The sequence below is a fragment of the Meriones unguiculatus genome, chromosome 3, assembly GCF_030254825.1.
Source record: "Meriones unguiculatus strain TT.TT164.6M chromosome 3, Bangor_MerUng_6.1, whole genome shotgun sequence".
NCBI lineage: Eukaryota > Metazoa > Chordata > Mammalia > Rodentia > Muridae > Meriones > Meriones unguiculatus.
Window position 1 is genome coordinate 18,401,114 of NC_083351.1, and position 136,131 is coordinate 18,537,244.

At 49.2% G+C, this 136,131-nt stretch overlaps 4 protein-coding genes across 13 annotated transcripts; 3 read left to right on the top strand and 1 right to left on the bottom strand.

Annotated features, from left to right (window-relative positions):
- Window positions 1–17,292: 17,292 nt before the first annotated feature.
- On the top strand, window positions 17,293–86,011 carry Wdtc1 (WD and tetratricopeptide repeats 1). Of its 4 annotated transcripts, none has more exons than XM_021643811.2 (16): window positions 17,293–17,309; window positions 48,547–48,693; window positions 53,090–53,173; window positions 62,045–62,091; window positions 62,733–62,844; window positions 69,196–69,383; window positions 71,748–71,930; window positions 73,246–73,340; window positions 73,822–73,937; window positions 75,738–75,810; window positions 76,377–76,485; window positions 77,486–77,659; window positions 80,608–80,843; window positions 81,623–81,797; window positions 83,098–83,290; window positions 84,088–86,011. In XM_021643811.2, the coding sequence occupies exons 2-16, from the start codon at window positions 48,646–48,648 to the stop codon at window positions 84,283–84,285; spliced, it is 2,031 nt and encodes a 676-aa protein (XP_021499486.1). In that variant the 5' UTR covers window positions 17,293–17,309; window positions 48,547–48,645; the 3' UTR covers window positions 84,286–86,011. The 4 variants fall into 4 exon arrangements, with proteins under 4 accessions (XP_021499486.1, XP_021499496.1, XP_021499476.1 ...); XM_021643821.2 differs by lacking the exon at window positions 17,293–17,309 and adding an exon at window positions 32,359–32,438; XM_021643801.2 differs by lacking the exon at window positions 17,293–17,309 and adding an exon at window positions 32,474–32,931.
- A 14,762-nt stretch (window positions 86,012–100,773) lies between these two features.
- Window positions 100,774–111,522, top strand: Tmem222 (transmembrane protein 222). Its single transcript, XM_060379371.1, has 6 exons — window positions 100,774–101,017; window positions 106,169–106,253; window positions 107,463–107,494; window positions 109,501–109,597; window positions 109,669–109,799; window positions 110,440–111,522. Exons 1-6 carry the CDS (start codon window positions 100,824–100,826, stop codon window positions 110,525–110,527), a joined length of 627 nt encoding a protein of 208 aa, XP_060235354.1. The 5' UTR covers window positions 100,774–100,823; the 3' UTR covers window positions 110,528–111,522.
- A 137-nt stretch (window positions 111,523–111,659) lies between these two features.
- Sytl1 (synaptotagmin like 1) lies at window positions 111,660–123,756 on the top strand. Of its 4 annotated transcripts, none has more exons than XM_021643870.2 (15): window positions 111,660–114,455; window positions 116,515–116,743; window positions 117,887–118,035; window positions 118,260–118,341; window positions 118,421–118,466; window positions 119,311–119,383; window positions 119,635–119,729; window positions 119,911–120,024; window positions 120,116–120,282; window positions 120,493–120,589; window positions 120,874–121,032; window positions 121,295–121,373; window positions 121,446–121,545; window positions 123,149–123,354; window positions 123,545–123,756. In XM_021643870.2, the coding sequence occupies exons 2-15, from the start codon at window positions 116,553–116,555 to the stop codon at window positions 123,682–123,684; spliced, it is 1,698 nt and encodes a 565-aa protein (XP_021499545.1). In that variant the 5' UTR covers window positions 111,660–114,455; window positions 116,515–116,552; the 3' UTR covers window positions 123,685–123,756. The 4 variants fall into 4 exon arrangements, with proteins under 4 accessions (XP_021499545.1, XP_060235353.1, XP_021499552.2 ...); XM_060379370.1 differs by lacking the exon at window positions 111,660–114,455 and adding an exon at window positions 114,535–115,197; XM_021643877.2 differs by lacking the exon at window positions 111,660–114,455 and adding an exon at window positions 115,226–115,558.
- A 141-nt stretch (window positions 123,757–123,897) lies between these two features.
- Window positions 123,898–135,863, bottom strand: Map3k6 (mitogen-activated protein kinase kinase kinase 6). 4 transcript variants are annotated; one of them, XM_060379368.1, is made up of 29 exons: window positions 135,194–135,863; window positions 133,864–133,880; window positions 133,741–133,770; window positions 133,209–133,399; window positions 132,922–133,090; window positions 132,463–132,569; window positions 131,914–132,084; window positions 130,979–131,091; window positions 130,458–130,617; window positions 130,143–130,305; window positions 129,954–130,061; window positions 129,796–129,845; window positions 129,624–129,719; window positions 129,403–129,490; window positions 129,178–129,311; window positions 128,763–128,890; window positions 128,389–128,525; window positions 128,023–128,128; window positions 127,105–127,262; window positions 126,801–126,993; window positions 126,587–126,725; window positions 126,117–126,273; window positions 125,824–126,000; window positions 125,493–125,598; window positions 125,188–125,350; window positions 124,997–125,109; window positions 124,837–124,910; window positions 124,338–124,414; window positions 123,898–124,181 (listed from the first exon to the last, which is right to left on the bottom strand). In XM_060379368.1, exons 1-29 carry the CDS (start codon window positions 135,534–135,536, stop codon window positions 124,091–124,093), a joined length of 3,759 nt encoding a protein of 1,252 aa, XP_060235351.1. In that variant the 5' UTR covers window positions 135,537–135,863; the 3' UTR covers window positions 123,898–124,090. The 4 variants fall into 4 exon arrangements, with proteins under 4 accessions (XP_060235351.1, XP_021499518.1, XP_021499534.1 ...); XM_021643843.2 differs by adding an exon at window positions 133,635–133,658 and having other exon boundaries at window positions 133,741–133,880; XM_021643859.2 differs by lacking the exon at window positions 135,194–135,863 and adding exons at window positions 133,635–133,658; window positions 134,945–135,134 and having other exon boundaries at window positions 133,741–133,880.
- Between the last annotated feature and the right edge of the window lie 268 nt (window positions 135,864–136,131).

Consider the following 136,131-nt stretch of genomic DNA (forward strand, 5'->3'; position numbering starts at 1 on the left):
TGGCTCCCACCCGTAATGCCAGCACTTTAGAAACTAAGGAAAGAGGAATTTGAACTCGAGATCAAGCTTGTATAACGAAGTGAATTCCAGACCAGGCTGGGGTACAGAGAGAGAGACCCCCATCTCATAGAGACAAATAAAGCACATTCTCAGGGGCTGAGGGGGTGAACAGCGGTAAGACTTCAGCTTCTTCTAAAAGGGCGTATTTCAACCCACAACAATAGCGAAACAACCAAAAAGCAAGAGGCTGGGCATTGTTTGTGTCTTTCTGTCTGGTTGGTTGGTTTAAAGAGAAAAGAAGAATTTTTATTACCTGCAGGCAGAACACAGTTTCCAAAACTCGCATGGTCTCTGTTTTGTGAGATGGGGTCTCATTATGTAGCCCAGCCTGGCTTCTTTTTGGCAATCCTCCTGCCTCTCCCTCTCAAGTGGGATTACTGGTGTGTATCACCACACACAGCTGGAACTGAAATTTAAATGAATGGTGATGACTGGTATTTGGAAAGTTCAAAAAAGGATGTAGATGTGGTGCAATCATTGGGAATTTTTTTGTTTTGTTTTGTTTTTCTGAGACAGGGTTTCTCTGTGTAGCCTTGGCTGTCCTGGACTCACTTTGTAGACCAGGCTGGCCTCTAACTCACAGAGATCCTCCTGCTTCTGCCTCCCTGAGTGCTGAGATTACAGGGGTTACAGGAGTGTGCCACCCTGAAATTTTTTTTTATTTTAAATTTGATGTTTACATGAGGGAGTTAAATCCACTAGAATTTATTTGAGTTACAGACCAGACAGTTGTGAGCTGCCATGTGGGCGCTGGAAATTGAACTAGGAAGAGCAGCCAATGCCTTTAACCACTGAGCCGTCTCTCCAGCCCCCCTGAGAATTTTTTTTTGAATCACTGAAGTGCTGTCCTGTTTCACAGAAGGGTGAATTAAAGCCAAGAAAGTCAAGGTGATTCACTCAAGGTGATCTCAGAGGGGCTGGTTTTAGTTTGACAAGTCTTTCCCGGGCCTCTTGACAAGGCTTTGTGCTGGACTAGCATCGCAGACCTGGCACGTGGGGCGGTAGTGGGATTAGTGGCAGGGGGAGTGGAGATAGTGACTATGGGCCAGCTCACGAGCGCAAAGTGAGCGTCTAGCAGTGTCCTGTTCCTTCGCTGGGAGGTCGGTACCAAGGTCACCCAGAGACAAGAAGGCTGTGTGGTACTCCAAGCACTCAGGATTTGTGCACCATCCTTCCAGAAAAAAAAAAAAAAAAAAGGATACTTTCAAGCAACAAGAGTGTGACATGACAGCTAAGCGTGAAGACGCTACTGACTTCTGAACTTGACGTTTTCCAGGAATAGGTTCAGACCCTGGGAAGTGACCACAAAAATCCAGAGAGATGGTAGCTAAGAGATAAGAGTTACGGAGCAGCATTCAAATCCCCGGCTCTCACATTTAAAATACAAGAAAATAAAAAGGAAGAAAGCCAAGTGAACCCACATACCTGTCATCCCAGCACCGTGGAGGATAGAGACAGAAAGAATTGCTGGGGCCTTGCTGGCTATCAGCCTGGCTTCAGGTTCTGTGAAAGACTCCATTTCAAGGGACTAGAACAAAATGATGGCACCGGAAACCTGATTCCTAGTCTGGCCTCTGCAAGTGTAAGGCCTTTGCACCCGTGCACACCACACATGTATGTATATATTATACACATACCCACATGAGGGGAGTATTATGGGATTCAGAGAGTATTATGGGATCAAATGTCCTAGCATGAGCAAGACCTTGGGTTCAAGCCCCAACACTTTAAGAAAACACTGAGGGTAGCTGGAGAGATGGCTCAGGGAGAGCTAGCTGCTCTTCCAGAGGTCCTGAGTTCAATTCCCAGCAACCACATGGTGGCTTACAACCATCTATAGTGAGATCTGGTGCCGCCTTCTGGCCTGCAGACATGCAGGCAGAAAACTGTATAAATAGTAAATAAATAATACAGAAAAGAAACCCATGGGGTTGGAGAGATGGCTAAGCAGTTAAGAGCACTGGCTGCTCTTCCAAAGGTCCTGAGTTCAATTCCCAGCAACCACATGGTAGCTAATAACCATCTATAATGAGATCTGGTGTCCTCTTCTGGTGTGTAGGCATACATGCAGGCAGAGTTCTCTATGCATAATAAATAAATCTTTTAAAAAAATAAAAAGAAAGAAAACACTGAAACCAGATAAAAGGCAACCATTAACCCGAATGGAGATGAGCAAAGAGGAACAGCCTTTAGGTCAAGGCTCAAAATGAGCCAGGCTTGGGATCTGGTATTGACTCAGGCCTGTAAACCTGGGTCCTCAGGAGATTGAGCGGAGAGGATCGAACATTGAAACCCTAACAGGCCTACAGAGTGAGCTTAAGGCTAGCCTGGGCCTACAGAGTGAGCTCAAAGCTGCCCTGAGCAATTTAGTGAGAGCCTGTCTCAAAATAAAATGATATAAAAGATGGCAGGGACACAGCCCAGTGGTGGAGTGCTCGCCCAGCGTATGAAATGCTCTGCGTTCCGTTCTTAGTACTGAAATCCCAGGAGATCCAATCAACATGCCTCACCATTGCTCAGTCATTGAGAATTCGAAAATCAATTGCCCATGTTCCTCAATGACTAAAGTCCTGCTGTACAGCAAAGTATCAGTATGCAGTCAGGATTGCTCTCATTCTAACTCTACAGATGAAAAGACAAGGTTTAGATTCTTGAAGCTGTTTGCCTCAGATTGTATAGCTATGCAGAAGCAGTGCCAAGATTTAAAGCCAGGCTTTAATCTACATCACAGAGTCATCGTAGATTAATAAAAAAGAGGAGAGAAAGGGTGGAGCTGGTGAAAGCACTTTCCTCCCATCCCCTGAGGCCAGGACCTGAAACTTTCCAGTACTCCCCAGTCCAGGCAGCCACAGTCGCTGGTGTATTCTGATCCTTTCTCTTCAGCAAGTCTTTAGCTGTCGACTCAAGAGAGAGCAGACCAGAGGAGGACCAGGAAATATCACCCCTGAGGTCTCCCACAACACAGAGAAGGTTATAAAAACTTGACAGTATCAGGAAATAATCTTGGGCTAGCTTGTGGCTAGGGCACAGTCCCAGGAGGCTTTGAGCTCCCTAACATAGATGGCCACGGTCTAGATCCCACGGCAGCACCACCACAGGCTGTTTGTAAGACCTGGAGTGATCAGTCTCTGCTCCAAGTTTCTTCCACCATAACCCAATGGTGCAAACCTCATAGTACTGTAATCAGAATCTTTGGCAATGTACATAAAGCTTTAGAGCAGCATGCAGTAGGTACCACCAAAATTTGTCATTGTCATCCTTTCTTGCAGGTACCTTTCAGTCTTGAATGTAGGCTTTCATGTCTGTTGGGGTTTGTTTTGATACAGCATTGCTGTAGACCAGGCAAGAATGCTGGGAGTTTGCACACACACCACCACAGAGACGATGGACAGGCTAGAAAGAAGAGCCTTGCACTGATGAGATTGCTCCCATCACAATCTAACACTTCTGAATAAACTTTATCCTGTTGAAGATCTGTAAAAGGAACTTTTATTCTCGGCTTCTGTTGTCTCGGAGACTTACTGCCTCCGTCTGCTAACCTAGGCCTAGGCTGGAAGCTTCTAGCCTCCATACAATCTAACCTAGGCCTAGAATGTTTTCTGCCTCTGAGACTTAACGATTACTAAACTCACCCTCTCTTGTTCTTTCAGAGCTCATAGCTGACTGATTAAACTCAGCTGTTCTAGCTCAATCTCCTTTCCCAGCTGACTTATTCAATCTGGCTTTTTTTTCTTGGCCCCTGAATTGCTCTGCTTGGCCTCAAACTAACTCCAGCAATGTCTCCTTATCTTCTGGCTCCTTCTCCTTCTCTGGCTCTTTCTGCCTTCACCTGTGGCTAGCTTGTTCTCTCATTCAACCTCTCTCTGTAAAACTCTCCTGTAAAACTGCCTCCCCCCCTTCTCTGCGTTACCCCTTAAGCATATCCTATTTTGTCATATCTTCTCTGATTTATCAGTATTTCTGCTGCTCAATTGGACATCACTTTCAAACTAGCGTGCTTCCTTTTACAAACTAACTTTACCTTTATTGTTTGGGATTAAAGGCAAGTACCACCACTCTTGGACCTAAGCTTTCCTTGACCTGATACTTGGCTCTCTACCAGGCTGGCCTTGGACTCGCATCTGCTTGCCTCTGTCTCCTGGATTAAAGGTGCGTTGTGTCTGTATTCCAGCTGGATCACACAGACCTAGAAGGTCTTTGGATGTGATCTCCTGCCAGAACAGCCATGTTCTGAATTAAAATTCCTCTACAATCATCTGTTAAGCCAGGTGGTGGTGGCCCACGCCATTAATCAGAGCGCTGGGGAGGCAGAGGCGGGTGGATCTCTGAGTTTTGAGTTCGAGGCCAGCCTGGTCTACAGAGTGAGTTCCAGGACAGCGAAGGCTATGCAGAAAATGTGTGTGTGCATGTATAGAGGATAACTATCACCATATGGGTTCTGGGAATGAAGAGCAGGTCACCAGGGTTGTTGGATAAGCCTTTTCACTAGCTTATATAAAATACATGTGTATTATGTTATATATTGTATAATATAGATAGTATTAAAATATATATACGTACATACTTATATATATTTACAGTGCTGGCAATCTGACTCAGGACCTTGCAAATGGCTGGCAAGTGTTCTACCACTGAGCTACTCCTAGCTCCATGCGTCTTTTTATTTTTTATTTATTTATTTTGTTTTTAATAATTTATTTAATTTTATTTTCTGCGCATTGGTACGAAGGTATCTGAATCCCTGGAACTGGAGTTATAGACAGCTGTGAGCTGCCATGTAGATGTTGAGAATTGAACCTGGGTCCTTTGGAAGAGCAGATAGTACTTTTAGCCACTGAGCCATTTCTCCGGCCCCCTATTTTTATTTATTTATTAATTTATTTGTTTATTTATTTTTGGTTTTTTTCAAGACCGGGTTTCTCTGTGTAGTCCTGGCTATACTGGACTACCTTTGTAGACCAGCCGGGCCTCAATGAACTCACATAGATCGGCCTGCCTTTGCCTCCCTGAGTGCTGGGATTATAGGTGTACACCATGGCCCCCAGCTCCATTTTCTTTATTCTTTTCTCTATTGTATTTATTTCCTTTGTACGGTTGTTTTGTTTGTTTGTTTGCTTGGTTGGTTGGTTTGGTTTGGTTTTTTGAGACGGGGTTTCTCTGTGTGTACTCCTGGCCGTCCTGGAATCACTCTGTAGACCAGGCTGGCTTCAAACTCACAAGAGATCCACCTGTCTCTGCCTCCTGAGGGCTGGGATTAAAGACGTGAGCCACCACTGCTTCTTTGTGGGTTTTGTTGTTGTTGCTGCTGCTGGTGGTGGAGGTTTTTTTTGTTTTCTTTTCTTTTCATTTTTTGAGACAGGGTTTCTCTGTGTAGCCTTAGCTGTCCAGGAACTCACTCTGTAGACCTGGCTGGGCTCAGGCTCCTAGATCCGCCCACCTCTGATTCAAGGTGTGTGAAAGTTCCCTTTGAACACCCAGCTATAACTTAGTGTTCCCAAATGACCATCAGTTCTCACGACGTTCATCTGCATTTCCTGTTTGCCTCCAATGCTCAATGTTCCTCTTTATTTTGTTTCCAAACAAGTGCCTGTTTATCTCTAATGCCATAAACCAGATGAAATGTCTTCCAGATGTCTCTGGGAAGCTGTCCCTGTGCTTTCAGGTAGACTTGGTTGGTTGCTCTTTCCATAGTGTTTGCACAGAGAGTACAAGTCTCTATTGAAGCACATTTTGTTCTCTGTTGCTCCCCTTGGTTTCTCTGTTTACTGATCTGCCTGTCTTACTAGATTGCCATGACTTAAGAGGGGCCCCATCTAAAAGGAGGCATAGTGGCCCATGGCTGCAATCTCAGTTGCTTCAGAGGCTGATGCAAGAGGATTGCTGTGAGTTGGGGGCCAGCCTGGCCTATTTAGTAATTTCCAGGCCAGCCTGGCCTATTTAGTAATTTCCAGGCCAGCCTGGCTACAGAGGGAGACCCAGCCTTAAACAAAAAGTGAAAGCAAGCATGGGTAGGATGGAGTTGATGTTTATTGGGTGAATAGATAGATGAAGGAAGGAAGCCATAGCTTGAATAAGCAGTCTTCACATTTTCTTTTCTTTTTTTTTTCTTTCTTTTAGTTTTTTTTTCCTTGTCTTTCTTTCTTTTTAATTATTTTTTTTATTTTTTGAGACAAGATTTTTCTGTGTAGCCTTGGCTGTCCTGGACTCACTTTATAGACCAGGCTGGTCTGGAACTCACAGAGATCTGCCTGCCTCTGTCTTTCTGAGTGCTGGGATTAAAGGCGTGTGCTACAGTGCCCGACTCTTCACATTTTCCTTAGCTTTCATCATCCTGAAGAATTTTTTTTTTAAACTTTGCATCTACCTCCCATGCCTGTGAGATTTCAAGAGAAAACAAATGACTCCGTCTAATTAAGGCAGTTTCTACAGGTTGAACACACAGAAGAACTGATTTGGTTGTGTGGTCAGGGTGGAGGGGAATAACAAGAGACTTTGCAAGAAGCTGGCAGCAGCCAGGCTGTTGCCACCCTCCACTTGCAGGTACAACCATCTGCCTTACAGAGGGTACTAACCTGTCAGCTGACAGGGCCAGCCTGCTTAGACTTCACAGGCACAAAACAGAGGCACAGATCCTGACTCCAGCATCTTCCTTTCTCCATTCTCCTGCCAGGACTTCCCACTGGCCAAGAGTAAGTCAAATCCAGATGGCAAAGGAATCGTTGATATCTTGGGTATCAATGATATCTAAGTCAGCTAGCGAGCTGGCCAACCAGCCAGGGGAGAGGGAAGCACAGAACAGAAGCTGGGATTGCAGAGGTAGGAGCCCTACCAGGCTCAGCTTCTGGCACGTTGTTTGTGTGTGCATGTGTGATCATGTGTGTGCTGGTGCATTTGTGTGTGTGCAGACTGGAAGGGTCAAAGTTGAGATTCTTCTGCTATTTCTCTCCAAATTATTTTTTTTGAGGGGGGGAAACAGGGTCTTTCCACTGACTCTAGATCTTACCAATTCAAGCCACTTAATAAGTTCCAGGGATCTGCTACACATACACACACACACACGACTAGGGCTCCACACACACACACACACACAACACCAAACTCGGCTTGTCTGTGGATGTTGAGACCTGAACTCAAGCCCTCACATTGTCACAGCAAACATTTTATCCACTGAGTCGCCTTCCCAGCTTCTCTGCCACATTTTTAACGTGACAACTAAAATGTTCATATTCTTTCTTTCTTTTATTACTATAAATGTTCATCTTAAAAAAAAAAAAAAAGCTGTGTGTGTAGTGGCACACACCTTTAATCCTAGCATCTGACAGGCAGAGGCAGGTGAATCTCTGACTTAAAGGCCATCCTGGTCAACAAAACGAGTTCTAGGATAGTCAGGGCTACACAGAGAAACACTGTTTGGGGCAGTGGGGGTTTCATTGTAAATGAAAGTCGTTGCTGGGTCAAGTACCTCCACACCCCAAAAATAAAATGTTTCCAAAGCATACTGTAAATATTCATTAAAAACACTTATTTCATTTCATTTTTGGAAACAGACTCTTACTCTTAGGCCAAACTGGCCCAGAGCTTACTATGTAGTCCAGATCAGGTTGTGGATATATAGATATTGGTTTTTCAAGACAAGCTTTCTCTGTGTAGCCTTGGCTGTCCTGGACTCTCTTTGTAGACCAGGCTCTGGCCTTGAACTCACAGAGATCTGCCTGCTTCTGCTCCCCCCTCCCCCCCACCCCCGCCTCGAGTGCCAGGATCACAGGCATGCACCACTACGCCCAGCTCAGATTGGTAAAAATGTATGGCAATCTTCCAGCCTCAGCCTCCTGAGTGCTAACAGTAACAGTTTTTATTTTCTCAAAAATGGCTTCCCCCTGCCAGGCGGTGGTGGCACATGCTTTTAGTCCCAGCACTTGGGAGACAGGGGCAGACAGATCTCTGTGAGTCTGAGGCCAGCCTGGTCTACAAAGTGAGTCCAGGACAGACAAGGCTATACTGAGAAACCCCGTCTCCATAAAACCAACAAGGCAAAGACTCAAATTTTTTTTTCTCATTTTTATTTAATGAGTGAGGAATGTACATGTCTAGTGTCTGCATATGGGTTTAACAGTGTGTACGAGGAAGTCAGAAGACAACTTTGGAGTTGAGAGGACCAGGCCGGACCCCCACAAAGTCATCAGTCCCTGGAATTAGGCCATCAGTCACCAATTCCAGGATTCCAGGATCAAGATGATAAAATCCCTGCACCCAAGAAACAGCCTGAGCATAACCACAAGAATGGTTATGGGATGGCATCTTAACTCAGAGTGGGGCATCTGTGCTGGGCAGCCCACTGATCATGTAGCAGAACATTCATGCCACAGAACATGCCTAACATTCTTGAGGTCTCTAGGATAGCTCGCTCAATGTTAGTTACGTTAGTTAGCCAATCGCTTTGTAACAGGCTTGCCCTTGCTGAATGTCACTCAGTCATGTAACTGCTAAGCTGGAAATTCCTGGTCCTTGCTCAAACCCCAGTAAAAACCTTCCTCGCCCAGAGCTCTACACTTAAGGACTGCTGTGTTGGTGAGGGTGTGGGCCTGAGCTTCAGCTTGTAATAAAAACCCTACTGTGTTTGCATTGGAATTGGCTCCTTGGTGGTCTTTGGGGTCCATGAGACTTGGGCATAACAGAGTTGATTCTTTCCTTCCCTGTTTATGGATTCCTAGATTGAACTCAGGTTGTCAGGCATCAGCCTTTATCCATGGAGCCATCTTACTGGCCCTATTAATTATTTTTGGTTTTTGCAGTAGGGTCTCACTATATATCCTTGGCTGGCCTGAACCCTATATACACCAGCCTGGCCTCCAACTGGTGGCAATCCTGCCTTTGCCTCTTGAGTGCTAAATTACAAGTGTACACCTTACTGAATGAAGAAAATGAGGACATGGGTGCTCCTAGGTATAGTTGAGAAGGTTTATGGTAGATGTGAGGGAGAGCACAGCCAGACACATCGGGAAGGGTCCAGACTAAACCAAGCCATAAAAGGGGTGGGGATGCAGCAAGCAGACCAAGAGAGATCCAGGGGTGGACCCAGCCAGAAGCCAAGGGACCAAGAGACCCTGTGTCCAAAATGGATGAGGTTATATAGGGCAGAGAAAGAGAATCTGGGGGAAGGGAAGCAGGAGCCCACCCCTGGAATGAGAGGTTTAGGGTAGGGGGTGGGGTTAAGTGCTGGGAGGAGCCACAGAGAAAGACAAATGCTGGGAGAGCCAGCGGGTCTTGATACGTTAAGGACACCTCAGCCATTTGTCTCTTTGAGATTTAGCATTTACCAAGCTTGATAATAATGTTTTAAATAAACTATGCCATCAATCAGGAAATGGAATCTAAACACTGCCATCCATGATTTGACACCCACTGTCCCTATCATCATTTGTTTGTTTGTTTGTTTGTGGGAAAAGCAGCCCCATGAGTGGTGGTGCACACCTGTGATCCCAGCGCTCAGGGAGGCAGAGGCAGGCAGATCTCCGTGGGCTCAGAGCCAGCCTGGTCTACAAAGTGAGTTTAGGACAGCCAAGACTACACAGAAAAAAACCCTGTCTCAAAAAAAGAAAAAAATCAAAAAACCAAAAAACAACCCCCCTTCCAAAAATAAATAAATAAATAAATAAATAAATAAATAAATAAATAAATAAAACAGAGGGCTTGTTGCTCTTGTATAGGATCCTAACTCAATTCCCAGCACCCACCTGCACTCGGACGCTCACACCATCCCCATCCATAACTCTAGTTCCAGGGAATCCAACAGCCTCTTCCTGCTTCCTCAGGCACCAGGCTCACAAGTGGCGCACAGACATACATCCAGACAAAACACTCAAACACAAAATAAAAACAAAATTAAAAAGGATCTCTTTTGGGTGGGTTCTAGGTGCTGGTTTTTCAAACACTACTTTGTTTGAGGGTTCCCTAAAGCTTATACCTCCCTTCCAACTCCCAACCCCAAGTAGGGGAAAATGAAGGTTGTATGGGAAAGAGGATGTAGCCCTCTTCTCCCTGCTGGGTAGGATTGTAGGATTCTTTTGGGGGCAATACCCATATTAGTTGTCAGGAAATCCAGAAGTCCAGGGAACCAGCAAATCGGCAAGCAAGCAAGAGCAGCAAGCAGTCCTCCTCTGTCTCCTCCAAGCCGCTGCCCCTTCTTCCTCTGGGCTGTCATATTTATACCCCTCCAAGTCCTCAGAATTCAGCTAATAACCAGCTGGCAAAGACCACGCTCCACAAGAGACAATTAACAGGTGTGGACGAACTAAAATCTCCTACTTGGGCTTATAAGAAAAACACTTTTACATATCATAAACCAAAATGTCCACAACAAGGGTTTGTGTCTTCAAGACAGGGTTTCTCTGTGTAGCCCTGGTTGTCCTGGAAATCACTCAGTAGACCAGGCTGGCCTTGAACTCAGAGATCTGCCCGTCTCTTCCACCTGAGTGCTGGGACTAAAGGTGTGCGCCGCCATGCCTGGCTAATAAATCTTTCATTTATTGTCTATTTTTTATTTATCTATTTATTTTATTTTATTTTATTTTGAGACAGGGTTTCTTTGTGTAGCCTTGGCTGTCCTGGAATCACTCTGGAGAGCAGGCTGACCTTGAACTCACAGAGATCCCCCTGCCTCTGCCTCCCTGAGTGCTGGTGAGGTGTGCCCCACCATGCTCAGCTAAATCTTTTTGTTTTGTTTTTTTAAAAGAATACTTAGATCCATTTTTTTTTAAAATATGTATTTTAGATTACGTATATGTCTGTGCACTTGTGTGCAGGTGCCTGTGGAAGCCAGTGGGCCTCATATCCTTTAGAACTGGAGCTATAGGCAGTTGTGAGCTGCCTGACATATGTGAGCAAAAATTCCCAGGAAGAAGCTGTGTCTGGCTGTGAACAAAAAGCTCCTGTGAGGCGCTTCTGCAGTCTGCAGAGACTGATGGCATGCCTGGGCTTTCAGTACTGTGGAGGGATTGGGATTTAGGTTCGCAGACTAATTACCTTATCTTGAGCTAGTCTAAGCTTTCTGGTGAAGAGTTTAAGTTAGCCTGGGTATAACTCCATTGTGCCAGGAAATATCACAAAATGTGCACCTGGCAGAAAACAAAGTTAACTCTCCTAGCAACAGCCTCCAGGAAATATCACAGAATAAATACTTCGTAGAAAATAGAGACAATCTCCCTGGCAATAATCAATGGGAACTGGTTGGGAATCGGGTGGGAAAATTCTCCTCACTGTTTCAGATACAGTTTAGAAGAATAGCCATTGTGCCTCAGAGAAACATATGCTTTGGGCAGTTGTGCCTCAGAGAAGGTCATCTCGCCCCTCTTTTACCTAATCCTGTAACGTCAAGATATGGGCTCCTGCTGCTTGCTGTCATGGAAACATGTGCCCTCCTGCTTGCTGTCACGGAAAACCCCTGCTCATAGACTTTTCCTTTAAAAACGCTGCTCACTCAGAGCTTGGGTCCCACTTCCCTACTGCTGCGTCAGTGAGACTTGGGTCCCGAGTTCGATTGCTCTTGTAATAAAGTTCTCTTGCTATTGCATCTAATCATCTCCTGGTGGTCTCTGAGAGTCCCGTGAACCTGGATTACACTGGAACAGCCATTCCTCGTCCCACTCTGGACCTTAACTAACAACTCTTGATAATAAATAAAAAGCTATTAACTTATCCCAGTAAAGGTGATGGCACATGTCTTACATGCCAGCACTTGGGAGGCAGAGGCAAGTGGATCTCTGTGAGTTCAAGGCCAGCCTGGCTCACAAAGGGAGTCCAGGACAGCCAGGGAGGATGTACACAGAGAAACCTTGTCTTGAAAAACAGAAACAAGAAATGAAGGAACAAGTGAATAAAATGACGGCATCAGAAGGACAGGGAACTCTTGACCCTAGGAAATGGAGGGAAGAATGAGGACTATCCCAGGGGAGAATCACTGAGGATTTAACACCAGGCATGGTGATGCACGTCTGTATTACCAGCGCTTAAAAGATCACCAGTTCGAGGCCAGCCTGGATATCACAATGAGAACCCATTTCAAAAAACAAAACAACAACAAAATCTTTTTTTTTTCTAGTCAGTATCAAAGGGAAGCAGGAAGCAGGAGGATAATTATGTTTTCCTGAGTTCAGACTCAGATGGGCACCCAGATTCAACACAGCTCTATGGTAGCTTTGGATGCAGCTGCCAAAAGAGAATTTAAAATTAAAAGCTGAAGGACAAAATGAACCTCCAGGCAACGACAACTCTGTTGTTCACAGGTGGCTCAGCTTTTCCCAGCAGGGTGGAGTCCTGAGTCACTGTTTCCCTGTCAAAGAGAGGATGTTGAGGTGGCTGGAAATGTAGGGATGATGAGGGGCTCCCTGCTCTGTGGTACACGTGTTTGACTGATCACATCAGTCGAATACATCAGTCACACGGCAAGATCTCACAAGTTGTGGGCCTGTTCGCTTCTTTAAAAAAACAAGAGCCAGGCATGGTGGCTCAGGCCTTTAATCCCACACTCGGGAAACAGAGGCAGACAGATCTCTTTGAGGTGACGCCAGTCTGGTCTACAAAGAAAGTCCAGGACAGCCAGGGCTACACAGAGAAACCCTGTCTCAAAAAACAAACAACAACAACAAAAACCAAAAGCAAACAAGCAGAAAAACAAAACAGGGCTGGTGGGGAGAAGGCTTGGTGGTTAAGAATATGTATTACTATTCCAGATGACCTGAGTTCAAGTCCCAGAACCCACATCAGGTGGCTCACAAGGGCTTGGATGCCTCTTACTCACACAGAGATTCAAAAATAAAATAACTGGCACTTGGGGACACAGAGGCAGGAGGATTGGTGTAAGTTTGAGGCCAACCTGGTCTACAAAGCGAATCTAAGACAGCCAAGGCTACACAGAGAGAACCTGTCTCAAAAAAAAAAAAAAATTAAATAAATAAGTAAAACAAATCAGCTGGGCGGTAGTGGTGCAGACCATTAGTCCCAGCACTTGGGAAGCAGAGGCAGGAGGATCTCTGCAAGTTCAAGGTCAGCCTAGTCTATGGAGTTAGTTCTGTGTAGCCTTGGCTACACAGAAAAACCCTGTCTCAAAACACAAAAAAAAACAAGCAAAGAGACTGCAGAATAAGCGGCGGTGACGCTTCTGGTTTATCAGTGGACAGAGGTTAGCAAATTGTCAGAGGACTAAACAGTAGTAGTGGCACACTTTTAGTCCCAGAACTTAGGCAGAAGCAGAGGCAGGTGGATAGACTTCTGTAAAGTCCGATGAGCTAGTCACACATGTCATTCCTCCCTGTGGGTGTAAGAGGCAAAAGTTGTTCAGGAAAGTTGTTCTGGGTGATGCAGGCATGTGCCCAACTGGATTTGTTTCACGTTGGGCAGGAACTTGTTTTATATTTTATAGTGTTCAATCTTTGTATAGGGGTGTTGGTTTTTTTTTTTTGGGGGGGGGTTGTGTGTGTATGCCTTTCTCTCGATCTCCCTGTGTGTGTGTGTGTGTGTGTGTGTGTGTGTGTGTAGAGGCCAGAGATCAATGGTGAAAGTGGTTCCTCAGATGCACTCTGCCTTATTTTATCTATTACATGTATGTTTGCATATGAATATTCACACATGTGTGTACATGTGTGGTGAGGGTCTGGTTCCACCCAGACAGCGCTGGAGACTCCATGGTGTCTCTTCCTTTACAGTGCTAGGGTTCCAGGTGCACAGCAATCAATACCTAGATAGTAGATGTGGGTGCTGGGGATTGAACTCAGGACCTCATGCTTACAAAGCAAGCACGTAACCATCAGAGCTGTCTCCCCCAACCCTTGTTTGTTTGAAACAGGTTCTCACATAGTCCAGGCTGGTCGTGAACTTGCTGTGTAGTTGAGGATGGCCTTGAACTCCTAATCCATCCACCTCCACTTCCAAGTGCTGGGATGAGAGGCCTGCCTTACCAAGCCTAAGTTTGTTTTTATTTTTTAAAACAGTGTCTCACTATAGCCCAAGTTGGCTTCCAATTCACTATACTTGACCTATGCTGGCGAGGAACTGAAGGGGAATCCTTGTGTCTCAGGATTACACATGAGAATCACCACCAAGCCCAAGACGTTGTTGATGAGATAGTTTCATTTCTCTCCCTTTCTTTCTTTCCTCTCCCCCCCTTTTTTTTTCTTTCCAAGGTCTCCTATACCTCAGGTTGGCCTGAGCTGTCCAGCTGGGGATGACCTTGAACTTGGTGAGCCTTCTGCTTCTGCTTCCTGAGTGCTGTGATTACGGGCCTGGCCAGCATTCCTGGTTCTATGTGGTGCTGGGGACCAAACCCAGGGCATGTGCATGGTAGACAAGCAGTGTTGCGACTGAGTGACCTCCCCACCTATACGCCTTTTTTATACTAAATCTAGGAGCATACAAACTTACGTCATGCTCAGCTGCCCTGTGACTGACCACTGGGACACGGGCACGCTGTATCCTCAGAGCCTCCGGTCCTTGGGCGGCTTTACCCCGAGGGCAGAATAATGCTGACCTGGCTTCTTTTAAGCGTTTCTGCATCTTCTGACTTGTTGACCACAGGCATGTGTTAATATATAATCAGGATAAGAATAAGTATTAGGTGCTATGGGTATATGGCCCTCTCGGAAGGGGCCCCTTGTCCTGCTCTGCAGGTCAGGGGAAGGTTTCAGTAGGGAGATACAAAGGATTGAGCATAATTAATGCTAAAAACAGATCTGGTTGTGTTTAGTTTATAATTATTCTTTAAACTGTACTTACATGCTTGGTGGCTATATATGCTATATTACACAATTTAAAAGTACAGGTCTAAAGCTGGGCATGGTGGCACACGCCTGTGACCCCCCCACCCCCATGTCAGTCAGGAGGCTGAGGCACAAGGATCATGAATTCAAGGTCTCAGCCTTGCTAACGTAGTGAGCTCTGCCTCAACAAAATCTTTTTAAAATAATAAAAACAGGGGCTGGAGAGATGGCTCAGTGGGTAAGGTTAAAAGCACTGGCTGCTCTTCCAGAGGACCCAGGTTCAATTCCCAGCACCCGCAGGGCAGCTCACAACTGTCTGTAACTCCAGTTCCAAGGGATCTGACACCCTCACACAGACATACATGCAGTCAAAATACCAGTGTACAGAAAATATAAAATTATTTAAAATAATAAAAATAGAAATAAAGCTAAAAAAACAAATGCAAGCATAGTCCCCAGTGGTGACCAGTAATGAGCCAGCACTCAGGCAGTGGATTCTAAATACTATTCTTCTCCAATAAAAGGAACCAGGAATTTTTGGAGAAATGACTGATTCTTGCACTTGAGCAGGGGAAACTGAGAGATAAACCCAGGTATCCTGTAGTGCCAGAGAGCAGGGAAGGTCTTAAAAAGCAAAAGGATGAATAAACAGAACCAAAAACAAACCACACCCCTTCAAAGACCCCCACCAAAACAAAAACAACCCACCAAAATCTCCAAAGACTGGAACAATTTGAACTACAGAATCAGTAAGAGTATGAATTTGTTGATCTAAACTGTAGAATAGCTACGTGTGAGTTCATACGGATAGAAATAATTCAGTAACTAAATAAAGAAGAATTCTAAATGTCCATATCCCTTCCAGGAGGCGAAATCTGAGGCCACCCTTTAATTCAAGAGGGTGGGGTGGAGTTTGCAATTTGTGATTTACTTAGCGGAATACAGTACGGGGATGCCAGACACAGAGGTAAATGCTGGAGGTCCCAGCCCTTCGGGAGGTTGAGGCATGAGGAGCAAAGTTCAAGGTCATCCCTGCCACATATCACCTGTGGTCAAGGGTAACACGGCCCCTGAGAATGTTGGGCAGCGTATGCCCCTAACAAGATGTGAGGAGGAGTGTACTTCCTGCCACTATCCCAGCGAGGCAGAGGCAGGAGGATTGCTTGGACCAGACATGCCTGACTGGGATTGGCCATTACAAAACTGCTTGCTTTGAAGCTGGGAAGGAACCTAAGGATTTGTAAGATTAAAGGCGGAGGAAACCCATCATTTTGGCTGAAAGTAACCCGCTTGGGGAAACTGCCGGCTAGTTCGCGTTTCTCTCGGTCTCTTAGACACCATTTTCACGTTTTTTTCTTTCTTTCTTTTGTTGTTGTTGTCCTGAGACTTGAACCCACGTTTTCCAGCACGCAAGCAATTCATTTTGCCAAGAGCTACACTCTCCACCTGAGGAGCTCCGGGAGCCCTGGCTGTGTCATTTTAATGTAATTGTTTCAGTGCGGTTGCACGCTAGAAGTGTGGGGCCCTAGAGGGGCCTGCCTAACTCAAACTGAAGGTTGGGTCTCCGGACTTGATCTCGTGGGAAGTCACAGAAGTCTACGCAGTAGCAAGGGTGTGGACGGATTACCCAGTGACTCAGCCAGTCCTGACACAGTCACACTTCCTGAAGTCTCCAGCCTGCTCCTCCCCCACCCAATGCCCTTTCAACTCTGACATAAATTATGTCACAAGCACCTGGTTGGGCGTGGTCAAACCCTCCAGTAAAATCCTTGGATTCAGGAGGATCTTGGGTTGGAGGTCAGCCTTGGCTACATGGGAAGTTGGAGGCCAGCTTGAGCTCTACCGAGACGACAGTCTCCAAAAAGCAAATCAACCCAGCGTGGTGGCGCCCACCTGACTCATGATCCCAGCAATCAGGAGGCGGAGGCAGGAAGAATCGCCGCAAGTTCAAGGCCAGCCTGGGCTACATAGTGAGTTTGAGGCCAGTCTAGGCTGCAAACAAACAAACAAACAAACAAACAAACAACAAACGAGCTCCCCTCCTCCTCCCCCCAGAAAAACTCTCGCCAAACCAAACAAGCAAGAGACTAGATCAGAGACATCGCTTCCCACCTCTTCCTCTGCCAGATTCACCTTTCTTTAGGAGGCACTTAGCAGCCACGCCCTCTAAGGAGGGGTGGAGCCACTTTTTAACCCTTCGTGGACAGGACGAGATCCCTGGGTTGAGATCCCTGGGTTGGGAGTAGCAGGGTGGAGCCTTTCGTAAAATCTTTCCAAACCTCGCCTCACCCTTTGCTTACCAGCCCCTCCCACCCCAGCGAGAAGAGTACAGTCTGTTGGTGGGGAAGAGAGATTCTGGGGCAGAGGAGGAAGAGGGGTCTTCGAGACGGAGGCGAGTTTTCGTGCGGTCCAAAGAACTCTCAGCCTGTCTTTCACAGGGCCTTCGCGGAGCCACAGATGCGTCCAGGTCAGAAGCCCGAGGGAGAAAATGGAACCGAGGTTTGTTTTGGGAGATGGGAGAAGAGGTGTTGGCGTGTACTTTCCCTGCTGGTAATAGTGGCAGAGTTCAAAGCTAGGATTAGTTAGATCCTCGTCCCCCATTGGAAGCAAAAAACAGACAGCTAACGCTGCTGAAAAACGCTGGGCGCCGGTAGAGCTTTATTCTGTCCCCACAGCATCTCTGTATTAGTGTTCTTGTTTTATTCATTCATTTATTTCGGTTGGCTCGGTTTTAGTTTTTTTTTCGAGACTGGGTTTCTCTTTATAATCCTGGCTGTCCTAGAACTCACTCTGTAGACCAGGCTGGCCCTGAACTCAGAGATCTGCTTGCTTCTGCCTCCCGAGTGCTGGGATGACAGGGGAGCACATCATGGCTGGCTGTTGTTTTGAGATCCTGTGTCATGCGCCCGGAACCTCTTCACATAGAACTCCTTCCTGATCCTCCTGGCTCTTCCCAAATCCTGAATTACTGGCATCCGATTCGGTCCCTATTTTGGGGGCCTTAGGAATGCCATGCACCAAATGAGGGACAACTCTTGCTCTTGGATTTCGTTTTGTTGTTGGTCTTTTTGGTGTGTGTGTTTTGGTGTTTTTGAGACAGGTTTATCACTGTGTGTAGCTTTGGTAGAGATCCTCCTGCCTCTGCTGGGATTAAAAACGTGCACCACATTTGGCCTGCTTCGTTTGAAATTTATTGCACTGTGTAGCCTTGGCTGGCCTTAAACACGCCTAAAACCTGCCTCTGCTTCCTGAGTGCTGGTAGTAAGGGCATGTGCCACCACTACTGGCTTGTTGGTCTTAAATACTTGGATTTTTTTTAACTGGATATGCAGCTGCATTCCTGTAGTCCCAGCATTCCAGAGCCTGAACCAGGAAGAATTCTAGGCCAATGTCTAGCTCTTGTGTCTCTCTTCTTAAAAAAAAAAAAAATATATATATATATATATTTTTTATTTTAGCCAGGCATGGTGGTACACACCTTTAATTTCAGCACTAGGGGAGGCAAAGGCAGACAGATCGCTGTGAGTTTGAGGCCTGCATGGTCTACAAAGCGATTCCAGGACAGCCAAGGCTACACAGAGAAACCCTGTCTTGAAAAACCAAATAATAATAATAATTTTATTTTACATGTGTGAGAGTTTTACCTGAATGTATATCTTTGCACCACTTGTGTGCCTGGTAACAGTGGAGTCCAGAAGAGGGCATTGGATGCCCCGGAACTAGAGTGCTGTGAACTACCATGTGAGTGCTGGGATTCAAACCCGTGCTCCCTGGAAGAGCAGCCAGTGCTCTTAACCACACAGCAATCTTTAGAGCCCCCTAGACATTGTTTTAAATGCCAGAACACCAGATTTTAAAAATTATTTATTTATTTGGTTAGTTGGTTGGGTGTTTGTTTTGCTTTACTTTTGAGATAGGGTTTCTCTCTGTAGCCTTGGCTATCCTAAAACTTCCTATGTAGGCCAGGCTGCCCTGGGATTTATAGGTTCCTCCGCCTCCTGAGTGCTGAGATTAAAGGCCTTGCGCCACCACTTCCCGGCTTTTTAAGACCAAACGAGGACTGTGTAGCCTTGGCTGGCCTAGAGCTAACTGTGTAGACCGGGCCTTGCCTGTGCTAACATCCTCCTGCCTCTACTCCCGACATCGGTGCTGCCTTTGCAAACGAGTGCCACCATACCTGGCTTGGACAAATGTTTAAGTCAGTACACAAAAACAATGATTTCAAAGGCCGATGGTAGAGTACTTGTCTAGCATGCTGTGTGGGAGTTCCTGGTTCAATCTGGGGGAAAGAGGAGGTGGCGGGGAGACGAATGAGGCCTTAGGTTTGCTAGGCCTCGTAAGCACCTGCCTTTAATCCCAGCTACTTGAGAGAGAGAGGCTGAGGCCGGAACATCAAAAGTTCAAGGTGTACTTAACAAGGCATGGAGGCTCACACCTTTAGCCCTAGCACTAGGGAGACGGCAGCAGGTGGATCTCTGTGAATTCAAGGCCAGCCTGGTCAACATAAATTCTAGGCCAGCTGGAACCCTCTCCCTCCCCCACTCTGAAAGAAGGACAAGGGGGGGGGGAAGACAGTAAAGGCAGGAAAAGAAATTAGATACTGCAATATCCACTGCCTTGTTCCTGCTGAGGACCGCTTTGGTTGTGCATGATTTCTTGTGTGTCCGAATACATTTTAGGCTTTTTCTTCCCTACCGGTGAAGGAATTTTGGTCACTTTAGGTGAGACAGCCATTTCACAATGTCAAGCTGCTGGTCCATGGGTTGTGAGGTCTTTCAGACTCCTAGTGCCTTCTTTGCTCTCAACAGTGTTAGCCATTAGTGAAACGTTGGCAACAGTTTTTGTTGTTTTGTTTTCCAAGGGACAGGGTTTCTCTGTGTAGGGCTGGCTGTCCTGGAACTCCTCCTCTCTGTAGACCAGGCTGGTTTTGAACTCAGAGATCCTTCTACCTCTCCTGCTGGGATTAAATGGTGAGGCATGTGATGCCACTGCCCGCCTTATATTCCTAGTTTTTTTCCAGGATTTTGTCATGGTTGGGATGTCCAACTTCATTGAAAGCCTTTTCTGCATCGATGAAAGGGTTCCATGTAGCCCAGCCTGGACTCTTGCCTCCCAAGCGCTGGGATTAACAGTGTACATCATAATGCCTTCTTTTCTTCCTCTCTCATTCTGTTTATTTTTTATTTATTTATTTTTAGATTCACATTGTGCAGCCCAGGCAGGCAGCAAACAAGGGTGACCTTGAACTGACTATCCTCCTACTTGTACCTCCCAACTGCATTACATCCTTTTTATGTGGTGCTGGGGATTGAATCCATGGCTTTATGCTTGCCGGGCAAATAGTCTAAGCTAAGCTACATTTTCAGAATCCCCATCCCGACCCCTTTAAAAATATATATTACATGTAAAAGTAAGTTTTATTCACAGTTCAATTGTTGCCCACTTCTGTTAACCTAGGCGTAATCCTGGAAGCTTCTAACCTCCATATAATCTAGGCCTAGAGTGTTTTCAGATTCTGGGACTTACTGCTTAATAAGCTCATACTTTCTTGTTGTTACTGAGCTCTGGGCTGGCTCAAACTCCCCTCCCAGCTGACTGATTCAATCTGGCTTTTCTCTGGGCCTCTGAATTGTTCTGCTTGGCCTCAAACTAACTCAAGCAATATGTTCTAATCCCTCATTCTCCAGTTCCTTTGGTCTTTACCTGAGTTCTCCCTCTACAACCTGTCTATTACTGTTCTGGTAAAACACCTCTTCTCGGGCTGGAATGATGGCTCAGAGGTTAAGAACACTCACTGTTCTTCCAAAGGTCCTGAGTTCAATTCCCAGCAACCACATGGTGTCTCATAACCATCTATAGTAAGATCTGGTGTGCAGGCAGAATGTTGTATAAATAATAAATTAATCTTTAAAAAAAAAAAACACCTCTTCTCTCTCTGTATTGCCCCTTGAGCAGCTTCCCTTTCCTCTCTCTTCTCTTGAGAGCTGGGCATATCTTATTCTGTCAAATCTTTCTCTGATTTCCTCACTGTTTCTGCTGCTTAATTAGACATCGATTTCAAACATGTGAGTGCATCCTTTTACAAACTATCTTTACCTTCATTGTCTGGGATTAAAGGTGTGTGCTACCATGTCTGGACCCAAGATTTTCTTGACCTGAAACTTGCTCTATACCAGGCTGGCCTTGAACTTAGATTGCTTGCCTCTGTCTCTTGGTTTAAAAGCATGTTTATATTCCGGCTGGATGACACAGACCTAGATCATATTTGCATGTGCTCTCTTGCCAGGAGAGTCATGTTCTGAATTTAAATCCCTCTGTGTGTGTGTGTGTGTGTGTGTGTGTGTGTGTGCTATATAATATATGTATATAAATTTTTTTGCGATCTGATTTCGCTGTGCAGCTGTGTCTGGCCAAGGTTGTCCTAGGTCCCAGCAGTCCTCTGCCAAGCCCTTACAGTGTAGGGTTACAGGCATGTACTATCACGTCTGGTAGTTTAGGGGATTTTTGGGCAACTCCCTTTGCATTCATTTCCCTTGGTGAGTTTGACCAATGTGTCGATTCTGCTTGTTTGGGGCAGGCACAGTGATGTCACTGCTTAATCCAGGTGATGTCAGTCTCCCCACATACAAGAGTAGCACTCTGAGACTGCCCAGAGTGGCAGCTGCAGTGTAACTGGGCCAGCTTTGTCCTTTCTTCTTTTAGTTCTCCTGGACTGTAATAGGAATGCCCTTCACTAGGGAAGCAAGCTGACACAGGGTGGTCATGAGCCCTCTGCCTCAGTCAGGACGGGCAACTTGGTGAGACCGTGTTTCACACTAAAACCGAAAAGATGGAACGGAGAGATGGCTCAGCAGTTAAGACCACATCCCCCTTTTCCAGAGAACCTGAGTTCAGTTCCCAGCACTCACATTGGGCAGCTCACAATAGCCTCTATCCCCAGCTCCGGGGGAGATCTGGAGCCCTCTTCCGACCTCCATGGGCATTCAGACACATGTGGCATAAATTCACACAGACACAAATATGCATGTGAATGAAATAAAATAAATCTAAAAATAAAAAGTAATAATGGGGCCAGGGAGATGGCTCAGTGGGTAGAGCACTGGCCGCCCTTCCAGAGAATCCAAATCTCTTCTCAGCACTCACATGCTGGCTCGGAAGTGTCTGTGACAATAGTTCCAGGGGATCTGACGTCCTCTTCTGGCCTGTGTGGGCACCAGCCATGTATTTGGAACACAGATACACATATAGGTAAAACACCCATATACATCAAATGAAAACAAACAAACTAGAAAAGAAAAGGCTGAGGGTGTAGCTCAGTGATAGAGCACTTGTCTGTACAAAGCTGTGAATTCAGTCTCCACTGTTTCCCCCCAACAAAAAAACCTCCTGCTTCCTAAGGAAACTTTGTGGTTACCACCACTAATTTGGACACACAGGCATTTCTATTATTATTATTATTATTTTATTTGTTTTTTGTTTTTTAGAGACAGGGTTTCCCTGTGTAACGTTGGCTGTCCTAGACTCATAGACCAGCCTGGCCTTGAACTCACAGAGATCCACCTGCCTCTGCCTCCCTGAGTGCTAGGATCAAAAGCCTTCACCACTGTGCCCGGCAGTCCTTTCAGTTCTTAAGCCATGCAGTTTACAAAAAAAGCATGGGAATGAATTTCCGGCAGCCAGTGGCCAGGAAGAGATACCGTTTCATCTTGCCACATTGGATCGCCTCTGAGGCACCAAGAGAAAGAACCTTCCAGTTTCTGTTCCCTCAGCCCCATCGGCTCTATTCAGTCAACTCAGCTCTCTGGTCTATCCTGCCTCCTAATTGTCTCCTAGACCTGCTCAGGTCTGCCGATCTTCTGTCCTGTTACCAAGCGACCTTCGACCTTTGCCTGGGTTGCTGCGTTAGTCTCCCTGTCGGCTTTCCTGCCTCCAGTGTGGCCCATGCTGTTCAATTTCTTCATAGTGTAATCCAAGTGATTGGTCTGTGGCTCAAATGGCCCGAGGCAAAAGGCCAGGATCTTAGTGTGGTTTTATAAGGTCCTCTTCATCTGGCCACAGCCTCATTTTCAACCACACCCTGCCCTGCCTGGTTGAACGAGTTCCTTAAATGAGCCCATGATATGTATATTTTTTTTGCCCGGAAACCTTGGCTTCTGCTGATCATTCTGCTTTCAGCCTGGATCCCTGTTTCTTCAGGAAGCCCTCCCTTAGCTCTTGCACTTCACTAGGCTGATTTATGAATCCTCAGTAGCCGGTAGGTGGTGGTGCATACTTTTATTACCAGCGTCCAGGAAGCAGAGGCAGGGAGATCTCTGAATTAGAGGCCAGCCTGGTCTACAGAGTGAGTTCCAGGATGGCCAGGGCTACACAAGGAAAGAAACCCTATTTTGAAAAACAAAAATGAAATAAAACAAAACAAATATTCTTTTTTTTTTTTTTTCTGGTCCTGGACTCACTTTGTAGACCAGGCTAGCCTCAAACTCACAGTGATCTGCCTGGCTTTAAAAAAAAAAAAAAATCTTAGTAGGGGCTGGAGAGATGGTTAAACTGGGCTCACACTTGGAATCCCCATTCTTGAGATAGGCTAAAGGAATCATCAGGGCCAGGCTAGGATACAGTTACTTCCAGGCCAGCCTGGGAAACAGAGGGGCCCTATCTAAAAAGTAAACAAAAAGCAGAATGTTTTGCGTGGGGCAGAGAGCAGGTCATGGCCTGTGTGGTGCTTAGGAGCACAAGGCAGGGAGGAGACCCCTGACCTTCAAGCCTGCATCACGCGTCATCACTGCTGTTTTACATCTGTATGACAGCTGTACGGTGGCTACTGATGACGTGATCATCCCCATTTTGTTGATGAAACTGAGACTAAGGGAAAAGCCGAGCTGCAGGTAGTGTCACTATAAGTGACTGAGGTAAAGCTTGAACTCCAGCCCCCTTCAGTCAGAGACTGACTTCTTTTCATTCCCCAGACTTTCTGGGTGGCTTTGTGTTAGTGGAACTTTTTATTTGCCTGCTTACTGCCTCCTTCTGCTAGCCTAGGCCTAGCCTGAAAGCGCCTGGCCTCTGTACAATCTAACCTAGGCCTGGAATGTTTTCCGCCTCTGAGACTTACTGCTTAATAGGCTCACCCTCTCTTGTTCTTACTTAGCTCTGGGCAGGCTGGTTCAACTCAGCTGTTCTGGCTCAAACTCCTCTCCCAGCTGACTTTTCAATCTACCTTTTCTTTTGGTCCCTGAATTGCTCTGCTTGACCTAAACTAACTCCAGGAATCTGCTCATCTTCCGGCTCCTTCTCATTCTCTGGCTCATTCTAGCTATTAGGGATCTTTTAGAATGCTTAACGTTTAGTTTGGTCTTTGTGTTTGGGTGTTTTGCCTGCATGTCTGTCTGAAGGCCAGAAGAGGGCATTGGATCCCCTGGATTTGGAGTTACAGATCGTTGTGGGCTGCCATGTGTGTGCCAGGTCTGGGGAAGAGCTGGTCTCTAAATGGCTGAGCCATCTCTCCGGCCCCAACCATCTCGTTGTTCCCCGTGTTGAAGCTGCCTGGGATCACATCCTTGCCAGCTATGCTGGCTAGTTTTCTGTCAACTTGACACGAGCTCCAGTCACTTTGGAAGAGAGAATCTCAAACGAGAAAACGCCCCTGCTAGACTGACCTGGGGCTAGCCTGTGGTGTGCTTTCTACAGGAGGGCCCAGCTGACTGTGGATGGGTGCTGCCATCCCTACCTGTGGTCCCTGTGCTATAAAAAAGCAAGGGGAGCAAGCCGGTAAGGCAAGCAGCCCTGCTCCCTCCCGATTCTCTTGTTTAAATAATTGATTACAATTTATTCACTTTGTATCCCTAGCCTCCAGATTCTTGCCTTGTGTTCCTGCCCTGATTTCTTCCTTCAGTGGTGAAGTGTGACCAGAGAGTTGTGAGGCGAAGTTAAACAGTGCCCCTCCCCCCACCTGCAGCTGCTTTTGGTCATGGTCATAGCGATAGAATCCCTAACTGAGACACTAGTCCTTCTGAGTTCCTTTAGAGTCCAGAGTCCAGATTGGTAACTGTGGGATGAGTGTGCCCAGAGCCAGCAGTCCCTTATTGAGCTTTATTATGCACCGAGCATTTTACACATATCATTTCTAATTAACCTGACTCTCTAAGATGGGGATTTTTTTTTTCCTTTTTTCCCCCGAGACAGGGTTTCTCTGTATAGCCATGGCTATCCTGGAATTCACTCTGTAGACCAGGCTGGCTTCAAACTCAGGGAGAGCTGCCGGCCTCCACCTCCTAAGTGCTGGGATTAAAGGCGTGTGCCACCACTGCCCAGCCTAGACATGACTATTTTTTATCTTCCTTTTGTGCAGCTGGAGATTCATGAATTAAATAGCTTTCTCCTAACTGTTTAGGACCTGGGCACAGGGACTTTGGAGAACTTTTGAACTGATCCCAGATTATAAAGGGGAGGGGGCTCAGGACTTTCCACATGCTGACACTTCCAGAAGAAGAAACAAAAATCAAACTAGGAGCCCAATAAAGGAGGAGTCCATCAAGCCACAGGCCAGACTTACGGAAACTTCTGGAGACTTTTGAAATGGAAGTTGTGACTCCATTCAGTGCCATCACTAAAGCCCTGGTTTTATGGTTCCAGAAGATGAGGGGTGACTGGTCAGGAAACACCCTAGAACATTTCTGAGAAGAGTCAGCACTAAAGTATTGCCACTTGTTTATTATTTAAGTATTTCCCACTTGTCTGGGTAAAGTTGTGGGGCTGAGGGGAGAATCTGATGGCTTCCATCGTCTTCATAGGAGATGCAGTGTTTGCAGTCAGCCGCTAGGTGGCACTGTGAAAGGTGGGCACACTGACTGCCCTATTAGAACCTCTCAACTAGGGATTACAGATCAAGAAGCAGAATTCGTGTGTGTGTGTGTGTGTGTGTGTGTGTGTGTGTTGCTTCCTTTTAGGAGAGGGTGTTTTTTCTTTTTTCTTTTGAGATACAGTTTTTTGAGATATGACCTTGTTCTGAAGACTTATATCAGTTTTCCTGCCTCAGCCTCCTAAGTGGATAGAATTGCCAACACGAGCCTCCATACCAGGCTCAAAACTTTCAAAACTTGTTTTAGAGAAGAGATGTGAAGTCTAGAGAAATTATCCACACTACCCACTTTGTGAATGGACAAGTCCCAGAGATGCGCATTGTTCTCAGGTTGGTGTATCCACCATCGGTGCCCATTAAATCACGTTCGCAAAGTCCTTCCCACCCTCTCAGTGGTCCCCGGCATCTCTGAAAGCCTCAGTCTTTTGTTCACAGAATAAAGGACCGAGCTGTGTGTTTGAGGTGTCACAAGTGGCTATCCTAACTAAAATAAATTAAAGCTGAGCCTTAAATGCATAAGGCTTTCCAGCTCTCAACTGAGCTCCGTTTTGAGACATGGTCTCATGTACCTTAGGCTAACCCCGAATGCGCTCTGTAGGCAAGCCTGGCTCCAAGCTTCTGGTCCTTGCTCCTTTGCTGAGATTGCAGACGGGTAGCACCCTGTCCGCCGCTTTCTCCTCGAATTCCCACCAGCTCCCTCCGACATCCATCTTCCTAACCCTGTGTTATTTCACAACATACAAAGGACCTTCCCTTGTGACTGTCTGCCTTAATCCTTTGGAGAAGTCCTGTGTGTGTCCTCACCCCCAACTCCCAGCTGGAGCCCGGGACCCTCAGGCTTGCTCAGTACCGCCTCACTGAGCCTCACCTTCCCGACACATCCTCTCTGGTTCCTGCAGATGTTACAGAGCTATAGTTCTCGCTTCCTCAACTCACTGAAGTGTGCCCCCCCCCCCGTGCTGAGAGTGGCTCGCGTCGCTGTCGCTTCCTTCAGCAGCGTTAGTCATCAGAACTTAGAGCAGCGTCTTGTTAAGTGGCAGGTCGTCCTCCAGCAGTGGGTCCTGAAATCAGTTCAGTGAGCTGGTACACCAATGCTTTAGTTTTTGAGAACCGAAGAAGCCACGGTCCATCGTGAATAGTGGGGGCAGCGTCCTGCCCTGGGAAATGGATTCAGATACACAGTTGCCTGTATATCTCAATGCCGGTCAGGATGCCGGTTTCCTCCTCTGTAAGACACTGTTCACGAGGTAACCTGATCCCCAGAGCCATGCAAAGGTAGAAGGACAGAACTGACTTCACAAAGATGCACCCTGCCAGGAATCCCCATCCAACGCACACACAGACAGTAACTACTACACTGATCTTCTAAAAGCCCACCAAGGTGAGGCCTGGGAGCTGGCTTACTTGTAAAAACACTGGCTCTGTACACCTGATGACCCAAGTTTGATCCCTAGGACCCCACAAAAAGCCAGGTGTGGTGGTGCACATCTGTCACCCCCACAGTCCTACTGTGGGATGGAAGCCAGAGACAGGAGAGTGAGCAGGAAGCTCGTAGGCCAGCTAGGCCTGGCCCTACCTCAAAGCAAGGAGGAAGGAGAGAACTGGCTCGCAAAGGTGGTTCTTTGACCGCCATGTGCCCCTCCCCCCATGAACTAAATGAGTCAGACAGCACTGAAGAATAGCACCTGGGTTGACCTGTCTGACCTCTGTGTGTGCTTAACATGCAAACATATGTACACACATAGAAAGGGGAAAAAATAGTGTCTGCCGAGGGGATGATCTACAGCAATACCATCACTTGGGAGAGCCAGAAATCTAGACCAGGCTAGGTTACCGGAGGGAGACCTTGTCCAGAAAGACAAAACAGCCAGGCACGGTGGCTGAGGGAGGAGGGCTGAGGAAGCAAGCCTGTGCTATGGATGTAGTGAGTCGTGGGCCAGCCTGGCTTAGCTGCTGAGACCGGCCCTGTCTGTCTCTCATGCCCACCCTCTTAAAAAGGAGAAAAAAAATTCAGACTCAAGTCTGGGGAACAAGATTGGTGAATTCTTTTCACATAACTAAGGAGGGTTTTCAGGAAGGAATGCAGACTAGTAAGATAATGGAGACCGACCAGATGCAGTGGCTAGGAGTGCCCTTCCCCCACACCAGCAGCTCCCCCCCCCTAGAGTTTGGAGCTCTGGACAACAAAGGTCCTTAATCAGCCACAGTTTTTCTTGGTCAAGTGAGGAGAGTAGCAGGTAGGGTCTCAAACCCCCCACATTTTTACTACTGGTGAACTAGATTTATTCTTAAAAAGCCTTGTAACCAGCAGTCTTTTTTTTTTTTTTTCCAAGACAGGGTTTTCCTGTGTAGCCCTGGCTATCCTGGAATTCACTCTGTAGACCAAGCTGGCCTCAGACTTGGAGATCCACCTGCTTTTGCCTTCTGAGTGCTGGGATTAAAGGCAAGTGCCTCCATGTCCAGCCATAACCAGAAGTCTTAAAGGAGACAGACCTAATTTATTATTATCGCAACACTAAAATTCTAAAATTCTTCTTTTTTTTCTCCCTGAGACAAGGCTTTTCTGTCCTAGCTGTCAGAGAACTTGCTTTGTAGACTAGGCTGGCCTCAAAGTCACAGAGACTTGACTGCCTCTGCCTCCTGTAATTCTTATATGATAGTAATTAGTAATTATCATGATACAGGATATTTATGCGTATATTTGTGTATGTATATATGTAAATATACATATATGTGCATATATGTTTGTATCCATGTACATATATGTATGTATATGTATATGTATATATGTTTTGTTTTTTGAGAATGGGTCTCTTCACATATCCCTAGCTGTCCTGGAACTCACTATATAGACCAGGCCGGCCTCCAACTCACAGATTCAGTGGCCTCTGCCTCCTAAATGCTAATATTAAAGGCATGTGCCACCAAGCCTGGCTATACACACATTTTTTTAAATTAATATTCCTTTCTTTTTCCAAAAGATTTACTGAATTTCACTTTATGTATGTGGGTGTTTTGCCTGCATGTATGCCAGTGTGCCTTATGTGGGCAGTGCCTGCAAAGCCCATTAGAGGATTTTGGATCCTCCTAGAACTTGGGTGACAGAGACACTGTGCGAGTGCTAGGGATCTTGTTTCCAAGGACCAGCACTGCCAACTGCCAAGCCTTCTCTCCAGCCCAGGAATATATGTATTTGTGTTTATTTTTATAGAGTCTCAAAAATTATAAATATCATCTTTAATGTATTGTCCTTCAGCTTCCATTTTTACTCATTATTGCAATTTTGAGACACTTTGCATGTCAATCATTTACTTGGTTGTTGTAGTATCCTGTGAAAAGCTGTGTGCATTTCCCTACTTTCCTCTAGGGTAGTTGACTTCTTGCGGCTTTTTTTGCTGTTAGAGTGGAGCTGGAAGGAGCATCCTTGCCTATGTCTCCTTGTGCCCACATATAATAGTTCTGTGGTGTTAGAATTGCCAGGTTGTTGTTGGATGTGGTGGCACACACCTTTAATCTTAGTGGTCAGGAGGTAGAGGCAGGCAGATCTCTGAGAGTTCAAGGCCAACATGGTTTACATACAACAAAAGGAAGGAAGGAAGGAGAAAAGAAGGAGGGAAAGAAAAGCAAGAAAAAGAATTGTCAGCCAGGAAACAGTGAAGCACACCTGCAATGCCAGCACTCTGGGAAGCAGAGGCAGGGGGATCTCTGTGAATTCAAGGCCAGCCTGGTCTGCAAAGGGAGTCCAGGACAGCCAGGGCTACCCAGAGAAACCCTGTCTTGAAAACAAAACAAAGAATTGTAGGTTGTAAATCTGAAAATCTTCAATTTCAGGTTGACATCTGTTACTTTTGTCCAGGAGTCTAATAAGATGAAAATGATGGCACAGTGACTACCTCTTCGGAGGCAACCATCAGTTGTGGCATCCTTTGATGTTCCTAGGGAAGGAAAAAAGCAGCTATATTCATTACCCTAAGCTGTATTTGAATACTGTTTGTTCCAGAAAACCATATCAGAGATTATTGCAGTTGATCCTCCCTTAATTGGGTCTAGAATTGTCTTGGAGACGTAATTGTACTTACTGGACTTGAATACTGCCAGTAATCTCAAGGGCTCCCAAGGCACCCTGCTCCGCCGTCTGGAAGGTTCTTTCTCAAGCTAATTTGAATACACTCCTGGCTGGAAGGTATGTCTGATTCTGAGCTGAATCTTTTTCCTCTGTGGTCTTCAGGATCAAAGCCTGGGTCTTACATGTTGGGCAATTAAGTGCCTTACCACTCAGCTGTATCTTACTTGGCTGTTTGTCTTTTCTTTTCTTTTTTTTTTTCTATGTAAATGAGTGGCTTAGTTAGGGTTTCTATTGCTGTGCTAAAAACACCTGTTGCCAAAAGCAACTTGGGGAGGAAAGCTTAAATGTCCAGATCATGAAGGGAAGTCAGAGCAGGAACTCAAGGCAGAAACTGAGGAAAATAAAGGGGTGATAATCACTGCCTTGCCCCTCCTGGTTTGCTCAGCCTGCTTTCTCATACATCTCAGGACCACCTGCCCATGGGCAGCACTACCCACAATGGGCTCGGCCCTGGTGGGCCCTCTCAAATCAATTATTAATCAACAAAGTGTCCCACAGGCTTGCCCACAGGCCAGTGCAGTGGGCTTAGTTTCTCAGCTGTTCCTCCTCCCCAGTGACTCTGGCTTGCGTGAAGCTGACAAAATGCCAGCCAGCACAGAGAAGAGCGATCTGCATCCTTCCTAATGTAAGTGTGAGAAGGCAGTGTGTGTCGATGTGTGTGTGTATGCACATAAACACAGATGTGTGAAGTCTATATGCAGACGGCATGTAACCCAGCATGAGGGCTCCAGTGAATACCAGCCAGGAAGTAAACATGTTACTGTGGGTATTATTACTTCCAGCCACCCATTCCTTGCCATCAAATATTCATTCTATCAGCAGATATGTACTGTCACGGACACACAGTCTCTCTTACCATTTCCACAACCTTGTCACTTAGAACAGTCTCCTATTAAAATAATGGGGAGGGCTGGAGAGATGGCTCAGAGGCTAAGAGCACTGGCTGCTCTTCCAGAGGACCTGAGTTCAATTCCCAGCACTCACAGGGAGACTCAGAACCATCTATAATGAGATCTGATGTCCTCTTCTGTCACCTACAGGAAGATAGCGCATTCATATACAGACATAAATAAATCTTTAAAAAGAATAAGGGGGGTTATTAATGGATTATAATTATCTAGGTTTTGATGCCAAATTCTGCCACTTCTTAGCGGGGTAACTGTTTGAGCGCTGTTTAATCCACTGGAAACAATTTACTCTCCCAGGAAAGATGTAGGATAGATACAAGCTACTTTGTAGCTTTATTGACCCAGTTACCCTAAGGACGGCTGTAGCCTGAAGCTGGAGAGCTGTGGATACATGTCAAGGCCTCCTTCTAGTCTCAAGGCCAGTGGTTTGTTTTGTTTTGTTTGTTCTTTGTTTTTGTTGATACAGAGTCTCACTTTGTAACCCCAGCTGTGCTGAAACCCTCTAGCCTCAATTAATAGAGATCCGCTCACCTCTACCTCACACACACACCTGGATTTAAGGCTTGTGCCAGCACACCCAGCTGAGTACTATCTATCCATCCATCCACCCATCCTTCCATTCATCCATTGATCTATCATACTCATCTATCCATCCGGTTACATGAAGGCTGAGCTGAATTCACAGGGTGGGTTCTTTTCCAAATGAAAATAAATCAGTTTGGATTAATTCACACAAGTGATTCAAACAGAAAAAGGCAAAAAAAAAAAAAAAAAAAAAAAAAAGACAGGTTGATAAACATGGGAACAACTCTCTCTCTAATCACCGAATATTTGTATCTGGTGTACTGCCTGGTTTCAGCCCTTGTTTTCCTATCAGCTGAGTGACCCTGGGCTAGCAGATTTTAACTTCTTTCCTCTTTTGTAAAACATAGAAACAATCGTACCTCTCCAAGGGAGCATACCCAGTACAGTGAAAATAAAAGTGTTATTTATTGGACTTCGGCATACTATGTACCTACCCTCCTAAGTGACATTTCTCTTCTCAGAAGGTGATGACAATGTTTTGGAGTTGAAGCTCCTGGTCTCTCTACCTGAAATTATCCTGAGTGCCTCCCTTGTCACCTTGGGAACTTCCTTAGAGAGGAGGGTGCCTCTGCTCTGACCTGGGACTCCACAAGGCTAGAAAGTCAGAACAGCAGTTACTTGACTAGTATCAGGTGGACTTTGCCACCAGTCTGGGTTCCTAGAGCTCCCAGGCCACCCAACGTGGGAATGATTCTCTTATCCATTTCCTTCCAGCCCGGGAAGATTCGAGCGTGGAATGTGTTACTTTAGCAGCCCCCCAGGGCGGAAAGGAGTAGGCTGAGGCTTGGCTCTGGGAGAACTCTGGGTCTTAGCCCAAAGTGTTTTCCTAATTTACAGGAGCAGAGGCAAATTTGATGAGCCCTTAGCCCTTGGAGGGGCTTTGCTGGACTCTCGGGGAACATGTGGAGAAAAGGTGTGAGGAGAGCATTTTATCCAGTAGTGGGACGGTAGTGGGAAGGGAGGTGCGTCCAGGTAACTAATGGTAACCGGGCACGGCAAACCCGCACCGCAGGACCTCCGTGATGGCGAAAAACTACGATTCCCATGATACTCCAGGGCTGAGTCCCGCTTTCCCGTCCGCCCACTGGCTGCCGTTCCCGCGAGCTGTGAAGCCGATTGGCCCCGGCAGAGCGGGGGGCTACCCCGCTAGCAAGGTTAGTGGGCGCCACCGGCTGCAGACGTTGACCTGGCGCGCGATTGGGGCCCGGGGAGGACTAGGGCCCGCGTTCAGTATTCTGGAAACTGCTGGGCGCCATCGCCGTAGCGTAGCCGCGGACCGTGAGGCACGGGGCGGGCGCGGAGACTGCGTGGCGCAGGCGCAGTGCGGGGTTTCTTCTGGGTCCCCAGACAGCTGGAGGAGATAAACAGTGGAGGAGGGAGGGGAGTGCGTGTGTGAGAGCGCGCGAGGGAGTGTGAGTGTGTGTGAGCGCGGGTGTGAGGCGGTGCGCAGGGGCGGGCGGAGGCGCTGTCCGGCCCGGGCCAGGCGCCGGGCGGGGAGCATGGGAAGAGGCTAGAGCCGCCCGGGTCCCCAGCCCCCTTCCCGGGATCCGCGCCCCTGCTCCCGGGAGAGGGGCCGCCCCCCCCGCCCCCGACCGACATGGGCTCCTGAAGTTGCACCGCCGCTGGTCCCGGGAAGAGACCTGACAGGTACGGGTCGCCGCCGCGCCATCCCCGCCGCAGACGCCAGGTCGGGGACAAGCTCCGGCACCCAGGCCGCCCGCTCTGGGCCGGCTCCCGGGCTGGGCCCCTGAGCCCGGCCGCCGCGGGACTCCGGGGTTTCCCGAGAAGTGGGCAGGCCTCGGCGGCGAGGAAGGGCAGGGTGGGCCGGGGGCGGGGGGCTAACAGACGGCGGGCTAGGGAGGTGGTGGGAAGGCTGTGGGAGTCCCGGAGGCTCCACCGGGGCAGAGGTGAAAGCCGTCCTATCACGAGACTTATTTATTTATTTATTTATTATTTTTGCGGAGTTTTGGGCATCTGATCTGGCGCTGATCGCACTCGGGAAGAAAGGGGCAGGTGGAAGTGTAAAGAGGTCAATGACCCGACCTCCTCTTTCCGTGTCTCTGTCTCTGACTCCCCCTTTCTTGCCCCTTTCCTTTCCCCTCCTCCCTCTCCCTCGAGTGTGTGTGTGTGTGTGTGTGTGTGTGTGTGTGTGTGTTCTTTCGTTCGTGTTCAGGCTTCTGGCAGCCGCAGATGCCTTCAGTGGCTCATCCTGGCACCAAACTGAACTTTGCCAAGGTGTTTGCATCATCGTCTGTAGCGCCAAGTACAAAGGGTCTCTGTTTGGGAGTGGGCTACTTGTACCCACTTCAAAGGGTATTAACTAAGCGTGGAGATGAACTGCAAATCAGCAGATCTCTTTCAGAAAAGCTTTAGTGTGGTGTCCCGTCCTGTCCCCCTCCCACCCCCTCGCCCGGTGGTTGGAGTTTCTTGGTGACTTTCTTGGTGGATTTGCCCTCCACCGCAGCGGCTGCATTGCCACGACTAATAGAAAACGGGTATGAGGGCTTACGTACGACTTGTCTTAGCGGCCGAACGTGACTGATTTCTCCTGAAGGTCTCTAATTTTCTTAAATCTCTTGAGGTAACGTACTGGTGGAGCAACTTGAAAGTTTTGTTCTTATCTTTGAGTTTAGAAAGCTGAGTACACTGGCTGTAGCTTTTCCATTCCTTCCGAGGATGGGGGCGGATGATCAGGACAGTGTCAGATAAGTGTGCTTTTTTGTGTGTGTGCGTTTTAAAACAAGGTGATCTGTAGCCTAAGCAGGCCTTCAAATCATCACGTAGTTCATGCGAGCTTTAAACTCTTTATCTTCCTGCCCCTGCGTCCCAAGTACTGGGATCATAGTGATAAGGCGTCACTACACTCGCCCCAGGCACGTTGTCCTGAACTCATTTCTGTAGACCAGGCTGGTCTCAAACTCGAGAGACCCACCTGCCTCCACCTCCCGGCAGCTGGGATTAAAGGCGTGCGCCTGCCACAGCCAGCTGCATGTGTTCCATTTTACACAAAGCTTGCCAGATCTCTGTGAGCGTGAGGCCAGACCGGTCTACAGAATTTCAGGATAGCCAGAGATACGGTCTCAAAATAAAACCCGAGTATAAATAAATAAGTAAAGCCTGAAACAGTTTTGAGAAGAACGTTATTCTGGGCTATCTTCTGAAGCAACAATGTTAAATTATCTACCCAGGGCACAGGTGTGCCCACTGCCCTCCACTTAGGTTGTAAGTGGTCAGGCTCTGCTCATACGGTGAATGAACCCCTTTGGACTATTTCCGGTTTGAATTCTGGATTTTTTTTTTTCTTTTTAAAATTTTTTTTTTCCTAAACAGGATTTTTCTGTGTTTGGCCGTTCTAGACTCAGTTTGTAGACCAGGATGGCCTCGAACTCACAGAGGTTCGCCTGTCTTTGCCTCCCAGAGATTACAGGCATGTGTCACCACTTTTTCTCCCAGTAAGTCTGGTATCTTTAAGAATTGAATTTCTGCTGTTGAGTGCAATACCCAAGTATATTTTTAAAGATTTCTTTTTATTTTACACGTAAGAGTCTTTTGCCTGCCTGCATGTATGTATGTGTGTGGACCACACGTGTGTAGGGCCCACAGAGTCCAGAAGATGTTGGATTTCCTGGAACTGGAGTTACAGACAGCTGTGAGCTGCCATGTGCGTGCTGGGAATTGAACCCCGGTCCTCTGCAAGAGCATCCAGTGCTTTTAATCATTTTTCTCTTTTCTTTTGAGACAGGGTTTTGCTATTTTCCTGAGGCTAGCCTAGAACTCAAGGCAGATCCTCCTGCCTCAGTCTACTTAGTGCTAGGATTACAAGTATGAGTCATCATGTCTGGCATAAATAATTGAAGTTTCTTTTCTTTTAGTCTGTTAAAGGAGTTTTGTATTTATTATTTTTATGTGCATTGGTTGGTGTTTTGCCTGCATGAATCCCAACATACAGGTGTTGGGATCCTGGAGTTACAGACAGTTGTAAGCTTCCATGTGGGTGCTAGGAATTGAACCCACGTCCTCTGGAAGAGCAGCTAGTGCTCTTTAACTGCTGAGCCACCTCTCTATCCCCCCTGAAGAATGTTCTTGATAAAGATTTTAAGCATGAACCTTAAAGAGGAGGAAAGAGGAGCTTGGGAAAGACACGCCTTGGCATGGATATAGACTTCTCAGAAAAACTGGCCTCTCTTCTCTTTGTTTATGTTTTCGTTTGGCTTTTGCAGCACTGGGAATTAGACCCAGGGCTGGCAACATGCTGGGTGAGCCCTCTGTACCACAGAGCTACATCACCAGTCCTTTCTTTATTCCTTCAGCTTTTTTAAATTAAAAACATCATGTTACTCTAGCGTGTGCGTGCGCACAGGTGCATGTGTGCTGCACACATCTGTGTGGGCACACACCGCCGCTTGCACTTCCCCTTGCATGTGTGAGGTCAATTATCTCCTTCACTGTGGGGTCCAGGGCTTGACCGCGGCTTGTCAGGCTTGGACAGCAAGCGCCTCTCTCACTGAGCCTCCTTGCTGTCCCTTTATAAATTGAGACTGTCAGTACGTTGTCCATGATGGACTTAATAGTCCACGAAGGCCTCGAACTGTGCTCTTCCAGCCTCAGTTTCCTGGGAACACTGATGTTACAGGCCTCAGTTTCCTAGGCCACTGACCTCGGCCCAGCAAGTTGCTGTATTTCAGTGGTACACGGGAGACAACCCTTTCCGTTGTAGTTTGGATTAAACTGACAGTAAATCTGAATCCTGTTCATCTCTTTGGGAGCCCTTACTTTCAAGGCACATTTTATAGAGGGAATACTACTTCTGAGTTTATTTCGCAGAATAATTGGGCAACAGCCTTTATTCCTGCTTGGGTTTCCTTCCCTGATAGTCACTGAAGGACAGAGAGAATGATGTAATGATCACAATGACGTTGTTAACAATAGTTGAACAATCTTTGGAGTTGTTACAAGTGCTGTTTTTTGTTTTTGTTTTTGTTTTCTTTTAAATAGGCAAACTTTATTTTGGCTATCAGTTTCAGGGTGTCAGTCCATGCCTGCTTGGCTCCATGGTGGCAAGAGTAAGTGATGGAGGGGTTTTCACCTCATGGCAAACAGGAAACTGAGAAAAAGGAGGGTACTGGGACAGCGTATAACCTTCAAAGGCATGCATGCCTCTTTCCTTCAGTTACACCCCACCTATTAAACTTGCTTCAATCTCCAGAATAGTGCCAGCAGCCAGGGAGGACACATTTGACACATGAGCCTGTTTCTTTTCTGCTTTCCTTTTTGGTCTTTTGAGACAGGGCTTTTCTGTGTAGGCCTGGCTGTCCTGTGGGAACTCACTTTGTAAACCAGGCTGAACGCACAGAGATTCTCCTGCCTCTGCCTCCCACGTCCTGGAAGTAAAGGCATGTGCCACCATTTTTTTTTTTTAGACAGGATTTCTCTGTGTAACAGCCCTGGCTGTCCTGGAAATCACTTTGTAGATCAGGCTGACCTCAAATTCATAGCCACCTGCCTTCCTCTTCCTCCTGAGTGCTAGGATTGGAAGGCTTGTGCCATCAGTGCCCAACAATGGGCTATTTCTTATTCATAATATTCTACCCCTGAACCCACACAAGCTTATGGCTCTTTTGCGATGCAAAGTACATTTAGTCCATCTTAAAGAATTCTCCAAATTCTCAACATGGATCAGAAGTCCAAATTTGGACCAATGAAATGGCTTAGCTGTTAAAGGTGCTTTGCTTCCCTTGCCAGCCCGACAACCTGAACTAGATCTTGCAGTGGAAGGAGCAGTTCCAGAAGTTGCCCTCTGACCGCTGTGTGATTTTCTCACACACACGATAACAAAAATAAACCTCAAAAACTTAAGCAGACTGTTTAGGTCTGAGCGGTAAGGATGGGAAGAAACAAAGAAACTGATTGTTCAGTTGGCAAGGATTCCGCATCAACACTTGCACATCCTCTGTGTGGTGTTTTCCTACCCTTGGGCTTCTGGACATAGAGGGGCACAACTAAGGAGACACTTCTTAAAGACAGTGCTGCATTGGAACTCGCTGTGCGGCCCAGGTGTCCTAGAACTCATGGCTAAATTGACACAGCTAGCTAAGAGGGCAGACCGGAATGCTTTCTTGTGCCCTGTGATACTGCGCTTCCTCCGAAACTGTGGCACACAAGGACGAGCTGGACAGAGTACGGTTCAGAGTATGAGGAACTTGGCACTTGTCCTCACACAGACCAGCGGGACTGTTATGGGAAGAGGTAACTGGACTTTCTCAGGATTCTAGAAGATAGCATGAGGACTAAAGGACAGAAATCTCTGCGAATTGGCTTCGGTTTGATAGGAGAAAATTAGCTTTTTTCTTTTTCCCTTGGGGGCAGCAGAGTTTCATGATCCTCCTCTTTAACCTCCAAGTACTCAGAGACTTGCCTGCCTCTGCTTACCCAGTGCTGGATTAAAGGCAGGAGCCATGCCTGTAGCTTGACACTCAGGGGTGTGATCGAGGGTTCAGAATTGAGTAATTGAACTAAGCAGTCTTGGTGCTTTAAACTGTTATCCTGTGAAAATGTCCAGCTGCTCTCTTTGATCTGTAAGAAGCCGACATGTATTGACTGTCTGCTTTATACTGTTATCCTGTGAGAATGTCCAGCTGTTCTCTCTGATCTGTAAGAAGCTGACATATATTAACCCTCTGCTTTATACTGAACACACCAGTTTGTTTTTTTTTGTTGTTGTTGTTGTTTTTAATACCTCACTTAATCCTATCAGAACCTGTCCCTGACAAGGTAGAATGATCATTATTTGCACCTGAAGAAACAGGCTCCACAAAGTTAAGTCTGCTAGAGGTTACACAGCCAGGAGTGGTGGGGGCTGTTGTTTGTACCAAGTCCACCTCTTAGTAGTTACGTGGCGAGGGTCACAGGTCCTCTCTGAGGTACAGGCGCATTACCTTTCCCGCAGAAGGAACTTACCAGGGTACCTGCCATGTGAATGCACTGATGAGGACGAAGATAGTGTGTGCTTTTCGCTGGAGCTCCTTGGTTTCCTTGGAGCCAGGCTTGGGCTAAAGGAGCATTGCTTTATTGGCTTCCTCAGGGTGAGGTCAGGTCTGAACAGGGGAACCCTGAAAGCCCTGGGCTCATTCTTCGTGCTATTAGTAATAGCTTCAGGCTCAGAGAGCTGCGTGACATCAGTGAGCAAAACCTAAAACCTTGAAACCTGAGCAAGGGGAGGAGGCAGTCAGCAGGTCAGAGTGTAAGAGGGCCTGTTCTCAAGGAAAGTCTTCAATGCTAAGCAGGCGGGGTTGAACAGGCCTCCTGTCCCAGGTGCTTGGGAGACCAATCTGGGAGGGTTGAATATTTAAGGCCAGTTTAGGCTCCAGTGGGAGTTCAAAGCCAGCCTGGGCAACCTGGTGTTTTCAAAATAAAACATTGAAAAAGGGCTGGGGATGTAGGTCAGTGGTGGAGCATCTGAAGTAGGTCTTGGCCAGGCCCTGAAGGAAGGAGGGGAAGAATAGAAACTTTGCAGACATTCCTAAGAGTGAGGGTCAAGAGTCACTGTTTACATTTTTATATTAAATACCTCCTTTTAGGACAAACAAGCTCAACTGCTAGAGCTGTGCCAGAGCTGGATGCCAAGAATAATGACCCTTAATCCGGCCTAGAGCCACCAAGGGAGGGATTAACCCCATTTTCTTGGAGTGGGGGTGGGGCGCAGACTAGGACCTTGCCCAGGGAGTTACCCAGTGACTGTCAGGCAATGTCAGGACCAGAACCTGGCAAACTTTTACTTTTATTTACAATCCCAGATTCTGTTTTCAAGCAGAATAAAACTGCTTATTCTTGAGCCTTAGGGGGATCTTTTTCAGGATGGGAGCAGACTGCCTAACTACAAAAAGCAAAGTTCTGAAAACTCAGGAAAAATATTCACACTGCTCCAATGGCATCCTAGCATCCATTGGGGCAGAGGAGATGTCAAGGTGAGATTTTGCTAAATGCTTCCCCAAAAGTGAAGCATTTCTTTGGATGGACTTCACAGAAAAAGCTTGTGTCAGTCTCCCATGGGATCCTGTGAGCCAGGAGACTCATATGTCCAGGGCTGCTCTGCTGACAGGACTGGTCCACAAGTCCCATTTCTACAAACTGTCCTTATATTAATTTGGTCAGTGGCCCTGAAGTGGTGTGCATTCTTCACCCCCTTTTATTTGAGACAGGGTCTTTCTGAATAATGTAATGTGCCCTCAAAACCACTGCCTCCATGTCCTAAATGTTGAGGCTATGGGCCTGCACCACTGTGCCAGCCTTTTTTTTTTTTTTTTTTTTTTGAGGGATGGGCAGCATTTCACTGGGTACCCTAGACTAGCCTCAAACTCATGATCCTTGTGCCTCAGTTCTTCTGAGTGCTAGGAGAACAAGATAGGCTGATATTTCAATTTATTATTTATTTTTGATTTTTTTTTTAATTTTATTTTATGTGCATTAGGGTGAGGGTGTCAGATGCTGTGGAACTGGCATTACAGACAGTTGTGAGCTGCCATGTGGGTGCTGGGAATTGAACCTGGATCCTGTGGAAGAGCAGGCAGTGCTCTTAACCACTGGGCCATCGCTCCAGCCCCCTATTTTTGGTTTTTTGAGACGGGGTTTCTCTATGTAGCCTTGGCTGTCCTGGAGCTCGCTCTGTAGACCAGGCTGGCCCCAAACTCAGAGATCCGCCTGCCTCAGCCTTGAGTGCTGGGATTAAAGGCATGCGCCACCACTGCCTGCCTAAGTTTATGTGTAAGGCTAGTAAAGCCATTTTTTTTTCCTGCGAGTGTTGGTACTGGGCTTGAACCAGCGTGCCATGCATTGTTAAGGAGATTCTTTATTGGTGAGCCTACACCCCCAGCCATCGTAACTTTGCCTTGCTTAGCTCTAAAGAATAGTAAGAGATGAAATTTGTTTTAGGCAAGTGTTTGGACATGGTCTGATTAAAGAGCATAGGAATCGTTGTTCTGTGGCCAGTAGCCTGGGGTCGGGTGTGAGACTAGGTTGGCTCCCCACTTAATAACTTGTGGTAAATTAGCTTTTCTGTGCCTCAGATCCTGCGTCTGGGATGAGAACAGCGCCTGTCCCGAGGGATTGCTGCAGGGGTCTGCAGCAGCAGCAGCACTTGTAAACTGTCTAGAATGCCGAGTAAAACATCACTTAGCAGCTCATTTTCAGTTCTCTTACATACATACTCTTCCATCTCCGGTTACTCTGCAGAGGAACATAAGACCAGATTAGGAAACTGAGGCTTAGAAATGGCCAGGTAGCAAGTAGATGGTAGAGCTGAGATTTGGGTCTGTTGGATTTCACAGCCCGGCTTTCATGTTTTGCTACTTGTGCTGACCTTCCGTCTGGGCCCTTGCAATGTTACGCTTTCCCTCTATGGGATTGCTCCGAGTAGAGACGCCACTGCAGGCAGAAGAAGAGGAAACTTGCATACATCTTTTGCACAATTCCGAATGTTGAAAGGGATCAGTTGTCACTTGAGCTGGAGGTCCCTCTGTGTCGTGGGAGACAGCATGTCCAGAATACATGTGACTGAGGTTCATCTTTCTTCTGCAGCTAAATAGCAGTGTCTCCTCAGAATCTGGTTGGTGGAAGTGGTTTTGTGGCTCATCTCTGAGTCTGCCTTATTTATTTAATGTATGTGTGGTGTGTGTGCGTGTGTGCGTGTGCATGTATGGTTGGTGGTCCTGCCTTTTCATCTTGTGGGTACCAGGAATGGAACTCAGGTCATTGTACAAGGTAGCAAGTGCCCTTAACCATTGACCCCTCTTGCCAACCTTGTGTGTGTCTGTGTTTGTGTGTGTGTGTGTGTGTGTGTGTGTGTGTGTGTGTGTGTGGCAGGGGACTGGTTTGAATGAGGATGGACCCCAGTCGACTTATATATTTGAGTGCTTGGTCTCTAGTTGGTGGAATTGTTTGGGAAGGATAAGGAGGTGTGGGCTTATTGGAGGAGGTGTGTCACTGGGGTGGGCTTTGAGCTCGGGCTATTTCCAGGTAGCTCTCTTGGCCATGTGCTGTGGACCAAGATACAAACTCTGAGCTACTGCTCTGGCACCATGCCTGCCTGCCCACTGCATGCTGATGGTCATGGACTCTGACCCTGTGCAAGCAGATTAAGTGCTTTCTTTTAGAAGTTGCCTTAGTCATGGTGTTCTGTCACAACAATAGAAAACTACGATAGGTCTCATGTAGCCCAGCCTAGTTTCCAAATCACCCTGGTATGGGGATGGCCTGATCTCTGCCTTCCTCCCAAAGACTGGTATTACAGGTGTGCACCAGCACCCCCAGTCGCTACTTCTCTTCTTACAGACGAGAAGAGAGTCTGACAGAGTGTGGCCTCCAGCCCAGTGGTCTTTCCTCAGCACTGTAGTGTGCTTCGGTCTTCCTTAGGTGGGGATGATAATATAAGCTTGTGGCTTCCCCATGGGATGGTTGTGAAGCTAACTGAAAGCATGAGCAAAGGCCCTTTGATAGGCATGATGTGGTGTGCACAGGTGGCTAGCCATGACTGAGCAGAACTTACTGGCATCTGCTGACTTCCCAGTCAGACGCGGGGACATTATGAGATGAATCAGGCGAAGAGCTGACCTCGAAGGAACAGAAGCTGGAAAAGGTCAACGTGGGAGACAGGAAAGGGTGAGGACCAGCTTTTCATTTGGAGGTGAGAATTTGAAGTAGAAAGGAAGAGCGTTTAAGAGCTTTTTTTTTTTTTAATAGTTGAGATATCCATAGCCCAGAAATGCACTACATAAAAGTTACAGTTCAGCAGTTTGTTTGTTTTTTTTTTTGTTTTGTTTTTATTTAAAGTTTTAATTATGTGTATGTGTCTGCAGGCACGTGAAGAGCCCAGAGGCATCTGATTCCCCTAAGACTAGAGTTAAAGGAAGCTGTAAGCCACCCAGCGTGGGTCCTGGGAGCTGAACTCAGGTCCTCTGAACCTGAGCCAGCTTCCCAGTCCCAGAATGGAGTTTCATGCGCCTAGGACTAGTATCGCCGTATATGTCTTAGAGCTGATTGTTTAACTGTGTATAGACACCAGTTTTTCTATTTTATTCATCAGTAATAGAAAACTAAGCTAGGTCTCATGTAGCCCAGCCTAGCTTCCAACTCACTCTGGTACGGAGGCTGGCCTGATCTCTGCCTTCCTCCCAGAGACTGGTATTACAGGTGTGTGCCAGCACGGTGGCCTAAGAGTTTATATTTTTTAATGTTATTTTTTAAAGGGGTGGGTGGGGGTCTCTACATAGCCCTGACTGTCCTGGAACTATGTAGATTACGCTGGCCTATAGATCTGCCTTGCAGGTGCTGGAATTAAAGCTGTGCCACCACCACATCCTGGCACATCATTAAAACCTTTTTTTTTTTTTTTAAATGTTGGGGGATAAAACCCAGGGCTTCTGGATGGTAGTGGTGTGCTCTGTCATAGGACTACATCATCGCCTTAAAGAGTCTTGTTATTTATTCACTTTTGAGGCAAGGTTTCTTGTAGTCCCATCTGCTCTTGAGTTTATTATTACCCAAGGATGAAGGAGATTTGGTTTGGTTGTTTTTTTTTTTGTTTGTTTGTTCGTTTGTTTTTAGGCTTGAGACAGGGGCTGGTAGAACCCTGGTTTGTCTGCAAATTGCGGCGTAGCCGAGAATGGCCCTAGTCCTCTGCCTGTGCTTGCAGAGTTTGACTTTAGGGATTACAGGTGTGCACCACACTGCTGCACAAGATTTTTTAAAAAAATATTTTTCATTCATCCCATCATTTGTTTATGTTTTTGCTTTTGTTTTTTGAAACAAGGTTTCTCTGTGTAGCTCTGCCATCCTGGAACTTGTTCTGTGGACCAGACTGGCCTTGAATTCACAGAGATTCACCCGCCTCTGCCCGTGCTGGGATTAAAGGTGTGCGCCACCACACCTGGCCTTGGAGATGTTTTATATGAAGAACCCCAGTCCTTGTGCATGCTAGCAAACTGCTCTAACCTGAGCCCCATCCCCAGCCAGGGGCTTTTTCACAGATGTGCATAGCACTCTTCAGGCCAATCAGTGGGTAAACACAATGTGCTATATCAGTGTGGCGGGGTACCATTTAGGCATAAAGAAGAAATAGGGAAGCAATAGTACAGAGTGGAAGGATTCCAAATAAAATTATGGTAATTGAAAGAAGCCAGATACAGAGGGCCATGTAGAGGGTAATGGAACCTCTGGAGTAAGTCAGACCTGTTGAGTCAGAAAGGAGAATGGTTTTTACCAGGGGCTGGTAATAGAGGGGAAATGGAACCTGATTATTCGCTGGGAATGGGGTAATGGAAATGTTCTGCAACAAGCGAGGGACGGTGGTTGCACAACTCTACATGCACTGGATACTGCAGTGTGCTCGGGAGTGATTGATCTTAGGTTTTGTGAATTCCACTTCAACTTTAAAAACCTGTGTCCTTTAGCTATCCTCTGCCCACCTAAGCGACTATTAACCTGATTTCTGTGTACAAGTTCCAACCATTTTATAGTGATGGGGTTATGTCAAAGACCTCATCTTTCACTTGGATGTTTTCAGAGCTTATTCTTTTGTTTGTGAGTTGGTGGGTGCACATATGTGTTGTGGGTATGTGTGAATGTGTCTTTGAATTATATATGGAGGCAAGAGGTCAACCTCGGGTGTGGTCCACTATTGAAAAGTTGGTGCATATATGTGATGTGTGAGAATGTGGTCACAATCATGGTACAATGTATGTGTGTGTCCGAGGACAACTTATGAGAGTTGACTCTCCTTCCACTGTGGGTTCCTGGGATAAACTCAGATTGCCAGGCTTGCACAACACATACTTTTAGTTGCTGAGTCATCTCCCCACACGTGTCCCCACCCCCCACACCATCACTTTTTGAGACACAGTCTGGGCCAGCTGGCTAGCAAGCTCCGGGAATCCCCCTGCTTCCCATCTCCCAGCGTGAGAGTAGAAGAGCATGCTGCCAGACCTCGATTTGCACTTACTAGCACTTGCTTTATTTACTTTATTAACTGAGTTATCGCCCCAGTTTCCCTACCCCTCTTTATTGGACAGCGTCTTTGTAATCCAGGTAGCCTTGAACTCATTATCCTCCTGCCTCAGCCCCTCAAGCTTACAGGTGTATACCACAAATCTGGCTTTTTCATTGCCTTTTCTGGTCAAATGACAATCTCTACATTTTATTTATCTGTTGAGGCATTGAATTTTTTTGTTGTTGTTGTTTTTGTCCACTGCTTCTGTAAACATCTTTGCATAAGGTTTTCTGTGGAGTTTCCTTTTTAAAAATGAAGTTATTAGCCAGGCAAGATGGTTTCTCTGTGTAGCCTTGGCTGTCCTGGACTCATTCTGTCGACCAGGCTGGCCTCAGATTCACAGAGACCCGCCTGCCTCTGCCTCCCTGAGTGCTGAGGTTACAGGCACGCGCCACCACACCTGGCTCAGCTTCATTCTTGATAGAGAATAGAGGGAGTCATGTGACCTGTGCTTCTGGACATGTGTAACGGGACTTACCAAGTCTTGGAGTTCACGTTTGCCAAGCATCTGCTGTGTTCCAGACACTGTTAGGTACATTCATGTTTGTTTTATAATTTGATCCTCACAACTGCGCCCCAAGGGGCATTTTATAGACATGCAAACTGAAGCTCATGTGAACTATTTTGTCTTGGCACCTTGAGGGGCTGGAATTCATGCCTTAGGTGTCACATTCATAAAGTCCATTTGGTATTGTTGTTTTTTTCTGCTACATTCTCCAGGCAGACAAAGGCCTCCAATGAACATGACATGGGTTGTTACTCATCTTTGCGTATTGACATTTTGCCCTTGGTCTTAGAAGGGTAACTTTTGGTCTTTACTTTATCCAAAGCGTTCCGGCCTCAGCCTCTTACATATTGGTACCATTTGCATTATGAGGAAATTTTTTTTCTTCAAAGTCAGCTGTTAACTGAATGTTAATTTTCTTTCACTTAGCATACGTATGATTATAGACATGGCATGTACATGCCACGGTGTGTAGGAAGGTCAGAGGACAACTTCATGAAGCTGTTTTTCTCCTTCCATATTAAATCTGTGTTCTGGAATCAAGTTTAAGTTCTGGATTTGCTCAGCAAGAAACTTTACCTTCTGAGCCGTCTTGCCAGCTCTGAATATTAGTTTCTTATTAGGGTTATTCTTGTAGAAGAAAGTGTTCTAGTAGCCTAAGCTAAAAACTTGTGGGCAGGATGGGGTTAAAGATGCCATGCTAGTCATTTTAGGCCCAAGGGAGAATACCTTCAGAGAGGTGTGACAGCACAGCAGCTCGGCTCATGTTTCTGTTAGAGCATTATGTCATGTTTTCCTCTGTGCCAGGTTTCTCTTCCTCTCTCCTCCTTTGACAGTGCCTGTAGGGCTGGCCTTGTGGCGTTCTCATCACAGTCCATACCTGCAAACCTTTGTCCTCCAGAGAGTCTTTTGAGCTTTCATTTTCTACAAACAGATTAGCTCTCAGAGTTCCTCCAGTTCTGAGTGTGAAAGTCGGGGTGTGGCATTCGCCACCCTGCCTCCAAGTGCAGAGCACATGGCCTCCAGTTCTGGTGACTCCAAATTGTCACGTTCTTCCCTGTGGTTAATGTCCTGCTGTCTTCTGTGCTTTCTTCTAAGATATCCGAATAAATTAGTATAAGATTCAATTAATCCTTCCAAATCCAGTTCATTAACATTTTTGTGACTAAATTCTTGAAATTACTAGTTTCAAGAATTATTAGTTTCAGCCAAGATAGAATTCTCACTGCTGTCTTCTCTAGTGTTTGATCATGTATGTTGCTGTAGTATGCCAATTTCAGGTCTCATTCCTAAGCACCTGTATGGGATTTGTTGACTATTTCAAGAGCGCTCATTGAAGTAACACTTTAAAAGTTGGTCATGACTTCATCTTCTCATTGTTTTCATTTAAGATCTAATTCTCTGTGTTTGAGAGAGTTTAGGGTGTGAGTATGAAACTAGCTGTGCCCCTTGGTACATTTAAAGGTATTTCTTCCTCTGTGAATCTTTTATTTAGTTAGATGTGTCCACAAAATTTTGTGGAAAGGCACTGAGTCTTTGTTTCCTTGAGAAAAGCCAGGCTGTGTTCCAGGATGGTTTTCCAGTGTGTTACCCATTTCTTCTCAGAGTAGAACAGGAATAAATAAAGCATAAGCTAGGCAGTGGTAGCGCATGCCTTTAATCCCAGTACTTGGGAGGCAGAGGCAGGCAGATTTCTGAGTTCTAGGCCATCCTAGGCCAGAGCAAGTTCCAGGACAGTCTGTCTGTCCTGTCTCAAAATAAGACAAAAGCTAAGTATGCATCAGTTGTATCAAATAATAGTCCATATTAAATGTATTTTATTGTACCTCTTGACTGACTGGTTTCCTGTGTGCCTGATTTCCCTTTTTGCTTCTTTCTGTTTTTTCAAGCCATGCATAAATCTTAACTAAAACATCTTTAATTTTGAGCTCTATTGGTATAAGCCCTGTGTCTTTTATCTCAGTATTCTCATTCTAGCACAGTGCTTCATACGTGATAAACACTTGGCTAATGCTGTAAGAAAACTCATGCATAAGCAGTTAGGATTTGGTTGGCTCTTTGGATTCTCACTGTGGCCATTACTCTGGGAAAGAACATACATAAGAATATGGGCTTTGGAGTCACTTTGGGTTGGGTCTGAGTCCCTACACTGGCTCTGTTTTATTGGCCTTGTGTCTCTGTGCAACTGCTACATGTCTATGAATCTGTTTGCTTATGTTTAAAATGACCGCCAACTTTTTTCCAGGACCTTGGGCATGTTCTTCTACCCACAATCCCAGCTGGGCATCCCCTCCCTCACCTGTCTGCCCCTTTTCTTTTGTAACAGCTTTACTAAGTTACTTAGACTGTTCTTGAGCTCTATCTGTAACCTTGGGCAGGCATTGATCTCACGGTAGTTGGAATTACAGCGTTAGCTGGGCTCCTCACTAGCTGTTTGACCCTTTCTTGAAGCCTCTTCCTCCAGTTCTTTGGCTCTTGTGCTTCCCTTCCTTCCTCCCTTCCTTCTTTCCTTCTTTCAACATTTTTATTTATTTATTATGTATGTAGTGTTCTACCTGCATGTCAGAAGAGGTCACCAGATCTCATTGTAGATGGGTGTGAGCCACCACGTGGTGGCCAGTGGCTGGGACCTCTGGAAGATCAACCAGTGCTTTTAACCTCTGTCTTTCTTGGTCAGCTTTAGAATCATCTTCTGGCAGGATTTGTAGTTATAAGCAACAGAAACCAGCTCTGGCAGGTTCCTGAAAAGGAAGGTATTAAAGCTGGGTGTCTTTAGAGGGAGAGGCAGGCAGATCTCTGTGAATTTGAGGCTAACCTGGTCTACATAGTGAGTTCCAGGACAGCCAGGATTACAGAGAGACCCTGACTGGGCGTGGGGAGCACGATACTATAACTAACATGGTGGCTCACAACCCCACTGTAACTCCAGGTCCCAGGGAGCCGGTACTCTCCTCTGCTCTCTCCCTGCCTGCACGTGGTGCACAGACATACATGAAGGCAAAGTACTCCTACATGGGAGATTTAAAAAATACTTCTAAATTAAAAAAATTACTGGAGCTAGTGAGGTGGCTCAGTAGATGAAGCACACCGGGCCACCTGAGCTGGTTTTCTGAAACCCATATAAAGGTGGAAGGAGGAAAGGGTGAACCAACTCCACAAGGAGGTTTGTGTCTCCACATCATAGGTGGTAGCAGTGATAGCAAAGCCACACTCTGGTTTATTATACGGGACTTTATAAAGGATGCAAGCAGATAGACGCAGGGCAGGCCGTGTGGAGCTTCCTGCACACTCCAGGAGCGTCTATGTGTCAGCTCTTCACAGTTCCCTTTGATTCTGTACGTTCTTTGTCTGTGGTTCTGGTTTGGCTGCAGGAGTGTGCACTGAGGGTTTCAGATCTAAAGTGATTGCCACGGGGTATTATGGGACAAATGGACATCTGTTGACTCCAGAGCACACTACTCTCTTCCTGCTGTATCCACAGCCATTCCCGGTGAGGTGTGTGACTCCTTGAAGAGCTCGCTCAGAGCTCCCTGTCGTGTGAGTCAGTGTCCTCTCCATCTTTTCCCATTCAGGGGTTCTTCCGCACTGCAGAGCAGGGCCCGCCCACCGTGTCTTAAGTCACGGAGTGGGCAGGTGGGCTGTTTAGAAGTGGGATCACCCTTTGAAGGCACCTTACTGCATTTCCCAAGGCTTGATGGGGTTTTTTGTTTCCTTGTAGGTAATTAAATGCTTGTCTTGTGGACCTGGGCTTGGCTGGAATGTGCAAGGGTCTTGAAGATCCTTCTGTAGCTTCCTTCTGTTGAACCATTAAGAGAAGATGGCAAAAGTCAACATAACTAGAGACCTCATTCACAGGCAGATCAAGGTAAGCCGGCCAGACCTTTTACCTAGTGCACTGGGCCCTTTCTTCCCCTGTGACAGTGGGTCCCAGCCTTCTGCAACCCTTTAATACAGTTCCTCCTGCCGACAGCCAACAGTAACATTTTTGTTGCTACTTCGTAACTGTAATTTTACTACTGTTATGAATCATAATACAAATATTTGTGTTTTCCAATGGTCTTAGGTGACCCCTGTGAAAGGGTTGTTCCATCCCCAAAGGGATATCATGAACTATAGGTTGAGAACCACTACCCTATAGATTCATTTAAAGATGAAACAAACAAACAAAAACCAAAAAACTCCAGAACAAACACACAGCTCTTTCCCTTTTTGGTGACTTACCTAAAGCCACATAGCTTGCTACTGGCAGACTGAGGACGGAAATCAGGGTCTCCTACCTCCAAGCTTTTTCAAGTACATGAGTCTGTGGAGGATCCCCTATCTCTGTACTTGTGCCTCCAGTGCTAAGATTAATGTAGGCTGTTGAGCCTTCAGCGTAGAGAAGCCATCGTGTGGGTGTGTACACACGAGTGCAAACAGTAGCCTCTTCATCGCTCCAGCCACTAAGTTGTAGGTGTGCTAGAGCCTAAGAAAGTCAGGCTGAGCACAGCTCGAGCCCATTCTTCCTGGTGAGGCTCCCCTGCACTGTAGCCTGTCCTCTGCGGTTTGCATCTAGAAAGCAGTGATGCCTGTGAGATGAGTGACTGGCCATCGGGTCCAGTTGGAACGTCAGCTCCAGGGAGACTCCAGAAAGGGACCCACAGAGGCTTATAATAGTTTCAAGCAAGGCATACATGTGCGTGCCTCTGGTAAGCACCCCAAGTCCTTGGCTTCATGTGCCACTGCCTGCGGTAGTGTCACTATTTGAAGACTAGTCGTTTTGCTTGCCTGTGCTCTAATTTTCTTGTTGTTAAGTGATAGTATCTTTGAAAAGTTAAATGCTAGAATATTTTTAAACTAAAAAATTAAATTACATAGCAGCCAGGGGCACAGTGATATATACCTTTAATCTCGGCCTCAGACACAGGTGGATCTCTGTGAGTGCAAGGATAGCTTCATCTTCACAGTGAGTTGCAAATAGGGCTACTTAGTGAAACCCTCTTTTCAAAAGTAGAATTATGTAGCATTTGGTATGTAGACTTATGTAGCAAGGGTTAAGCTTTGGTGATCATGTGGACACAGTGGCTGGCTGAGTGTGGCGTATGCCCTGATAGGAACCGAGTGTTTGGTGTACATTAGTCTGAATGCTTGTCTGTTACCATGTATCACTGAATCCTTTTAGGTGTGTCTTTATGAGGGTTTGGGAGATTTTATTGGATCCAGTGGCCCTTAAAGGCAAGGAACTTTTTTAGAACCTGAGAGTCAGCAGGCTATTTTTGTATGTGTGTATGTGTGCCCTAAAGATGATGCCCTTTTGTCCTAACTATGGAAACATTCCCTCTAAATGGCATTTGCTACTTTATAGGTTCTTCTTTCTTCCACCCTTTTTTTCTCCTTCAACCCTCTACCTAACTAGATTTGAGAGAGAAAAAAATAAAAAATAAAAAAAATGGGAAGAGAGGAAAGAGATCCCTGAACAAAGTCAAAGGTCAGAAAGGGGGCAACGTTATTGTTAGACTACCTTCTGCTAGTTAGGGAGGGGTGTCGAGTTTCTTGGAGCAGTTTTCATCTTCTCTGTCAGGGTGTATAATTTCTTCTTGTTTCTTTGCTCACAATTACTCAACAAACTGTGACCAGCAGCAACCAACACCCCCGCTATTGGGTCTCTGGCATTTATATACCCGTTGAAAAGTTCCCGGAATTCCAAACATCACACAATTGTAGGAACTATCTGCAGCTGGCAAAACTACCCCTCTTCTAGAGCATGAAGCAAATCATAGTTAGCTGCTGAGAAGCAGTCCAATATCCCCACAGCTGGAATTAAAGTAAAAACATATTCTTAAATATTTCCGTGGCTTTTTAAAAAAAATTTCCAATTGTCATTACATTTTTCTTCTTCTGTATTAAGCCATTAATCAGCAGGAGATTATAAATAGAGACATTTTCTTTTTTGTTGGTTGGTTGGTTGGTTTGTTGTTGTTTGTTTCTTTTTTGAGACAAGGTTTATCTGGGTAGCCTTAGGCTGTCCTGGACCCTTAGACTAGGCTGGCTTGAACTCACAGAGGTCTTCCTGGTCTGTCTGCCTCTGCCTCCCAGAGTGCTGAGCTTACAGGAATGTGCCACCATGCCCAGCTAAACAGAGACATTTTCAGTGAAGTGAGTATTTTTCGGTCAGTAGCCAATGTTTTCAGGAGACCTCTTCTGCTCAGTTCTATTCTTTATCAATTTTATTGGTATCTACAGCTTTTCATTTCCTGTGGAAATATAAACAAATCTGCATTCCCAATGCACAACTTTAGGGGGTTTCCATTCTGATGTTAACACTTCCTTGTGGTATATAGACTGATTTAATTCCACTTTTTTTTTTCTATGACCTGGTGACTCTCTGCTGCTGCTGTCTGAAATGGCTCATAATTTTTGCTGCAGCGTTGGAGCCAGCCAATTGCCTAGAATATCAGTTTGGATCTATACTTAGATCTACTCTCCAGTGACAACCCTTGCCACATTGTCTGCACATCCCTTGAAGCCTAGGCCTTCTTTCTGGTTTATACTTAGGAAAATCATTGCCTTTAGAGATGCTTGTTCACAATTTTGTTGCGAATGACAGAATTTCCCACCAAGTACTGAGCATTTTGCGATCTAAGACCTTATATAGTGGCTTGGTCAAAATCTCTTTGCAAATGACCATACTTCCTATAATTGAAGCACCAGGCATTTTGATATCAAAGACCTCTTGCTATAGCTTGCTGTGTATTTGATATTAGCATGGTACTTGTTAGAACCAATATTGGTCCCATAGGCACTGCCCACACCTTTAATGGTCTAATAATGATTTTACATTCAGTATTCACATTTTCATATTCCAAGGTCTGTGCCAACACCTGTCTAGGCATCGAGACCTGGTACAGTTTTGTTCACAGCTGAGCCTAATCCTTGTAAAAAGTCAGTGAAGGCTTCTCCAGAACCTTGTATAATTTTTGTAAACAAGGTAGACCTTTCCCAGGCTCCTCAACTTTGTTGCAAACTCTTAAAGCTGCTAAGCAACATTGTTCTATGGTAGTATCATCAAACTGAATCTGTTCTTGTCTGTCAGAGTACTGCTCTTCACCAAGCAACTGATCTTTTACTATGTTAATTCTCCTTGCTCTCTTTCCCTCCACCACGTTAAATCATTGCCATTTCGGAGGAGCTTCGAGTACAGCTGTCACCAGTCCCTCCCAGTCTTGGGGAATAGCTGTACTTTGAGTAGCCTAGTTATTTAGAATTTGTTTCCCATATTGACATGGCTTACTGACCCCACACCTTTGTTCCCTGTTTTATCTACAGCATTTCAAATCAAATTTCCCGTTCTACCTAGCCACTTCTAGGTGCCACTTGTAACCAGCATTTGCTGTTTTATGGATTCTTCTTTTTTCCACCCTTCTCTACCCTTTTCTTCTTCCCTTTCAACCCCCTAACACTAGATACTAGAGAAAAGAGAATAGAGAGGAAAGGAAAGAGATTGCTGAATAAGGTCAGTGGTTGGGAATCACTAGACTACTTCTCACTAGTGAGAGGCGTTGAGTTCCTTCGGGGAAGTTTGATCTTCTCTCTCGGGATATCTAATTTCTTCCTCTTCCTCCTCCTCTTCCTCCTTTAGGCATGACTATTTAGAAAATCATGACCAACCAACAACCCACCCCTATTGTGCTCTAGCACCTATATACATTCTGAAAATTTCCCAGAATTCCAGACATCACACAATTGCAGAAACTAGCCAGGTGCAAACCCACGCCTCTGCTAAAGCACAAGGCAAGTCACAGTCAGCTGCTGCAAAGCAGCCCCATATCCCCTTACCTGGAATTAAAATGAAAACAAATTTGTATATTTCTGTTTTTTAAAGAAACCAAAATTTCAGAATTTTCACTAAAACTCCCATTTGTTTTTTCAATTCTTTGTTAATCATTTCTGTTTCTTACTGTGACCAGCACAGGGCTGAGTATAGAAAAGTTAGCTGTTGGAGATTGGAGAGCTGGCTCAGTGTGTTCAGAACGTTGGCTGCTCTTCCAGAGGGCTCAGCTTTGAATCCCAGCACCCAGATGGTGGCTTACAACTGGCTATAGTTTCAATTCCAGGGGATCTGACACCATCTTCTGGACTCTGCAGACACCAGGCATGCACGCGGTGCACAGATGCACATGGAAACAAAATACCCGTACATGTAAAATAAAATTTAAAAAAGAAAGATACTAAATAATCATTGAATTGAACCAAAGGAAATACAACCTTGTTTTTGTTCCCAGGAGCGGGTTGCCCTGAGGTTTGAGCGGCGATACCATGTCACTGATCCCTTTATCCGGCGGCTGGGCCTGGAAGCAGAGCTCCAGGTAAGAGGGCCAGCTTGCATCCTGCACACGTGTCCTGTTTTCCATCCTCTGCATGCAGAGATTCTTCTGCTGCTCAGGGCTGGAGTTAAAGGTGTACACCACCACGCTTGGCTAGTTTTGTTTGTGTTTTAAATCAGGTGTAGGCGGGTGAGTGTGCTCCTGTGTATGCAGGCGCTCTTGGATGCTGGAGGCATCAGGTCCCCTAGCACTGGGGTCACAGTTGTGAACCACCCAATATAGGTGCAGGAACTGAACTCAGGTCCTCTTTGTGGGCAGTATGTACTTACTTAAATGCTGACTCATCTCTCCAGCCCCTGATTTTTTCTTTCTTTTTTGGGTTTGGTTTTGCTTTTGTTGTTGTTATTTTTTGTGTTTTCCAGACTGGGTTTCTTTGTGTGGCCCTGACTGGGAACTCACTGGCTTGATTCTCTCTCTCTCTCTCTCTCTCTCTCTCTCTCTCTCTCTCTCTCTCCCTCTCTCTTTTTTTTTTTTTTTTCATTTTTCAAAACAAGGTTTCTCTCTAACCCTGGCTGTCCTGGACTGGATTTGTAGCAGGCTGGCCTTGAACTCACAGAGATCCTCCTGCTTCTGCCTGCCAAGTGTTGGAATTACAGGCGTGTTGGCACTGCCCCTGGCTCATAGTATTACCCTTAAATAAGTTACATATAGGGGCTGGAGAGATGACTCAGAGGTTAAAAGCACTGGCTGCTCTTTCAGAGGTCCTGAGTTCAATTCCCAGCAACCATGTGATGGCTCACAGCCATCTATAGTGAGATCTGGTGCCCTCTTCTGGCATGCATGTGTACATGCAGGCAAAACACTGTATACATAATAAATAAATAATATCTTTTAAAAAATTGAAAAAAAAACTTACATATATTTTGTAGTCATCCTTGAATATGTCTGGGGGATTTTTCTAGAACTTTCCACAAGTACGAGCATCTTCCAATGCTCCATCCAGGTTTTTGTGTAACAACATGATGTGTCATTTGCATATAACATACTGACATACTCCTGAGTACTCCACAGCCTCTCTGGATCATTTTTAATGCCTAATGCAATGTAAATGCTGTGTGTAAATAGTCATCATACTGTATAGTTTCAAGACAATGAGCAAAACAAGTCTGCACGCAAACGAAAGTGCCGTATTCCTGTGTGCATGGCTGAGTCTGCCCACATGGAACGGGCCGGTCCCGGAGCCAGTTACACGTCTCACCTCCTCACTCGCCTTCATTGCCCTTCTCTTGTGACTGTTTTTTGACACAGTATTTATTTGTAGCCTAGTTTAGCCTTGAGTTTTCTTATAAAGTACCTAACAGTTTTCTCAAACGCCTTCCCTTCTACTTCCAAGTCCCAAGTGTTGGAATTACAGGCATAGGCCACCATGCCTGGTTTTGATTGCCTTTTATTTCCATTTTGTTTCTTGTTTACTGTGAGCATAAATTCAGGTTACGTTGACTGGAGGAATGTCACAGGAATGCTTAGGCTTTATTTAAACTGTAGCATGGAAGTGGCAAAGTGGGCCTTAAATTTTCTTTTGTATGTGCTTCTGTGAACATTCACACACACGCTTTTGTGTAGACATACTTTCAGATCTCTTTAGTATCTACCCAAGAGTAGAGTAGCTGACTTACATGGTAATTCAGTGTTATTATAGTTGATTTCTTGAGACAAGATTTCATAGTGCATCCAAGCTGCCTCTGAGTTGAGCTTCAGAGCCTCTGCCTCAGCCTCCTGAATGCTGGGATTAGATTCCTGCCCCCAGCCACACCCGGGTCGCTGCCTGGTTGTCTTTTTTTTAAGCGTTTACATTTATGTATTGTGTGTATGTGTGGGTACACATGTGGAGGTGAGGTGACAGTTTGAAGGAGTCAGTTCTCTCCACTCAATGTGCAGATCCCATGGGTCAAACTAAGGTCATCAGGCTGGGAAGCAGGGGCCTTGACGCACTTGAGTCTTCTTGTTTGCCCTGTTTTCGCATTTTTGCTTTCATTGTTAGATTTAAGTCATCATTGCTAATTCTCAGTCATGGAAATTTGTATTTTTTTGTTTCCTCCAAGAGTTTTATTGTTTGAAAGAGAAGGTGTAGGTATTTGATCCATGTACATGTAAACAAAATTCAGTAAGATATCCAGTGAGGTGGGGGGTTGTTGGCAAAATTAGGTCTCTAAAGAGGTTCCCACTTTACTCTTAAGGTTTTGTGGGGGTTTTTGTTTGTTTGTTTGTTTTTGTTTTGTTTTGTTTTTTAGATTTATTTATTTACTATGTGTACAGTATTCTTCCTGCATGTACACCTGCATGCCAGAAGAGGGCACCAAATCTCATTACAGATGGTTGTGAGCCACCATGTGGTTGCTGGGAATGGAACTCAGGACCTCTGGAAGAGCAGACAGTGCTCTTAACCTCTGAGCCATCTCTCCAGCCCCACCCCCCCCTTAAGGTTTTGATTGTGGGCCTAGTCTTTAATACTGAGGCATCTCTCCAGCCTGCCACTCCATTCTTTGGTTGTTCATGGTATCAGGGAGCAGACTTAGCACTGAAGTGCATCCCCAGCCCAAACTTAATTATTTTGCCTGTGCTTGTCCAGTTGTCCCAGCACCATTTATTGCAAAGACTGTTGAAGTGTCTTCACTCTCGATAGAAACTAAATACCCATAAATGTAATTTTTGTTGTTGCTGCTGTTGTTAACTGTCAACCTATACCATTTATTAAAATGCCTGTCCTTAGGCCAGGACCACTTTTTAGCAGTGGGAAATTAGGGCATGTGAGTCTTCCAACTTTGTTCTTTTGCAAGATTGTTTAGTTATTCTGAGTCCTTTGCATTTCCATATGAGTCTCAATTGCACTGCCACTTATAAATAAAGTTTTATTGGAGCACAGCCACACTCATTCATTTATGTATTGTCTGTCTGTTTTAGTGATTCAACAGCAGAACTGAATGATTCACACAGAGACCATATGGTATGCAAAACCTAAAATATCTATTGTTTGGCCCCTTACAGAAGAAGTTGTTGACACTTACTTTATATAATGAAGTAAATTCGTGTTTTCATCACCTGAGAACAAAAGCATGAAGGGATCTCTAATTCTGTCCCCTATTCAGGCAAGTAGAGTATGTAGTGTATATACTGTGTGGAGGATGTGAATGTAGCAATGGAGACGTCCAGTGCCGTTGAAAGGACCCTGCTGTTTGCAGTCCTCAGTCTGGAGAACCATTCTGAGCTATGCATTAAGGGGCAGGACTCCCTCTCCCCAGCAGGGCCTCCTGCTCCCTGCCTGACTTCATCTGGAGAGTGTCTCTAGACACCACTCCCACAACCACATTTGATATACGGCCTTTGACACAGCTCCTCGCTAGCTCTCTCCTCCCTGGGCCTATAAAATAATTAGGTGCTGTTTCTGGTCAGATGATAGGATCATGTTGTTTAGTGCAGATCAAGCAATCTTGAAGTGCCTAGTTCCAACCAATTATGTACACCTACCCCCACCCACTCCCCACAGAGCAAAGTTGAAGTAGCCACGGAGAACAAAGACCCTGACTCCAGATTGGCCACAGAGAGCAAAAACCCGTAAAAGACCAAGGCTTCCAAAAGCACTGAGATAAGCCCTCCCCAACAATTGCCAGTATTATGTGGCCCTACTTCCCCCCACAGCCAGCTCTATGATCTTAGAGACACAGAGAACACCTGCTCACAGCTTGGAAACTAGTAAAAACAAAATACTTAATCAACAGGTAGGATTATCACAAGGAAAAAAACCCTACTCAATTAATAAACTGGAATTACAACTGTTTGGTGAGGGTTATTTCTCCCCAGGATGTGGAGAGGCCTTTCCACCAGCCCTTCTAAAACAAAACCAACCAAGACCCTCCCAGAATTTATCCTAAGGATATAAGCCAGTTTAGACAGAAAGATAACAGACCCTGTGGCTAAAGCAATGCTCCTAAACAACTTTATCTGGGAAGGAATGACCCTATAACACGGGCAAGCATGCCAGAGACTAAAGAATAAACAATATGGCAGATGGATTGTACCCATGATATTGGGACTGCCTCTTATCAAGCCTCCTCTCTGGCCCAAGCCTTTATAGACACAACTCAGCCTAATTCAAAATGTTTTAAATGTGGAGAAACTGGACATTGGAAAGAAACTTTCCCCCAAAATGACTCAGCTGCCTTCAAACCTCCTAATTTTTCTAAGTAAAGTCACATGTCAAGCCTTGTCCTCTGTCATTCTATGGCTGTTCTTAACAGTAATGCCTCAGTATCTCTCCACAGCTCGTACCAGGAGCTAAGCCCATGCTAACTCATCATAACATTGCTTTACAGGGAAAACAAAAGTCAAAAACATCCTACTAGTTAGCAGTCTCCAAGCTGATGTATTCCTTCATGTAAGCAAATTTAACTTCAAGGTCTGGATTTCTAAGGCTTCCCTGCCTTATGCATCAGTTTCTAAAAGGTTACCAAGACACACAGAGAATCTTCTTACACGGGCCACGCAAGTCATGCGCTGTTTCGCTCCCCAGACACTTTAAGCAGGTGGAGTAAGGGATGGGGATGCTGTAACACCTGCCGCCTGCTTGCTGCAGTGCCCACCCGGGGACAGCAGTGCCAGTGAGGAACTGCATCAGCACGTTGCTGACTTGCTGCCCTTCATTACTCCTCTAACTCTCTGCTACGCCTAAACCAACAGATGACTGATGTGCTGTCAGACTCTTAACCAGCCTAACCTGTGCACGCCTCCTCTCTTCCTGCAGAGCGAGGGGAAATAACCTCTGGAAAGACAACCCTCCTGCCAGGGTGCCCCACTTGTGATTATTTCACAGATCTACCTCTATGAGGAAGAGAAAACTATCACAAACCAGACAGAGATGAGAGATTTTCATTCCTCCCTGGACCAGCCATCCTCCTTGGGTCTTCCTGGACCAGGACAGCTGCCATTATCCAGACACACCTGACCAGAAACTTTTGAAACAGACTCGACAGCCCTAAATTTCTCCAGTGATAGATACTCTCTTGCTGGAGTTATGCTCCGATGCAAAAGAATACTAGACTTAATAACTGTTAATCATGGGAACTCACATGGTATTGGGGAAAAAATGTTACTTCTATGTAAGTGGATCAAATGCTTTTGAAACCAATGTTAATACCCTTAAAAAACTGTACATATGATTGAGATTTCAACCCACGGAACAATTAAGTTGGTTCAATACCCTTTGTTTTCCTAGCTCCTGCCTCTTCTTAGCCCTCTACACTATATTTTATTTTGATGCTTGCTCCTTGCCCCATTCATTTCCTCCAGTGACAGATCACCTCCATTGCTGGAATCACTATCAGTCAGGCCATGGCAGACCCTAGATCCCTCTAATATGGATGATAGATTTCTTAGTGCTCATGATGACACTTCTCCACTATAAGATAAAATGGAGATGTTGGCAGGACCCTGTTTGAGGTTGCAGTTCTTCCAGTCCAGGTAGCCATTCTGAGCTCTACACGAAGGGGCAGGACTCCCTTTCCCCTGAAGGGCCTCCCTAGTGCTGGGATTAAGGGTATGCACCACCACTGCTCTGTCTGGTAGTTATTACTGAACCTAGGACCCCTCATGTACTAAGCAAGCACTCTACCACAGAGAGATAGGTAGATAGGTAGGTAGGTGGATGGGTGGATGGGTGGATGGATGATATTTAGTTGATGTATATATTTCCTTATCTGAAAATATATGTATATAAGTATGTATTTTTCCTTTTTCTCTTCACACCTTTCTCCTTTGTAGTGATGCTTATTAGAGCATAATAACAAAGAGTTATTTAATGTCTCTGAAACTTAGTCTTCCTTATAGAAAGAAGTACTGAGGTCACGACCAAATGTCTACAATTCTCCCTAACATTATCATACATGGGTTCAGAATCTCTGTTCAGGTCCTCTGGAACTGCAGCAGGGCTCTGCCGCCTTCCACATTATTTTGTTTGTTTGCTTTTGACACAGGGCCTCTCTATTAAGTCCTAACTGTCCTAGAACTCACTGTAGACCAGGCTGGCCTCAAACTCACACAAGTCCTCTTGTCTCTGCCTACCAAGTACTGGGAAGTAAAGGTGTGCACCACCATACCTGGGCCTCACCAGGCTAAAAAGAGGGTGTGGTGGCTCTGTCCTTCCAGGAGGCTGGAGGGTACAGTAGAATTTCTTTCTCTCTTTCTTTCTTTCTTTCTTTCTTTCTTTCTTTCTTTCTTTCTTTCTTTCTTTCTTTCTCTCTCTCTGTCTTTCTTTCTCTCTTTCTTTCTCTCTCTCTCTCTTTCTTTCTCTCTTTCTTTCTCTCTCTCTCTCTTTCTTTCTCTCTTTCTTGCTGTTCCCAGCTTCCTAAGGCTGCTGCAGGTCTTGGCTCCTGGCCCTTCCCTCTGCCTCATAGGTAGCAGTGGCTGGTAGAGCCTTTCACACCTTCATCCACCTACTTCACTGCAGCCAGCGCAGGGTCTCTGAATTTAAGGATCCACATGACTGGATTGGACCCACCTGGACAGTCCAGGATCATCTTCCCGTCTCAGAGTCCTAACCGTAATCACACCTGCAAAGTTCCTTTTGCTACCTCAGACAACATTTGCAAGTTCCAGAATGATGGCGAGCCATCATTAGGGAGGCTTTTCGGCCTGCACAAGTTCTCATGTTTGCCCTCACCAAGTGGCTGTCATCCAAGGCCCTTCATCATTCATCAAGATGAAGCTGAGGCTCTAGGCACAAAGATAGAAATGATTTTGACTCAGATACAGGTGTGGGGTTACAACCACGTGTATGAGAGGGCAAGAGGCCTTAGGTCATTGGGTAAGCTGGCAGGCTTGAGCAGAGGGTGTACACTCAAGTGCAGGGCCTGAAAGGAATGCGTTCCAGCTCAGAGGAGAGGAAGAGGAAAGACAGAATGGCCTTCTCTGACCGGACAGCTGGAAAATTAGATGTGTTTGTACCCCTCAGGTCTCCTCATTAGACTCATGTGGTCCATTAAGCAGCAGATACCTGGAATGCACTGTGGATGTTTGCAGGACGCTTGTAGGCCTCAGTCTGGTGGAAACAATCACAGAGCCACAGAGCTATAATGTAGGGTGGCAGTGGGAGCCAACAGGAAACACAGGCCTTGCTCACTGACACCTGAAGAACAGGTTGGAATTGTTGGTTTAGATATTTTAGACCACAGGTAACAGTCCAGTTTGAACGAGCTGAGGGTCAGGAGGAAGTCTGTGTTTGTTGCTGTAGTCAGTCTGGTTCCGTTTTCTAAGACGATGGGCTAAGCTTGCCTCTGGGTGTTGACTTCATCCCCGAGCTGCCTTCCCTCAAGGTGGCAAAAACGTGTGCAGCAGTTTCAGGAGTCAGTCACACCCACATGCCTGCTTTCCTTAAAGCAGGGCACCCGTATACCCCAGCTCTCCTGAGAATGGAGCACACCTTCTCCAGAGGCTTCTTTTCCTCTTGGACATCTGATTCCGGGTCCAGGTTCACCTCTCAGCCCATCACTGTGGCCACATAAATGCTACTGTTTTCTATGTACTATTTGGATTAGGCCTAATTCCAGAAACCGTCACTGACAAGAAAAATGGATTTGTGTTTTCTGGGTCACTTGGTTGTGATTTCAGGCAGGTAGTTCAGTAGCAATCTCCATGCTCTCAGGAAGCATTTTATTTTCTTAAAATTATTTCACGTGTAATAAGTAAATCAGAAGAGGGCACCAGATCCCCTGAACTACTGGAGTTTCAGGTGATTGTGTGTAGGTGCCCTTTTTTTTTTTTTTGACAGTTTCTCTGTGTAGCCCTGGCTCTCCTGGACTCACTCTGTAGGCCTCAAACTCACAGAGATCCACCTGCCTCTGCCTCCCAAGTGCTGTGATGGTGCTATTTTTTAACAATTTTACTTTACTTTTTTATACCTCTTCTTCCCTTCTCCACCCCAATCCCTTCCAACACCAGGTAGAAGAGAAGGTTAGAGGGCGGAGATCTCTTTACTACTTCCTGCTGGTTAGGAACGTAGTTCCTTGGGACAAGCCCAATCTTCGCTTCAGGATATTTCTAACTTCTTGTCAAACTGCATCAACAGCAACCAGGAGCAGCAGTAGGGAGCAGCAGGCTCTTCTTTCTAGGAGCCCCCCCAACACTCTGGACTTTGGCATTTATTCCCTCTCCGAGTCCTCAGAGCCCTTCTCAGACCCTACACGAGGCAAATAGTCTGCTGCTGTGGATAATCTGAATCAGCCCCATATCCAATACCTGGGATTAAAACAAAAACATGTTCATATAACATAACAGGTTTTTAAAGACACCACATTTTCCACTATAGTTGTGAGCCACCATGTGGGTGCCAGGAATCGAACCTGAGTTCTCTGTAAGTTGCTGTTAGCCACTGATCCATCTCTTCAGCCCCACTTTCTCTGTTTCTTAACTAAAATGTTTAGGATAAATAGTCTAGCTCAGATTACCTTTTTGCATTAATCTTTAGGGTCTGCCTTTTGTAAGGAGTGAGGATGGAGGAATATGGGAATGAAGCATGGGACCACAAAGATGCTGCAAGCACTCTGTCCTTAAACTTGTCCTTTGAAGGAACTGTATGCCTTCCAAGGATTAGGGGCAGAAATTTTTTGGTTTTTGTACTTACTCATGTATGAATTTCCTGCAAAGTGGGATTGGTGAAACCTGCCCTTTATAACTCAGGTGTCCAGTGTCAGCTGAGACCGCGTGTGGAAACACTTTTATGCTGTGAGATGGGGGGCATTTTAGTTCTAGGCCTACATGGCTCTGGCAGCTGCTGACGGAGAGGCTGTTTGCTTGATTAACCGCACTTGTGTCTCATTGAAACTGTCTGATCAGCTCTTCTTAACCCTCTGTTTCCTTCCCCAGGGTCACTCAGGATGTGTCAACTGTCTGGAGTGGAATGAGAAAGGAGAGTAAGTATGAGCTAGTTGGGGCTAGAGAAGGGGTCAGAGAGTTGGGAGAAGAGGGTTCCTCATCTTGGTTTATCAAGGAGATGAACTACTGCTGTCTGATTTCTTTGTTTGTTTGTATGTATATGTGTATTTGTATTTATTTTATTCACTTTGTATCCCCCCATAAACTCCACCCTCCTCCCTCTTTTTTTGTTTTGTTGGTTGGTTTTGGGTTTTTTTGAGGCAGGATTTCTCTGTGTAGCCTTGGCTGTACTGGACTCACTTTGTAGACCAGGATGGCCTTGAACTCACAATGATCCCCCTGTCTCTGCTTCCCCAGTACTGGGATTAAAGATGTACGCCATCAAGCCCAGCTTCTCTCTGATTTCTTAAGCTTATGACTGTCAACACAGTTGAACTATTACTCAAGTATAGACAGAAGTTTGGATAACATCCAAACCCTAGTTTAATTTAGGCTGATGTATTGGGAGAATATTGGAAAATTCTTAGCAAAGTAAAATAAAATCTACTAATATTTACAGGCTAACCTTAAACTCTACAACACCTCCTATGCTTTGACTTCTGTGTATCCTCTGGGAATGGGGTTGGGGAAGAGACAGCCTGGGGCCTTGACAAGCTCGAGCTCCTAACTCTGCCCACAGCTTGCTGGCTTCTGGTTCCGATGACCAGCACACCATCGTGTGGGACCCACTGCACCACAAGAAGCTGCTCTCCATGCACACTGGACACACAGCAAATATCTTTTCTGTCAAGGTGAGCAAGACAAGCCGCACCTGTCTGGCTGTGGGCATGGTTATATTGGTATAGCGTGTCCCATGGAAATATCCCAGTGATGTGAGGAGTGGACCCCATCTCTTTTCTATGTTCTTCTCAGAACCATCTGGCCAACTCAAGATCCACTTACAGTTATTACATATTTATTTGCTTGTGTGGAGTTACATGCATGTCATGGTACATGTGGAGGTCATAAGTCAGTTCTTGTCTTTTACTCTGTGGGTCTTGGATCTCATTTGGGTCATCAGACTCTTCACCCATTGAGCCATCTTGCTATCCCTCAATCCATTCATATGTATGTGAGCATGCCTCCTGGAAGTCATATGAGCAACCAAGTCTTATGTTCTCTCTTAGCCTGTTTCTTCTCCTGTAGAAAGGAAGGAGCTAAGGAGGATCTTCAAAATTCATGAACAAATGAATTAATAAGATAGACAAATGAGCAGGCAGGGCTGAGAGATGGCTCAACTGTTAAGAGCACTTGTTGCTCTTCTAGAAGACCTGAGACTACAGTTCCCAACACCCCATGCAGGGCAATTCACAGCCACTTGTAACTCTAGCTCCATCATATCTGACACCCTCACAAATGTTAAAAAATGTTTAAATATTTTGTATTTCTATTTTATGTATATGGGTGTTTTGCCTGCATGTATGTCTATGTACCACATGTGTACTGTGGCCAAGGAGGCCAGGAGAGGGCATCAGAGCCTCTGGAATTGGAGTTGCAGAGGGTTGTGAGATGCCATGGATGTGCTTGTGCTGGGAATCGATCCTGTGTGTCTGGAAGAGCGTCAGTTCTCTTAACAACTGAACCGTCTCGCCAAGCCAGCATTTTTAAAATCTCTTATTATTATTTTTTTAATAAGCAAGTAGCAACCAAGAGGGTTAGTATTATGATTCACTTAGGTAATTGATTGCAAACCAGGTTTGGTGACACAGACACACATATAATCAAATCCTAGCACTTAGAATATGGAAGCAAGAGGATCAGAAGGTCAGAGTTGGGGGCTTCAAAGTTCATGAACAAATGAATTAATAAGTTAGACAAATGAGCAGGTAAGGGCTGAGAGATGGCTCAGAGGTTAAGAGCACTGGCTGCTCTTCCAAAGGTTCTGGGTTCTGAGTTCAATTTCCAGCACCCATATGGAAGTTCACAACCATCTATAATGAGATTTGGTGCCCTCTTCTGGCCTGCAGGTGTACATGCAGACAGATCATTGTCTACATAATAAATCTGAAAAACAAAACAAAACAAAGTCATTCAGGGTCATTCTCAGCCCGATAATGAATCCCAGGCCAACGTGGGCTACATGAGCTGAGTAAAAGGGTTTGTCACCCTGAGTTCAAGCCCTAGCACCTATATAAAAAGCCTTGTACCAGGAAGACTGAGACAGGAGAATACCTATCTTTAGCCATTGCTACTGGCTACCAGCCAGTCTAGCCAATCACAAGCTCCAGGTTCAATGATAGATCTAATTTCATAAAATAAGGTAGAGACCGAATGTGGGGGCTTGACAAGATGTCTCAGCACATAAGAGCCCTTGCCACATAAGCCTGACAACCTGAGTCTCCTGCCTAAATCCCCTGTAAAGAAGGAAGGAAAGACCCAACTATAGAAAATTGTCCTGCAACCTCTGTGCGTGTACCATGGCATATGTCCCAACCATGTTTGTGTATGCATGTGCATGCATCCTGTGTGTCCATCCATACATAAGTAGATTTAATAAAAAGATTTTGTTGTTTTTAATAAGAAGAATAGAGCCAGGAATAAAAAGAGTGGAGCTCAGTGGTTAAGAGAACTTGCTGCTGTTAGGAAGGCCAGGGTTTGGTTCCCAGCACCCTATGCAGGCTGTCTGTTGCTTGTAAGTCCAGTTCATCAGATCTCACTCCCTTTTCTGACTTCCAAGGCAGACGTGCAGGCAAAACACTCATAGATATAAAATAAAAACAAAACAAAGCCACCTAGCATAGATCTTGTATTGTAGCTCTTCTACTTTGTTATAGGAAATTCCCTAAGTAAAAGGGAATTTATCTGAGACAATGTGGGAAGGAACCTACAGAACTTTGAAGCCCTTATGTGAAAACATGAGATGAAATTTGTCTTTTTTTTTTTTTTTTTTGCCTTTGACACAATTCTCGTATAATTTCAACTGGCCTGAAACTCAGCTAAGTGGCAGAGGATGACCTTGAACTTCCCATACTTCACATCTTCCTCCTTCGAGCGCTTTATCACAATAAGTTTATGTTGTGCTGGGATGAACTCAGGGCTTCATGGATGCTAGGCAAGCACCTTACTGAGCTATAGAACAAATCCAGAAGTGGCTGTGAGGCCTTTAATCACATGTGTGGTTGGAGAAGGAAGAGCTGATGCTTGGGGCTCCTTGAAGAAAGTTGTTTATGATTTGTTTCTTGAGGCAGGGTTTTAAAACGTAGAGCAGGCTGCCCTTGAACTCATATCCACCTACTTCTGCTCCCGGAATGCTAGGATTGAAGGCATGTGCTACCATGTCTAGCTTGAAGAAGGTTACACAGCCTTCTGGGGATGCGCCAGGGTGAAGGGGAAATGAACCAGGAAGAGGTACTTGAGAACTCTGTTCAGATTGACTTTGTCAACCTGGATCAAGATTTTGGGGAATCTGATGCTGGATGGTTTATTCCTAACAAATTTAAACATAGTATAGCAATCCCTTGTGCTCAGGGAATCGTAATTCTCTCAAAACGTGACTCGGGGTACATGTCATTTCTTCCAAGAAGGTAGGCTACCTGGATTAGCATAAGGGGCCTGAGAAAGGACCTGGGCTGGCCTCAGTCATACAGGTAACCTGGAGGTCCTTTGGGCTAGGAGTCACCTCTGGTCCTGCTTGTAGGAGCTTGATATGGCCTGGCCTGGCCCAGATCACCAGGCTGTAATGACTTCCAATTTCCAGCTTTCTGGATGGAAGAACAGGTTTTCCATCTTTTCCATTGGAAAGACATTCCTGCATGCTTAACATTCTTGGTTTCTCTGGAGATCTGAGGACCTTCTTGCTGTGCCCCAGGGTCAGGGCTGTTGCACTGAGGCTGTCTGTCACTGAGTACTGTGGCTGCCAGGTTTAAGGATCTGAAATGACCTGTGAGGTAAGGGCCTTCTTAGCCCTGAAATTCTATACTTTAATATTCATGGGCAAGTGCCAGTGTGAGACTGACCTTTGAAAAGCCCTTCTAACTAGTCCTCTTTCCTCTTTTAATATCAAGAGCAGTGACAGGTACCCGAAATCATAGCCAGGCTAAAGAGCTCTAAACCTGTCACCCTAAACATTGCCACATTCCCACTCACTCACGTCCTGTGGATTATTTATTCCCTGTGAATTTTCTAGAAGCAGAACTGCAGCTTGCTCCATGCTTCTGATGACCAGCACATGATGTGCAGGACCTGTTGTGCTGCAAGAAGCTGGACAGTGTTGTCTGTGCAGTCAAGCTTAGGACAGAGAGCATGAGCCTGCAGTTTGGCATCACTCGCTAGTTCAGAGACTAGACTTCGACAGTATTCTAAAACAGCCCTTCTGGTGTTTTGTTGTTGTCCTTTGTTTTGACTTGGTTTGGTTTTCGGTGTTTTAAAGATACATTTTCTTGCCTGGGTGGTGATGTCCCATGCCTTTAATCCCAGAGCTCGGAAGCAAAGGCAGGGAGATCTCTGAGTTTGAGGCCAGCCTGGTCTCCTGGACAGCCGAGACTACACAAAGAAACCCAGAGAAACAAAACAAAATTAAAAAAATTTTTTTTTTCTTTCCTTTTTTTCTCTTTCTTTCTTTTGTTGTTGTTGTTGGTGGTTTTTGTTTTGTTTTTTGAGTCAGGGTGTCTTTGGAGCCTTGGCCACCCTGGAACTCACTCTGTAGACCAGGCTAGCCTCAAACTCACAGAGATCAGCCTCTGCCTCCTGAGTGCTGGGATAAAAGTGTGCCACCACTGCCCAGCTTATTTTGTTTTGTTTTTTAATTATTTATTTATTATTTATACAGTATTCTGTCTGCATGTCTGCACACCAGAAGAGGGCACCAGATCTCACTAGATGGTTGGGAGCCACCTTGTGGTTGCTGGGAATGGAGCTCAGCACCTGTGGAAGAGCAGTGCTCTTAACTGCTGAACCATCTCTCCAACTTTTGTTTTTTGGTTTTCGAGACAGGGTTTCACTGTATAACAATCTTGGCTGTCCTAGAACTAGCTATGTAGACCAGGCTGGCCTTGAACTCACAGAGAGTTTCGTACCTCTGCCTCCTGAGTACTGGGATTAAAGAAGTGCACCACCACCACCACCACCAGGCTCACCACCAGACTAAAAATACATTTTCAAAAGTGTATTATTCCTGTTTGTGTAAGTATGTGATATGGGAGAAGAGTCATGGGTGCTTATAGCAGATGTGCGGAAATCAGAGGACAGCTTTGTGGAATTGGTTCTCTCCTTCCATTTTGTGGCTCTCTGGGATTGGTTCCAAGGCACCAGGACTGTATGGCAAGTGCCTTTCCCCACTGAGCAATCTTGCCAGTTTTTGTTTTAAGAAGAGCAGAGAAACCTTTTCAATTGAGGTAGTCAAAAGCTGACTAGGCATTTACGGTATCTCGCACGTGCGCTCCCCCTGGTGGAAACCATGGCACATTACAAATGTGGCCGCAGTGAGAGCTCATGTACTTGTTTCTGCTGCTGTTGGAATCTGTGCTATCTCGAAACAGGATTAAAGATTGCTGCTTCCCCTAAAATTAAGTTTATATATTCCTTTTTCTAATGTGCAAAGCAGAAAAAGTGTTTTTTTTTATATATAATTTATTTATTTATTTTTATTCTTGTGTTTATCTGCGTGAGAGTCAAATCTACTGGAACTTGGGTTATAGACAGTTATGAGCTACCATGTCTATGCTAGGAATTGAACCCTGGTCTTCTGGGAGAGCAGCCATCTCTCCATTCCTATGTTGTTTTCTTTCTCTGCCAAATAAAAACTAAAAAGGAGAGCTGGAATATAGCTCTGTGGTAGCCTGACGTTCTCCATGCCTGTCCACAGGACAGAAAATGAGGGAGGGGGACAGGCAGACAGAAAGAAAGGGGGGAGAGAGAGGGTGAAGGCGAGAGAGAGAGAGAAACATACTCAAGTAACATCAACCCTAAATACTTTCTTCCTCAGAGTTAGAAGATAAAGCTGTATCCTGTTTGTACATCAAGGCCATGTTTGTAATGTTTGTAACGGTTTGTTTCTTGTCATATGCGGTCCGGAATGCTAAGTTCTCCGCTTCTCTGGGTGATAATAGTAGTCAGCCCTTCCCCAGTGTCCAACACCTGAGCTTAGTCCACTGTTTGCTACCAGAAGTTGTGCTGTGCTGAGCATTTTGCCCAGATCCCCTTTTCTCTTTTGGATTATTTCTTAGAAGTGAGATGGGAAGAGTTTTAATCTTTGTTACCTGATTCCCCAACTTTTCCACAGAAATAGAGCGTTTAAAAATACCTAGTCTCTCCTAAAAATCCTGACTCATTCTTTTCAGTTCTTAACTATTTCAGCTTTGTTACTTAGTTTTAGCTTATTAATAGTCACCGCGGACTGGGCAGGTAATCCTGTGTGCCTACCATGCCCTGGGTTCAGTCACCAGTACCAAACCTGGATGGATGGGTGTATGGGTGGACGGGTGTGTGGGTGGACGGATGTGTGGGTGGATGGATTGATGCACATAAAAAGCTGACAGTCTTGGGTTTAAAGAGCCCTGCTGTGTTCCGACACTCTGTGTTTTCTGTTTGTTTGCCTGCTTTACTGTGTTGCTGGAATTGAGTCCAGAACTTCATACATCTTGCACATGTGGTCTGCCAATAAGCTGCACTTTAGCCCATGACCCTTTCAAAGGTGTTTTTCTTTGCCTGTGGTGGGGATTGAAGTTAGGTTTTACACGTACTGGGTGAATACTCACCCGGGGTACATTCCCAGCCTCCAGCTCAGAATGAGATTGTTTTCAGTACTAGCAAGAGGAAGCAGCTGCCTGTGGTCTGTGTTTGGAAGTTCTTAGTAAGTACAGTTAGGATTATCATCCCCTCACTTCCTGCCTGGAGAAGAATCAGGAAAAGGGCTCCTTAGGCAATCCAGCTCAGTGTGAGTGGCGGCCACTCCGACTGCATGAGGTATACATCTTGATTTTAACTTGTAGTGCTGAGAGGCTGCTGCTTGCTCTCCAGAGATATTTTGGTGAGCTTTTATAGATGAGCTTACTCTCCTAAGAGACATGAGTGAGAGGGAAAAGCCATGCTGACATCCAGGCCAGCCTCCTGCAGGAGCCAGCTCTGCCCCATCTCCTGCCAGTCACTCACTTTCTTCCGAGCAGTTCCTGCCTCATGCTGGAGACAGAATCTTGATCACGGGAGCAGCTGACTCCAAGGTGCATGTCCATGACCTGACGGTAAAGGAGACGATCCACATGTTTGGAGACCACACAAACCGCGTGAAGCGCATCGCCACAGCACCCATGTGGCCTAACACGTTCTGGAGCGCCGCTGAGGATGGGCTTATCCGGTAAGGGTCTCTGCGTGCACTGGCTGTGTGTCTTCTGTTTCAATGGCTCTGCCACAGCGCCTCCTTCCACAGACCTGGCCTCCTCCAGCAGAGGAAGTGGGTCCCCCTCTTCCGGTGTCCTGTGTGGTTATATATTTGTCTTGCTCGCTTCAGACACAGGTAGCATCATTGCCTTCTTTCTTTTTGCCTTTGGGGTGCTAGAAATCAAACCCAGGGCCTCTTGCATACCAGATAAAATTTCTACGACTGAGATAAACTGCCAACAGCCCTGTTTCATGGAAGGATTGAATGTTGAAACAGGGTCTTGCTCTATAGCCCAGGTTGTATTTGGATTTTTTTCCTCAGCCTCTCAACTATTGAGATAACAAGCATGCACATTCTCAGTCGCCCCCACTCTGTTGTTGTTTTGAGAGAGGGTCTTTCTGTGACTCAGGCTAGTTTAGGACTCTGGGCTCAACAGACCCTGACTGACTATTTCCTAAGCAGCTAGATTTACACACCAGCGTGCTCTGCTCTCACTGGTCTCTCCAGTGCGGCCTTACAACTTTCCCTCACTTCTCTAGCCTGCTTTTACTGGCCATTCCTTCAATTGCCTTATCGTCTCTTTGCTGCCATAGGGGCACATATAAGTAACATATAAACTCATTACAATGAACTTAGAAGCAGTCTCTGAAGCCAGCCAGACAGGTCAAATCCTAGTTCTCTCAGTGAAAGAAAGCCTGAAAAGGCCACTACTCCCCAGAACTATAGACTCTTCATTATGATATCTCTTTTTGATCCGAGTATGATAGTTGAGAACATGCATGGAAAGCACACTGGAAAGACAGGCTTGGTTAGTGGCATGTTCAGGAAGCACTTGCTGATCCAACAGACCGGCCTGTTGTCAAGGCCAGCTGGTAGATGCCGAGCAACCTGAGCCTCAGGTAGAACCCTGAGGGCCTGGGCAGAGTCCCAGTCAGCAGAAGAGTCCTAGCAGTATGTGAACTTAAGCTGGGCCTTCAGGACAGACAAGAGTCGGATGGGCAAGAGGAGGCAGAATGGATTGCCCCACAAGTAGGTGTTATGAAGTCAGGGTAAAGTATGCTTCCAAGATAAAGAACGCTGTAGTTACAGGCTGGGAACACAGCTCAGCAGTAGAGAGCCCATCTGACATATTTGAAGCCCTAGATTCAGTCCCTAGCACAGGGAGAGGGGAGAGAAAGGCTGCCGTTGTAACTGGCCACATAGGAAGCTGAGGAATGTGGGGTATGTGAAGTTGGGTCTTAAAAATCAGACTGTGGCGTTCCATAAACTTAACACTCAGGCTGCAGGTACCCAGTGGCAGAAGTGACGGCAGACTGTTTTAGGAAGAGCGTTCCAGTCAGGATGGCCTAGGACAAGTTAACCGAGGGAGTTTACGAGAGGCACCTAGGCAGGAAGTGGGTGAGCTCGTGGGGGTGCTGTGCCCCCTTCTGGAGGTTCCTGTGCAATGGCAGCAAAACTGCCCTGCTGCAGCAGTAGGTGGCAGGCATGTTCAGCTGGGCCTGAGGGGCTGGCCCTGGCTTTGGTGTTCTTTGGCAGCTCTCAGGTAAGCTCAGTTGTCTTTGCTCTTACCTCCATGTAGCCCTTGCTTCCTGAAAAGGAAGTAGATTAGGAAGGAGCATAACAGTAGGGTTTTGGGGCTTGGAGGTTTTTGTTCAGTTCATTGGTTGTTTTTTAAGACAAGGTCTTACTCTGCACCTCAGGCTGTCCTCAAACTCACTGTGAGCTCAGGCCTTGAACTCATGATCTTCCTGTCTCAGCCTTCTGAATGCTAGGATTACAAGTTTGTGCAACGACACCCAGCTAACAGAATAGTTTGGTTCCTGCTCTGTACATCAAAGCTGTGCTATCCCAGGTAGTTTATTGAATTTCTTTGAGCCTCAGTGTTGCGGGATGATGTGGTTTAATTCAATAGTACACTTGAAGCACTCAGGACAGTATTGGATGCGCAGCACATTTTCCCTTAATATTAGTAATCAGTAGAAAACAGTAGCAGCAATGCTGACATTTATAAAATCTGAACCATAGTATCTACCCTAAAGGGTTAACTTAGGACAAATCGAAAAATGTTAAGAAGCCTACTATAAAGCCAGGCATAGTGGTACATGCCTTCAACCCAGCACTTTGAGTGGATAGATAGATCTCTGAGTTGGAGGCCAGCCTGGTCTACAGAGTTCCAGGAGACCCAGAGCTATATAATGAGACCCTGTCTCAAGAAAAGAAAAAGCCTGTTGTAGGCAACTGTCTGGCAGTAGACACCATCCCCTCTCGCATTACAAGGGCTTGGTTTCTCCCCTGCTTTCTACTAAGAACTCTGGCCACTAATTCTGTCCTCTCTTGCAGCCAGTATGACCTCCGGGAGAACAGCAAACACTCAGAGGTGCTGATTGACCTAACAGAATACTGTGGCCCGATGGTGGAGGCCAAGTGCCTCACCGTCAATCCCCAGGATAACAACTGCCTGGCAGTAGGGGCCAGTGGGCCTTTTGTGAGACTCTATGACATCCGCATGATCCATAACCACAGGTAGGACCAGCAGCCTTGTGGGCAAGACACTGGGGGCGCTGTGTGTTTCCTGCTAGTTACCTGCTGTTGGTATCTGTACAGAGAATAGTCTTTTTAGTTACAATCCTAAGTTTATCTGCGTGGGGAGAGGTAGTTTCGTAAGTGCCATGGTGCATGTGCAAAAGACCTTTAGAGAGTTAATTCTCTGATGCTACATATGGGTCCTGGGGATTGTACTCGGGTAATCAGACTTGGCATGTAGAGTTGTTTTAATAGCCCCAGAGTCCATCTGGGTTTTTTCTTTCCTCTCTGCCCTGCTTTTTTTTTTTTTTTTTTTTTTTTTTTGAGAGACAAGGCCTTGTTATTTGGTCTTGGCAGGCCTAGAAGTCACTCTGTAGACCAGGCTGGCCTTGAACTTAAAGAGCTCCATCTGCCTCCCTGGTGCTAGGATGATGTCACCATGCCTGAGCCTGAGTGCAGAGTTAGAGCTTACACATGTAATAGTTCGTAGATACTTGTTTCCTGTGGTATGGGATAGAGCGTGGAGTCTTGCATGTGCTAGGCAAGTGCTCTACCACTGAGCTACTTAACCTGTCCCTGTTTTATTAAAAATATTTTTTGAAAGATTGGGACTGGAGAGACCGCTCAGCACATGCTCTTAACCAGTTGCCAGTACCCACATGGCAGCTCACAACTCTAGCTACAGAGGATCTGACTTCCTCTTCTGGCCTTTCAGGCACCTGCATTCACATGCTCAGACCCACACACAGACATATTCACATAATTTTTTAAATAAAATATTTTTAAAACAGAAAAGAAAAAGTAAAATCAAGAATGTTGGCACACTACTGTTCTCCCAGCATTTGGGAGTAGAGGGAAAGGGATCAAAGGTTCAAGGACATTCTTTTCTACAGAGCTGAGTCTGAGGCCAGTCTCATCTAATGTGACCCTGCCTCAGAAAAGAAAGAAGAGCTGGGTGTGGTAGCGCAGGCCTTTAGTCCAGCACTCAAGAGGCAGAGGCAGACGGATCTGAGTTCTAGGCCAGCCTGGTCTACAAAATGAGTTCCAGGACAGCCAACGCTACATGGAGAGAACCTGTCTTGAAAGCATTCTCCACAGCCTTGGCTTTCCATGATTAGGGCCCTCCCGGCCCACTCTGCTTTCTCTGGTAGATATGTCCATAGCCGTCTAAAAGAGCAAGCCTTGGAGTTGGCTGGTGGCAGGAAGAAAGGCACCTTCTATCCTCCTCTATCTCTGGGTTTCCTCCATGGAGTGTGATCCAGCTAGTCAGGGACAAAGCTAGAGTTTTAACCTGTCTGATTTTCCTTCCCATCAGAAAAAGCATGAAGCAGAGCCCCCCAGCCGGGGTACACACCTTCTGTGATCGGCAGAAGCCCCTTCCGGACGGGGCAGCGCAGTATTATGTGGCAGGTAGGGCCCAGCCTGGCTCTTGACTAGACTTTGGCTCCTCCTTGGGCTGCTCAGGGAGGCAAAGGCGGGGACAGCAGTCAAAGGCAGGGGTTTTGGAATCAGACAAATCTGGACTTTACTCCTGAGTCGCCATTGACCAACTGTGTAACTGCCAACAAATCACTTAACCCCAGTGAGCTGCTTCTCTGCAAAATGGGTTTGTAATCCCAGAACTCCAGAGGCTAAGGCAGGAGGCTCAAAACCACAGCACTGACTGGGAAGAGCATGTGAAGCCAGTCTGGACAACACATCGAGACCCTGCCCCACACACAAAATGACTAACTGGGAGCGAGAGTGTTAGCTGCTGGCCCATGGCGCAACACCAGTGGCTGCTTCCATGAAGCTGATTGCTAGCATTTTCAATTTGTCTCCCTGTTCCCTGCCTCTTTAGGGGGGCCGGAAAATCTCATCCTAGGGGCACTGTGCTCTTTCTTCTTGACAGGTCACCTGCCGGTGAAGCTGCCCGACTATAACAGCCGCCTGAGAGTGCTGGTCGCCACTTACGTGACCTTCAGCCCCAATGGCACAGAGCTGCTGGTCAACATGGGAGGAGAGCAGGTAGGCTCAACTGCCTGGTGAGACCCGCACCAACATTCCCTGTCTTGGCAGATGAAAGCAATGGCTTCCTTGGTAAATGACACTGTGACCTCTGAGGGTAGTGTGGCATCATGCAGATTCCCGCAGTTACCCTAACCTAGTCTTTTTATTTTCCTTTTCCTTTTAGTGAACTGGACAGGTATATGCTATTTTGGTTACTAGTGAGCCTTTGGGGGCTGGAGAGATGGCTCAAAGGTTAAGAACACTGGCTGCTCTTTCAGAGGTTCTGAGTTCAATTCCCAGCAACATGAGATCTTGTGCCCTCCTCTGGCATGCAGACACACATGCAGGCAAAACATTATATACATAATAAATAAATAAATCTTAAAAAAAAAAAGAATGCAGGCTTTGGTCTGGCAAGACAGATCCTCAGGTAAATATTCTTGCTGCTCTAGCCTGACAAGTTGAGTTTAGTCCCCAGAACCAACTCTCAAGCTATCCTCTGGAACTGGGGATGGTGGCTCACACTTTTAATCCCAGCAAATAAAAGGAGAATCAAATGAACATATACTTTGAAATTGATAGACCTTGGGCTAGGGCTAGGGTATTAATCACCTGATAGGGTGCTTGCCTAGCATGCACAGAACCCTGAGTTTGATTCCTAGCACCACATAAGTCAGGTAAAGCCAGTATGGAAGTTCAAGGCTAGCCAAGGATACATGGAACCCTTCCTGAGAGAGAGAGAGAGAGAGGGTTGAGCGGAGGGGAGAGAGAGAAAGTGACAGATCATGCTGGGCTAGGTGTGGTGGCACCTGCAATCCTGGCTAGTACAGGAGATAGAAAATTGGAGGCCAACTTCAATTTCATTCTAAACCCTGTCTCCAAAACAGAAAGAAGTTGGCATATCCATTCTCAAACACTAACCTGCTATTTAGTAGCCATTTACAGTGACTTCAAGCAATTGTCTGTATTTTTTTTCAGCCTTAGTTTCCCTTCCTGGGAAGAATTCCCTGAGGCTCAGCGTTCAGCCAAGCTGTGACCCAATACTCTCTTTGAGAAATGTCACTCCATAGTGCCGAGGTGCCACACTGCCTGTTTATGTGCTCTCAGCTCAAGACGTGTGCAAAGCCTTGTAGAAATTCATCTCCAGACATGATAGAGACAAGTGCAAATTCAGACTGTCTGGAGGAAAACAGTGACCCGTTACAAAGCGAGTTGTAAACACATACAAAAGAGAGAGGGGCTGGAGGGGTGCCTGGCCTCGAGGTGACGAGGATGAGTAAAGGGCCTGGAGAGAGCAGGCAGAGGCAGGTGGGCCTGGCTTGAGTCGCGGCTATGCTGTCTTCTGCTCTTAGGGCCCTGGTAAAGTATGAAATTCTGAGTCTGCAGAGGGAGTTATGGTGAAACTAATAGGCTCTTCATGTTGTACTTTCTGGGTAAGCCCACACAGAACACTGAGCAGAGCTCTTGAACAAAGTAAGCGCTGACTAACAAGACAGCGTTTGCTTACCGAGAGGTGAGTGACAGTGTCGCTTTTCATAGCCTCTCAGAGTTCTCTGAGGCCTCAGTTTTCCAGTCTGTAAAACTAGGTATCTGTGACCTTTGAGGACCTTCCAGTTAATGACCGCGTCAGCAGGGCTTTGAATCAAACACACAGCCTACCCCAAGAGTCAAAACCTAGGAGGATTTTCCTGCTTAAAGTTTACTTCGTAAACTTCTGGCTAGTGTGAGTTAAGGTCCCAGGTTTTGAAAGTTGCCAGGATCTTGCCAATGCTTCAGCCACAGCCTTGCCTCATGGCCTTTGTCTCTTCTCAACTCCAGGTGTATTTGTTTGACCTGACTTACAAGCAACGGCCATATACTTTCCTCTTGCCTAGAAAATGCCACTCAGTGGGTAAGTTCTCCCTTAGGGAGCCCATGCTGTTGGGGGGTGAGGCCTTGTGTTCTTCACCTCTGTGGAGAAGCCTACCCGTTACTGTGACCTGTGTCCATAAACTCCAGAAAAAAGCAGATCTTTACAGTGGCCTTGTCAGGATGACCACAGCAGGTCAGAGAGATCTGTCCAGTGCTTTTCATCCTGTCCCTATGGAAGATGGGTCCTCGGTGCCTTAGCTCTTATGAACTTGAAGTAGTTGCCCTTCCCCTTTGTTCTCATCATGGTTCATGGATTTCTTCCTGTGGCTTACAGCTGATGCAGACCCCCTCCTCAGCCCCCATTTCCTCCCCAACCTCAGCTGTGGGAAATGTCAGACAGAAGCTATGTCCTCTTTAGCCAGCAGAGGGCTCACGTGATTTTCATTATCCATTGCCTGCCTGTCTTCACTTCTTTTCTGGGCCTGGGTTTGACCTGGGAGAATAGTCTCACAATAGTCATCAGATCTTACACTGGAAGTGAAAGGATACAGAGAAATGACGCCCTCCCCCTGAGTTGTCACTGTTACTTTCTTTTCATTCTGCCAGAAGTCCAAAACGGCAAGATGTCTACTAATGGTGTGTCCAATGGCATGTCTAATGGCCTACACCTTCACAGCAATGGCTTCCGGCTGCCAGAAAACAAGGGGTGTATCAGGTGAGGCCTGCTGACCTCGGTGCCCTTTCATGTTGTAGTTACAGCTTGTAGATGGGAGGGAGAAAAATGTCCTCAAACCTCCCTTCTAGGGGCTGGAGAGACTACGCGGCCCCCAAGAGCACTGGCTGCTCTTTCAGAGGACCTAGCTTCCATTCCCAGATCCTACAAAGCGGCTCAGAACTGTCTGTAGCTCCATTTCCAGTAGATTCAGCGCCCTCTTCTGACCTTTGCAGGCACTGCACACACATGATGCACAGACACCGATATAGGCAAAACACCCTAATACAAAAATAATCGTCAATAAAAATTTATAACACACACAAATACACAAACAACCCTTCCCCCTGATTTGAACCCAAATGTGAATCCCAAATGGAGGAGATTGGGCCACAGAGGCTTCTTAGAGAGTGGCTAGTGTTCCAAAAGCAGCTTCTGCCTGGGGGGCTACCAAACATACCCAGACAGAAGCTTGTCCTTCTGCAGCCCGGAAGCTAGCTGCCCCTTAGGGTTGAGCTTCCTCTCACACACAGGTGATCCATCCCGTATGTTATTCCCATTTATGAGCACAGTCCTGCCTACATTTTCTCCCCACCCTTCTGTTGGGCTTAGATACATAATTTTCAAATTTCCCAGTCTTTGAGAAAAAAAGTCCTTGAGAATTCTCCATAAAGAGTCCTAGAAGGAAGGAGGATGGTCACAAGGCTTAGTTCAGTGTGAAGGCAGGCGGCGTCAGTGGTATCACCTGAGCCCAGTATTTGAGTAATAGTTGCTGTGCACCTGTCCAGACGGCCTTACTTCTGCCTCTCTCTTCCTGGCTCACAGTATTTGGAATCGTACACATTCTCTCGCGGTAATAAATAGGTGATAGTCCAAGCTCAGGGTCAGAGTGGCCCCTTCTCCCGGATGGCAGTGAGACCCTAGGGTCCACAAAACCGTGCATGGCCCTTGAGTAGAACTACTAACCTTTAGCGGGGCCGACTTGGCTCTTCCTCCCTCACAGCCCCCAGGTGGAGCTACCCCCTTACCTGGAACGTGTGAAGCAGCAGGCCAACGAAGCCTTTGCCTGCCAGCAGTGGACCCAGGCCATCCAGCTTTATAGCAAGGCAGTGCAGAAGGCCCCTCACAATGCTATGCTCTATGGAAACCGAGCCGCCGCCTACATGAAGCGCAAGTGGTGAGTGGGCGCCGCACAGGGACCTGGGTCAGAATGAGGGCTGAGGCCGCTAGACCACGGGCCAAGAGACTGAGGCATCCAGAGAAGGTGGCTTGGGCAGCCCGCTGGCTGTTGGGGCTTCTTAAATGCAGGCCCTTCCTTTCCCACCTACAGCTGAGGTTAGCTGAGTCCTTCAAGCACAAGGTATTTAATGGTGCAGGAAATTCACGCATTGCTTTGTTATAAAGCGTGAATGAAGGTAGGGATCGAGGCAATTGTTGTTACTGATTATTGGAGAATTGTGCCTTGGATTGGACTTTGAAAGAACAATGAAATCTTGGTAGATGCAACTGAGGAGCTTGATGAACTCAGATTGTATCTTCATAAAATAATTCTGTTGCTGAATGGCCCTGTGTTTGCTCTCTGGGCTCTTAGGCCCACTCAAACACTAGACCAAGTACATCCAAGATGAAGTGTAGATTATGTTGGGATACACCGACTGGTGGCAGAGGGAAAGACAGGTCAGTATCTGGAGACGCCCTGCATCTTCAGAGACCATCAGGGCCCCAGGCCTCCCTGCAGCACCAGCAGACAAGCAGACAGGCAGACCCCCATCCCCCAGCCAGGGCCAAGACTAGAGATGGATAGAGCTGGGCCCACAGCCATTTCTGCTCCGTCTGGCATCCGTCGGCTCTGCCCAGACAGACAGGCCAGCTGGTGTGCCATCGTCTGGCTGAAACAAGGCAGGCCTGGGGAAGCTTAAGAAACCCACCCAAGTCAGCAGGAAGGGGGTGGGGAAGACGCCACACATGCAGAAGTTAGCTTTAAGCAGAGGAGTTTCCCCAGGGTCCGTGGGCACCACATCCAGAAGGGGCTATCTGGGGCCATCTGAGCTGTGTTGCCTCTGCTCCAGTGGTTGGGAGGATGTGGCATCTAGACTCGGCTGAGAGCTCAGCTTTGTGTCTGTATTTTTGCTGAGAGAAGTTGGTAATTTCCTAATTTACAGCTTTTTTTCTGAGCTCCTGCTATGTGCTAGGTGCTGGGGAAACAGAGCTCTATTGCTCTGAGTCCCTGTGCCCTGGAGTGCCCAGCTGCTGGACAAGGATAAAGTCTCTGACATAGTTCAGCAGGAAACATATGAAAGATGCAGGAAGCCGTAAGTTTTGTTAATGGTCAGGTAAAGTGCTGTGGGCATCAAGAAGAGTTGAGTCACCTCAGCTCAGGATCAGGGAAGCCTCAGAAAGATGTGGTGTCTGAATGGGCTTGAAGTGTGGGCAGCTTCGACAAGGAGATGAGGGGGAGGAGAGGACTGTGGGGAAGGACGTTGCAGGGAGAGGAAATGGTGTGAACAAAGGCGTGGGGGCGGGGGACTGACTGGAGAGCGGGCTTCAGAGCAGCAAATCCATTTGGCTGGAGCAGAGGGTTCTGGAAAGGACTGGCAGGGGATGAGTCTGTGAGGTAGCCTGGGGCTTGCCTGGAAAGGGCTTGGAATGCAGAGGGTGGCATTTGGCCTTGATTCAGTGTGTGATGGGCAGCTACTGGAGAGATTTGAGCAGGGATGTGCAGAGGGCTGTCTTTTCAGGGAGACTGATCTGCCAGGGCATCTAGGATGCTCTGCGGCCAGCCTGCTCTTCTCCCCCACTCCCACATGCCTGCCAGTGACCCCTAGAATGTCACATTCTGTCCCAGGCCAGTCTCCCCAGGGCTACCATCTGCTCCTGGAAACAGACCACCCTCTGGCTCCTGGCTGGTCTCTAGTCTGGCTCTTGCTAGGAGCTCACAAGGGGCACCTTGCAGGCAGTAATTGGGTTTCCAAACAGCCCCTGCTCCTTCGTCATAGCTACTCATCCTGACGCAGAACACACCATCACAGCAGCTGTTTCCTGCCTGCCCCACATTGCTTAGCTGTCCGTTCCTAGCCTACGTGCCCCCTCCAAGGGCTGACCGCTGCTCCTGACTACCTGGCTAGAGGAGGGCCTGGGAGGTGCCTTCTGTCGAAGGCTGACTGTGGCACTGTGAGCTGTGCCCTTGTGGAGGGACCCATGGCTTTAAGGGGTGCTGCTCACCCAAGCCCGGTAGGGAGGCGGGAGGCTTCAGTCCCCAGCATTGAAGAAAGGAACATGTCCATGTTTCTAAAGGGAAAGTGGCCCTCATTGCTGCTTGGCTGTACAGGTGAGAGGCAGAGATGCAGGTCTGGCAACAGAGGATGTGTGCCTCCTTCCTGAATCAGCAAAGGAAAACAAGGGAAGCTCCCTTTTACCCCCTCCAATAAAAAAGCACCTCCACTTCCCTGTACGCACACTTTTCCATTGGAGAAGAGAGTCGGGAGGATTTGGAGCTCCTGGCATGCACAGCCCCCTCACCATCAGCTTCCAGAGAGCTGACTTTGCCAGACAGTCAGGCCCCGTCCTCCAGCCCCAGGAGGTGGAGGCCACAGCTGCTGCAGATCAGTCAGCCAGGACAGAGGGGGGTCTTGGCTGAGGGCGTGCTGCCTGCTGGTCAGACCCTGAGCCCCCAGCCTACCACTTCTGTGGCTTTTCCCGGCCACAGAACTGTCCTTGAGGGCCCCCTGCCTTGGACATAGCTTTGAAGGCCAGCGGGGGGATTTGAGGAGGTGGATGAAGGAAGAGAGAAGGAGAGCTTGGGGAGTCTGAGATGGGCAGGGTGCCAGGCCTTCTGCTGCAGAGCTGCGGGTGCCCGAGGTGAGCAGTACACAGTTGCGGTCTGTGCCCAGCAGAGGGCAGCTTGACACCGCTTTTTGCTCTCTCAAGCCTCAGGGTTCCTGGCTTTGCTCCTCAGCTTACTCCCAGGGAGGGAGTGCTGGGCTAAGCCAAGGCTTCATTTCCACGTCTCCTCACCCTGAGGTCTGTTAGAGATGGCCTAGAAGTAGCCACAGAAAATGGAGACTGGTGGGAGCCTTGTGTTCACCACAGGGCCTCACTCTAAGCTACGTTCCTCTACCTTTCCAGGGATGGTGACCATTATGATGCCCTCCGGGACTGCCTCAAGGCCATCTCCCTAAACCCTTGCCACCTGAAGGCGCACTTCCGCCTGGCCCGGTGCCTGTTTGAACTGAAGTATGTGGCTGAGGCTCTGGAGTGCCTGGACGACTTCAAAGGGAAGTTCCCAGAGCAGGCCCACAGCAGTGCTTGTGATGCACTGGGGCGTGACATCACAGCTGCCCTCTTCTCCAAAAGTGATGGTGGTGAGTGAGGGCCGCCTTCACTGTGGAGTCCCTGTTTAGGGTGCTAAGCGGCCTGGAAAAGGCATGGTTCTGTGCTTTGGAGGCCCTGGCCGCAGATGCCGATTCTGAAACCCTGTGGCCTTAAGACAGTCTGCTGACCCCTGAAACTCACTTTCCACACCCATCGGAAGTTTCTGTTGAGGGTTACTGATAGCACAAGGCACCAGGTACAGCCCCGTCAAGCTGTACGGGCTCCAGCTGGGTCTCCCCACCTGTTCCCAGACAGGGCCTTGGCAGCGCGCTGGGCTGAGAGAGGCAAGTGCTATCTGTTGCCTTTGTTTCAATCTGTGCAAGTGCAGCAGACCCAGTGGCAAGGGCAGGGCCTTAGTTCCCACCTCAGCTCTGCCAGGCAGACTGTGTGGCCATGGATACAGCGCAGCCCTCAAGCCAATCTCATCTGCATGAAGCCTGCTCAGTTCCTCTTATCTAGAGCTTGGGGCGAACTGGGTCACAGCAATGTGGGCTGCAAATATGAAAACTGGGCTCACAGGAGGCAGATAACTAGCCGTGGGATTCATTCGTTCAGTGAGTAGTGTTGAGGCTGAAACCAGTGGTGCAAAGTCCTGCAGTGTCTCTCGGTGTTGTGCAGAGGAAGGTGGAGGCAGTCGGCTTTCCATTGACAGTGCTGGTGTCCAGAGGAAGGTGGAGGCAGGCGGCCTTCCATTGACAGTGCTGGGCTGAAAACCGTGAGGAAATGAAGGCAAGGGAAGTCTCTCACGTCTCCTTGATCTCTGCCCTAGAAGAGAAGAAGGCAGCTGGTGGTGGTGGTCCAGTTCGCCTTCGAAGCACAAGTCGCAAGGACTCCATCTCAGAAGATGAAATGGTGCTTCGGGAACGGAGCTACGACTATCAGTTCCGCTACTGTGGCCACTGCAACACCACAACGGATATCAAGGAGGCAAATTTCTTTGGCAGGTCTGAGGCCTTAGACAGGAGGAGGGTGCATATCACAGTTGGCAGCAGGGGTTTGTGGGGTGGGGCCACATGGGAGACTTGATTTTCGGACACTCATTTGCCTGGCTCTGCCTTGGTACCTCTTTTCTTTGTCTACACAGTGAAGCCAGCCACACCAGTCTCGGAGTCCTAACAGACTGGCTGAGTACCTGGCCATCCAGGGCCGGGCCTCCAACAGTTCCTCTTCCCCGCCCCACTCTGCCTAGTGTCCCAGAGCTTGCTTACTTTATCTGGACACTTGGAGCTTTTCTCTGCTGCTGAAAAGGGAGGCAAGGACTATCAGAGGCTGGGCATCTGAGACCATTGTGTGCTCAGGACTGTGCCCTAGGTACTGAGTGAGAGTCAGGGCCTATATCCTCAGACACTCCCACCCCATGCCCCATCCTTCCTTTGTTTATACCCTTTGGATAGACATCAAGAGAGTCCACGAAGATCCCCTCGGAATGCGCACAGCGTGTGAGGCCTGTGTTGTGGATGTGCTGTAGGGTTTGGTAGGCTGGATCCAAGAAGTCTTGGATTGCTGAGGGAAGGCTTAGCTAGACGAGGGTGTTTTGGATTTTGGTATTTTTCTTTTTTAATAATTAATTTTGTTTTATGTGCATTAGTGAGAAGGTGTCAGATCCCGTACCCCTTGGAACTGGTGTTACAGACAGTTGTGAGCTGCCACGTGGGTGCTGTAAGTTGCACCCGAGTCTTTTAGAAAAGCAGACAATGCTCTTAACCACTGAGGCTTCTCTCTAGCCCTGGTTTTGGTTTTTTTCAAAACAGGGTTTCTCTGTGTAGCCTTGGCTGTCTTGGACTTGCTTTGTAGACCAGGCTAGCCTCGAACTCACAGAGATGCGCCTGCCTCTGCCTCCCAAGTGACGTGAGCCATCATACCCAAAGCAATGTTGGGTTTGTTTTGTGTTTGTTTTTGTGTTTTGAGACAAGGCTTCTCTTTGTAGCCCTGATGTCCTAGAACTCACTCTATAGACCAGAGTAGCCTCAAATTCAAAGAGGTCTGCTTGTCTCTGCCTCTGCCTCACAAGTGCTGGAACTAAAGGTGTGTGCCACCACTGCCACCAACTGATGCTGGGTTTTAATACAGTAATACCTGTCATATAGAAGAGGGATCCCATGTGCATAGCAGAGTTCTGAGTCAAGGTGGCCCCTTGAGTGTTGGGGACTGAGTAGTCCCAGGCTTCACCCTTTCCCTCAAGCCTTTACTTGAGCCGTTAGAGCAGTCTCCCACCTGACCTCCCTGCCCTTTGCCCCCTGCCAGCAACGCTCAGTACATCGTCAGTGGCTCTGATGATGGCTCCTTCTTCATCTGGGAAAAGGAGACCACCAACCTAGTCCGAGTGCTGCAGGGGGATGAGTCCATCGTCAACTGCTTGCAGCCGCACCCCAGCTACTGCTTCCTGGCCACCAGCGGCATCGACCCTGTTGTGCGACTGTGGAACCCACGACCAGAGGTGAGTGCACAAGCCCGACAGCGAGGGGTGTACAGGCTAGAGGCTGCTGGGAAGGTGGGTGCCTCTAGGCCCCAGGACACTCTAAATGCAGTGGGGATTTCTGGGGTGAGATTGGCTTTTGCAGTCTTGGAGCATATCCTTGAGCTTGCCATGAAGGTGAAATGCCCATATCCTAAGAGCAGGTGTCCAAGAGGGAAGATGGAACTAGTCCAGCATCTCATGGGAACGCCTCCAGCTCCCCAGGGGCCTTTCCCTTGGTATGCTGTGTCATGGCTCTGCCCACAAGCTGTTTTGAGGACTGACTCCTCAAGTCCCAGGGAGGCGCACAGACTTTGGAGGTGAATCCTGTGCAGTCTTACCCAGAGAGTACTTGGGCCAGTGTGGCCGCCTCTGCTCCCAGTGCCAGTGGGCAGGTGAGCCTTCCAGAGGAAGTTCAAGTGGAGATCTGAATCCAGAACTGATTTGCTGGGACTTAAACAGAGGACCTCACGGGAGCCTTCCTCGAGAGAGAAAATGTAAAGGGGGGTTAGAGGTAGGGGGCTGGATCTGGTCCCCAACCCAGCCCACGTGAGGCATTTCCCTGCAGATCCCTGTGTGCATTTCTCCCCTCCCGCTGTGTTGACCTCGTGTGCCCCATAGATAGCCCAGGGTGATGTCTTACATATTCTGAAGCGGCTGTGTCCTCGTCGACCAGTGTGTCTGTTCCCTCCCCCAGCCCTATGCATATGCACAGTCTGTGTCTCTTCAGACCCTGCCGTCCCCACCCTGAGCTCATGAGAGCTGCCTCCTCTTCACAGAGTGAAGACCTCACAGGCCGAGTTGTGGAGGACATGGAGGGCGCCTCTCAGGCTAACCAGCGGCGCATGAATGCCAATCCCTTGGAGGCGATGCTGCTGGACATGGGCTACCGGATTACAGGCCTGAGCAGTGGGGGCGCTGGGGCCTCTGATGATGAGGACAGCTCAGAGGGCCAGGTTCAGTGCCGGCCCAGCTAGATGCTCCTGGCCCCTGGCCCCAGCCCTGTGCAGGAGGTCAGAGGGTTGGGTTCTGTTTTGGATTGTCTTCCCACCCCCATTTTTCATTTCCTCTGTTCTGTTTCTTAGTTTGGCATTGTGGGTGGGGATTGCTGCAACTTGCTGGCTTTCAGACTCTTGGGCTGATTGTCCCTTGACTGTCCCCAGCCCTGAGCAGAAAAGCAGGAGGGGAAGCCCCTCTGTATGCCCTTACCTCCTGCTTCCGTGTCTCTGGAAGGCTCTGGCCCTTCTCAAAACCCTTTTTGCCTCCAGTGGGGAGGCAGGAGCCGGAGCTGTCTCCAAGGACTGCCCTGCCCTTCAGTTGGCAGCGAGGGAGTGGAACACCCCGCTGGCAAAGGCCTGCCATAGCTTGTTGTTGCCACTCTTGCTCTCCTGCCTATGGGGCTAGCTCCCCTGTGGGCTTTCTGGAAGGTCCCTTCACAGCCACCAGTGTTAGGGTGGAAGCAAGGGAAGACGGGAACCCTGGAGTGGTGAGGTCAGGCCACCTGCCCTGGTGGCAGTGCAGTTCCTCATCCCCTCCTGGGCCTGTTCTTCTAGGCTCTCTCTGGGGGCTTTGCCTTTCCTAGGATGTGGCAGGAGGTGGGGCACCTCATCCCCGCCCACCTGCCCATGCAAGTACTTCTGCGCCATGGCCACTCTCCTGGGGCGCTCCTCGGCCTCACTGTGACCTTTCTGCCAGAGCTCCCAGCCAGGCCTACTCTGCTGAGGTGGCGCTTCCTAAGGACCCTTCTTGCCCTCTCTGCCCTCCTTCCCACCCATGTGCTGAGCCGCCACAAAGACCAAAGAAGTGATGGCTTTTTTCCTCTGTCCCCTGCTGCTCTAGGGGGAGGGGTGGGAAAGTCCTTAGCTCAGCCATCCCTCCTCAGCAGCCCCTAGCTTTACACTGGACACAGCGGCCACTCCACCACCAAGCTCCCTCTCCCTCTGCCCCCTTGGCTCCTGCTCTGGAGCAGGCAGTTGGTTTATGCCAGCCTCCCACAGCCCTGTGTGCTTCCTCTGGGCTGTAGCCCTCCAGCTGCAGCCTCTGGGGAGAAGCAGCCTTCCAGCCTTCCTTCTCCCTCCCTCCCTTCCTCTCTCCCTCCCTCGCCCCTGTCTCTGCCAGGTGCCTCCTCTCAGTCAAGCTTCTGAGCAGCCCTGGAGACAGGAGGGCCATCTTAAAAGCTTTTTCACAGTTTTAAGAAGACTGGGGGATGGGGGAGAGGCTAGTGGTGAGGGGTCTGGCACCATCTCATTGCTTTAATCTCAGCGACACAGGTGGCAGCTTCTCCCCCTTCCTGCCCACCCCAGGCCCCCTCCCACCCCTCTCTTCTAGCTTGGTAATGAAGTGTATTTATTGGTGAAGGAAACAGCTGCTGCTGCTGCTGCTGCTGCCGCCGCCGCCTCTCCTGCTGCTGGGACTTACTCCCCTGTCTCTTCCTCATGACCTTTCTCAAGCCAGAGAGGGGGAGCAGGAGTGTTGGGCTAGGCCCTGGGGCACAAGAACTGGCCAGGGTCCCTTGCTTTCCTATGTTCAAGCCACCTGCCATTTCCTCCCTCCCTGCCTCCTGTCTCCCGCCGCCTGCCTGGGCCCTGCAGTGTGGAGAGACACATGCGCCTTACTGTCCTTGGGGGCAGGAGCCGAGCCTTTTTGTTGCTCTGCTCCCAGGAGAGTGAGGGTGACGCAATTGATTAAAACCATTTTGTTTTAGTTGTGACTGGTAGCATTTATTGGGGTACAAATGGATCTTGAGCCCCTCCCCACCGTAGCTCCATGACCTGGAGCAGCCACACCTCTGCTGGGCAGAAGGAGACCTGCCTCTGAGGGTCATTATGAGCAGCAGCCGGAGCACAAAGCCCAGAGCTGGCGGCTGTGATTTGGCATGGTCAGCTTTCACTCTCTGGATTCTCCCCCGTGAAATGAGAGATTTCAAATCTTGGTAGTTTTCAGATTCTTTAAACTAGAACCCAAGTCAGAAATGCACATTCCAGCCCAGGATCCAAGATGCATGTGTTTCCTCTGCGTGTGCTGTGAGGAGCGGAGGTCTCATGGTAGCGTGCAGCCTCGGACACGCAGCGTGCCCTGTGTACCTTTCTGTCTGACTACAGAGAAGGTTCTGCTTGTATTCTACTAAATGGACATCAGAACCCACGGGTGTTTTGTTTTGGGGCATTTTTTATTTTGTTTTGTTTCCCCATGATTTCTTAAGCCAGAAGATTCCAGAATTTCTCATCTCATATTATCATCACAGTAATTTTTCATAAAACTTCCTAAAAGTAAAAAAGGGGGGGCAGAGTTCAATTTATTAAATATTTAATAAATTGAAGTATTTAATAAAGTATTTAATCACTTAGGAATCTTTATGTTCTAGCAACCCAGCACATAAACTAGGAGAAACTTTCAGGACAGGCTCTCTAGCCCAGGCTGGCCTTTAATTCATTGTGGAGCCAAGAATGATCTTGAACTTTGGGGACTGTCCCCAGTGTGAGGTCACAGGTGTTCCCCCTCACACCCAGTTGATAAGAAGTAGTTTATTATGTACTAGAGATGGAACCCAGGGCATCATGCATGCTGGGCAAGCACTAGCTACAGAGCTACACCTGTGTGTGGGCCTGCATGCCAGAAGGGGGCACCAGATCTCACTATAGATGGTTGGGAGCCACCATGGTGATGTGGTTGCTGGGAACTGAACTCGGAACCTTTGGAAGAACAGTCCGTGGTCTTAAACTCTGAGCCATCTCTCCGGCCCCAGCCCTATCTTTTCTTAAATCGCCAGTTACAGATGGGGAAATCTGTGTGCCTGGTAGGGGCTGCACAACTTCTCACACTTCATTCAGAGCAAACGCCACTACTCATCTGACGACCCCTAAAAACCAGCTTTGTTTTTGTTTGAGACAGGGCCGCTCCGTCGCACAGCTCTGGCTGTCCTGGTAGGCCAGGGACTTCCAACTTAACAGAGATTCACCTGCTTCCCTAGTGCTGGGGTTAAAGGTTATGTGTTACTACATCAGAGGACCCTTTGCCGGTCAGCTGAAACCCAGCTTTTGAAAGGATGTAGTTGAAAGCAGTGTAATGCAGTCTCATAAGGAAACTCGTTTTCTCGGTGGCCATTAGGTGTTGGTAGCTCTCAAATTTAAAACACTCCTCTTTGCTGTCGAGACCTTCCCAGGACACCATAAGGTCCTTTATTACAGTTTAGGAGCTGTTCATGCCTCAAGAACAGTTCCACTGTAAAACTTGAGAATCCTCTCTCTGTTGCCGTGGGAAGAACCAGGCTAGGATAGCTGGCTGTGTGCCTCATCAGGCCGGGCACAGACTAGACAAAGATCCTGTGTCCCCAGATTCTTTCTCCAGAAGCTTCGGGGTAATTCCAGACTGATCTAGAGAGGTGTGGGGTCCAGGGTGAGGAAGTGCTACAGCGTTTTGTGTTGCTCTGTAGACCAGGGTTTGGGGGAGGGTTATAGAGAGGGGAACTGAAGGAGTCCGTATCCTCGGTGAAAAACAACATGCAGTATATATAGCTTGCTCCTGTAGACGAGGAGGAGCCATAAGAACTCACCAAGAGGGCGGGAGAGGCTATACTATCGGTAGTTCCGGCTGTAGGGGACCCAACATTCTCTCCTGGCCTCATGGGCACTGCACACATGTGATGCACAGGCATGTGTAGGCAAACACCTATATACACAAAAATAATCGAACGAGTAGCTTTATGTTTTGTTTTTGTTTTTTTAGACAGGCCCTGGCTGTTCTGGAACTCACAATATAGACCAGAAGCAGGCCTTGAACACACAGATCCTCCTGCCTTGCCTCCCTCATGCTGAGATTAAGTGCTGTCATGCTAGGTGAGGAAGAAGTTTTACCAGGAGCTCCCTTTTATTTGACATTGGTGCTCCTTTTCCTCCTTAACAGCTTTGACTAATTTCTTGTGGTTGGTTGGTTGGTTGGTTGGTTGGTTGGTTGTTTTGAGACAGGGTTTATCTGTGTAGCCCTGGCTGTCCCAGACTCACTCTGTAGAGGAGGCTAGCCTGGAACTCACAAGAGGTCCACTTGCCTCTGCCTCCTGAGTGCTGGGATCACAGGCGTGTGCCATTGCGTCTTGCTTACTTTTTGTTTTTCTTTTTTCCTAGAGTAGTTTTAAGCCTTAGAAAATTGAGGGGCCAGGAGGATGACTGAGGTGATAAAGTCTGTGCACAGAGGCATGAGGACCCAGATGTGGCGTGCAGCTGGAATAGTAGCGCTGGGGTAGCAGAGACAAGAGGACCCTTTGCTGGTCAGCGAGCTCACTCAGCAAGCTCCACATTCAGTAGAAAGACCCTGTCTCAAAAAATAAGAGTAACCGAGGAAGACCTCCAGCATCGACCTCTGACCTACACAATACATGCATACACACAAACGCATACATGTGTATACCGTACACAGAAAAGAAGACAGCACAGTGAGTTCCACACACCCCTGTCCCTGGCTGGTTCTCCATTATTGATACCTTGAGCTGGTCTGTATATTGGTTACTTATTCATTGCTGTGACAAAAGTACCTAAGGAACCCAACTTAAAGCAGGGAAGGCTTATTTTGGTTTCTGGTTTCATAGGCTTTGGGTGAGGGTGAGCTGGTCCCACTGCCTTTTAGCCTGTGGCAAGGGAAAAACACGATGGGAAAAAGCGCAGAGGGAAGTTACCTCATAGTAACCAGGATGCAGAGAAAGAGAGAAAGGAAAACATCCAGTGACCTCTCTCCAGTCAGGTTTCATCTCTTACTAGCCCACAATTGATGGATTAGCCATTGATGGAGTTAGCAATATCAGGACCCAGTTACCCGTCAGTGATGCCACCTTGCTGGGCACTTCAGAACCATAGCACTGTGACGCACTTGATTACATTTTGGTTATTGCACTGTACAGATTACAGAAGTATACAGATTTCAGAAATACACCAGTACCCTGCTGTACAGAACAGTTTCACCATTCCCAAAGTCACCTCTTCACCCCTGAAAAAAAGGGATTTGTTTTTGTTTTTCAAGGCAGGGCTTCTCTGCGTAGCCTTCTGGCTGTCCTGTAACTCACTCCTGCTGTGCAGACCAGGCTGGCCTCCTATTCAGAGACCTGCCTGCTCTTGCCTTTCAGTCCTGCGATGCTGGGATTAAAGGCGTGCACCGCCACTGCCTGGTTACTTTTTTTTTTTTTTTTTTTTTCAGGAATTGGGTTGGAGAGATGGCTCAGCAGTTCTCTTCTGAAACACCAAAGTCTGCTTCCCAGCACCCTTACTGGGCAGCTCAGAACTCCCTCACTCCAGCTCTAGGCAATCTAATACCCTCTTCTGGTTTTCAGTGTCAGCTGCCCACATGGTATACACACATACACTTACATAGATACTTACATAAAGAAAAACCTTTAAAACTCTTAGAAACCTAACAAAATGTAAGGTGACTACACAGGCACACATACAAACATTATTTGTGTTTTGAGACAGGGCCTCACTATGCAGCCCTGGGTGACCTGGAACCCACTGAGTAGACCAGGCTGGCCTCTAGGGTTAAAGATTCCCTGCCTCTGCCTCCTAAGTGCTGGGGACTACAGGCATGTGCTTAGCTGCCTGCAGTCTATATTATAAAAACTCAAAATTGGTAACAAGATTAAGTGGATAGTTCTCACTTATGGATAGGAAGGACCAACATTAATGTATCAGCTATTTCTGACTTGATCTATAACTTCAACAAATACTCTGCAAAAGTCACAGCAAATGATTTTATGAACATCAACAGTGATTTTAAAGCCAGGTATGGTGGTTCATGCCTGTAATCCCAGCACTCAGGGAGGTAGAGGCAGGTGGATTTCTCTGAGTTCAAAGTCAACCTGGTCTACAAAGTGAGTCCAGGACAGCCAAAGCTACACAGAGAAACCCTGTCTCAGAAGAAAAAAAAAAAAAGATTCTAAGGTCTATATGGAAAGGTAAGCAATCCACAATAGCCAAGACAATACCCAACTTTAAGAAATACTAGAAAACTACAGTAATTAAGACAGTACAATATGGGGCTGGAGAGATGGCTCGGTGGTTAGGAGCATTGTCTGCTCTTTCAAAGGACCTGAGTTCAATTCCTAGCACCCACATGGCAGCTCACAACTCTAACTTCAGTTCCAAGGGATCTGATAACCTCACACCAACCAATGCATATAAAGTAAAATTATATAAAAAAGACTATTGGCAAGAAATGGATTAGCAGGTCAAAGGAACACATAAGTATTAGCCGGCTGGCCTTTGCTGACAATTCAATGGGAAAGTATAATCTTTCTGAAATCCACGTGTGTGAGGACAACTGAGCATTCGCATATCAAGAATGAAAACAGTCAAAGGGTTTATTATATAATGCAGGAGACCCCAAAGGCCAGGAGAGGGCACTGGATTTCCTGAACAGAAGTTAAAGGTGACTGTAAGTTGCCTTGTGGGTGCTGGGAACCAAGGACCTCTCAACCTCTGACCTCTCTCCAGTCCTAAGAATGCTGAACTGCTCACAAAAATTTAACCCAGAAGTATACATAAAATCTGCCTGGAATACCAGATGCAAGAGGTTGAGGCCAGCCTGAGCTATACTTTGTCAAAACAGTAAGACTTACAGAAAATAACAGAAGTCTGTGACCTTGAGTTTCATAATGAGTTTTTAGATACATCAAAAATAAGATCAGTGGTGAAAAATCGATAGGTAAGACTTCATCCAAATTAAAAACTTTGGCTCAGCAAGGACACACGGTCTATTTTGTTTTATTTTTTGAGACAGGGTTTCCCTGTGTAGCCTTGGTTGTCCTAGACTAACTTTGTAGACCATGCTGGCCTCGAACTCAAAGCAATCTGCCTGCCTCTGCTTCCCAGAGTGCTTGGATTACAAATGTGTGCCATGGCGGCTGGTTTAAAGGACACTGTTAAAGAACGAAAATCCAGGGGCCTGGAGAGATGGCTCACTGGCTGTTCTTCCAAAAGGTCCTGAGTTCAAGTTCCAGCAACCACATGGTGGCTCACAACCATCTATAGTGAGATCTGATGCCCTCTTCTGTCGTGCAAGCAAAATACTGTATAAATAATAAATCTTGAGGAAAAAGAAAAACCAAACCAAGGATTATGAAAAAATAATTCAGAGAGCGCCTGTAGGCCAATTCCTGTATCTGAGACAGAGTCTCGTGGAGCTGAGGCTGGCTTTGAACTCCCTGATGTTTGCCTTCCCCTCCCAAGTACTAAGATTGCGAGCATATATCACCAAGCCCAGCTTGCTGTTTTTGTCCCATCTTTTGAGATGGTCTCACACTGTAGCCCAGGCTGGCCTGGCACTCAGCAATTTGAAGTACTGATTGCAGGCGTGAGCCATCACGCCCATCTCCAAAGAACTAATAATTCCGAGCCAGATGTGGTGGTGCACTCAAGCCTCTGTGTTTAGCAGTTGAGAAGTAAAAGCGAGAGAATCGGGAGTTCAAGGCGAGCCTGAGCTACAAGACCTTGCCTAAAAGAGGATGGGGAGCTGGGGAGCTGGCTCAGTGGTAGGAGCACTGGCTGCTCTTCCATAGGAGCTGGCGTCAGTTCCCAGCACCCACATGGTGGGCTCTCAGTTCTAATTACAGGGGGTCTGACTCCCTTTTCCGGCATGCACATGGTGTGTATATGTACGCATAGGCTGACACACAGACACAAAAATTAAGGATAAAAAGCTGACAGGAATGGTAGCAAACAGATCTCCAAGTCTGAGGCCAGCCTGGTCTACAGAGCAAATACCAGGACAGCCAGGGCCACACAAAGAAACCCTATCTTGAAACCCCCCAAAAAAAGCACTGGATCCCTGTAATCCCACTCGGGGAAGCAGAAGCAGGTGGATCTCTTTGAGTTTGAGGCCAGCCTGGTCTACAAAGTGAGTCTAGGACAGTTAAGGCTACACAGAGAAACCCTGTCTGGGAGTGGGGGGAAGCTAAGCATGGCAGCACACACCTTTAATCCCAGCCCTTAGAAGGCAGAAGCAGGCAGATCTCTGTGAGCATAACAGAAAATTCTCTGCACCTATCAGGATGACAATACTAAATGCTTGACAAGGATGTGGAGCCACTGGAACTTTGCTCATCACTGATAAAAAGGCAAAATTATACTGATAGAAAACAGCTTTTCTACATCGCCTAGGCTGGCTTGGAACTTTTATGTAGCCCAGGTTTATGAGCCTTCGATTTAAACCTCCCACATTCTGGGATCACATGCAGTAGCTACCACAACACCTAGATAATATAATCACTTTTGAGGGTCGTTTTCAGTTCTTACAAAACCAAACATAGTCTACAACATCATCCATTGGTATTTGCCGAAATGAGGCAACATCTGTGTAAAAACATACCTGGTGTTTATAGGTGTTTTGTTCGTGATTGTCTAAACTGGAACATGCCAACATGTGCTTCGAAAGGTCAGAGGATAAGCTAGCTTCAACCACACAATGGAATGTTCCTGAAAAAAAAATAGTTTTTTTTTCATACACATAAACATTAAGGAAAAAAATGCTAGGCAGGGGTGGGCAGATCATTGTGAGCTGCGGGGGTGGGGGAGGAAGAGACAATGGGCTCTAGCTGTGTGTTGTAGCTTGCACCTGTGGTCCCAGCTACTGAGGAAACTGAAGTAGGGTGCCCCGAGCCCAGTGTTCAAGGCCAGCATGAACGGTACCTATCCCATCTCAGAAAAAAGGGGGGAGGGGCTCTTGTTGGTTAAGAGCGCTGGCTGCTCTCTCAGAAGACTGGCTGGGTTCAACTCTTAGCACCCACAGGGCAGCCCACAACCTGTATGGTCCCAGGGGATTCCGTGCTCTCTTCTGGCCTCAGGGTCTCAGGCTCACATGTACCCAGACCCATGCAGACAAAACGCCCATGATTCCTATTAATGTGTATAAAATAAATGCACAGTGAAATCAGCCAACAAGGGCGACGTGTTTCACGATTCCAGCTATGTGTCTCTGGAAAAGGCAGGAAGAAGATCAGTGGTGGTCCATTTTTAAAGCATTACACACGTGTAGCTCAGCCAAAGTGTTCACGGTCCTTGCTGGAGAGAGCCTGGAGCTTCAGATAAGCCCAAGTGGTGAAAGTGCACCAAAGCAAACAATACAAATAGAGGTCACACTGGGCATGGTGGCACACGCCTGTCATCCCAGCACTCAGAAGTAGGCAGATCTCCGTGAGTTCAAGGCCAGCCTGGTCTACATAATGAGTCCAGGACAGCCAAGGATATACAGAGAAACCCTGTCTTAAAAAGAAAAAGAAAAGAACAAACAGAGGTGTCTGTTGTCTGTGTTTGTGATAGGCAGTTGTAGCCCCAGGGGCCTGCAATAGTCAGTATAGATCATGCCAAAACATGGCTGCAGAACCTAAGACACGTTAGTTTGCTAGCTCTGAGTCTCAGGCCTGGCCATAATTAGGACCCCCGGGATCTTCTAAACATTCCCTTGTCTCCTGCTCAGAGCTTCTGCGTTGATTTGTTCGGGAATCCATGTACTACTTTGAACCACTCCAGGTTCATTCTGTGGTGAAGCTGGAGATGAGAACCACTATTCTGACCACGTTCAAACTGTATGAGCATAGGCAATGAATTCCAAAGAGGAAGAGGAAAAGGATGGCCTGCCCTGGGCCCCACAGTGAATGAAGCGATGCCAGGACTAAATCCCAGACCCTAATCCCATCCCTGTTCCAGAGCTTTGAGTCATTTTCTTGGGACTGGAGAGGTGGCTCAGGAATTACTGTGAATTACTCTTGCAGGGAACTCAGGCCTGGCTCCCAGCCCCCAAATGGTGGCTCAGAAATCATCTGTAACTCCAGTTCCAGGGGATCCAACATCCCCTTCTGAACTCTGAGGGTGGCAGGCAAATACACGGCACACAGATATACATACAAGCAAAACACATAAAAAAAATATTTTTTTTAAGTCCATGTTTTTTTGTCATTTTCTTAGCATGCCCCAAGGCTCTGGTTTTATGTTCACTAAAACACATTTTCTTGGGGGCTGGAGAGATGGCTCAGAGGTTAAGAGCATTGGCTGTTCTACCAAAGTTCCTGAGTTCAATTCCCAGCAACCACATGGTGGCTTACAACCATCTATAATGAGATCTGGTGCCCTCTTCTGACATGCAGGCAGAACACTGTATGAATAATTAATTAATAAATAAATAAATATTAAATCTTTAAGAAAAAAAAAACACATTTTCTTATGCTGACATTCCTGATGTGTGTTTCAGCTTTCTATTGCGTGCCTGGCATTGGGCTTGCCTTTGGCTCAATGAGAATGCACGCAATAGACCTGGTTCCTGCCAGCCCAGAGCTTCCAGATTATCTGGAAGTCATGGAATAGCAAGTTAGGGATGGTGGTGGCCTTCAGTGGGAAACAGGATTCTCTCGGGTAGTGTCCCATCAGTGACTGTCCTACCAGCGTGCCAGGCTCAGGGTTAAGGACAGCAGTGTGCCGGTCAGACAGATGGAAGGCTGCCTGTGTTACACAGGACACAGGACAAGCTCTTGAGAGAGAGACATTGCAGGATGAATTTGAGTTTAGGCATCTCAAGCAGGAGTGTGGGACCAGCCTCTCAAGGACTGACCCCCTGGCAGCTCAGCAGAGATAAATTTTATGCTTTTTATTGTTACACAAAAGGCACTTTTAGAAAGTCAGTTTCCGAGTACCGAAACCTCTTATCTGATCGAGGGCTTGTCTTGGCGGAACCATCACTTATGAAAGTCGCAGCCCTAAGCCATACAAGACTTCCTGGTTTGCCAGGCATGTCTGGAGACTAAGTTATACAAAGGTTCTGAGGAAAATTCAAAAGAATAACCCCATAAAATAGATAACGATCACCGACAAAAGGCTACTTCAAAGCCTAGGTGCCATCACTCCCGATTCATGCCAGATACAATGGTTCTGCTGAAATTCTGCTACAGGAGACATCGTTCAGGATGATAGTCACAGGCCCTTCATGGCTCTACCCTCTCCTGGTCCTAGTGAGTCACAGTTTACGGTTTCGGGCAGACGCTCCCTATTCTTATCATTCTCCCTTTCAGGCAGAGGCAGGCAGCTGTGGGTTGGACTCCAATAAGTGCTCGTACCTCAGGCGAGTCCATCCTGTCCATCCCATCACCAACACTGCCAACCTCTTTGGATGTACTCTTGAAGCAAAATGGATACTGTTACCCATTATCTTTCTTAATTCTAAGGAGGCTCTAAGTGATGGTGAGAGAATAAATAGGTACAGGTTTTCCAATAGTGATGTATAATTGTAGTTGCTATTGATTAACACTGAATCCTTATTTTGGCCAGGCATCACAACTCCAAGATAGCTGGGTGTAGTGGCACATACCTTTAATCCCAGCGCTCCAGAGGAAGAAGCAGCTAAGTCCCAAGTTCAAGGGCAGCCTGGTCTACCTAGTGTGTGGCCAACCAGAGCAGGGTGGCACAGGATGTACACAAACCTCTTGAGATGCAAAGTACATATGCTTAAAAAGAGTGTGTTCCCTGGCTGGAGAGACGGTCAGCGACTAAGAGCACCTATTGCGGTCAGGTGACACGTGCCTTTGATTTCAGTGCTCAGGGAGGCAGTGAGTGGTAGGCAGATCTCTCTGAGTTCGAGGCTATCCTGATCTACAAAGCGAGTCCAGGACAGCAAGGGCTACACGGAGAAACCCTGCCTCGAAAAAACAAACAAAGCACTTGTTGCTCTTGCAGAGGACCAGGATTTGATTTCCAGCACCCACACTGTAGCTCATAACCGTCTGTAGCCCCAGTCCCAAGAAAGCCAACAGTCTCTTCTGGCCTCTATGGGCACCAGACATGAATGTGGTACATAGGCATACATGCGAGCAAAACTCCTAAATAACTCTAAAAAATAAAAATAAGAGTCAAGTGTTTTTCAAAAACTAAACGAGGTTTCTTTTCTTTCTTTTTTTAAATCTTTTTTTAAATCAGGCTTGTGCCACCATACCTAGTATCTTGTTGTTGTTTATCTTGGTTTTGGTTTTTGGTTTTTTGAGACAGGATTTCTCCCCAACAGTCTCTATGTAATCCTAGTTACCTCTTACTGTGCAGACCAGGCTGGCCTCAAACTCCCTGAGATCCTCCTGCCTCTGCCTCAGAAGTGCTGGGATTAAAGGTGTGCACCACCACACCCAGCTCCATGCCTAGTTTTATGGAGTACCAGGGATTGAACCCTATGGCCTTGTATACGCTACAAAAGCACTATACTAAATGAACTATATCCCCGGCTGTTTCCTTTTTCAGGTGTGAGAAAACTGATGTCCTATTTCAGCTACTTTCAATAGCTCCTGACAGCTAGGTCTCAGCCCCCAAACACACTGGCCGTCTCCAGAGTCCACATGCTCTATCATATGCCTCACTGTCTAATACTGTAGGAGACTTAGATTCTGGCCCTTGCTGTTTGTATCCTTGCTGGGGCAAAAGGGAGGAAAATAGCTCTACTGTGATACCTAAAGAGTCAGAATCTTCGTTGTCAGATTGTTTCTTCATTATATGACTGGCCCCTTCAGACCTCTCTCAGTTGTGGAAAGTTTTATAACCCTGATGAGGATGGAAAGATGAAAAAAGGAGGAGGTGGGGAAAGGAGAGGAAGAGAGAAGGAAGAGGGAGAAGGAGAGGGGAGAGAGAGAAAAAAAAAAAGCATACAGTCTCCAGTAGGCAAGGCGTAATGATGAAGCTGAGCAGAAAGGTTGCAAAAGCCACAAAACCAAAGAGACCACCCCCTGCTTGCTACAGCCCACATCCAGCCCAGGCATCCTCCAGCCAGGTACCATGGCGGCCCCCGGCTCAGTCCTCCCGTCCTAGTTCACCTTTGCAGGTTTACTGACTGAGAAGCATCTTCCCCAGAAAGGAGACCATATATGGTCAACACAGCTCCAGGGGCACTCCCCGAGCACCCCCTCTCTGCCTGCTGACTAGGAGGACCCATAGATCCAGGCAGTCCCTTTCTTAGGGAGTTTACAGTCTCCGGTGGGAGACAGCCATGTAAACAGCCAATGCTAATGCAAGTACACATGAATATTCATGCTCTGGAAGCATAGGAGAAGCATTAGCCTGAAACCTTGAACATGGAGCAGAAGAGGAGCGAAAGGGCATTCCTGATTAAGGAACAGCGAAACAGAATAGGCAAAGAGGTATAAGGTACAGTGAGGCCAGCATCATAAAATCACAAGGACACAGACATGAATGTGACAAGGAAATTTGGGGTCAGCCCAGGGAGAACCTTGGATGCCAGAATGGGTGAGATGCCCTGTGTGAGGAGGTTTGTCCTGGGGAGTCCTCCATGGAGTCAGCTGAGGAGGTGCCCTGACTCCCACCAAGACAGGAGCACCCAAAGCCCACCCTTGTACCGCATCTTTGCCTCAAAGGTTTACCAGCCTGACAGTTTCCCCTCTGCCATCCTCCCCTCCCCCAGCCAGCCCCATAAACGGATCCAGATGGTCATTCCTATTTTCGGTAGTGGATGTGTTGGGGGAGGGGTGCCTCTGAACCCCATCAATCCTCAAACAAACTCTGTGTAAGAGGAGCTTCTTCCAGGCCCTGCTGTGATCCTCTGAGCCTGGAAGGCAGCGATAGTCTTTGATGGAGATTATCCATCTGGCTGGGGGAAAAGGGAAACAGGCAGAGGAGGCAAGGACACAGGCCAGGGAGCCTCGTGCTCTGGGTGAGAACCAAGGTGATGTGTGTGAGAGAGACAGGACCCTGCGGGTTGTAGTGGAAGCCAAGCCCCAGAGGGAAGCCCCCAAAAGAGCCCAGGATGGAGTTGGCCTCTCTATACAGCCACATGACCTTTTTGTCCTGGCTTCTGTAGATAGCCAAGGCAAAAGAAGGATAATGAAGGCTATAAGAAGAAAGCTAGGGCTCTCTCAGAGCATAATACTAAAGCCCTGTGCCCACCAGCCTCCAGGAACCCCAGCGCACACGGAAGTAGCTATGTCCCTTTGCTCAGACAATCTGTTACCAAAATATTATGCCAAGCTTGTAAAGTATTTGTTACAGATCCAGTTTAGTGAGCACTGCTTTAAAACCACTAGGCACTGTATACTATTCTAGGCATGGGGTCTGCAGAAATGAAGACAACCATTCCAATCTAGTAGAGGAAACAAACAATACACGGTTTTACGTGTGCTATGAAGGGTGTTCCAGTGGAGATGACAGGGACTTTCTCATTTAGACTGGAAGCCAAAAGTTGGCTGGCTGCAAAAATGACACTGCATCTAAGTCTGGAAGTATGAGTAGAAGTTAGAGTGGTATGAAGGGTATATTAAAGGCCGGGAGAGGGTGGGGGCCACACTCCTCAGTATGAAGGAACTGATCAGAGGTTAGAGTACCTGTAGCAGAGTGAAGATATGTGAGACAGACACAATCTGGAAGGTACAGAACCTTGTAAGTTAAAACATGGTAGATACGGCTAGGTGCAATCATGCATGCCTGTAATCCCAGCACTTGGGGAGGCAGGGGCAGGGGCAGGGGCAGGTGGACCTCTGTGAATTCAAGGCCAGCCTGGTCTGCAAAGCAAGTTCAGCACAGCCAAGGCTACACAGAGAAAACCCTGTCTCAAACAAAACAAAACAAAAAACAAGCAGGCAAACAAACAAGAAACACAGCAGATACAAGGAGAAGCCATTGAAGTTTGTCAGATTCAATGTATTTTGCTAGTACTGCCAACTTTGTGGCGGCCCCTCAGAGACTTGCTTTGACCATTTACTCATCATTCATTTAACATGAATGGTTAAAAGGCACATAAGTTAATCATGCTGGTAAAAGAGAGCAAAGACGCACAAAGGGAGTTAGACAGCTACTGTGACCGAGTCCAGAACGACTGTGATTTACTCATCTGAAAACTGTAGACCTGGCCCTTAATCTATAGGCGAATTGCTTCCCTTCTGGGTTCACACTGCACGTGGTCATCCACCAGAGAGGTGCAAACATGCTCAACGAAGTTTGATTGGATTAGAATTATCTTCAGCTATGACACCAATGAGATATTTAAAAGATATATAAATCAAAAAAACATTTAGTTAACGTTTAATAGGTATGTGTCCAGTTCTTGGAGCATCTGCTATGCAGTAGCAACTGTGCTAGCCAGTGAAGTCAGGATCTTTGGATTTTCTACAGCACAGATTTAAAATGAATTTAAGTGTCAGAACTGTAGGCTTTCCATAGGTTACCATTCAAGAAGAGTACTTTAATGGAAGATCTTCTCAAAGGCATAGCGTCATCTTCCTTAGTGCATTTGTCCATACCTTCTGTTGGCTAATACCCTCAGGTCATGAGGAACTGAGTCTGGCTGTTCTAGGCGACAGACTCTAGCCAGAAAGAATTATTTAGCCTACACCTAACAGGTCCGCTCCACCTGCGGAAACAATATGCCTGGGTATGGAAACCAGCCCACTCTGCTCCCAGTCAAACCTCAAAAAAGCTGTAACTTCTGGTAGCTCTCCACTTGTGTCTAATGTCCCCAGCCCTGCTGTTCCAATAAAGCAGTCTTGGCTCATTTGAAACAATCTGCCTCTCTGCCTCGTTTTCTTACACCTTCTGGAAGCCTGGTTCCCCTCTTGTCTTCCAAATTATCACCACCATCCCCACCTCACTCCTTTCTAATCCCTATAAAAGCCAAAAGATCCCAAGACTGGAGCCTGGCCACTCTGTTTTCGGGTGTGAGCTTGCTAACTGCTGAAGGTCTCAGTTTTCTTTTGTTGTTGTTGTTGTTTTCTTTTGTTTGTTTTTTTTCCCTTCCCCGCCCCCCCCCCCCGCAGTTTTCTATTAAACAAAAAGGACCTGGCATAGCAGTGCACTTCTTTAATCCGAGCACTTGGGAGGCAGTCAGGTGGATCTCTATGAGTTCAAGGCCAGCCTGGTCTACATAAGTTTCAGGACAGTTTCGAAACAAAACATAGCTCCCAAAACAACAATAAAGGGATTCCACCTATCTACCTAAATCATGATTTACTCCAGTCAGGATGATATTCTGTCCTGCGGAGTGACCTCAAGTTTCCTGTCTTTGCACCTCTGCATCCGTGCCCTCTCCAGGCTCCAGGCAAACATCAATATTGTCACAATGTTGCGTGTGTGTGTCTCACAATCACACCCCTGACTAAAAAAACTAAAGTTTGACTTGTGTTTGAATCATAGCCCTTTCCTTCATCTCTGGAGCCTGTCTTTGATTTGTAAGCTGTGGAAGACAACTGAATTTGTATGTCTAATCAGTGTATGGACAGTAGTAACAATGGCTATCAAGTGCTTGGCACCTAAGAAGTGATCCCGCCGTACCGGATCGCGGTTGGTTGCGCGGCTCCCCAGGGCTAAGATTGAGAGCAGCCTGAGGACCACGTAAATGCTCCGCTACAACCGCAGGAGAAGGCTAGGCTGGCCGGGCCCAGAAGGACGAGGCTCTTATTCCCGGAGGGAAGACCAACCAAGCGGACCCGCCCCACCTCCCGGAAGTGACGACACAGGGGCGAGTGGCGCCGCAGCCGGGCCTTCCCGCGAGGGGCGCGCGCAGCATGGCGGAAGCGGAAGGGAGTTCTCCGCTCCTGTTGCAGCCGCCACCGCCCCCTCCTCGGATGGCGGAAGTAGAAACGTCGACGGCGGCCGAGACGGACATGAAGCAGTATCACGGGTCCGGTAGCGTCGCCATGGACGTGGAGCGGAGCCGCTTCCCCTACTGCGTGGTATGGACGCCCATCCCGGTGCTCACGTGAGTCTCTTCCGGTGTCGCCGCGAAGACGGGGAGGGCCCGAGCGTCGTCCCCTGTGCCTTTCTAGCTTTTCCCCAGACTTACGGAAACCGTTACTCAGGGCCAGGCCGGCGCCGGTTCCCTGGGACCCCTTCACCTGTGCGGTGCACGTTCCCCCTGGATGTGGGGCATGCTTCCGGTCCTGGTTACCCCTGGTCTAACTGGGGAGGACAAATGTAGATCAGCGGGAAAGACCAGGTAACTTAGCAGGCCCTTAAGCTGCAGGTGTACAGGAGAGGCAGCTTCATTCATTCGGCGTTTTTCGTTTTTTCCTGAGCAAATGAGTGCCTACAGGTCATCTGCTATACACAAGACATTTTGCCTTTAGAATAAAAGTGAGAGTTTGATTGAGGCCATCCTGGTTCATGGATTGTCAGCTTTGGGAGATTTCATGCCAACATTTTGCCCTCTAAATCTTAAGAGTTGCAAAACAGTTATTAGGTGTCTGCCTCCCAGTGGAAGAAGAGAAGCGGGTATATAGGTGTAGTTCATTGCCCTCCTGCTTTAGTCTTAAAAGCCTGGACAGTTTGCAAGCTTGAATTTCTAAAGTAGGAATTCCTCTTCCCCAGTGGTGAAACTGAGTTTCTTGTAGCATGGTCTTGGTTTACTGCCCCAGCAAGAAGATATTTCAGAAGTCAAGTTTACTGACTGTATAACTGGTCTTTCAGGCGTGTTATAATACATCTCACCTGAGGAAATCCTTTTTTTTTTCTCTCTCTCTACCAAAACGAGCCACCAGGCAAGGTGACCCATACCTTTAATCCCAGCACTCCGAGGAAGAGACAGGCAGGTGTCTGTGAGTTGGAGGCCAGCTTGAACTATTTAGTGGTAATGCCAGGCCAGCCAGGCCCGCATAGTGAGACCCAGTCTGAAACAGCAACAAAACAAAAAGAGCCAGGTTGTGTGGAAAAGGAATCATTTATCGTCTCAAATGCTGCTGAACTTAAAATCACTTTAATCTTCTGTTTTTAGTTAGTTTTGAGCCAAGATCTTGATTTGTAGCCCATGCTAGTCTGATACTTACCGTGTAGCCCGGGCTGACTTTAAACTCCTGTTCCCCCTGCCTCAGGCTTCTGTGTGGGACTACAGGTGTATACCACTTCATCCAGCTAATGACTCAAATCTTTGCTTTATGTAAAACTACTTTGGTCTGAGTAGACGGCTCAGTCAGTGTGAATAACCTGAGTTTGGATCCTTATCACCCATGTAAAAAACTAGAGGTAATGCACTGCCAGTAATCCCAGAGCTGTGGGAGTGGAGACAGGAGGGTCTCTAAGGCTTGCTGGCCAGCTAGTTTTTTTGTCAAGTCAATGAGAGATATTGTCTTAAAAGTAAGGTGGAGACATAATAACACACACCTGTAATCCCAGCACACAGGAGGCAAAGCCAAAGGTGGGGTTAGGAGGACTTGTTGCTCTTGCAAACCTGGGTTCAATTCCAAGCATCCTCATGGTGGTACACAGGCATCTGTAAGTCCAGTTCCAGGGGATCTGATGGGCATGGGGCAAACATGGTATGCATACATATGCAGGTAAATAATTTATATAAATAAAACTAAATAAATCATAAAAGGAAAAAAAATTAGAAGTCCGAGTCCGGGCACTGTGGCCACTCCAGGAGATTATGGTAGGAGGTCCCTGAGAGTTTTGAGGCTATCCTAGGCTACCAAGCAAGGGACCAACATAGGGTTCCAGATTAAGACACTGGAGAGATGGCTCAGTGGTTACAAGCACTGTCTACTCTTCCTAAACGACCCTAGTTCAACTCCCAGCACCCACATGACAGCTCATAACTATCACTTCAGTTCCAGGTGGTCTGACATCCTCACACCAATGCACATAAAAATAAATTATTTTTTTAAAAAAGACCCTGGATTTCCCCCCCCCAAATTAGAAACAAAACAAAAACACCCTCATGGTATGTGCTTGTTCATTCATGAAATGTTCCTCTAAGACATTTGCTAAATGACTCCTTAGGCCTCTGTAGATGAAGGCGGTAAAGCCTAGATGTGTGGTGCACAGTGGTGATCTCAAGAGTTGACGGGAAGGGTAGAGGGCAAATGAATGCGGAGAACTCGATGGAGGAGAGCTGTGAAGAGAATAGACTGTGACTGTGACAGTGCTTAGGTACTTAGGTGACTGTGTTGTTTGTGTGAAAACTAGTCATGCTAGCCATGTTGACCTTTTCCTTGTTTCTTTTTTTAAAATTATATCGTGTACATGTATGAACACTACGGAGGTCAGAGGACAGTGTTCAGGAGTTAGTTTCCTCCTTTTGCTCTGTGAGTCAAACACAGGTCATCAGACTTGGCAACAGGTGCCTTTTCACACAACCATTTGTAGTCCCTGAGTTTCAAAAATATTTGTGGCATGGTCCTCCGAAGAGAAATGGTGGCAGCTTGAGGTGGAGACACAGTTCCCTGTTGTCCAGGCTAGAAGTAGCTTTCGTCTCAGTTCTTTTCAGATCTATGTTCATAGTCACAGGGAGATCAGAGGAGGAAACTGAGTCCAGGGCCTATCCTCCTCTTCCAAGGTGTTAATAATAGCTGCTGCTAGTAATAAAAATAGCTAAACATTCCATGCTCACTGTCATTCCGTCCTTACATCAACCTGTAAAAGCAGGTGTTGTGCTCATAGGTAGATGAGGGAGTAAAGGCAGCCAGCTCCAGGCTGAGCAGCTAACTCACTCACTAAACCTCTACTGAGGACCAGCTTTATCCTAGCTCAGAAGAGGTGGCAGTTACCGGAGCTGTGGAGCTTGTCTTGAGGACCCTGACAAGCTGCATTGAGAGTTGCTTCCCTGGGGCTTTGCTGGCCACAGAACTTTCGTGTTGTCTCTCCAGCCTCATTCCCAGCTCCATCAGCCATCAGCACAGTGGTGATGCAGATAGAGTTGCTCAAAGCCAGGTCCCCTAATAGCTGGAAGGAGTCTGGTTCAGGAAAAGCTTGGGACTGGGTTCTGAGAAGCCAGAGGAGTGGTTTCCCACAGTTCCTGGTGTCCACCCTGTGTTCACTGTGAGTCTTCAGCTACTTAACTCTTTGTCACTCAGGTAGCAAGTATTTACTGACTACCTCAGGGTAACATTGAGCACCCTACATGTGAGCAGCGGTCTGCCTTGATCGCAAGCAGTAGCCCCTCAACAAAGCAGTGGTTACTCTAGCCTGCTCAAACTACAGCTGAGACAAAGCAGAACCTAACTTCACTCTTTTTCCTTTGTTGAGGAGGGGAGCATTTGAGACAGGTCCCTCTATGTAGTCCTGATTGTCCTGGAACTTAGTGTCTCCTCACTCTTCAGGGTGTGTATTAAGCAGCTTAGCTCCCGAGACAGTTTGCCGGCCCTAAATGCTCCTCCCCAGTCTTAAACTTCCTTATTGAAGGGTTACTTACATATTGTAAGGTGCACAAATATTAGGCATTACAGTTCAGTGAAGCTTTTCAGGTTCTTTCTTTTTCAGTTTATGGGCTGGAGAAGCAGTTCAGCAGTTAAGACCATGTACTGTCACATAGGAGCCAAGTTTACTTCCCAGCATCCATGTCAGGTGTCTCACAGCCCCTGTGAGTCCAGCTCCAGTGGGATCCAGGACTTGTGGGCACCCATACATACCCACATGCAGACACGTATGAAATGTTCCTTGTTTTATTACAAATTGTGTGTGTGTATACAGGGTGACTGTGTCACAGTACACACGTGAAGGTCAGAGGACAGCTTTATGGAGTCGTTTTCCTCTTCTACCACGTTAGTGCCAGGGATCAAACTCAGGCCATCTGCTGGTTGGCAGCCACCCTCACAACAGAGCCATCTTGCCAGCCCCAGTCCAATAGCTGTGTATTTGTTTTGTCTTCTCTGAAACACTAAACAGTGCTGGGTTTTTATGTTTGTTTGTGTGGGGTTTTTTTTGTTTGTTTGTTTGTTTTTGTTTTTGTTTTTTTAAGACAGGGTTTCTCAGTGTAGCCTTGTCTGTCCTGGACTCGATTTGTAGACCAAGCTGGCCTTAAACTCACAGAGATCGTGCTGGGATTACCAGTTGTGTGTCACCCGCTTGACTACAGCCAATGCACTTAACCACTGAGCCATCTCTCTAGTCCCAATAAAAGGTGTACATATGTTTATTTATTTTCTCTCTTCCTTCTCCTCCTTCCTTTCTTTTTTTCTCTCTTTCTCCCTTTCTTTTGGTGTTGTTTTTTGAGACAAGGTTTCTCTATGTATTTTTGTCCTGGACTTACTTTGTAGACCAGGCTGGCCTCGAATTCACAGAGATCTGCCTGCCTCCGCCTCCCTGATTGCTGGGATTGCAGGTTCTTCCACCAAGGCTGGCCTAAAAGTACACTTTTTTTTGGATTATTTATTTATTTACATACGAGTGCTTTATTTGCATGCATGCCTACATAACAAGAGAAGACATCAGATCCCACTATAGATGGTTGTGAGCCACCATGTGGTTGCTGGGAATTGAACTCAGGAGCTCTGGGAGAGCAGATAGTGCTCTTAACCTCTGAGCCATCTTTCCAGCCCCAATTTATTTATTTTTATTTTTTGTACATTGGCGTTTTGACCGTGTATGTCTCTATGAGGGTGTTGGATCCCCTGGAACAGGAGTTACAGACAGTTGTGAGCTGCCTTGTGGGTGCTGGGAATTGAACCCGGGTCCCCTGGGAAAGCAGCCCCTGCTCTTAACTGAGGATCCATCTCTTCAGCTCCCAAAAAGTACACATTTTTAAGAACACAGTTCAATGAGGATTTTTGCTTTTTACAGTGCTGGGGTTCAAACCCACGGCCTTATGTGTGCTAAGCAGGCACTCAGGGGACTATGTAGTTTTTTTGTGCATCCTTCGAAGTAGAGCTGTCGGGGCTTAGCTTATAGTGCTGACGGTTTTCCTCAGAGAGGTGTTTTTATCTCCTCAGCAGAGATCTGGCTGCTTTTCATGCTTTCCTGCCCTCAATGTTCACATCCTTTCAGTGGCCCTCTGGCAGGTGGCGCTTCTCCCAGTCCTCCCAAAGTGACCATAGAACACTGCTTCCCGTGCTTCCAACTGGATGAAGTTTCTGAAGCATCTGCCTAACTGGATGAAAGACCCTCAGCTCTGTCCTTTCCCTGCTTTATTTTCTTACAGCTGGTTTTTCCCCATCATCGGCCACATGGGCATCTGCACGTCCACAGGAGTCATTCGGGACTTCGCTGGCCCCTATTTTGTTTCGGTGAGTCCCCATTTTGCCCTGCTCTGGAGAGACTTCAGGCTCGCATAGAAGGCTGGCCTGGGCCCAAGAAATCACACATAACTCTAAGCCCTGGCCTTCTGCTCCTCACCTGTGTTTGACCCCTTTCCTTCTCTTGCCTCCAGGACAGGCCAGGAGGGCAGTGTGGCCAGAGGAATCTTAAGTAACTGGCTCAGCCCTCTTCCCCCCACCCCTGGGTACCAAGACATGGGTAGGGGTTAGAGACAAGAGTGGAGTCAGACCATCCAGGAACCACATCTCTCGACATTCAGAAGGTGGGAGCCATGGTTGGGGGACAGGGGAGGCTGACATGATTCCCAGGGTGGGGTTGTTAGGATGAACCAACTGTGTTCTCAGATCTTCTTCCTGAGTGTGAACTGACACTTTCCAGATGAGCACATGGCATTTTCCTATTTTCAGGTAGCTGAGGCTAGAATGAAGGAGTGTGATGACATAGCCTGTTTGTTTTAGTACTTGTTACATCCTAACAGGAGAAGGCCTATTGTTTGTCGTGCACTTAATATTTTGACAAGTTAGGCATGATGGTTTGTGCCTCTAATCACAGTATTGGGAAACTGAGGCAAGAGGATGGCCAAGAGTTCAAGGCCAGCCTGGGCTACTCACTAGAGTTCCAAGTCAATCTTAGGTGTAGAGGTGGACACTGCCTCAAAACAAAACAAAGCCAGGTGTAGTAGCACACACCTTTAATCCCAGCACTCAGGAGTCAAAGGCAGTGCGTTCAAGGCCATCCTGGTCTCCATGGAGAGATGCAGGACAACCAGGGCTACACTGAGAGACCATGTCTCAATATATACAGATTATATTCAGATTATATTTCTGGGGTGTTGGTGTGTCTACACAGGGAGTCTAGAACTCTTCCCCAGTCTCTCATAAGAAAGTTGTATGGATCCAGCAGCCTCTGTGAGCTTCACGATTGCACTGAGGGAGGATGTTCCATATGCCTCCTGCCTATAATGAAAGCTCAGACAGTGACCTGAGGGCACAGGAGAGGGCCGGAGAAGCCCCTGGGTGTTGCCCTGCCTCTTTTCCACAGAGCAACAGCCGCTGTGACACTCCCGAGGCCATGCCATGGCCTCCCCTCCTACGTCACTGCAGGTCAGCCGCTGCCCCAGGCTTGTCATCAGTCTGGATGTAGTTTCTTCACTGACTTTTGCTCTTGTCCCTCAACAGGAAGACAACATGGCCTTTGGAAAACCTGCCAAGTAAGTGAATCCCTGTGTGCCTGATCAGGGTCAGGCCCTGTGAGGCACAGCAGGAACCAGCACCCTGAGGACAGTTAGAGGAGAGACGGCCAGAGCCCATGAGGACCCTGCCTACACCAAGCACCTGGAGTGTCCGTCCCTGTCTGGGTCTCATCTTATAGACCATCCAGGCCCTCTCTGGGAGCTTGAGTTTTCAACCCCATGGCGCAAACGTAAAGGGATGGAATGTGGGCAACAGTACAATTAGGATGCACCAAAGCTGGTCTCGCTGTCAAGGCTGTCTTTCTGTGTAGCATGGAGTCCTTTCGCCCCTTGGGAGCAAGCAGGTACTTTAAGGAATAGGAGGCTGCTTGACGTTCCACGGCAGCTCTCTGTTCGAGGGCAGGAAAGCAGCTCAGGCCCTCTGAAAGCAAAGCAGATTCATTGCAGACTTGGCCTCCTTTGTTCAGTCCTGGGTGGTTCCCTTACCTCTGCCCTGATGAGCCTCAGCTGTCAGTGCTCTCAGAACTACAGCGGGTAGGTATCCTGTGGCCCTGGAGGGGCCACTGGGCAAGGTGCCTTGGAGCAGCGCTCCCTGCCCTGACTTCTTGGGCTGGTGGAGGTGCGGTCTGGGGTTCTTTGGGCTGTTTGTATCTGAGGCAGTTTTGAGGGCAGTGTTCTCTGAGCCGGAGCCCCTGAGCACCACAGGCCAGGTCACAGTGGTTTCCTGCCATAGGTCCACCATCCCACTCCCTACACACACACCTTTTTTGTGTTTTATTGAGACAGGGTTTCTCTGTGTAGCCCTGGCTGTCCTGGAACTCACTTTGTAGACTAGGCTGGCCTCGAACTCATAGCAATACGCCTGCCTCCCTGAGTGTGGCCTTCGACTCTTAACAGGTGCTTTCCCACTCTTGAGCAAGCTGAGTGGGACTTGAGGGTGAGTGCCTGCTGACACACCACCTCCGTGTGACATTCAGGCCTGCATCTCCTGCCAGCTCTGTTCTTCGGCACCTGTTTCTCCCGAATACCCCAGGATTGCTCAGTCACTTATTACTGGGACACATTTAGTTTGTGCTTCCCACTTTGTTCCCACAGCCTCCAGAGCTGACCTAACCCCTCTCCCATAAGCTTAGACTCAGGTGTTTTCTGTCTTTATCCGTTCAGGTTGCCATGACAAACTGCCAGTGAGTGGGTGGCTCATCAACAATGTCTCAGCTTGGAGACTAGGAAGATGAGGTGCTGGTTCACTGTGTGCCTTGGTGGGGCCCACACATGATGAAACGAATGATGGGTCTCTCACACCTCCCCACCCATAATGGGGATTTCTTGAGGGTTAAGATTTCAACATAAGAATATGAGGACAGAGCTGGAGAGATGGCTCAGTGATAAGGGCACAGACTGCTCTCAAGAGGACTCGGGTCATGTCCCAGCACCCACATGACAGCTCATAACCGTAACTCCAGGGGATCTGACACCCTCACACAGACATACGTGCAAAACACCAATGCACATAAAATAAATGAATCATTAGGGCTGGAGAAATGGCTCAGAGGTTAAGAGCACTGGCTGTTCTTCCAGAGGTCCTGAGTTCAGTTCCCAGCAACCACATGGCCGCTCATAACCATCTGTGGATGAGATCTGGTGACAGACAGTCAGACCCTAACCCTCTGGTCTTGCCTTATTACAGTTGTCTGCTGGTGTACCCTTCCTGGGGAGGTGTGAACACACTTGTGTGCGCACCAGATTGGACACTGGTTGTAGTCAAATTAAGCTTTGTGAGCCTGAAGCCAGAGTTGTTACAACTTAGAGAACCCTGAGGAAAGGCCTTGAGACTCTTTTTTTTTTCAGGAGCCTCTTGAGCCCTGTGAGTTTTCTTTACTTCCTGTGTCTCAGGAGCTCCCCTCGTCCCTGCAGAAGAGGATGTTTCAATTGGGAGGGAATGGCCACACAACACTAGTTCGCCCCACAGCCTTGGGCACCCTGCACAAAGCTGGAAGGCCACAAACATCCCCCTTTTCCTTCAGGTTCTGGAAATTGGACCCTGCACAGGTCTATGCTAGTGGGCCCAACGCATGGGACACGGCTGTGCACGATGCCTCTGAAGAGTACAAGCACCGCATGGTAGGTGGGAACGGGTCGGAGCATCCACGCCGCCCCCGCCCCATCTAACCCAGCTGCCCTTGTGTCTCCAGCACAATCTCTGCTGTGACAACTGCCACTCACATGTGGCATTGGCCCTGAACCTGATGCGCTACAACAATAGCACCAACTGGAACATGGTGACGCTCTGCTTCTTCTGCCTGATCTATGGGAAGTACGTCAGGTGAGCTGTGTGCCCGCCTGCAGGCTCCCCTGGCTACTCTCCCAAAGGTGGTGCAAAGCCTCTCGCTGGACTCCTTCGGTCACTAGGGACAGTTGGAACAGAGACCAGTGTGGCTGTACCAAAGTCCTCATGTATTTCCAGCTGACCTGTTGTTCGCTGTGAGCAAGGTTCTGGCCAGCTGCTTCTGGGCTGCAGTTGGTCCTGGTGTCAGGGAAGCTGAGTCTGCAGCTGTTCAGATGAGCACATAGGTCGTGGGGAGAGTTCCTGCGTCCTGTGGGAGGCATGCGGCTCAACAGTTGGGCTCATGGTCCAGGCAGACCTTTGAAGCCACAGCCTCATGACCTGTGAGCCCTAAGACATTCATGCTAGCCCACCTTAAGAGAGGACGCAGGTTGGGTGAGTTTCCTGTATCTCACAGCAGACCCCAGACTTAGAAACCATCTCCCACTAGACTGCCCCCCTCCCCACCTCCCAAGTTTCTTAATTGTGCTTATCAAGAGCTGCTGGGTGGGAGGAGACGAGGGAGGGTGCTACAGTTGGTATATAAAGTGAATAAAGTATTAATGGCGGGATTGGGGAAGGAGGGGACCCTGGGCCATCTGCCTGCTCACCTGACCCTGTCCCTGTGTTTTCCCGTCAGTGTTGGAGCCTTTGTGAAGACCTGGCTGCCCTTTGTCCTTCTCCTGGGCATCATCCTGACTGTCAGTCTCATCTTCAATGTGCGGTGATGGCTTTCAAATGTTCCAAGCCCGCCAGGCTCCCCAAGGAGGCCCCTGCCACCCACCCCTTTTGGTTCCAATTCTTTTATCCCCACCCTCAGGTAGAGTTGAGTTCAACTCAGCCTACTGAGTTGAAAGTAGGGTCAGGACTTGGGACGGAAGTGCTGAGGGAGTGTGAGATAAGGTCGCCATGAGCCTCCTTGTCCTCTCTCCCTGGGCTTGTGACCTAATCTTTGTGGCACTCTCATTGCCATCCTCGGAAGGCCTTCCCTTAGGGCGCCTCCTGCCACTGCCATGCCCAGGGTATACAGTGAGAACAAGGAACACTAGAACAAGCAAGTGTTCAGAGCTGGATTTGAAACTGCTTTCATGTTGCATTGTGGGGTGTGGTGTTCTGAGAAACGTGCTGAGCCAAGAGATTTGGAACCTTCCTTGCTGGCCTAGAACAGACTGGAAGAGCTGGCTAGGCCCTTCCTGTGTCTGCTGGAGCTGCCCTAGCATAGTGTGTCTCGTCGTCCCCGATCTGGGCCCTGGCTCAGCGAGGTGAATGGTACTTACGTGCACAGTGGGTCCTCTGTAACTTAGGTAATGTGAACCCCCTTCTTTCCAGGAGTCCTCACGCTGGGGATAGTAACCCATGATGGGCTTGGTCTCCTTCTGGCTGGGCCCTGTGCAGCCTGCCTCCCCCAGGTCCACAGACTCCTTTCTAAGGAGCTCCCTGGCAGGAAGTAAAGTCCAGGTGGTGTCTTATCATTTTCTTCCTCTGCTAACACCATGCCCCAGTCTTTCCAGCTGGAGCTTATGGGCACAGCACCATTACTTGTAGATTCTGCCATTATGGGGCTGGAGAAATGGCCCGGTGGTTCAGAGCCCTCATTGTTCTTCCAAAGGTCCCGAGTTCAATTCCCAGCATCCGTATGGCAGCTCAACTATCTGAATTGTCTTGTGGTGTGCAGATGTACATGCAAAGTACTCATATACATAAATAAATATTTTTAAAAACCTGCCATTGCACAGGCTGTGGGTCCCTGCCATTCCCAGTGTATGTTCCAAGCTCTTGGAATGACTCTTTCATCTTCCCTATTGGGGTTGGGACCAAAGGCCGGTGACTTGCTTCCTCAGCTGGGAGTACACAGGGCTAAGCCAACAGAAGTAAAAAATGACAGCCCTGGGCCCTGCGTGTAATGTGGCTGTGTTGAGCTCTCTGCTTACCCCACAGCTGTGTCACTGGTGCCTCTTTCTGTGACTACTAGGCTTCTCACCATATCAATGTGTACTCACCTCTGGTCGTTTGCTTTCCACCAAGCTTTTTCCAGGACAGCAAGTGACCGACATCTCATTTGTCTAGCAAGGCCTTGGTTTGCATGCCCAGCACTCAGATGCCTCCTCTGTACTGGCCTTTGTTAGAGAGTGCTTCTGTGGAACCTCCCAACAGCCTTGTAAGCCAGGCGCTATCAGTCCCACATGACAGATGAAGAAATGAGTACCTCATAACTTGTCCAAGTTAGGAGGAAGCAAGAGTGGCCCAAAAGCCAGGAGAGCCCCACCCTAGAAAGGACATTTGGGTCTGAAGATTGCCAAGATTGGATACCTTCCAGGGGTGCTCAGAGGTGGGAGGAAGAAGGATGCTGTTTGCCACTCTTCTAGAGAGAATGGATGGTGCAAGTGGCCACCAAAATGACCACTAGGGACACTAGTGGAAAACATACTTGTAAATGCATGTTTTCGCTGAGCTGCTTTCATCTCTACACAAGTATTTTCTAAGAATCTAGAGTTCAGTAAGTGGTGTATATGTTTGTTTTTTGAGACAGGGTTTCTCTGTGTAGTCTTGACTGTCTTAGAACTCGTTCTATAGACCAGGTTGGCCTCCAACTCAGAAATCTGTCTCTTCCCCCCCCCAACCCCCACCCCCGAGTGCTGAGACTAAGAGTGGTAGCTAAGAGATTAAGAGGCCTGGCTGTTCTTCCAGAGGATGGCCTTTCAACTCCCAGCACCCACATGGTGGCTTACAAACATCAAAATAAATAATACAAAAAAAAAAAAAAGGTTGGGGCTAGAGAAATAACTCAGCAGTTAAGCAAAAACTGGGGCTGGGGAAATGGCTCAGTGGTTAAGAGCACTGTGTGTTCAAAGGACTTGGGTTCAATTCCCAGCACCCACATGGCAGCTCACAACTGTCAGTAACCTCAATTCCAGGGGATCTGACACCTTCACACTAATGCACATAAATTTAAAAAAAAGCAAAAACTGGTTGCTCTTCCGGAGGTCCCAGGTCCAATACCCAGTTCTCACACAATATTTTGCGTCTATAACTCCTATTCAAGGGGTCCAGTGCCCTCTTCTGGTCTCCAAAGGCACCAGGCACTCATGTAACACACAATCATAGATGCAGGCAAAACACCCATACACAAAAAACATTAACAAGCAAGCAAGCTCAGGAGCTAACATGGCTCAGAGGACAAAGATACTGCCAACACTATAACCTGAATTCAAGCCCCATAGCCCATGTGAAGGCAGAAAGAATGACTCCTGCAGGGTCGTCTGACCTCCATATGCATGCTGTGGTATGCACACAGATAAAATGTAAAAAAAATTTTAAACAGGTCTGAAGGCTAGGCACATGCTCTTAATCCCAGCACTCGGGGCTGGGGAGATGGCTCAGCAGTTAAGAGCACTGACTGCTCTTCCAGAGGACCCAGGTTCAATTCCCAGTACCCACATGGCAGCTCCCAACTGTCTGTAACTCCAAGATCTGATACTCTCACACTGACATACATGCAAACTAAACCCCAATGCACATAAAATAAAAATAAATAGATCCCAGCACTCAGAGGCAGATGGATATCTGAGTTTGAGGCCATCCTGGTCTACAGAGAGCTCCAGCACAGCCAGGGCTACACAGAGAAGCCCTGTGTTAGGGGGAGGTGCTTAAGAGATGACTCAGTACCTAAAAGCACCAGTTGGTCTTTGCAGAGGACCTGGGACCCTCAGCGCCCCCATGCTGGCTCACACCCATCTGTAACTCCTGTTTCAGAGACTGACAGGTGCAGTGCACATAACAGGCTCGGAGGCAGCCTTTAGTGCCTAGGAGCAAAAAAATAGCCCCAGAAGACCATGATCCCTGAATCTGTGTACTCTTGAGAGGCCAGACAGGTTCTCCTGGGCAAGATGTCCTCAATGGCCGTGAGAGTGTGGTCTCCTCAGCTGTCACTGGAATCCAGGGTCCTTCAAAGAGGAGGGGCCCAAGGTGACAGAGGAGACAAAGAGCTGTTCTCTCTGTTAACTTGGATGGTCAGGGGTGCTAGAGTGGCTATGGGCATTGGGCTATTGGAGAGAGGACCACTGGCATCTATACATGGCAGCTGTACCAGGCACTTGTGCACCAGCTATACCAGGCTTGTGCTTCTCTTTGGGTTCTACTCTCCAGTTTGCATGGGAGGAAATTACTGCTCAGAGGGGTTCAGAAACCAGTTCACGACCATACAGTGCTGGAGCTGGGCCTTCGTGGTTGCCTAGTGGCAACTCTACAGTTTGCTTTCCAAGCAAGTTTCTGTCAGCCCTCTGTGGCAGAGAGCCTCTGCTACCCATTCCACAGATGGACCAACTAAGGCCCCGAGTTAGCCCTGCAAATGAGGCATGCTTCAGTTACCGGGTAGGTCTACAGGACAGCTGGGCCCAGCCACAGGGGCCCACAAAACCGGCCCCGGGTTCTCTGACAGCTGCTGCGGGTGCACCAGTGCACCTGAGGAGAGCAGTCCAGGCCCGGTTTTGCACCAGGCCCTGCTGAGGTGTCTCCTCCTCCTTCACCACCTCAGGGCTGGGGCAGCAGCAGCTGGGCCAGTCAGCTTTCGTCCCCACTGCTCTTCGGGTCTCTGAAACTTTTTCCTGAAGAGCTGGAGTTGCTTTTGAAGTGCTCGCCCCTACTGGACCCCTACAGGTAACATACCTCCCCCTCTCCCCGAGAGTGGCCTAAGGGACAGGCACTGCCACCTGGTGTCCTGAACACATCCTGGCGCCTCAGGAGCTGGGGGTGGGGTTGCGAGCAAGCCTATGACTGGCCTGGCCAGGCATATCGACAGACTTTCTGCCACCAGAGGGTCTGTCCCACTGTGTTAGTACAGAGCGAGGTGGGGTGGGGGAGAGCCAAGAGGGGAACAGGACACACCGGCGCCTGATCTGCTTCTGAAAGAGAAGGAACTTGAGGTAGAGAGGCCTGGCCTTGGAGGCCCACAGCCCAGACCAAGCAGACCCATAAGACAAGGCCAGGCACGGTTCTGCCAAATGGCCCTCCGCCTTCACACATGCACACATCTGTTGGTCCCCAGGGCAGTAGAGCACATACCACAACACGCCCTGGGCAGGCCGACCACACAGGAAGAAATGCTCACAGCCCCTCAGCACCACCCCCCGGAAAGCCACGGCGCACACCGGCAACACGCCCGTAAGACCGTAGCATCACACAGCAGAGCTCGGGTACAGAGGCTGTGCGTAGCCTGGCCTGCAGACGTGTCTGGCCTGCCCTGTCGGTGTGACACTCACACACCGGTAGAATCTCAAGCTGCCTTGGTGGCCAGCCCCTCACACATGGTCATTCGGGGAAAGAGTCACTGTCGGCACACGGGCTTTTGCCCAGGGCTATGAAGATGGAGATGCACAGAAACCCCCCAGAAGAAAGCAGGGTAGGAGGCACGCTTGCTATGCATGGACACTGACTCAGCTGGGAGGAGACGGGGCAGGAGGAGACAGGCACAAGCCAGGACCTGCGCCCGAGCCGCCTTCCCCCACTTCAGCCCCACCTGGAGGCCTGGCGTGGAAGGGGGTGGGAAGGAGGGGAGAGGCGTCCCAGTGGGCCCATGCCAGGTCCCTTGCCACGTCCACACGCCCCTCTCAGCTGGCAGTGTTTTCCTTCCGGAGCGGCTGTGGTGCCTGGGCCTGACCTGTTTTGCCAGCTGAGGTTTCCAGCCAGGTTTGGGAGGTGGGGAGCCCCGTGGCCAGAAGAGGGACTAAGAAGCTCCTTCAAGCAAGAGGACGAGCCCGATGGTGGGGAATCTCAGGCGGTGGCCTCAGTGGAACTGGGTGCTGCTGCGGTTACCTAGTGGAGGAGGAAGTTAGGGGTGAGGGTTGGGGAGGAGGTTGCCTCAGACAGGAAGGCCAAACGGGTCGTGGCAGGGTGGAGGGAGGGGAAGGCAGAGGCAAACTGGGTAGAGGGCTAAGCATGAGCCGTGGAGAAGGCTGCCTGGAAATTCGCATGTTTGTACAGGTATATTTTTTGCATTTCACGAAAAATCAGGTTATGGCCTGGTGCAGCGGCACACACCTGTAATCCCAGCACTTGGGAGGCGGAGGCAGGTGGATCTCTGTGAGTTTGAGACCAGGCTGATCTACAAAGTGAGTTCAGCACAGCCAAGGCTACACAGAGAAACCCTGTCTCGAGAAAAAAAAAGTGGTTATGTTGTATGCGAAGTATCAACTTTGAGGGGGAATGGGCCGTCCTTAGCTTCTGGTAGTTTGCAGCCAGGTCAGGCAGGTAGTGTGAGGAAAGCCAGAGAGTTCTGGGGATACGCAGGGACTTACTCTTATATGGAGTGGATATCTGCCCTGTGTGGACATACTGTGTGCAGGTTTAAGAATTACTGGGCACAGCTCTTGAATGCAGGTCTCTTGTGTATGCGTGCGTAGTCCCTTCATGCTGTGTGTGTATAGTTTCTTCATGGGGGATGTCGTTGTCCGGGTATCAGTGTACCCATGTGACTGTGCGTTGAACAGTGGGTACACGCATCACTGCATTCTGTCCTGCAATTCTCTGTGTGCCTTAGGGGCATGTGCAAACGCACACTTCTTCGAGTACATCCCTTGCTCCACATCTCGCCTTGACCTGGCCTTTGTGTGATTGTGCCCCCGTACACATGTATGTGCTTGGGAGAAAACCAGGCACTTGGCTCCAGGATGTGCTGTGTATTCAAAAAGAGACTGATCAGCCCTTGGTCTACCCTCAGGAAGCTACATATGCCCAGCTGGGGCACAACCCCAGCTGATGCCCCAGAGAGGCCACCCATCTCAGGAGAGGCTTTGGGCCCTGCCCTGTCTTCCCATGGCACATGGGCCAGGACCTGAAGCTGAGGAATTGCTGGACCTCAGCTTCCTGACAGAGGAGGAGCAGGAGGCCATCGCCGATGTCCTCAAACGAGATGCCCACCTGCGCCAGCTGGAGGAAGGGCGGGTCAGGTGAGACAGGACAGCCGTCAGCCAGAAGGAAGGGATCTGGGGTCCTTGGAGGCTGCCTGCTGTGTCTGGGTGGTTCTTGGCTTTCTGCGCTTTGGTCTCCACCGACCTTGGCCAGCTTGGAGCGCATCCCTTCTTCTGAACCTGCACCAGGTCCCTCTCAAGCCTCCCTGTCTCCGGGTTGTCCCATTCTGGCCACTGCCTTGGAACAGGACACGCTGGTGGACAGACACCACCTGTCCTTCTGGATGCCCGGCCCCCAGCCCTTAGACCTTAGTGTCAAAACCTCTAAGTGGCCACAGGTCACCCTGCCAGCGTCCCATCGCTTCCCTGTAAGCCACACCCAGATACACATAAACCTGCATGAGCTCCCCAAGCCCCAAGCTCTTCACTTCCTTCGCCCCGAGAACAGCAGTGGCAGAGGAACTAAAGAGTGACAAGCCGTATCTGGGGGCAGCTGTGTAGCCTTCAGCCACTGCTTTGACCTTGAACCTCACCTTTCTCCACTAAAGGACCTGGGAGATGGCTCAGCGGGTAAAACACTGACTGCATAAACTTGAGGAATAGAGTTCAATAGATCCCCCAGCACCCACATGAATGGCAGGGCAGTGGGGTGGCCCACCCATAGTGCCAGCAGCTTGGGCAATAGTGCTGGGGAATTTCTGGAGCAAGCTGCCTAGCTAGACTCAAATCGCTGAGCTCTGGGTTCAAGTGAGAGACCTTGCCTCACTATAGAGGGTGGAGAGAGCTAAAGGAGGCTGGGCAGGTTTGGGCTCCACCCTCCACATGCACACACATGCATGTGACCACACACATGGATACATACATGCATGCACACCACACACACACGTGTGCATGTGCAAAAGTAACCATCAGGCACAGCCCACAATAGACATTTGGTGGATGATGATTACGGCGCCTCACACGCCAGCGCCTCTGGGAAGCCTTCCTGGGTCCACTCCCACAGAAGGCTCTCTTACCCTCCATCGCCGACCGAGCATGTCTGTTCTGGGTTCCATCTCCTCCGTAGCCTGAGTGGCTCCGGGACAAGGGTCCAGTGTGATTTGCTGAGTCCCTGGTCTCGAGTGGGCGTCAGGGAGGGTGGTTGGCTGAGGAGTGACAGCTGTGTTCCCCACTGTCATCCAGCAAGCTCCGAGCCTCTCTGGCAGACCCCTGGCGGCTGAAGATCCTGACAGGGGACTGGTTCCAAGAAGCACGCTCCCAGCGGCACCACCATGCCCACTTTGGGTCTGACCTTGTCAGGGCCTCTATCCGCAGGAAGAAGAGCCCCAGGGGTGAGAAGACCACCCCTCCCCAGGGCAGGGAGGGAGAGCTTCGGGAAGCTAAGGGCACAGACTAGATGGCAGGACTGGGCCCTGGGTTCTAGTCCTGGCTGCTCCCAAATTGAGTGTCTGAGTGACCCTGCACCTTCTATGGGCTCTAGGAGGCAGATGGGCACCTCCTGTGGGTGAGTATGGGGCTTCCTGAAAATAGAGGCTCACAGACTCTCTCACCCGAGCCCCAGGGGACCAGGCTCTGGGAGGTAATGGTGACACAGAGGCTGCTTCGAAAGACAGCGATGAAGATGAGCCGGTGTCCAGGTGAGGAGGCAGCATGGAGAGGAGAGGGGAGGGGACTGCCAGTTGCCCAGCCCTGAAAACCCTGGCTCCCTCCTTCTAGGGTCTCCATAGAGGTGGCTCCTCCAGAGAGGCACAGTGAGACCCAAGTGAGTACCCAGTGACCACGTGAGCTGATAGCAACCTCACTGTGGTTCCAAATGGGGCTGAATGTGCTGGGGAAGGAACCCCACTCCTGGGAGTCAGGAGATCTGGGCCTGCCTCACCGCCTTCTCACCTGTGGCTTGGACCTGGCTTCTAAGGGAATTTTGGAATTCCAGCTATTAAGAATAAGGATGTATGTAGGGCAGTGGGGGCGCACGCCTTCAATCCCAGCACTCGGGAGGCAGAGGCATCGGATTTCTGTGAGTTTGAATCCAGCCTCAGCCTGGTCCACAGAGTTAGTTCCAGGACAGCCAAGGCCACACAGAGAAACCCTGTCCTGAAAAACAAACAAAAAGGCTGTAGCTCAGCTGGTGGAGCGTTTGCCTGATGTGCACGGAGCCCTGGGTTTAATCCCTGGCGCCACATACACCCGGCATGGTGGGGACCACCTGTGACCCTGGCACTCAGGAGGTGGGAACAGGAGGATTGAATTGAAGCTCATCCTCAACCACACACGAGGTGTGAAGCCAGCCTTCTACCACAGAATCGGAGTTGGGCAGAAGCGGGTGAGGCTGAGGCCAGGGACTCAGACGTTACCGCCCCCACCACCTGAGCCTAGGAGGCAGGCTGGCACATCAGGAGAGACAGGCCTAGGGATGCCAGGGTGTGAAGTACAGGCCTGACTGGTCCTGCAGCTGGCAGCCAGCCCAGTCCCGAGGGCAGCCCTACTCCCCGCAGGGAGGTAAGCAGGCTGGAGTTTCTGACCTCTGACCCCAGTATAACCCTTGACCTCTTCCTCATCGACACCCCGCCCACTACACTGTGATCACTGTCCTTTGCTTTCCTTAGGGACCTGATTTTCCCTCACCATATGTACCCTCAAAGGCTTCAGGTCATGAGGAGCTGCCCCAGGCCCAGGAAGGTGAGTGGGAGGGTATGCTGGGGAGCATAAGAGGTTGAGGGGATCTGAGGCAATTTTTGAGGACCCCTGCTCCCATGTTCACTTTCCTCTTCTTCCTGGGTTCCCTCACTTGGCCTCCAGGGCAACCCCAGGTCACCCCTGGGGTCTGAAGCTGACAAAGTGACTAGAGTTGTGAAGTCCCTTCTAAAGTTTCCTTAGAGACACACAGGAGAGGGGCCCTTTCAAAAGCTTGTCCCCCCACTCCACTCCAGCTCCTGGCCATGGAGGTGTGCAGGCGGCAGAGGCGGACCCAGAGCTGGAGCCTGAGCCAAGGGCGGAGCAGGAGTCACAGCCATTGCCAGCCCAGGTAGGCCGGAGTAGCCAGTGGCTGAACTCAAGACCGGGAGCGGATTCCAGAGAGAATGTACCTGCCCCGGGGGTGGGAACCGGAGGTGACCCTCCCCCATGCCCTCTCCAGGCAGGGCCCAGGGAGGCCCAGGGAGGCCCAGGGCGGTAAAGGCCACCCTTGTCCCTTCTCCCCTTTTCAGATCAAGACGACCCCCCAGATCCTGGAGAATGGGGAAGAGGCCCCGGGACTTGGTCCCTCGCCCGACCGCATGCTCAGCAGCGGCTCCTCTGTGTCCAGCCTCAATTCCTCCACGGTGAAGGCCGAGGGAGGGGCTGGAGGGGCGCCGGGTGGGGAGCTTCCCGGGGGTGGGGGGACCCTGACCTCCCACGCCGCCCCGCCCGCAGCTGAGCGGCAGCCTGATGAGCCTGTCCGGGGAGGCCGAGGCGGGCTCCGTGCAGGTCCGCGGCTCCCTGCACTTCTCGCTGCGCTATGAGCCTGACAGCGCCGAGCTTCGAGTGCAGGTGATCCAGTGCCAAGGCCTGGCCCCCGCCCGGCGTCGCCGCTCCGACCCGTGAGTGCCTGTCTCGCGGCTGGGTTGCAGGGGGCCTGGGGAGGGGGGGGCACTCAACTTGCCTCAGTTTCCTGCTCTTCAAAACGGGCGCCACAATGTTGGCATCAGGCCTGCAGGTGGGGGGGGGCGCCTCCCCTCCCCTAACCCCCGGCCGGACAGAGGCTCTGGAAGGGCCCCTCCTCAACCCCAGCCTTCACCTTCCTCGCCCAGCTACGTGAAAAGCTACCTCCTCCCCGATAAGCAGAACAAGCGCAAGACGTCGGTGAAGAAGCGGAACCTGAACCCCATCTTCAACGAGACCCTGCGGGTGAGGCGACGGGGGTGTTGTACCCCGCAAACGAACAGGGTGCCCTCTTCTGTAGGGTGAGTGGCGGGTGGGGGGCCTCCGGGCCCTGTTCTGTGGGAGGAAGGTCAGGGCTGGTTAGCGCAATCCAAAGCCTGGCACTTTGTCCTGGGGGCGACAGTGAGGCCCCAGTTAAGCCGGGATCAGGGTTCTGTCCTGGAAAGGAGCGTGGCGAGACCAGCTCCCGTCAAGAGGCGTGCCACGCCTCCAGCCCACGCACGCCCCTGAAACGCCCCTCCTGCCCCCAGCACTCCGTCCAGCAGGCTGACCTCCCGGGCCGCGTGCTGAGCCTGTCGGTGTGGCACCGCGAAAGTCTGGGTCGTAACATCTTTCTGGGAGAGGTCGAAGTGCCCCTAGACACGTGGAACTGGGACTCCGAGGCCACCTGGCTCCCCCTGCAGCCGCGGGTAAGGGCTCACGGATATCCCTCCTTTCCCTACAGGCCCAGCGGAGCACAGAGCCTCGCTGCCCTCATGCTGTTACCATTAGGCAAGGCTTGCTCCCCGGGCACCCCTGCATGGGGTGTGCTGCCCGTCCTCCTCAGTGGAGGCCCTGTCCCCAGCACCCTTCTCCCCGGAAGCACGCAAAGCACCGTATCCCGCCAGTGTCTCGGGACACTACCCTGTGGCTCGTTTCACCACTGACAGCCCCCCCTCCCCGCTTTTTCAGGTTCCCCTCTCTCCGGACGAGCTTCCCAGCCGGGGACTGCTCTCTCTGTCCCTCAAGTACGTCCCTGCCGGCTCAGAGGGTAAGTGACTGGCTCTGGGAGGTGGGAGGCCTGTCCCATGAGGTGATGGTCTGAACCCGAGTGTCCCCACAGGAGGAGGGCAGCCTCCGAGTGGGGAGCTACACTTCTGGATAAAGGAAGCCCAGGGCCTTGTGCCACTGAAGCCGGGGACCCTGGACACCTACGTGCAATGGTGAGAGGCAGTGAAAGGTGCCGCTCAGTACCTTCCTTCTGCTCCCAACCTCTGACCAACCTGTCCCTCCAACCGAGAACGGTCAGCGGTGGCAGGGGTGGAAGTGGTCAGCTGGGCAAAGGGTTCGGAGTTGGGGGCTGGGGCTCAGCTGGTGGGGTGTTTCCGTAGCATGGGTGAGGCCCATGGGAGGTTCGATTCCAATAACTTACATAAACTAGGAGTGGAGGCAAGAGGATCAGTTCAAGCTCATCTGTGGCTACACAGAATACACAAGACCCTGTCTATTGTTGATTATCAGCATTTATATTCGATTTATCTTTTAGTTAAACAGTGGTTATTCCTAAACCAGCTGTACACCCAAATCACCACACAGAGACTAGGATTTATTTAACCTAGAGCACAATGCTGGGCAATAGTTACTCCATCCTAAACCTCCAAGCCCAAATAGTTTCCTCCCGTTCAGATTTCCCACATTATACTTGCTTTTAGTCATACCTTAGGTCCGGTTCTTCTCTCCTCGCGGTTCCAAGTCCTCTCCTGCCGATCTCTCTTTCTCAGACTCTCCCCCACTCTCTTCTCTCTCCTCCCCTCTGGACCAGGATGTCCCACCCTATTCTCTCTCTTGCTCAGCACTGGCTGGCTGTTTTATTGACAATATAGAGAACGAATGGTGGCATGTTTACACAATCTTAAGACAGGTGATGCTTAGAATAAACATCACAATGCACCAGATAGTGAGGGAGAGAAATCAGCATTTGAGTGAACAAGGCTACATTGTATATACTCCACAAGAACATTATATCAACACCTGTCTCTAAATAAAATAGGCATGGTGGCATGCATTTTTAATCCTAGCCCTTGGGAGGTGTGTCTCCGAGTTCCAGGCCAGCTTGGTCTACATAGCTAGTTCCAGGTCAGCCAAGTCCACATAGTGGGACCCTGTCTAACAACAGTAAAGGTGGAGTCAGGGGGACTGAGGGGCTGTGTCTAGTTAGGGTTTCTGTTGCTTTGATGAAACGCCATGATCAAAAAGCACTTTGGGGAGAAAAGGGTTTATTTGGTTTATACTTCCACATTGTAGCCTATTGCTGAAGGAAGCCAGGACAGGAACTCGGACAGGGCAGGAACCTAAAGGCAGGCGACGTGGAAGAGTGCTGCTTACCGGCTCACTCCTCATGACTTGCTCTACCTTTCTTATAGAGTGCAGGACTACCAGCCCAGGGCTGGTCCGGCCCACAATGGAATGGGACCTCCCACATGAACCAGCAATTAAGGAAATGCTCTACAGGCTTGCCGGTAGCCCGATCTTAGGAGGCTTCTGTTTGTTGTGTTTTTTCAAGACAGGGTTTCTCTGTATAACCCTGGCTGGCCTGGAACTAACTCGGAGATCCGCTTGCCTCTGCCTCTCCGAGCGCTGGGATTACAGGCGTGCGCCGCCTTGTCCGGCTGGAGGCGGTTCCTAAAGTGGGATTCCCTTCTCTGATGACTCTAGCCCATTGGTTCCTCACCCTGTGGACTGCAGACCTTCAGGGGGGTTGCAACATCAGATATTTAGCGTCATGGCGGGACACCCAACACCAGCCCTTGTTTCTTACCCTGTCAGCTCGGTGCTGCCTGATGACAGCCGGGCCAGCCGGCAACGTACGAGAGTGGTTCGGAGAAGCCTCAGCCCCCTGTTCAACCACACCATGGTCTATGACGGCTTTGGGCCTGCCGACCTGCGCCAAGCCTGTGCTGAGCTCACGCTGTGGGACCACGGAGCCCTGGCGAGTCGCCAGCTGGGGGGCACACGCCTCAGCCTTGGTACTGGTGAGTGGGGGCAGGGGGGCTGAGGAGAGCCAGGCTTGGAGGCAGGGGCTCAGTGGGTGACCTTGGACGCTCCATCACCCTTCCTTAAGCTCTGTCGGGCACAGTGCGTAATCTGGGAGCAGAAAGTTTTCCTTGGGACCTGAGGTGTTCAAGGTGACAGGACCCTCTACTCTGGCCCACCCACAACCAGGCAGCAGCTATGGGCTCCAGGTGCCCTGGATGGATTCCACACCCGAGGAGAAGCAGCTGTGGCAGACACTCCTGGAGCAGCCGTGTGAGTGGGTGGATGGCCTTCTGCCCCTCAGAACCAACCTGGTCCCCAGGACGTAGCCCCGTCAAATCCAGCTGTGAACCCCCACCTAAAGTACATCCATGCTGGAGTCAATAAAGTCTGTTTGCGGAGCTACTGCCTACTCAACAGAGGATGAGGTCTGGGCAGTAAGGCATGAAAGAACCAAGAGTGAAAAGGGTCACTCGGACAGGAAGACCTCAAAGGGCTGCTCCCTGGACACTCCCCCCCTTCTGAAACTTCGAAGACAAACATGGTAGCAAGTGTTCTGTTTAATAGTCTTTGGTTGTGTGTAGTGTCCTTGGGTGTATCTGTAGTTAGTTCCACCCGCAGGGGTTGGGCCTGGGCCCTGGGCCCTGCGGTTGCTCCCAGGTTCTGGGACAGATGTGTCAAAAGCTGTTTGTGTCTTCTCTGCTCATCCATCCATGGCTGTGTTCTTTGAGGCCCTCACTCAGCCTCCCGGGGTCCAGGGGTAACTGGCGTGGCTCTTGCTCGCTGTGCCAAGATGGCTCTCCAAATTCGGCATACCATCCCTCCCCTGGGGACATCAGGGATCAGTGTAATTCAGCCAGCAGAAGGCCTGTGCTCGCTCCTTAGGGGGCAGTAAGCCCTGGAGGCAGGCCCAAGGCTGCAGGGCAGGGGATGTGAGGAGATCACCAGCAGGTGTGCGCGGCTCATCCCTCCCCAGGTGTACCTGATTCGGGTGTAGACAAGGTCATCTTGGGTGGCACAGGTGAGCAGGGTTTGGAGGCTGAAGCTATGGTTCAGGAGCTGGTCGTGAACCAAGCACCACAGAAACAGGAAAAGATAAACAAAACAAAACAATCAGAAACTCAGGTTCAGGCTGCAGAGAGGGGTCACTGTCTGCTCTTCCAAAGGTCCCAAGTTCAATTCCCAGCAACCACATGGTGGCTCACAACTATCTGTAATGAGATCTCGTGCCCTCTTCTGGCGTGCAGGTGTACATGCAGACAGAACATTAGAAACTTTTTTTTTCTACCAAAATTCTCAGGCAGGTTACTCAGGCCCCCTGTGGCCTCAGTTTCCCCATCTGTGTAATGAAAGGAGCAGACTAAGGGCTCTTCCAGTATTGAAAGTCTCTGCAGCAGTGAGAAAATGTGAAGAGCTGGAAGACGGACGAAGGAAGAGGCGTTGGTTGGTGGGGGTCAGGGACAGGCTGGGGCTTTGCTCACCGTTTGGATAGTGGCTGGGTCTACACTCAGTTCCTGAAGCCACTGCACCAGGCTCTGGTCCTTTGGGAGAGTGGCTGTCAAAAGGTCAGGTGATGAGCACAGAGGTGTCCTCTGCTAGAAGCGGCCTCACGGTCACCCTTCCCTAGTCAGGCCTGCTCACCTGGGGGCTCTGACACTAGGGCGTAGGTCCTGGTCTCCGCGTCCACTCGGCGTAGGGCCTGTTGTACCAGGGCCTGACACTCGCGCTCCTTCTCAGCCAGCACATCGCGAAGCCTGTGGGAGGGTAGAGGGGGATAGAACAGAACGGCCTGCGGGTTGAAGCAGAACCCGGGCGATTCCAAAAGACGTCACCTGTCAGTCTCGGCTCGCAGGAGGCCCAGCTGCACCACCAGCGACGGAGGCCCCTGCTCTGGCGGGGGCTGGCTCTGCAGCTGCTGGTTCTCCTGCGGTTTCTGCTGGGACTCCCCTGTGCCCCACTCCTCCGCCTTCGGTGCGACCGCTTTCTTCTCCACCTCTGCCAGTTGCGAGTGGATTGAGCTCAAGGTGGGCGCGGCCCGTGTAGGACCCCAGACCACCAAGGAGACGGGAGAGCCACAACCACTCATTATGTTCGCCACGCCCCCACCAGGGAGCTGGAGGGCGCCAACCCCGCCTACCCGCGTCCAGCACCGCCAGGGCCGCCCGGACCGCGCGGCTGAGGAGCGAGTTCAGCACGAACATCCAGTGTGGGCGGATCTGGCGTCTGCGGAGGATCTGCTTCACCTGGGGAGGGAAGGAGGGCGCGGCTGAGCCGGCTGAACCTCGAACAGAGGTGGGGCTGCAGTCCAAGAGAGGTGGGCAGACTTGGGGGCAAGGGCGGGATTGGGAAGCCAGGACTGGACGTATGCTTTCCCGGAAGAAAAACATAGAATCCTGGATCGTCAAGTCCTTGCAAGGGAGTTCACAACCTGTCATTGCACAGCCCCAACCGCGACGAAGCGTCCTCACCGCTTCTGGGAAGGCGAAGAGCGGCCCATTCAAAAGGGCAGGCCCCAGGCCCTGGGCCCGCAGCTGAGCTTGCAGGGCCCGCAGCTCCTGGGCCAGCTGCCGGCGGTTAGGAGTGTGGATCTGTGCCCCGAGGCAGCGAAGCAGCTGTTCGACATGATTCCTGCTGAGTCGAGGATCCTGAAAAGAGAGAGGACGTCCGTGGGCGCTCCCGCATTCAATGGAGAGGCTCGCCGGTGGGCCGTGAGGTCCTAGCCCAGATCCGCCACCAGGGGGCGCTGGGGCGGGCCGCCCACCTGTTCCTGCTCCAGTAGAATCTCGGCCAGTGTGGGCAACTCCTGCCCCAGCACGGCAGCCAGCATGGCCCGGCGCTTGCTCTCCTGGTGCAGCAGGCTCAGCCCCGAACTCTCCTCCGGGGACGCGGGTTCCTCGGCGGCGGGCTCTTCAGGAACACTGGGCACAATGAAGAGCATCAGATGGGGGGGGGTAGGGGACAGCGCCATGCAGGCACCTCTGCCGCAGGGTTTGAATTCTGGGCTCTCTTTCGTGCCTGCTTCACGCGGATAACAGAAATGTAGCCCAGCTGGGGGTGGGCGGCGTGAACGCAACAGGCATCTGGGAGAGGGCAGGAGGGAGTGGATGCTGTTTGTATAAGGGGTCCGGGTGTTTGGGGCCCAGGGAGGCCTTTTTCTGGAGGAAATGAATACAAAGGCCAAAAAAACAAACTGAGATGAAGGGAACCCACTCCAGGACCTTAGGCGCTCACCGGAGCTGGCTGGTGTCCCCGTAACTAAGGCAGCGCTTCGGGGGACTGGGTGGGTGCTGAGAGGGCGCCTGAGGCCTTGGGAAAGTCTGAGACTGGGTGGCTGAGTCAGCCGCAGGACTGGAACCACCGGAAGGAGCACCTGAGGGAGGAGCGCTCTGTCAGTCTTCTCTCCCTCTGCCCTCTTCTGGGTTCCCTCCCTTCACCCTCATAGCACCTGCGGGCCGGGGAGTATGGCGAGGAGAGCCGGGGCTGCGGCTCCTCCTCCCTGGCTGCAGGAAGGGGTCTCCTAGCAGCTCTTGGGCACTGGCCCGGAGGCGGGGGTCCGGCTCAAATGTCCGCAGGAGGAAGGCTTGAGCCTCAGCTGACAGGGAGCTGGGCATCGGTGGATGTACCTTGTACATGCCCACCTGTGGAGGTGGGGCAGAGAGGACAAACCCACGATCAGACGCGCTCAAGACCCCGTCCGACCCCGTCCGGCCCCGCCCGCCCTCCACAGGCCACATCCCACAGACACTTGCCTTAAACATGGCGGCCTGCGGGCTCCCTAGTTCGTGGAAGGGTGGTCGACCTGTGGCCATCTCAATCACAGTGCAGCCCAGAGACCAGATGTCGGCTGCCTTTCCATAGCCTCGTGGGCCCTGGTCAATGATTTCGGGGGCCATGTACTGCAGAGTCCCTAGGACATGGATAGTACCAACAGTGCCAGTCTGGGCTTCAGCGTCTCCATCATCCTCTGGCCACCTGCACCCAAGCTGAACTATCATCTCAAATTGTCCTAGCTTGAGTTTCGTCATCCACCTAGTCTCTGTCACCTGCTGATCGTCCTTTTTTTTTTTTTCTCTCAAGACAGGGTTTCTCTGTATAGCCCTGGCTGTCCTGGAATTCACACTGTAGATCTGCCTGCCTCTGCCTCCCAGAGTGCTGGGATTTAAAGGTTATGGCACCACACACTGCATGTGTGCCTGAGCGCCAGAAGAGGGCACCAGATCTCATCATAGATGGTTAGGAGCCACCATGTGGGTGCTGGGAATTAAACTCAGGACCTCTGGAAGAATAGCCAGTGCTTTTAAACCTCTGAGCCGTCTCTCCAGCCCTGCAAGCTTCCATCCTTTATGCTAGGCTGTACGGCACTCAAAGATCCATCAGCCATAGGAGGGTTCCAGCTTGTACCTGATATTTCACCCTTCTTCCCCCAAATTCTACCAACCCACTGTACCCCCCACCTCACACGGCCTTACATCCATTTTAGGTGTGCTAAACTCATTCTCGTCAGTTATCCAACGCTAGAGTCTAGATTTTATCGGTTCTTCCTGTATCTGGGCACCTGTCTCCAGATCCCATTCACCATGAGAGCTGTCACTCTGTGCCCAGAAGAAACTCCATTCCCAGAAGTCTGCAAGAGTTTGACAACCCCCACCCCGCCCCCACCCTGCTACCTGTGAAAGTCTCCGTGCAGGGTGTGATGCCAGCCAGCCGCTTGGAGGTGCCAAAGTCCGAAATCTTCAGCAACCCACTGAAGGTGTTGATCAGCACGTTGTCCCCCTGTTTGGAGCAGACGCTGGGATTGCCCCCCCATCCTGGGACCCAAATCCGGGGTTACATCCCGAGCTAGCCTCTATCAGTATCCCCTCCCTGCCATCCCAAGTATAGGCCCTTCTAGCAGCTGGTGTCTGACCCGGCTTCCAGGGACCTCTTGGATGGATCCTCCCCACCCTTTGCAAGAGGTGTGCTCGCTCACTCCATACTGCCAGCTTCAGTCTGGCACCGTGTGCCCACACACCCAGACCAGCCGCACGGCTGACCTTGATGTCCCGGTGCACGATGCGGTTCTCGTGGAGGTAGCTGAGTCCCTGCAGGATCTGACGCGTGTAGAAGCTAATGGTACTCTCGTTGTCCTTTAGGGGTCCCCAAACTGACCTAAGCAAGGAGGACAGGCTCCCTGGGGAGCCACGAGCCAAGTCTGTGATTAGCACCCACTCACCCCGCCCGCATGCCTCCGCTCAGGGCCTGGGCACACCCATCCCCGTGACCCAGACTCGTCACCAAACCCACTCCGTCAGCTAATTCTAGGCGACACCCACCCACGCTAGGGTTCACAGGGTTTACCACCCCGGCCTGGCTCCACCCCCACGCCCCACACCTCAAGTTTCACTCCCCTCCCACGCAGGGCTGCTACCTCCGGGCACTTCCTCCATGAAGATCTTGAGGTAGCCGCCCTGGCTGGCCGAGCCCAGGTAGCGCACTATGTTCTTGTGCCGCAGCCGTTTGTGAAGGGCGATCTCTTCGTGCAGAGGCTGAGAGAACCTGGGGACGCAGAGTGGAGAGCAGTGGGCGAGGTGTGGGCAGAGGTAATGCCCCACAGCTCTGTACCCTGTACCGTGAGACCACAGCCCCAAGCCAACACCACGCCCACAGGCCTCCCTCCTTTGCCATCCTGTAAGGGCGACCATCCCCAATCCAACCACCCACCAGCCACCTCTCCCTGCCCACGGCAGCTCAAATCTCATGTCTCCTCCAACACACGCACAACCTGCTTACACACCACCCCGCCCTCCCGAGCCCCTCGACCTGCGTGAACCAGCGCACCCCACCTGCTATCCCGCTCTGGGATCTCCTTGATGGCGATTCGCACCCTCGTGTGCCTATCGCGGCCGGCGTAGACCACCCCATACGTGCCTTTGCCCAGCACCAGCCGCTCCCCGGTCTCCGAGTATTCGTAATCAAACTGCAGGGCACAGAGAGAGTACCCGTCTCAGCAGGCCCCTCCACTCCTAGCTCACTCCTAGCTCTCCTCCGGCCCGGGTCCACAGCCTCACCTCCAGCACCTCCCTTGCGCCCTCTGTCTCCTCCGTGAGTGCTGAGGAATCCGGGTTCATCACCAAGACCTGAATTAGGCCGCAGAACCTGAAGAGGGCAAAGAGCTGGAAGGGGCAATCTAGACAGGAAGAGCCCCAAGAGTCCCAGGCCAGTTTCGTCCCCCCCCCCTTCCCTCAGTGCCCTGGGCATCCCAGCCCCAGCTCGGGGAGGGTGAGCTCACCACTGGCAGCGCTCTACACTGGGGAAGCACAGCTGCACGTCCTGGGCTGGGGAGAGCACGTAGAGGAAGCAGCAGCGCTGGTCCAGCTTGGAGGCGCTGGAGGAGAGAGGCCAGGGAGTGCCAGGCTTGGCCGTGCAGGGGCCCGCCACCGCCCGAAGGTTCTGCCACTCACCTGATCCCACAGATGGAGGAGACCGGGAAGGTCCAGCTGGAAGGATCCTCCTGTGAGAAGAAGGGAGGGAGGGGGCAAGTTTGCGGAGGTTCTGGGGCTAGAGAGGGTAAGAGAAAGAAATGAATAGCAGTGAGGTGCCTCGGAGGGAGTTCGCTCACCTGAGCCTCGGGCTCCAGCAAGCTTAGGGTCACTGCGCTCACGGGGTCCGTCCCCTGAATCTCGAGCCTTGCGGGCAGCAGGACTTTGTTTATCTCCAGCACCAGCACCTGTAAGCAGGCAGCAGGGGAAAGGGACCTGTCAGAATGTGCACGCCTCACCCCTGGGTCCCTGGGTCCCACTGGCCTCACCAGGCACTGCTCCTCCTGAGAGGAGGCTGTCTTGAAAGGCTGGCAGGATTGCAGCAGGAAGTGGAGCCAGAAGTGGGCTCGCAGCAGGGGCCCCCCCGAGGGCTCTGGGGTGGGTCTGAAATGCTGGTACAGCAGGAAGGTTTCCATCACGGACACCAGGTACCTAAAAGCACACACATCCCGGGCTTCCGATCAGCCCAGGCACCAGCTGGTGCTGCCAGCCGAGTGCAGACAGGCCATGAGCATCGGGTACCGTGGGTCATGACAGGGGGTGCCCGTGGACATAGGTGCAGGAGTGAAGAAGGGCCCGCCTACCATATGGGGGCGTTGAGTTTGTACAGCTGCTCTGCAGCCAGCACCACCTGGATGGGGTCATTGGCGAGGATCTGGGCCCCCAGGTAGAAGCCCACATCCCAGTAGTACTGCATCTTCTCCACACAGCCTTTGCGCGCTAGCAGGCAGCCCAGCTTCATGCCTGCGGGGAGGGAGGCATGGGCTCAACTGAGTGTAGGTGCTGGAGTGAGCAAGGCCCAGGTTCAGGTCACACTGCAGTCTACACGCACAGGGGTGCGGCCAGATCACAGGTGGTAAGATCCTAGCACAGCTGAGGGCTTGGGATTGAGTGGGACAAACAGAAGTGTGAGCTTGGGGAAGAGAGTGGGACCCAAAAGGCTTCTGAGGCCTCAGATAGGTGTGAGGCCTTCAGGGTGGTTAGGACTAGACCACTCTCAAAGGCCATGAGTCGGCACTTCTTCCCACCCAAGGTTCTTTCCTGGCCCTCTCCATAAGCCCGTCTGCACCCTGTGCTGGGTACCCTGGGCCAGCAGCAGACTGACCTATCAGCTGGAGCTCCTCAGAGTCTTCAAAATGCTGCCCAGCTGCAATGAGGAGCACAGCTGCATTGATGCCTGAGTGTAGGCTGGGCTCCACATCAAAAGCCTTGCGGTACCTGAAGGCAGGTCGGGTGGGGGAGCCAGGGCTGGATGGGCGCCGCAAATCCCATCCTTCATCTCTGTCCTTCATCCCCCATCCTTCATCCCCATCTTCCATCCCCCGTTCTTCATCCTCCATCCCCATTCTTCATCCCCATCCTCCATCCCCGTCCTTTATCCCCCATTCTTCATCCCCATCCTTCATCCCCCATCCTTCATCTCCGTCCTTCATCCCCCATTCTCCATCCCCCATCCTTCATCCCCATCCTTCATCCCCCATCCTTCATCCCCCTCCTTCATCCCCCATCCTTCATCCCTATCCTTCATCCCCCATCCTTCATCCCCATCCTTCATCCCCCATCCTTCATCCCCATCCTTCATCCCCCATCCTTCATCCCCATCCTTCATCCCCCATCCTTCATCCCCCTCCATCCTCCTTCATCCCTGTCCTTCATCCCCGTCCTCCATCCCCCATCCTTCATCCCCATCCTTCATCCCCCATCCTTCATCCCCCATCCTTCATCTCCGTCCTTCATCCCCCATTCTCCATCCCCCATCCTTCATCCCCATCCTTCATCCCCGTCCTTCTTCCCCCATCCTTCATCCCCCATCCTTCATCCCCATCCTTCATCCCCCATCCTTCATCCCCATCCTTCATCCCTGTCCTCCAGCCCCCATCCTTCATCCCCCTCCATCCTCCTTCATCCCCATCCTTCATCCCCATCCTTCATCCCTGTCCTTCATCCCCATCCTTCATCCTTGTCCCTCATCCCCATCCTTCATCCCCATCCTCCATCCCCCATAACTAAGCCCTCTACCCACCCTCGTGAGTGACTGACCAGTGATAGGCCTGCTCCAGGTGTCTGGCATTCTGGAAGCCAGAGCTGAAGAACATGTCCTTGTAGATGCGACCACACATGCAGTACAGATCGGGTGCCACGGGCCCTTCACACTGCACCAACGGCAGCAGCACAGCCAGGGCTTTCTCCCGGTCCCCAGGCCCGTTCCTCCTGAGGCAGAGGAGAGAGGGCTGAAGACCTGTCTGACGGCTCTGACCCACCCGGTCCCGGGACCCAGGAGACCATAAACAGCTGGGACTCTGCCGGGGCTTTATATTAATAAGCCTCGAATGGCTGGCCAGCACTGATCGCTAGAGTTAGTGACCCCAGGTGGAAGTGATTTCCGGTTGCCAACGACCTCGGACACCTACCATCCTGTGGAGGGGACACCACCCCTCTGTTCCGCCATGCGGACTCAACCCGGGCCAACGGGAACCTTTTGCCATCAGTACCCAGGTCGGCAAATCCGCTGAGGAGCAGTGGTTCCAGACTGCGGAGACTCCCGCACCCCCACCCCCACCCCCGACTCAAGCCCCGCCCACTACTCACCTGTTGAGGGCAAATGTGTAGTGGAAAGAGACATTGTGCTGTTCAGCCACATCGCAGGTGGGCAAGGCCTGCAGCGTCTCCACCAGCTCAATGATGGCCGAGTAGTCCTGTGTGAGGGGACAAGAGTGGCCGTGATGAGCCCTTGATGTGAAGAGGAAAAAAAAAATCTTTTTCTTTTTAAGCTGAGGTCTCTCTGTGTAGCCCTGGCTGTCCTGAACTCCCTCTGCAGACCGGGCTGGCCTCGGAGATCCACCTGCCTCTGCTTCCAAAGCACTGGGATCAAAGGCGTGCGCCACCACTGTTGGAAGAAGTATCTTTTTTGTTTTTGGGATAAGGTTTCTCTACCCAGCCCTGGGGTTGTCCTGGAACTCTGTAGAGCAGTTTGGCCTTGAAAGCATAGAAATCTGCCTCCCTCTGCTTCCAGAGAGCTGAAATTTAAGACCTGTGAACGGCACACACCTGTACATCGCGGTATGACAGCAGCAGATTCATGATGATGTCAGGGCTCAACAGCTCTACGCTGTCCAGCCTCCGCTGGAGGCGAGCCAGCTCCTGCCTCAGCTGCTGCCCACTGAACCTCTCCCGAGCCTGCCGGATGTCCTGCCGAATGGTCTCCCGGAAATAGCCGCTGATGCCCAAAGTCAGGGAAGGAGAGAGAGAGAGAATGATGAGCCTGTCCCTCAGCCCCAGCGTACTTCACCTTCATCAGCCTCTTCCTGGTGCCCCCTTCCGGTGAGCCCCATTACCAAGAGTCTGTGGGTGTGGTCTCCAACAGGCGGGCAAGCCGGCCCACCAGGGGAGTGAGAAGGGCTTCTGTGCCCGCCCCAGCCTGTACTAGCCCATCCGCTATGCCCCTCAGGAGGCCTGCATCGCCACATAACACCCGGCCAGTGGCTGTCTCCACATAAGGGATCAGTGTGTAGCTGCCAACGCAGTCCTGGCGGGAAGAAGGCAGCAATTAGTGGAGGTCTCACACAGGCCAGCATAGGGTTTGAGAGTGGTCAGAGATTAGTACCAGTGAAGACAGGGATAGCAGAGAAGGGCCACACTTTACGGGAGGAGGCTACATGGAACAGAGGGTCACACTGATGTCAGAGTTAAACTGAGGAGGCTGGGAAGATTAGTGGAGGTCAGAGGTCATAGCATTGGCGAGAGGGGCAGATTCTGCTCACCGAGTTCTTCTGGAAAACATCCTCCTGCAGGAGGCAGACAATCAGATCCTGGCATTCTGGGAAGGCCACACCCCAACCCTGCACCTGTCCCCACCTGGCCACCTACCCGCAGGGCCTGCAGGTCAGGGAGCTCGGCCTGGGAACAGAGGAGCACATTGTTGGTCATGCTGAAGCTCTCGCGCACGCCGAGGTGGTAGAACAGAGATGGTTGGGCCAGCGAGTTGCTCACCTCCAGCACCACGACATCTGTGGACACAGAGGTGCAGGCCTGAGCGCTGAAGCTCAGGGAGGAAGGAGCCTGCAGATGCACGCCAGTCCACCGCCTTGCCTGCCCCCCCTGCCCGGTTCCCCAGGGAAGGAGATAAGAGGGTGCTTCAGCTGGCCAGTTCCGGGTTACACAGGAGACAGACACTTTGCAAAAGTCCCATACTCTGGGCCCTCAACCTGCTCTCTCTCTCTCTCTCTCTCTCTCTCTCTCTCTCTCTCGTTTATTTTTGTTTATATGTGTATGTGTGTGTTGGTGAGACGTGTAACAGAAGAGGGCATCAGATCTTCTGGAGATGAAGTTACAAGGGGTTGTGGGCCACCCTGAGTGCGTGCTGGCAACCTATGGTCCTCTGGAAGAGCAGCAAGGGCTCTTAACCGAGAACCGTCTCTCCAGCCTTGAGGCCAGGGTCTTGAGGGTGAGCTGCACCGTCAGCACGTGAAGGCGATCTTGTGCGTTTGTGTGTGTGTGTGTGTGTGTGTGTGTGTGCAGCTTACTGTATCCGGCCATCTTTAAGTGACAATGTCTGCAAGGGAGGGGCCGTATGAGCCAACACGGATGAGTCCGTCACTGTATCTGTGATCTGATCGGGGTCAGCCTTCGTTTTAAAGCTGCAATTTAGCAGATGTCCAGGATATACGGTTCTCTGACTCTGGGGTGAACAAACAGGGACCGGAATGGGGCATCCGGACGAGTGAGAAATAGACCTCATCCCTGGACGCCCTGTCCCTCCTCCAGACCCACCCCTGCCCTGCCCATTCTCTTGTGACTCCTAGTCTCCAAAGACAGTCCCTCGCTATTATAATCCGGTGCCCACGGGTTGTCTCAGCGCCTCCTTTCCCGCCTCTCGGATAGTAGTGCCAGGATTTATCAACCCCAAACGCGCAGAGGCGGCCCCTTGCCCTAGGGAGAGCTTCGGTCTCAGGACTGAGTCCGCCGCCGTGAGATCATCCTGAAAATGCGTTCTCCCGCCCACACAGAGACCCACAGCTCTGCCCCACCCACCCCGAGCCCCGCCCCTGACAGTTCCCCTGCCTCGCCCTACCTGTTTGGCGTCGCGTATCCCGCTCACTGAAGGATACGTAAACTCCCGCTCAGGACCCGGCCTGGATCCCCACAACCAATCTGGAGCCCCGCCGCGTCCATTATCCGCTAAATTCCTCACTTGGGCACAGCCCGGTCCCAAGCCCTGCTTTAGTTTACCTTAAACCTGGTACCCACGACCACCCCGCCCGGGGTCGCCGGCCCCGCCCCCAGCCCCGCCCCGGCTCAAGCCCCGCCCCGAGGCGCTCACCCGCGTTGTAGAAGGAGTCGAGCGCCGCGGTGTCGCCTAGCGCCAGCGTCGCGAAGGGCAGGCTGCGCAGCTGCGGGGATGGCCGCGTGCCCTGGAGCTGAGCGCAGGCCTCGCGCAGGCATCGCAGCGGCAGCGGCTCAGCCTCGGTTCCCGCCCCGGGCTCCACCCCGGGCCCCGGCTCCCGGGTCAGCACGTAGACCACGCTGAGCGGCCGGCTCCTGGCGCAGCCCCGGCCGGCGACCGCAGGGGATGGGCGGCCCCGGCTCAGCGCCTCCGCCAGCGGGTCCTGCCAGCAGCTGCCCGCCCGTTCCAGAGCCCCGGCCCCGGGACACGGCCCCGCCATGCGGGGGCGCTCGGGCGCGCGGCGCCTGGCGCGGGGGACCCGGGACAGGGCACGAGGCTGGGGATGTGGATCCAGCCGGGGTCCGGAGATGGGCTGGACGTCCTGTTCCCGGAATCTGAAGTCCAGAGAGAAATCTTTGCTCAAACTTTCCAGGCCCTTACAGGTCTGCAATCCGGGACTGGGTCCTGGGAATCTGGAGTACCCAGGAATCCTCGGCTCACAGGTCACAGAAGGATCCTGGGGATTCAGCAGGCAGCATGCGACACCCAGGCTTCTCAAGGAAGCGCTGGCAGTCCCTCTGTCCTACCCTCACGTGTAGGCTGGGCCCAGCCCTTTCCCGACTGGGAAAGCTCCACCCTCAGCCCTGGGGCAATGAGGCTCCCCAGCGGCTCCCTCCCTCCTCTCCCGCTAGAACCTCTGACACTGTCCACTTCCGGAACAGCCTGTGACCCGACGCGGGCCAAACACAGTAGCTGCTCATTGCCGGCGCTCCTAGGATGTGTGCCCAGGCCAGGGAGAGGCAACAGGAGGACTCCACTCCGCAGGGAGCTGGCGAATGAATGGCTCTCAGGACACTAGGGGGGTTCGGGGCAAA

Excerpts from the sequence above, each read along its gene's own strand:
- Wdtc1 (XM_021643811.2), top strand. The coding sequence starts at position 48,646 with ATGGCAAAAGTCAACATAACTAGAGACCTCATTCACAGGCAGATCAAG. Across the intron at positions 53,174-62,044 it reads GCCTGGAAGCAGAGCTCCAG|GGTCACTCAGGATGTGTCAA; the intron begins GTAAGAGGGCCA and ends TTCCTTCCCCAG. Across the intron at positions 83,291-84,087 it reads TGTGGAACCCACGACCAGAG|AGTGAAGACCTCACAGGCCG; the intron begins GTGAGTGCACAA and ends TCCTCTTCACAG.
- Tmem222 (XM_060379371.1), top strand. The coding sequence starts at position 100,824 with ATGGCGGAAGCGGAAGGGAGTTCTCCGCTCCTGTTGCAGCCGCCACCG. Across the intron at positions 101,018-106,168 it reads ACGCCCATCCCGGTGCTCAC|CTGGTTTTTCCCCATCATCG; the intron begins GTGAGTCTCTTC and ends ATTTTCTTACAG. Across the intron at positions 109,598-109,668 it reads AAGAGTACAAGCACCGCATG|CACAATCTCTGCTGTGACAA; the intron begins GTAGGTGGGAAC and ends TTGTGTCTCCAG.
- Map3k6 (XM_021643843.2), bottom strand. The coding sequence starts at position 135,536 with ATGGCGGGGCCGTGTCCCGGGGCCGGGGCTCTGGAACGGGCGGGCAGC. Across the intron at positions 130,062-130,142 it reads CTCAGGAGGAGCAGTGCCTG|GTGCTGGTGCTGGAGATAAA; the intron begins GTGAGGCCAGTG and ends GCCTGCTTACAG. Across the intron at positions 124,911-124,996 it reads CCTAGTGTCAGAGCCCCCAG|CCACTCTCCCAAAGGACCAG; the intron begins GTGAGCAGGCCT and ends ACCTTTTGACAG.
- Sytl1 (XM_021643877.2), top strand. The coding sequence starts at position 115,372 with ATGCCAGGTCCCTTGCCACGTCCACACGCCCCTCTCAGCTGGCAGTGT. Across the intron at positions 119,384-119,634 it reads GCTGCCCCAGGCCCAGGAAG|CTCCTGGCCATGGAGGTGTG; the intron begins GTGAGTGGGAGG and ends ACTCCACTCCAG. Across the intron at positions 123,355-123,544 it reads ACGCCTCAGCCTTGGTACTG|GCAGCAGCTATGGGCTCCAG; the intron begins GTGAGTGGGGGC and ends ACCCACAACCAG.